The sequence below is a fragment of the Oryctolagus cuniculus genome, chromosome 5 (genome assembly GCF_051225735.1).
Source record: "Oryctolagus cuniculus isolate XC-2025 breed Fujian yellow rabbit chromosome 5, ASM5122573v1, whole genome shotgun sequence".
In the NCBI taxonomy this organism is placed as follows: Eukaryota; Metazoa; Chordata; class Mammalia; order Lagomorpha; family Leporidae; genus Oryctolagus; species Oryctolagus cuniculus.
In genome coordinates this window covers 120,253,443-120,395,939 of record NC_142871.1, presented here as the reverse complement: position 1 = coordinate 120,395,939, position 142,497 = coordinate 120,253,443, and the positions used below count along the sequence as shown (strand labels likewise).

General features: G+C 37.7%; 2 protein-coding genes, 1 long non-coding RNA gene and 2 pseudogenes across 11 annotated transcripts; 2 read left to right on the top strand and 3 right to left on the bottom strand.

Annotated features, from left to right (window-relative positions):
* Window positions 1–13,100: 13,100 nt before the first annotated feature.
* Window positions 13,101–15,675, top strand: LOC100350408 (tudor and KH domain-containing protein-like; annotated as a pseudogene).
* Window positions 15,676–20,132: 4,457 nt separating this feature from the next.
* LOC149126630 (F-actin-capping protein subunit alpha-2 pseudogene) lies at window positions 20,133–21,763 on the top strand (annotated as a pseudogene). The gene has a single exon (XR_016234036.1). The product of XR_016234036.1 is annotated as an F-actin-capping protein subunit alpha-2 pseudogene (transcript).
* Window positions 21,764–23,595: 1,832 nt separating this feature from the next.
* PGK2 (phosphoglycerate kinase 2) lies at window positions 23,596–25,738 on the bottom strand. The gene has a single exon (XM_002714491.6). It carries the CDS (start codon window positions 25,375–25,377, stop codon window positions 24,124–24,126), a length of 1,254 nt encoding a protein of 417 aa, XP_002714537.2. The 5' UTR covers window positions 25,378–25,738; the 3' UTR covers window positions 23,596–24,123.
* Window positions 25,739–33,500: 7,762 nt separating this feature from the next.
* LOC149126629 (uncharacterized) lies at window positions 33,501–54,428 on the bottom strand. Of its 4 annotated transcripts, none has more exons than XR_016234034.1 (4): window positions 54,184–54,428; window positions 52,695–52,773; window positions 38,507–38,530; window positions 33,501–33,774 (listed from the first exon to the last, which is right to left on the bottom strand). It is a non-coding gene; the product is annotated as an uncharacterized LOC149126629 (long non-coding RNA). The 4 variants fall into 4 exon arrangements; XR_016234035.1 differs by having other exon boundaries at window positions 52,695–52,770; window positions 54,184–54,427; XR_016234032.1 differs by lacking the exons at window positions 33,501–33,774; window positions 38,507–38,530 and adding exons at window positions 46,738–48,456; window positions 48,550–48,635 and having other exon boundaries at window positions 54,184–54,424.
* A 22,406-nt stretch (window positions 54,429–76,834) lies between these two features.
* Window positions 76,835–120,112, bottom strand: CRISP1 (cysteine rich secretory protein 1). 5 transcript variants are annotated; one of them, XM_089332364.1, is made up of 10 exons: window positions 116,642–116,795; window positions 114,686–114,719; window positions 114,080–114,136; window positions 105,279–105,346; window positions 96,937–97,065; window positions 93,139–93,229; window positions 91,921–92,066; window positions 86,285–86,382; window positions 82,079–82,167; window positions 76,835–77,891 (listed from the first exon to the last, which is right to left on the bottom strand). In XM_089332364.1, the coding sequence occupies exons 3-10, from the start codon at window positions 114,090–114,092 to the stop codon at window positions 77,764–77,766; spliced, it is 762 nt and encodes a 253-aa protein (XP_089188490.1). In that variant the 5' UTR covers window positions 114,093–114,136; window positions 114,686–114,719; window positions 116,642–116,795; the 3' UTR covers window positions 76,835–77,763. The 5 variants fall into 5 exon arrangements, with proteins under 5 accessions (XP_089188490.1, XP_089188493.1, XP_089188491.1 ...); XM_089332365.1 differs by lacking the exons at window positions 114,080–114,136; window positions 116,642–116,795 and adding an exon at window positions 120,039–120,112 and having other exon boundaries at window positions 76,836–77,891; XM_008263035.4 differs by lacking the exon at window positions 114,080–114,136 and having other exon boundaries at window positions 76,837–77,891; window positions 116,642–116,794.
* Window positions 120,113–142,497: the final 22,385 nt, after the last annotated feature.

The following is a 142,497-nucleotide window of genomic DNA, read 5'->3' as shown; positions in this document are numbered from 1 at the left end:
AAGTACATATTGGCTTTCAGAACATAATGGCAAGTGATCTGTAATTTGTCAGTCTCCTGTTTTAAGTTTTCCTGGAATTGTTTTTTTATTTTCTGATTGTAACAATTCAACATAACATTGATCTACATACAAAATTATGATCATTTAAATCTGATAATTTATCAAAGTATTTAATTATTCCAGGTTTCTTTATATTTCTTAAAAAAAAGAAGCTGGGGTAGGCCAATTATTTCATATTCACTTTCTCTCTAAAATGCAATAATATTAAATGTTCAGTTCTTATAAACAAAGAGGAATTTATTAATAAATTACAAGTAGCACAACTGTAGCACTGGGAGACATTTCTGACTGCCAAGCTAGCATACACCTTGTACCTTGTGGTGCTTTATTTGGAAATATTTGTTCATTTGCATGTTTATACTTAATTTTCTTGATTTGTTTGGCCAAAATATACAATAACAGACCAGTACCTTCTCAACAGATATATTATTTAATTATAGTTAATCATAAGTTACAGACCTAGATACTGCTTTAAAATAATTATTGAAAATGTTCTCTATATGGTACTTTAGATTTCAAGATTGCTATTACCATTTTTTAGAAAGCTTTTATTTAATAAATATAAATTTCATACGTACAGCTCTAGGAATATAGTGATTCTTCCCCCTTTACCTACTCTCCCCACATACTCCCTTCCCACCTCCTACTCCCTCTTCCACCCCATTATTCATTAAGAATCTTTTTAAATTATCTTTATATGCAGAAGATCAACTATATACTAAGAAAAGATTTCAACAGTTCAAACCCACACAAACAAACTATAAAGTACTATTTGAAGACAACTTATATTTTCTATCTTAATTTCTCCATGGAGGGGTCTGTTACTAATGTTAAAGTTACTCTTTGTTTCCAGCTTCTTTACAAATATACTTGGAAGAGAAAAAATGTCTATTGAATAAATGCTCATATTAGATATGTGTTCTATAATAGATTTATTGAGATAAAAAAATGTGATTCCATACACAATTCATTTTCACGAAGTGTCTTAGGCTAATAGAAAAAATCCTGTTTTTTTGGCTATTCTCACTATTAAATAATCGTTTATTTATTGTAACAAATCAATCTATTTCAATTTCCTTTTTCAGTAAATTATTTTATGGGTTAAAATTGCTTCGATGTTACTTCTTTTGTTATTATCCATCACACCATCAATTCAGAAATTTTCAAAATTAGAATTTTATTTACACCCACTATTCTACTTCAAACCTTAAAAATATTAGCACTAAACCAGTTCTGGAAATAAAATCTTAAGAACTGCAGCATCTGAGGTGCAATAAATACCAAAGTTCAGATTTCTGACAAATGATAATTAATTTAATCATTTCTTCATTAACTTTCCCCTTTGCATAGGAAATGTGTCCATAATCTGGATATGGACATAGGGTCACTGGAATTAGTTGTGAAACACATAGACATATAGAGATTAATACCATCTACTGTATTATTTTCAAATATCTGGGAGAAGGGTATTTGTGTCTTTGCTTAGACATACACACGCATAAATCTGTACATCTCAGAGATTATTCAGTGTTGCTGGAAAAACTATGAGAAAAGAGGATGAATCTTTTGTTGCTGGATGAAAAAAATTATAATTTGAGAATTCCTTGAGCAATAAAAGATCAGTAGCATAATCAATAACAACATATGTACCTTCACAAATAAATACAGCATAAACAGAACAGTGGTTGCATGTGAGAAAAGTATGAAAAAATAAAGCCAGCAATTGATAATGAATCACTTGCAAATAATATTTTTGGTAATGTTTTCCTATGAATCTTGGCAATAGTTTCAAGTGAAGTTGACTGTAAATGGACAGCCAATGTGTACAGCTGCTCGTATTAGTGCAATCTTCTATCATGCTACGTATAAAATCAAATGTTATCCACCAAGGAGTGCTCATTAACCTGACCATGAAAATACATTTTATCTCACAAGGGATAAGAACTGTTTGTGTTAATGATGAGACTCAAAATGGTTGCTTTCTGTTCTTACTCATCTTTGCTTCTTTAGTAGACATTTTAAGATTTTTTTTTATCATGAAACAAGTTAACTACACTCTCAAATTCTGTATTTGTATAAAATACTAATTGATTTCCATAAACTAAAATTGTTGGAGTAATCATAGTATTTTATATATGCATGAGAGTTATGCAAGCAAATTAGAATATTTCATTAAAAGCTTGGCTGTACATCATTTCAGAAGCCTGATTACACATGTATAGTTCTCAAAAATTCAAATATTAAATATTATATTGAAAATACTAACCAATTGTATTATTTGCCTTCAAATATTAGGGGTGGTGTATGTGAATGGGGATACACATTTTTTTCTTTTTGTTTTTTTCTTTTTTATTAATGTATTTAATTTTATTTTATATAAGGAATACAAACTATATACATTTCATATATACAAATTTAGGAACAAAGTGATTCTTTACATCTCACCCTCCTTCCCACTTGCACTCCCACTCTTCTTCCTCTTCCCTCTCCTATCCCCATTCTCATTTCTTACAAAATAATAACTATTTTCAGTTAACTTTATACTCATAAGGTAGAGTTCAACTAATAGTATGAAAACAAAGAAAGCAAAACAAAACAACAACAAAACGTTATTCCTCAACAGTCAAGACAAAGGCTGTTCAAAATCATCAAAGTGTCAATTACACTCCTATAGATTACCTTTTAGGAACTATCTTAGTTGCCACAGATCAAAGAGAACATATGATATTTGTCTCTTTGGGACTGCTAATTTCACTAAGTGTAAACTTGATCTTAGCCAAAAGGCTAAGAAGCAATGATATCTATATCTATATATATCTATATCCATAGATATATAAATATATCTATATTATATAGCCATATTATATATTAATATATAATATATATAATATGTATAAAATATATTATAATAAAGAATATTATGTATCTCTATAATATTCTATAATATATTTTATACATATTATATATTATATAATATTATATATAATATATAAATATATAATATTATATATAATATATAAATATATAATATTATATATTTATATACATAATATATAAATATATAATATTATATATTTATATAATGTAGATATATAAATATATCTAATATTGTATGTAAATATTAGATATATTTATATATCCATATTATATACTTATATAATATAGATATATTAAATATTTATATAATATACATATATTAAATATATTTATATATCTATATCATATAAATATATATAAACACATATATATTAGATATATCTATATATTTATATATCTATATTATATATTTATATATCTATAGATATAGATAGACAGCCTTGATGTCTCAAGTTGATGTGTTTGTTTAAAGAGAATAAATGTGAAAAAACAACTTGTTTCTTTAAATGAATGATACATTTCATTAAATTATTTTCTTTTTAGCTTGTTCCATTTCTTTATCTCCATCACTTTCTATTACTTAAGCCACAATTCAAATGCTATCCCCTATTGCTCAACTATATTTCTGTTTCTTCTCCATATTCCTATTATTTTCATCATGACATTTTATTGGGAGAAATATGAAGATTATTGGTAATAGAAAAGAACTTCTATTATACATATAAATACTTTCCTAGACCATAATAACCATCTATTTATAAAGCCCTTCATGATTGTACCATTCCTAATAGAAAAGAATATTTCTTCTATGATGACATTTCAGAACTCTGACAGGCCCAGAGGCCTCTAAAGTAACTCATCCATTAACTTTTTGAGGCTGGACATTCCATATGGTTGAAATACCATACACAACAGCAAGACATTCATCATCTTACTGGAAATGGATTAGTGTAGAATGGATGACAAAGATACACTGGTTAGTGGGTGGGTCAAAATATTGGACTTACATACATGCTTATCCTTTGATTCTGACTAGTTGAATCATTTACCTATATGAATAGTTTAACTAGCTCAGCAGGTTGTTGTCAAATAGGAAAACACTTTGGGAAGGAGGTGTTTTATAAATATGTAGTTTCAAATTAGATAATGTAGATATTTCTGGAAAAAGCCACAGAGCAGGAAACAATTCTATTCAAAGTAAAAATTATAGATAATTGACTTTTTCCTTAAAGAAAAAGTGAGGCATAAGAGAAAAATCTTATAGTGAGTAATACTCTTATTTTATCAAGGGGCAATACATTTTGTAGAATTTTAGGGAGAGATGATGTTTTGATTCTGCCATTTCTTCTTCTTCTTTTTTTTAAAGATTCTATGCATTTGAGAGGTAGAGTTACAGACAGTGAGAGGGAGAGATGGAGAGAAAGGTCTTCTTTCTGTTGGTTCACTCCCCAGATGGCCCCAACGGCTGGAGCTGCGCCGATCGGAGGCCAGGAGCCAGGTGCTTCTTCCTGGTCTCCGTATGGGTGCAGGGGCTCAAGGACCTGGGCCATCTTCCAAGGCTTTCCCAGGCCATAGCAGAGAGCTGGATTGGAAGAGGGGCAGCACGACTAGAACCGGTGCCCATATGGGATGCCAGCACCGCAGGCAGAGGATCAACCTACTGCGCCACAGTGCAGGCCCCTGATTCTGCCATTTCTGTCAAGACTTTTTACCTCCATCTTATCCTTCTTAGATCCAACTAACTTCTTTTTTTAATCAATTGTATTGAGGTAAAATGTATACATGATAAAATGGTTCAAATTTACTTGGGCAGTTCAATGAGGTTTGAGATGTGTTTGGTGATTCCAGCACAATAAAAATAAAAAATACTTGCATTGCCCTTAATTTTTCCCTCATGCCTCTTTGCAGGAAGCCCCCTTCTCCATTCCTGGTCCAGACAAGTGGTGTTGATTGTAGTCTGTATCTGAAGATTAAATTCATATAAATGGAATTGCATGGTATTGTAGTACCTACTCAAGGTGGTGCGTTTGAAATTCATCCACTTGTATGTATTAGTCCAACTAACTTCTAATCATTCAGACGGGATTCCCAGTGTAACACAAAGAGCTATCTATAGTCTACAATAATTATGAGATCCCAGGGGTCTCAATGTCATTTGAAGTTCTGAGACCGTCTTAGGAATAAGAGAGCATTATCCTTTTTCATCCAGGGAAACTCTATATTGCTCTTTTCTCCTGTCTGGGCCCTTTGTGCCTCATGTCTATTACCTTCCTTTACCTGCTGCACACTTGTTAAATAACATCTCTGTTCTTTTTATCATTAATATTCACTTTATAAAAGGGTCTTAGAAATATTAGTTGACAAATTACCACTACTCTCACCCCTTATTGCTCTCCTTCCCCTACTGCAGAACTAGTTTGGCCCCTACCCTCAGGACTCTCTTGAACTTTTCCAAAATCAGGAAAGAAATAAATCTATGCATGGTATACCAGTTCCATCTTGGGACAAGCTCAGGTACTATGATTTGAACATTTTCTAACAATAAATGTCTATGTTGCATTGGTTGTGAAGTACTTTGAATATTTTCCTTGAGAATAAGTGATCTCCTTTTTAGAATGTACAATTGCTTTGTAATTTGGCTCCTTCTTACCACATCTTCTGTGTAGTCCTTACCTCCTTCCTTTCACACCTGCTTCCTGGATCATTATCTTTCCTTAATTTTGTTCTTCCGAAAGTGTGCGAAATATTTGTAATTCAGTTTAATTCCTTTTTTTCATTATGGTCTTCCCTAGCTCATGTAGGCCAATTTGAATGCTTTCCTTGTTCTCAATTTCATTTAGTATATTTCTCCTTTTCAGTAATTTTTGGATTATGGCTTTCAATTTATATGTCCATCTCACTTCTAAATTATTTTCTTGATTGCCAGGCCAAAATGTTTTCATGAGTATTTATTAGTGGTTCTTAGTACTTTTCCTGTATGTATATTGATTGTATGAAAACTGAATACCTTCTGAAAAAGTACATAACTATGAAAAAAGGTGGTTAAGATTAGTCAGATGGGGTTAATGAATGTGATACAATGTGAACTGAACTTTGAACAAAATTGACAGATTAGAGTGAATATGAGGTTTATTCATACTCCCAATGAGGTAATAGCAAAAGAAAAACGCAGGAAAATAAATAAATACATTAGTTTTTGGAAAATGACAATATTGAGTTAGTAAGTGAATGAGATAGAAGGAAGTAAAGTATTCTTCCACTTTTATTCTTTTATGCCTATGAGTTGAGTTTTGAGCTGCACTTCTAAAACCAGTAAGAAGGAAGCTTTATTTCCTCACTATAATCTCAGGTTTGTAATAACTGATACTTTGTTATTCTTTGGGCTTGATTTCAACTCCAAACAATAGCTCATCTGTGTCTCAGAACAATGCAAATCCCTGTTAAGTATTCCCTAATCTTTCTGTGCATGTGCCTTCTTTCTCTCAAAGGTCAGCTGATGGCTTCTTTAGCCTCCTGCTCATTATCTCTTAAAGCTTGTAGATCTTGGCCAAATGTAAGTTCTTTTCCAATTAAGACTCAATGAATAAGGAAATCCATTTAGAGATTTATCTGGAAGCCATTATCGCTCACTCTGGTTCCTTGTGCTTTGATATGTGACCTTTTTATGTTTGTTTTAATCATTCATTGGGGTCCAAAGGTTATGGATGACTTAATATAAGCCAATTCTTGTGATTGTGAATTTGTCTAGCCTGTGTTTCAAGGTGAACAAGATCCCAGCAGAAAGAACGGGCCATCAAAGAAGGAGGCACCTTTCTCTGAAGGGAGGAAGGAACCTCCACTGTGATAAGGCCTTGATTAAATAAGTTCAGAGTTGGTGAACTCAAGGGGCTTCCTTCCATAGCCTTGACAGCTCATGGCAAGAGCCTTGGGTGATTACTGACATCATAAATAAAAGTGTCAATTGTTAAATCAACAACGGGAGTCACTGCACACCTGCTCCCCACATAGGATCTCTGTCCTTAATGTGTTTTACTGTGAGAGTTAACGGTAAAACTACTAGTCGAACAGTACTCTATATCTTGTGCGGTTGTGTGGGTGCAGTCTGTTGAAATCTTTGCTTAGTATATACTAAATTGATCTTCTGTATATAAAGATAATTGAAAATGAATCTTGATGAAGATTGGGATGGGAAAGGGAGTGGAGATGGGACGGCTGTGGGTGGGAGGGAGATTATGGGGAAAAAAGCCACAACAATGCAAAAATTGCACTTTGTAGATTTACATTTATTAAATAAAAAAGATCACATCTTGTTTGCCTTTAATATGAAGCCTATGGACTAACTGCAGTTGTCTACTTCTTCTTAAAGATAATAATTATCTTTAAAATACTCACAGAGTGAGAATAAGCTAGCCTTCTTTAGTTATTAACATCTATTCTAGAAGTTCATCATTTCCTCCAAAGTACACAAAAACGAAGTCACCTATGTTCATTTCATTGTACTCAAACAAAAGCAGACTTTTTTTAAAAAACTGAGTTTACATAACAAATTATAAATTTGTATATGTGATTGACAAGTATTGAACTGTTTGTGTAGGGTCAGATCATATTATTTATTCAAGTTATATTGCCCTTAGAAAATGTATTATTTTTATGGTACAAAGAACCTTCTCTTTCTAAAAATGGTTTGATCAACACAAAATATGTATACTTATTATGAGGCATAAGGTGTTGTTTTGACTCATGTACATACTGAGTAATGATCAACTCAGGGTAATTAGCACTTCTTGTCTGTTTGGAGAAGATTTAGATATAACCTCCACAGGCTGACTTCCAATTTCAAACTCTCCTCTCTCTTGCATTATCTATCTATATATTCTGGTTACTTATCCACATGATTTAACTACTTCAATAGTACCTTTCAGCAGAGGGAAACTTGAAAGCAGAACACAAAATGTGTGAGCATTGTTCTCAACATTAGTTCTGAGCCGCCTTTTAACTCACCCACTACTCTCCAGAAATATTTTTTTTTCTACTCATAGCACCTTGTGATGCTCAATCAGTCATGCTCACCCTCCCTTGTGATGCTTCCCCAACTACATTCGGCCTCTTATTTCTCAGTGGAAGGTCACACCCAATTTAGGGGTTTTGTATGTACCTTTACCTCCACATCCTCATTGTAACTGGGGTGAGGTAAACACTCACTGTGGTTTTTATTTGCATTTCCTTGTTGACAAGTGATCCTGAGCATTTTTAGTACTATTGGTTGAACTCTGTAATTAACACACAATTATTCTTAGGTGTTTAAATTTTAACTGAAAAGTGATCCCTGTTAGGAATTTGGAAAGCATTATGCTGAGTGGAATAAGCCAGTCCCAAAGGGACAAATACCATATGTTCTCCCTGATGGGTGACAACTAACTGAGCACCAAAAAGGAAACCTGTTAAAGTGAAATGAACACTATGAGAAACGGTGACTTGATCAGCCCTTGCCCTGACTGTTGATGAACAACTTAATACGTTATCCCTCTTAGTATTTTTTTTTGTTTGTTCTACTTAATACTTTTGGTTGAATACTGTAATCAATACACAGTTATTCTCAAGTGTTGAAACTTAACTGAAAAGTGATCGCTGTTAAATATAAGAGTGGGAATAAGAGAGGGAAGAGATGTACATTTTTTCATGATTCTATTGTTAACTTGATTTCCTCCCTTGAAAAAAGTCTGTTCATGTCATTTGCCCATTTCTTAACTGGATGGTTTGTTTTGTTGTTTTTGAGTTTCTTGAACTCCTAATCTTTGCTGGATATTAACCTTTTATCAGAAGCGTAGTTTGCAAATATTTTCTCCCAATCTGTCAATTGCCTCTTCACTGTAAGTGCTTCCTTTGCTCAGAAGCTTCTTAGCTTGATGCAATCCTATTTTTCTGTTTTTGTTTTTAATACTTTTGCATCTAAAGTCTTATCCAAGAAGTCTTTTTAATTTTGTTATTTGACAGATTTTATGGACAGTGAGAGAAAGAGAGACAGAGAGAAAGGTCTTCCTTTTGTTTGTTCACCCCTCAAATGACAGCTACAGCCAGAGCTACGCTGATCCGAAGCCAGGAGCCAGGTGTTTCCTCCTGGTCTCCCATGTGGGTATAGGGGCCCAACCACTTGGGCCATCCTCCACTGCCTTCCTGGGCCACAGCAGAGAGCTGGACTGGCAGAAGAGCAACAGGGACTAGAACCCGGCGCCCATATGGGATGCCAGCACTGCAGGCAGAGGTTTAACCAAGTGAGCCATGGCGCCGGCCCATCCAAGAAGTCTTTGACTAGGCCAATGTCTTGTAGAGTTTCATTTATGGTTTCCTCCAGTAATTTGATGATTTCAGGTATTAGGTTTAGATCCTTGAACTATCATTATAACTTGATTTTTTGTGTAGGGTGTAAGATAGGGATCTTGTTTCACAGTTCTGGATGCAGAGATTCAATTTTCCCAACAACGTGTTATGAAGAGACTTTGCTTTCTCCATGGAGTGATTTTAGCTTGTTTGTCATAGATTAGTTGGATTATTCTCTGGGGTTTGCACTCTGTTCCATTGGCCAACAATTCTATCATGTGTATTTTTGTGCCAGAAACAGGCCTTGTAGAATGTCTTGAAATGTGGTATTGTGTTGCCTCTGGCTTTGCTTTTTTTTTTAAGTTTTATTTTATTTATTTAGAAGACAGAGTTACACAAAGAGAGAAGTCTTCCATCCTCTTGTTCACTCTCCAGATGGCTGCAAAGGCCGGAGCTGTGTCAATCTGAAGCCAGGAGCCAGGAGCTTCCTCCAGGTCTCCCATGTGGGTGCAGTCTTCTACTGCTTTCCCAGGCTGATGAAGAGAGCTGGATTAGAAGAGGAGCAGCCAGGTCTTGAACCAGTGCCCATATGGGATGCCAGCACTTCAGGCCAGGGCTTTAACCCACCGCACCATAGTGCCGGCCCCTGGCTTTGCTTTTTTTTTTTTTTTAAATATTGTTTTGATTATTTAGAGTCTCTCAGGTTTCATATGAATTTTACTATAGCTCTTCCTAGATCTGTGAAGAATTTCCTTGGTATTTTGATTGGGATTTACATTGAATCTGTAAATCATGCTGTATACAAATTTTTTAAAAAAATTATTCACAGTGCTAACTTCAATTTTGACTCTCATTTTATTATCAGATGCTAACTGTCTGCTCTAGTTTTCTTTTTTCAGATTTTATTTATTTGTTTTAGAGACAGAGTTACAGACAGAGAGGAGAAGAGACAGAGAGAAAGATCCTCCATCTTCACATTCACTCCCCAGATGGCCACAATCCAAATGGTGCAAAAGCAACCAAATCACAACTTTAAACATACAAGTCAAAACAAGCAAACAGGGAAAGAAAAGCAACCAGGTATTTACTTGCATGGATTTGTTAAAAAGATTTATTTATTTGAAAGGCAGAGTGAAGGGAAGTCAGAGGGAGAGAGATTGAGCGCTTGAGACATAGAGATAATGAGAGAGAGAGAGAGAGAGAGAGAGAATTTTCCATCTACTAGTTCAAATGGCTGCTGTGGCTAGGCTGAGCTCAAGACACAGTTAACAAACAATCACTCATTTTAATGAAAATCATGGGACCAGCACTGTGGTGTAGCAGGTAAAGCTGCCTCCTGAAGTGCCAGCATCCCACATGAGCACCCGTTGGAGACCCAGCTGCTCCACTGCCAATCCAGCTCTATGCTATGTCCTGGGAAAGCAGTGGAAGACGGCCCCAGTCCTTGGGCCCCTGCACCAGCATGGGAGAGCTGAAAGAAGAAGCTCATGGTCCTGGCTTCGGATTAGCCCAGCTCCAGCTGTTGTGACCATCTGGGGAGTGAGCCAGCAAATGGAAGACCTCTCTCTCTCTCTGCCTCTGCCTCTCTGTAACTCTTTCTTTCAAATAAATAAATATTAAAAATAAAAGAAAATCACAGTGGCTAATAATTAGAAGTTTTTATAAATATACCAAAATAAACATTAAATTTTTTCAGCAAATATAATTGCTAAGGTTTAAAAAATTAACATCACATATAATTTTTGCTTTATTAAAAATATTCTAATCAATCACTAATAAATAAAACATTCAATTTTCATTACCATTACTTTTCTTTTAAAAAGATTACATATATTTTTAGAGGAAATAACTATCATTTAGACAAAATTTGATTCACAATTTTGACAGACTTTTCTGAATCAACTACTCATTTTTCTCACCTCTGGATAGATATAAGGATCTTGTAGAGAATGAAAGATCACCATGAGGTATTAAAGTATCCCACCTCAGGGATATTGAAGGCCATGATGCTTTCTTTAATCTCTCATTTCTTCATGGTTTGGTAGAGAGCAAATGACCAAACGGGTCCTCTTTTTGAGCAAGCATGGAGGCATTATGAAAAAAAAATGATTTTTATTATTGAGGTATTCGGAAGCCATATTTCCATACAGATTTGTTACTGAATAAAATTTTGGGGTGAAGGGTAGGAGGTTTCATCTTTTAGAGCATTTTAAAAACCTTAATTCTTCAGAAAGTCTGTAGGGCTTTGGTGTGAGTTAGAGAGGGCTGGTGCTGTGGCATAGCAGTTAAGCAGCCACCTGTGATGCTATATCCCATATTGGAGTACTGGTTTGAATCTTGGCTTCTCTGCTTCTGAATCAGCTCCCCACTAATGTGCCTGAGAAGATGGCCCAAGTACTTGGACTCCTGCCACCCACTGGGGGACTCAGATGTAGTTCTTGGCTCCTGGCTTACTCTTGGTCCAGTCCCAACCACTGTGGCCTTTAGGGGGGTGAATGAGTAGATGGAAGATCACTTTCTCTCTGTCTCTTCCTCTTGCTTCCTGCTTTTCAAATAAATAAAATAATGTTTTAAAATAAAGAGTTAACAAAACTTGCAAACTTCCAAGGGAAAAATTGAAGTTTGGTCTTAGTTTCCTAACTCTAGGATCAGTGAAGAAGTCCTCAAAAGGACTGGCTACTTAATTGTGGGAGGAAGTGTCCAGTCAACGGTAGGCCTCATAATCAAAATTATTAGTTATTTTAAGGAATCAAGAATAGAGCATTAAATCAAATTCAGAGCTCTTCTTAGAATGCTACCTGTGTGACTACACAGGTCAAATGTCCATGAAGTTCACCCCACGTTCAGGTTTCTTTTAATGTTGCAAAGCTCTAATCTGCATAGGAATGGAGGCTAAGGGTTCAGAGCAGGAACTAAGAAATAAAGGTTTTGCAGTTCTTTGGAGCAATATTTTTATCTTTTGTAATCAAGCATGTTAAACGATATATATGAGAGAAATGAAGGATGCTGGAGTTACTTTAAAGAGTAACGAAAATAACAAAGTGTGGTTCTACAAAAGTAAAAAACTAGCAAGATATTTTGGAAACTACATGACCCTCATTCTGTCAATAAGAAGGGAATAATACAAAATCGACCATTATATGTCACCACAACATAACATACCCCATCTATGTTATGCCGTATCGTCAACCCTCACATCTAAGAGTTCTGCAGATTCAATGATTAGGTTGTCAAACGTATTTGAAAATAGATTGGTCTGTACAAAACATGTACAGAATTTTTTCTTGTCATTACTCTTTGAATAACATGACAACTATCTATACAGAATTTACATTGAATGAAATATTTTCAAATATTTATTTGAAAGAGTGACACACACACATACACAGAGGAGAGGGAGGGAGGGGGAGAGAGAGAGAGAGAGAGGGAGAAAATCTTCCATTTGCTGATTCAACTCCAAAAAGGTAGGATCACATAGTTTATGGTGGTCACATAAGACTATAAAGGTGCTAAAACATTCCTATTGCCTAGTGGCATCATAATTTGCAATGTTATTGCATTACTCATGTTTGTGACGGCACTGCTGTAAAAATTCCTATGTATCGTAAATTACTTAAAAGGTCTAGCAGAGGATAAAGGACATATCCCTGGACACTCCAGTATTCAGAGGTTAGAAAGATGAGAAGGAACTAGCAACTGGGACTGAAAGAGCAGTCTGAAGTGAAGGCGGAAACCCTGGAGAGTGTAGCGTCAGGGAAGCTAAGAGAAGGTCTTTCAGAGAAGAGGAAATTAGCTACGAGAGATACTGTGGCAAGGTCAGAATGTAAGTCACAGTACATCAGAAAATGCCCACTGAAAGGACTTCCTGTACAACCAGTCCTGAATTCGAAAATAGTCCTGGGCTTTGGAATCCCAGCCAGAGCAGCAATTGCCTACATCCTTTACCACAGGTATAGAGAAAGCAGAGAAGAGCGGCTGACATTTGTTGGGGAGAATGACATTGAGATTGAGACACAGGTTCCCCAGGGAGGCTGTGAAGCTCATCACTGGCAAGCAAGAGCCAATACTAAACAGCTGTGGAAACAGGCAGGTACTCTGATCAATGTGAACACAGAGGAAGTAAGCAATGAACGAGCGATGCTTACCAGTGGTTTTCCTCTGCAGGTGTGAAGGCCAAAGCAGAAGTCCACAAGTTTCTGACAGAAAATACCCCAATACCTAAGCAGCTCTCAGTTCCCAAGTGATCTGTGGCCAGAGTCATAGGGAGAGGAGGCAAGACCATTCGTTCTGTCTAGAAGGCCTCTGGAGCTAAAATTAGCTGTGGCAAAGAATCAGAGGAGATGTTACTACTATCAAGACATAAAAATCTAGGGAACATAGAGGGAGTGGCAGCAACCAGCATTTGAAACAAGAGAAAAATTAAGATAAAGAACTTAGTGTGGGGAGCAACCTGGACTGGACTGAGTTACTGGAATTAAGACTTATTCTATGCATCTGCTTTCCCACAATATGGCGCTGGGAGAGGAGAAAACAGCTTCTACGCAGCTGCCTCTTGCCAACTTGAGTGATGACCTCCAGGAGCTGATCCTGCTCCTGATTGGAGGAGAGCAGCGTACTCGGCGTGTGGGCAGCTGAGTTGGGATTGGCGGAGGAGGACTATAAAGGAGGAGAGAGACGGCATACACCAGGAACATCTAAAGGGAACACCTGAGGGAACACCTGTGCAGCCCCCGAGAGAGCCGGCCGGCGGTGTGCCGCTCCCCCGCGGAAGTGGGGAATGTGGCAGGAGGAACTGCCCTTCCACTGAGGTGGAAGGGTTGGTAGCCAACCCGGGAAGGACCAGCAGCCAACCCGGGAAGAACCAGCAGCAAACCCGGGGAGGGCCGAGCAGACGAAAGAACAACGCAGGGTCCTGTGTCGTTCCTCCACGAAGAGGGGGAGCGACATAATGGTGCCGTGACTCGGATATGAAGCCTAGGCAGGGTTTAGTGTTGTTCCTCCACGAAGAGGGGGAGCGACACTTAGAAAGAGGATTGCCTATTCTAAAGAAACCAGAGTCCCATGCAGTCAGCCAATCAGTGTGAAAAGGGAGGAAGTGACAGAGCCAGGAAGAGGTGTAGGTTCAGTTTTTGGAATAGCAGCAGTTCTAGCATGGGGCAAGCAGTGCTCCTGGCAGTTCCTCCCCACAAAGGAGGTGATGACATGGTTATCGTAGGGCCAAAAGCAGGTGGCTAGGAGAAATATAATGATGGCAGTTTTCAGAGGTCTGGAGTCCAGGCCAGTCCAGGGATGTCCATATTTGAAATCTCCTGTTTTGACTTCAGTTTCCATGCTGATGAGTACCTGGAAGTCTGTTTCTCTGCTTCTGAACAGACCAATCACTACTGCATCCAAATCATTGGCTCCCTTAGCCTGCAGTTTTACACGGGTATCAGTGAGATGACCCAGCCCTATTAGAACAGTGGGGCTGAGGACATGACTCTGTATGTGGGAGACACTGTAACAGCACATTTACCTAAAACATGTTTCCTGGCATCGAGCCCAGAGTCTTGTACTTTGGAGAGTGAGAACTTAGGAAATTATGGAAGCTGTCCACTGAGGGATCTCAGGGCTCTCAAAAGTGACTTTGTGAGTCTTCCATTCCAAACAGTAGAATATGCTCTGGCACGGGTTGTCTCCTCTGGTGAATAATGGGACAAACGAGCTTTGGATGAGCTTGATAGACTCATTCAGTTATCTGAATGAAAGCTCCTGGTGGCCAAGATCTCTAAATATAATCAGACAGGAATCTCAGCTTGGCCAGAGAGCTACCTTTAAGAGACTAGTAATGGGGAAAACTTGCTATTGAGCTAGCACTTGTTTGGAAAGGATCTGCAATTGAACTTGCTGATGATGCAGAAAAGATCAGAGTTGTCCGGGAATGTTGAAGCATGGGACCATGGAAGCAGATGCTTCTCTACGGAGCGTGCTCGTGGAGACCAACAAGAGCACTGGAGAGATGGCAATACTCTGTTCTGCCTCAACTTATCAGAGATTGCCTGTCTGTTTGGTGAAGGTAAACTTGAAGATGATTGCTTACTCTGAAGTCTGAGTTTCAACTGGCTCAACCATCAGCTTAGCTTTGATTTGGTTCCTGGTGAAATAGAAGTCTATGATAAAAAGATCCAGGCAGCCTTTCTTAATTGGACAAATGGTCTTCCTGTGTTCCAAATTAATTTTCTCTTTCCATTGGACCACCAGAAATAGTGTGAGGAAGGATACAAATACATCCCCTCCCCTCTTCACCCCCTCAGTGAGTATGAATGTGTTGCTACCAGGCCCTTCAATGTCAGGCTTTGTCCCTCTGCCAGCTATAATACACATTACTGCTAGGCTGTGCCCTTTTTGAAGTTGGGAAACAGCCAAGGTTTGGTTATTAGAAGCGATGATTCTGCAGATTTCTGATTCACCTCATCAGGTGGCTCTGGTTAAAGGAAGTGTTTATGTGAACTCAAAACTGGGGACTCAAATATTGCAGTTGAGTCAGAAGGCAAAAGCACAATCAGCATGAATGTATGAAAAAGTTTCAGGAAGTAAGAGAATGCTGCCTCCAAGCCTCAACTGCTGATGTTATTAGAGACAGGGCTTTGAAAGAGTGGTCCAGCTATTTCTCTTCAAAATTTAGTTAAAAGAAAGAAAGGAGAGGAAACTTAGGAAATATTATAAATTGCTAGTGTAATATCTATATGTATAGATATGTACCAAAAGACACATATAGTTTGTGTGAATCATTTGGGGGATTCTCTATTGAATAAAGTTCCCAATAAAGATTAAAAAAAGTATAGCACATGCACCTTAATAATGAATATCAAACTTAATAATGAATATCAAAGACTATATAACTGGTTTATGTATTATTGTAGACTATTTTGCCACTATTTTAGAGTGTACCATTTCTACTTATTAAAAAAAAGCTAATTGTAAAATAACCTCAAGCAGGTATTTGGAAGGTGTCCAGGAAGCATTGTTATCATAGTAGATGACAGCCCCATGATGGTTTTGCCTCTGGACACCTTCCAGTGAGAGAAGATATAGATGGGAAATGCAAGGATACTGGTGATCCTGACCTTGTGTAGACCTAGACCAATATGTATTGGCATATTAATCTTGGACAATAGCTCTTGATTCCAGTTTCCGGCTAATGCACATCAAAATAATCTTATCTTTTAATTGCATTTTCCACAACCATTTTCAACTTCCTTCTCATAAGGGAAATGAAAAAAATAGGAACAATAGGAACAATATAAGGGATAATAGAAGGAATTATGGATGTTTTGCTATTTGAGAAACAACCTTGATTAATTTTAAATATGTTTAATAATTTGAGGCAGCTACCAAAAATAGCAAGAAAAAATATATTTATATACCAGGAAAGGAGAATATCAAATCTTAGAAAATTCTCATTTAAAACCACAAAAATTCAGACACAGAGTGAAAGACAAAAAAATGGAATAAAAATATAATGAATAAAAAACAGTGACAAATATGGTAACTATCAATCCAATTGTATAAACAACCACTTTAAATATCATTAATCTAAATATGTTTATGTGGGTGGGAGAGTGTGACAGGAGTGTATGGAAACTCTGTACTTTCTGCTCAATTTGCTGTATACTTAAAACTGCTAAGAAAATAAAGTCTTTTAACACACATGCACACACACACAGAGCAAGGTTTTCTAATACAGTGAAAAAAATATTCTCTAAAACAATATAAGAAAACAAGACAAACTTAAAACTGAGATAACATAGCAACAACCCAGCTAGATCTGAAAAAGAATGTTGGTATACAAATTAAAAGAAAAATTATTTTGATTCTTCACTTAAGAGTAAGATAGAATAGTAGAGACAGGATAGGGTGTCTTCTAGGGAACAAAAAGCAGAAAAACTAGATAAAATTTATGAAACAATACTTGAGATAGGAAACAAATAAAATGAGTTTACAGCAAATCTAATTACTGTCTGGAGAGTTTCCAGGCCACACAGAAGGAAGGGCAACCCCAGATGGATCCTCTGAGCTCTGAAATGACAAGGTGCAAATTAAAACATTCTGTCCCTCTATCATCCAGCTATCCATCTACCTGTCATCTCTCTGACTTCCATATTTATCATTTACCACTCCTATTTTTATCAGGTATTTCTACCTTTCCATATTTGTCATTATCACACATTGACTTAGGCAACACAAAGCATGCTATGATATCTGTGATATTTTTAAAAGCTAAGATTTGAAATTCCATAAAAGCAAAGTCAAGGGAAACATAAAGCCATGAATAACAACACTTGCTCTTATCTTTTAAAACATATTTAATCAAAGCTTTATTTGCTAATGCTACTTGAAATTAGCTGTTTCATAACAGATATATTTATTAAAATACACACAAAAATGAATGAAATGTACTGTTGAAGCACATGAATTAAGTAACCTAAATTGCAACCTTGAGCAAAACAAATAACTCCATACTTCTAAACTAAAACATCAAGGCAAAACAATAACGTTGTGGTACTATTTTAATTATAAATGTGTTAAAACAATTGGTTTTAGTAGACAAAAACTAAAGATTTTCAATGAATACAATTATAATGCGTAACTATAACATCATTAAAACTGTATGAAATACCTATAAATATGTACACCTATATCATATATGCATGTCAATGATAGACTCGTGTGTCTATGTATACACTTATATATTCACAGACATCTTTTTCTTTTCTAAGTCTGTATTGTATTCTCAACACTCTTCCATATTCTAATCTAAGACACTGGATCCTTTTGCTAAACTTTCAGTTATTTTATTTACTCCTTCTAATGCCATTTAATATTGTGTACTAGTGTTAGTAGAATGCCATATTTTCTTGTACTTAACATTTTATGTTCCATCTCAGGTTACTGTCTTCTTTCTTAATTTATTTTAACTTCTTTCATGAAGTTTTCGTTTTCTTTTCTAAATTCCCTTCTTTCTTTTACGGTAAACCATCTAGACTAGTATTCTAGATTCTTCCAAAGTGTTTGAAATTTTTATATGTTCCTTGTTTTGATATCATAAACTCACCTTTTATTATTCATAATTTTAGTGTTGATTTTAACTGATCCCATGATATCCCAGCCAGAGATAAATCTCTCAGATTTCCTAACAGCAAACTGTAATCATATTACTAAGTTCAGGCCAAAGGGATATATGTAAATGTCAAATAGTGTGACTTCCAGTGCTCTTCCCTGAAGATAGGATACCCACCTGGATTCTTTACCTACCCAGTGGGCTGGAAAGCAGTCATGTGTTGGTTGATCTTCTACCTTCCAGAGATGCAAGCCATGAACAGGTGATGAAAGAGCCATTTTGCAACAGTAGGTCCTTAGATGAGCTCAAGAGATGTTTACATATCTGTACGTACTTGGAATATTAGGCGAAAAAGAAGTGACTTTCTATGTTGATGGATAAGCTATATATTTAAGTCTATTTATTACTGTAGATCAGTGTAGTGGAAAATTTCTAGACCTTAAAATTGAGACTTGGGGCTGCATAATTCTTTGTTGTGAGAGGTAGCAAAGGAGTATTGTAGGCTGTGGAGTAGCATCCTTAGCCATTATTATTGGATGCCTATAGCAACCCTGACTGTGACAAGCAAAAATGCCTCCAGACTTAGACATAAGCTTGTAAACTAATTACCACAGCAATTGCTCCCTGTAGTGGGTGTTCCCTTAAAAAATCCACAAAATAAGTATCTAACTAGGGGTCTGGTGAGAGAAAGTAAATATGGAAGGCTGGAAGGCAGTGGCATTTAGTAAAAGTGTTGTCTGTGCTATTGTAATAGGCTGAACATATTCCTACAGAAACTGAAACTGCAAGGTAAGTGCTTTGAAAGATGCAACATATCAGCATATTTTAGTTGTAACATGCTGTTTTAGCAAAATACTATAACAAAAAATATGCATTTCCAGGAAAAACTGAACAGATATACATATGATAGAGCTTTTCTTGGGAGGCATCCCACAACTTGCTAATAGACTTGGAAAGTGAGTTCTTTCAGAATTGAAAAAGCTCAATACCACAAACATCAGGAGAAAGATAATCACCTAGGGCATTCTTAAAGAACACCCATTTGGACTATTCAGCCAAATGTATGAGGAAGTCAGAGACAAAGGGTAGCCTATAGATGTTCCCAACTTTTTCAGATGGCCATTTATTATCCACCCTAAAAATGTAAGAGAATAAAATGGGTTCAGGAAAGAAGCCAATTAAATAAAAGCAAGAATCTGGAGGTTAAAAATTATAATGCAAAGAGATTTGGGGGGTGAGATTCTTTTACATGGAATTAAATAGAACAGAAAACTTGATTCTTGAGAAAGTTGAGAAAACCCTAACTTGGCTTTCCTAAGCTTTTCATTATGTTATACATTAATGGCATCCTTGGTTTCTTAAAACTTTGCTAGCAAGTAGAAGGTTAGGAAGTCTGCCAAGCTTGTGGCCCAGCTTTCCAACATGTGTTTTAGAAGATGCCATGGAAGTCATGGAAAGAAGGAAGATGTCTATGTTTGTGAAAGAAGGGCCAAAAGTGGCACTGAAGAATAAATTGTTTCTGTAGAACAAAACCAGTCCAGCCAAAAAATATTCCCACTACTAGGTCACAGAGTTCTTGAAATTCTAATCCAGCAATGATTTATTTAAAAATTTTAAAGAACTAATGGATTTTTAAGGTAGTGTTTTTATGGCAGTTATCCTATTTGTTTCCTTAATGGGTGTGCGTGGAGTAGATAAAGAAATATGAGAACAATGTCTGTGCATGTTAGTTTGCCAGAATGTTGGGCTCTTCTTAGGTTCACATAAAAGGATTGTGCGGGGCGGCGGGCCCCTCCCTTGGCGGGGGCGCGCGACACGGAGGACCGCACCGAAAGGGGGAAGTCAGGTGGCCGCTGCCGCCGCCACCACGGTCTGTCGCCAGAAGGAAGATGGCGGATCTGGAGGAGCAGTTGTCTGATGAGGAGAAGGTGCGTATAGCAGCAAAATTCATCATCCATGCCCCTCCTGGAGAATTTAATGAGGTATTTAATGATGTCCGGTTACTGCTTAATAATGATAATCTTCTCAGGGAAGGAGCAGCACATGCATTTGCACAGTATAACTTGGACCAGTTTACTCCAGTAAAAATTGAAGGTTATGAAGATCAGGTATTGATAACAGAACATGGAGACTTGGGGAATGGAAAGTTTTTGGATCCAAAAAACAGAATTTGTTTCAAATTTGATCACTTGAGAAAGGAAGCAACTGATCCGAGACCCTATGAAGCAGAAAATGCGATTGAATCGTGGAGAAGTTCAGTAGAAACTGCTCTTCGTGCTTATGTAAAAGAACATTATCCGAATGGGGTCTGCACTGTATATGGTAAAAAAATTGATGGACAGCAAACCATTATTGCATGCATAGAAAGCCATCAGTTCCAAGCAAAAAACTTTTGGAATGGTCTTTGGAGGTCAGAGTGGAAGTTTACAGTCACACCTTCAATCACTCAAGTGGTTGGCATCTTGAAAATTCAGGTTCATTATTATGAAGATGGTAATGTTCAGCTAGTGAGTCATAAAGATATACAAGATTCCCTAACAGTGTCTAATGAGGCATAAACAGCAAAAGAATTTATAAAAATTGTAGAAGCTGCAGAAAATGAGTACCAGACTGCCATCAGTGAGAATTATCAGACAATGTCGGACACTACTTTCAAAGCCTTACGTCGACAGTTGCCAGTTACACGCACTAAGATTGATTGGAACAAGATCCTTAGCTACAAGATTGGCAAAGAGATGCAGAATGCATAAATGAACATTGCATGACCGGATCATTTTAGTGTCTTTGCGTTTAAAAAAAAAAAAAGAAAATTATTGCAAAAGTATTCAGAACTGTCAGGCTGCCCAGTCAGATGGGCTGTTGCCATTTAAAATCACTGTAATTAATTAGTTTGGTTAGAGCACAAAGCTTAGCTAATCAACCATTACTTTTCATTTCAGAGAGGGTTGAAAATGGGTTTAGTTTACTTTTTGTTATGTCTTTACTTTCTTTTAAGCCTTTCTTAAAATGAAGAGATGATTCCTCTAGTTTATGGTTATTAGTTTTTGAGGTATTTCAAAAATATTTTACTGTAACCCTAAAATTGTTGTCTTCAGTTTAGGAAATGGGTAATTTTTGATATTTGCCCAATTATTTTTAAATGGGGTCAATAATAGAAATTCTAGTTTAAGGTGGTTGATGGATTTAGCCATATATGCTGCTGAAGAAATTGTCTACCTTTTCCCCTCAACTTTTCCATTTCTGTAAGATCGAGATTAGCGGGAAAGCATTTTCTATATACATTGTGTTTAAACCTTTCAAGAAGGTTATTTAGCTAGCTTAGTGTTTAACTAAACTTTTTTTAAACAAGGCCAAGATCTAATGCTGTTTTGAGATTCTGAAATTAAATGAAAATACTTATTTCAGAAATGCATTTAATGCTTTTTTCTTGTGACAGTTATGCAAATTAGCTTGAATTCCATATGTCCCTGAGTTATTTTTATCATAAAGCCACAAATGTATTATAGCAAGGCAAATTGTAATATATATAATCCTAAACTCAAAAAAAAAAAAAAAAAGGATTGTGCATTATCCAGAGATACCCACATCCCACATTTGAATGGCAATCAAAAATGGGCAGCACATTTGATTCAGCTTCTTGGAGTTTTTTTTTTTTTTGGTAGGAGTGTTACATGCTTGAAAGTGATTATATGGGTGGTCAGAGTAAGTGACAGTCTAATAGAAATCATTAATATTCCACAAGGGCTTATTTCCTCAAACTTCCTTTTAGTTGGATTTTTAGTTGGGTTTAGTTTGATTTTTAATTGGGTTCAAGATAGCCAGCTAGAAAGAATGCATTCCAAGCCTTCCTCACAAATTCAGTCTCAACATGTGACTAACAGCTAATGGAATAATTGAAAATTTGGGGTAATTTATTTTAAAAAATTATCTCACAAGATTTCACCTTTAGGTTGGCTACACAGTAGAAAAACCTCAGATACCTCCCACAGAGGCTGAACCCATTTGTGCATTACAGCAGATTCATTCTACTGGGTTCATCTCCTAGATGACATAATAGCTCATTTTTTTGTCCTAGACTTTTTTGTAAGATAACAATAAGCTCATTTTTTTAAAGATTTATTTATTTATTTTAAAGTCAGAGTTACACAGAGAGAGGAGAGGCAGAGAGACAGACAGAGAGAGAGAGAGAGAGAGAGAGTCTTCCATCAGCTGGTTTACTCCCCAACTGGCCGAAACAGCCGGAGCTGGGCTGATCCGAAGCCAGGAGCCAGGAGCTTCCTCCAGTTCTCCCACGTGGGTGTAGGGGCCCAACCACTTGGGCCATCTTCTATTGCTATCCCAGGTCATAGCAGAGAGCTAGATCAGAAGAGGAGCATCCAGGACTCGAACCGGCACCTATATGTGATGCCAGCACTTCAGGCCAGGGTGTTAACCCACTGCGCCACAGCGCCAGCCCCATAATCTCATTTTAACAATAAAAGTTTTGGTTCTCTCCCCCTCTACTTATTTATAATTCTACACCTTAACTTCTGCCTCTTCTCTGGGATTAGCAAACAATTATTAATATTATCCTTAAAATGTTGAAATTTTGAGTGCATTAAATTTATATTTGATGCTCCATTATTCAGGTTATTGAATTTGTAATCTTGGACTGCTGGGGATGTAGGATATTATATCTGAGAAAATTTGTACATTTTTAAACTTAATTCATTGATGTTATTGCTCTGTAACAGTTCTTTGTCTATAGAGTTTGGGGGAAATTTTTTCAATGAATTTTCTGTTTATTTTACAGTTCTATTTTTCTGTTTTTTCTTTGCAGTTTTCTGTACAGTTTTTTCATTTCTTTTTTTTCTAAAGCTGAGGATTTTATTGTGAAATCTTAAATAGTATATAATTCAACATTAAGCTTTTGACCTATGTAATTAAATGTGGTACTAATTAGTACTCACTTATCCAATATTAAATTCACTTGGGCCTTTCATTTATTGAAATAGAGAGGAAAACAGTTTTCAGCTTGTATCTCCAGGAGTAGTTTAATGCTTATCCCATTTATTAAACAATTCATAAATATTTTTATGTCTCAAAAACTCTGCTTTAGTATTTATCAGCTACATATTTATTAAATAAAATGGTTTAAAAATAACAATTTTTTTTTCATTTAGAATTTGAATTTCTGACAGAGATATTTGTATACTCACTTGTGTATCCACAACACAGAAATAATTCTTTCTTTGGGCTTAGTATCTTTCCCTTTTTAAAAATTTCTTGGACTTAATAGCTATATTTGATTTCTATTTATTCTTGTTTAGTAATAATTTCATCCTAGCAGAGCTGTATTCATTATTCATGTATTTTTATATGTAATTATTTTCCTCAGTTTGGGCACTGATATTACTTTTTGTTAACTTCTGTCCCACCTTCCCTAACCTGGATTTTGTCCAGTTTCCATTTTTCAAATAGCTGAAGTAAAATAAAAAAAAGAGAGAAATTCAGTTCACTCAATTCACTTTCTTTAATAGGCAACTTAAGAATACATCCTCCCTATGCAGCACAATGGTGAAATTCCAATGAGATCTTGAAGAAAGTAGGCAAGTGCATAACAGAAGTAAAATGCATTGTTGGTTGATGTAGAGTTCCTGATGGCCCACGACTTGATCATTACCTGGGTCTTAATATGTGGGTAGCTTTTAATGAAAGTTGAGATGTAAAAGCAGTAAGTTAACTTAAAGACTGCAGACAAGAAACAGGAGGTAGGAATACTGTGTCAATTATAAGTTGCTGAGGGCCTCTACTCCAGGAAGGATTTTACCTTCCAGAAGCTCTAGACTGGCACCCCCTCCAGTGCTCACATGGCTGACTTTATATTCAGTGTTCCATTTGGCACAACAAGTAGCAGTGTCTCCACCCCCTATAACAGTGATGCAGCCCTTGGACGTGGCTTTTACAATTTCATCCATGAGGGCTTTGGTTCCAGTAGCAAAGGAGTCCCATTCAAATACTCCTACTGGTCCATTCCAAACGATTAACTTTGCTTGGGCCACCACTTGAGCAAACTTCTTACTGCTCTCAGGACCACAGTCCAAAGCCATCCAACCAGAAGGTATGCCAGATTCCACAGTGGCTTGCCCAACATTGGCATTTTCATCAAACTTGTCAGCAGTGACAAAGTCAACCGGAAAGGTAATCTTTACACCATTTTTATCTGCTTTGGCCATGATATCTTTGACAATCTTGGCTCCTTCTTCATCAAACAGGGAAGCACCAATCTCCATGTTGTTGAGTACCTTCAGGAAGGTGAAAGCCATTCCACCACCAATAATCATCTCATTAACCTTGTCCAGCATATTTTTGATGAGTTGTATCTTGTCTGCCACTTTGGCTCCACCAAGTATCGCCAGAAAAGGTCTCTCTGGGTTCTCCAAGGCTTTGGCAAAGTACTCCAGCTCCTTTTTCATCAGGAATCCAGATGCCTTCTGAGGCAGATTTACTCCCACCATGGAACTGTGCGCCCGGTGCGCAGTGCCAAAAGCATCGTTGACGTAGACATCGCCTAGTTTGGAGAGTGATGCTCGGAAAGCTTCGATTTCATGTGGTTCAGCTTTCAGCTTCTTCCCAGAAGCATCCTGGCCTTTCCCTTCTTCCTCCACATGAAAGCGCAGATTCTCCAGCAAGATGACTGAACCAGGAGCTGGGTTGGCACAGGCTTTCTCCACTTCAGAACCTACACAGTCCTTCAAGAACAGAACGTCTTTGCCCAGCAAGGATTTGAGCTCACTCGCAACCGGCTCTAAAGAGTATTTGTCAGGCATTGGAATACCGTCAGGCCGGCCGAGATGACTCATCAGAATCACCGCCTTGGCTCCGTTATCCAGGCAGTACTTGATGCTTGGGATGGAAGCCTTGATTCTCTGATTGTTTGTAATCTGGTTCTTCTTCATGGGAACGTTGTAGTCTACTCTCATGATGACTCGCTTTCCTTTAACATCTACTTTGTCCAAAGTCAACTTCTTAGAAAGAGACATCTTGATAACACAAAGACATAAGATGACACCTGGATCCCGATGCTGAAGAACCACTTCACTGCTGCTGGGAGGCTGGGAGGCTGGGAGGCGGTGATTTTTAACGCCTTTTTTCTTGTCCCGCCCCTTCCTTCTAGGCCGGAAATCTCCACCCTGGCAGCCAGTCTTAGAGTGGGGAGTGAAATCCCGCTCTGTGATTGGTCATTGGTCCTGTCAATCTGCATTTGGACTATGTTGCTAGGTACAGATTCCAACTGTCAGGGGAGAAGGGGAAGTGGTGGAGTAGAGTCCTGTCTTGAGGCCAGTAAGGAAGGTGAAGAAATGGCAGAGTAAGAACAGCCCTGAGATTGGAGCTTTCTGCTGATCCTTTTCTCCTACATTACTTTTGACAGTTACTCTTCCTTTTTTCAAAACGAGCCAGTCAAAACAACAACAACAACAACAACAAAAAACCAAACAACAAACTGGTATAATATGCACGGATATCAAATCTTAGCGATATGTAAAAATCGCTGTGGTGCCAAATAAAAGAGAAAATCTGAAATAATGGGTCTATGAAACCTTGTTTTTTCAAAGTAGCACAGTCTGGTTCTTTTTTTTTCTTTTTTTCCCTTGTGTCAAATAATTCTGCTAAAGGCATATCTTGATTTTAGCTTTTTTCTTTAGATATATTTTAAGAGTGGGGTTGAGATAATGTCATTTTTTTCTTTACCCTGTTTCTCCGATTCTCAGGCTTTTTCAGGACGATTCCATAGAGATCATTGCAAAGAGCAACGGTAAAAAAAAAAAAAAACACGGAAAGCGAGGTTGATGTTTCTTTCAGTCTACAAATTGATAAAGAGCCTCCTTTTCTTTCTTATCTCCTTATTTTACTACCCATGTAACTTAAAATTGTATTGAAAAGTCATAGTTTTCATAAATATGTCTATTGTAACATATGTCTATTGTAACAAGAATGAAAGATTTTACTTTTTGAAAAAGAAAGTGTATGTTGTTGATTGGTTTAGTAATGAAAACCGGTTCGGTAATTTTTTCATTCAATCCATTTCATAAATTGGATGAACTATAAATATGTTAGCATAAGAACTTTGAGAGAAATATATTTGAGGCAACCCAAGGATTTTCATGATAAGAAAGAAAACAAATATTGATAAAGATGTAGAAAAATTGGAATCTTCATATATTTTTGATAGTAAAGTAAGATTGTCAATTCACTTCAGGAACCACTTTTGCAGTTTCTAAAAATCTTACAATGAAGTTTTCATATACCCCTGCAACCCAACTCAAAGGCATTTTTTATAATGATTTCACTACACTCTTATTGTAATGGCTGGGTTTTTTTAAAATTTGCAATAACAAGTGTCACTAAGATGTACAGTAATAAATTCTCATTTGTTGCTGTTGGGAATAAGATATGCCATGGCCAATTTGAAAGTTTGGAAATTTCTTATAAATCTAAATGTAGACATATCAACCTAACTCCTGTGCATTTGTTCAAGTACATCAAAAACCAATATTCCTTCAAAATTCTGTATACAAGTGTCTAGAGCAACTTTAGTCGGAATTACCGAAATTTGGATATCCTTCAACTCATGAATGGATAACTAATAACTCAATAAATGGAATACTATAACACAAAAATGAGCAAGTTATTTACTAATAGAATATTCTAACACAAAAATGAGCAAGTTATTTATTACATAGATCTCCTGAATGAAACTTAAATTGCATTGTTAACTGAAAGAAACCAGGCACAAATACATGCAGATTATGTGTAACTCCATTTATACCACATTTGAAAATAGATAAAATTAATAATTTTTTAAATGAGCTTATCTTTTAATTCTATTTTTCCATGAACTTTTCTTTTTTAAAGATTTATTTATTTATTTGAAGGGCAGAGTTAGAGAGAGAGAGAGAGAGAGAGAGAGAGAGAGTGTTTCCCATCCTCTGTTTCACTCCCTAAATGGCTGCAATGGCCAGAGCTAGGCTGATCTGAAGCCAGGAGCCAGGAGTTTCTTCCAGGTCTCCCACATGTGTGCAGGGGCCCAAGCACTTGGGCCGGCCTCTGCTACTTTCCCTGACCATTAGCAGGGAACTGTATCAGAAGTGGAGCAGCGGGACTTGAATGAGTGCCAATATGGGACACTGACTCCACAGGTGGCAGCTTTACCTGCTGTGCCACAGCGTCTGCCCCAGAAGATAAAATTAAATAGATGGAAAACATATCAATAATTTTTGTTGCTGGGTACGAGTAGGTGGTCAAGAATAATGAGGATCCCAATGGGAATTTCTAGTATGATAGAATATTTCTACATGATATAGGAGTGGAGGCTACACGATTCTATGCATTTACTCAAGTCTACAGAGTTTTACTTTATACAGAGCAAATTTAAAGAATGATCTGGGGGCTGACACTGGCTTAATAGGTTAAAGGCACAGCCTGCGGCACTGGCATCCCATAGGTGCCAGTTCAAGTCCCAGCTGCTCTACCTCTGATTCTACTCCCTGCTCTCTGCTTCCTAGGAAAGTAGCAGAGAATGGCCCATGTCCTTGGGTCCCTGTACCCATGTGGGAGACACAGAAGTTCCTAGCTCCTGGCTTCAGCCTGGTCCAGCCTCGGTTCTTGCAGATATATTGGAGTGAACCAATGGATGGGCAATCTCTCTCTCTTTGTCTGTCTCTCCTCTGTGCAATGCTGCCTCAAATAAATAAATAAATCTAAAAAAAAAAAAGAATGATGCAGGATGTTAGAAAAGAAAATGAAGGAGGATATTAGGGATTAACCTGAAAGTATCATAAAATATAACAAATATCACTGCAGGTGAAGTGGAAAAAAAATCTCAACTAATTTTAAAAATTAGGTTTCCAGTTTGTAAGTCTAATGATAATAATTTTACATACATATAATACCCTAATGTAAGTTTATTTTTAATCACAGGCATATAGTCAACAACTATGAAACTACTTTACATATATGTTAGAGACAAACAAAGAAATAAATAATGGTAAGTCATAAAATAAAGTTTTCACCTTATCAGAAAAGGAATTACAGATAAGCAATGAAGAAGATAAGAATGAACTGAGTCAAATTGGAGTTAGAGTTGGAGATATCAGTATGAAGTCACATTCAGTTCAACATATATGTGGACCTAGATATGGAAAAAAGTTATAGATATGTGCATATACATTTGTGCTAACTTTCTGTCACTACTGTGGCAAATTTTCACAATTTAGTGACTTAATATCACACAATTTTGCTTTTAAACAGCACTGTAGGTCAGAAGTCCAGGTTGACCTGGCTGGTTTCTCTGCTCTAGTTTTTATAAGACTAAACTCAATGTGTTGGTGGTTGTATTTTACTTAGTAGACTCCTTGCATTTATGGGAGTGAGCCTCCTGCTTCTTTGAAAACTGTTAATAATCTGCTACAACCCCTCTCAGGTTCATGCATGTGGGCATCTGTAGCTCAGAACCAGCAATGGTACATGAACTCCTCCTTACACACGGAATCCTAGACATTCATATGTGCTGCATCCAACTTCTACCTTTAGCCAGAGTAAAATTTCTATTAAGGACTCATTTGATGAGTTGGTCCCAATTGGCTAAATAGTGTGAACCTTCTATTTAAGTTCTGTGCCTTAATCATATTTGCAAAGTCTCTTTTGTTATATTCCATAATATATTCAAAAATTATCGGGGAACCTGGCATGGTCATTTTTGGTGGACCATTATTCTGCTTACCAAAATGTGATTTGTGTACAAATAAATATTCCCCAGTTTTTCTATAAGAGGACATAGAAGCAGAGCCATCTCAGTCACAAAATATACACCCTGTGTTCACAATTTAATTTCTAAATAGCATTCTCAAAAAAAAAAAAAAAAAAGAACCAAGATCCTTAGATAAATGCCATTTTCTAACACTAGGAAAGGAAAAGTAAGTTGAATATAGAGTATTTTGTAGTAAAGAAAAGTAAAAAAATACAATTTTCAGAACCTGAGCAAAAACAAATATGCATTGAATTATTATCCAATGTGTGAAATCAATTCACTTGTGTTTATTCATATATAAATACATAATGAAATAAATAAATAAGTGTGGGGAGCAATCCGGACTGGACTGAGTTACTGGAATTAAGACTTATTCTATGCATCTGCTCTCCCACAATATGGCGCTGGGAGAGAAGTAAACAGCTTCCGCACAGCTGCCTCCAGTTCAACCAATAAACTGTAGGACTTGCTCCTGATTGGAGAGCAGCGTACTCGGCGTGTGGGCAGCCGAGTTGGGATTGGTGGAAGAGGACTATAAAGGAGGAGAGAGACGGCATGCACGAGGAACATCTATGGGGAACATCTAAGGGAACCCGTGCAGCCCCCGAGAAAGCCGGCCGGCGGTGTGCCGCTCCCCTGCGGAAGTGGGGAATGTGGCCAGGGGGAACTGCCCTTCCACGGAGGTGGAAGGGATAGTAGCCAACCCGGGAAGAACCAGCAGCAAACCCGGGGAGGGCCGAGCAGACGAAAGAACAGCGCAGGGTCCTGTGTCGTTCCTCCACGAAGACGGGGAGCGACATAATGGTGCCGTGACTCGGATATGAAGCCTAGGCAGGACTTAGTGTCGTTCCTCCGTGAAGAGGGGGAGCGACATAATGGTGCCGTGACTCGGATAGGAAACCTAGGACGGATAGGAAACCTAGGAGGGAAGAAACGGGAAGAAGTGGAAAATTACCGGAGAGAGAGACTAGCGAAGAGCCTAGGGGAAAGCCGGACGAGAAAGGTGCCGGAAGAAGCTATTGAAAGCCTAGGCATAGACTTGGATATGGACCTTGGGAAAGAAGTTAGGATTTGAAAGCGAAAGTGAAAGCTTTCACAGACTCGGATGCGGACTATGGCGGGGAAGCTAGGAGATTGAAAGCGAAAGTGAAACCTAGAGGAGGCTTGGACTCGGATACGGACTGTGGGAAAGAAGTTAGGATTTAAAGTGAAAGCAAGAAGAAACTTAGACTCAGATACGGACTGCAGGTTGAAAGTGAAAGTGAAACCTATAAGAAACTTAGACTTGGATACGGACTGTGGGGAGAGGCCAGGAGAAATGAGGGAGGAATATTGTTGGAAGAAAACTTAGGGAAACACACCGGGTAGAGAAAAATGTTAGGGAGGATGAAGCCGCGAGTGCAGGCCAAGCCATCTTGGAATTCTTCAAGTCACCCTGGGGAGCAAGAGGCGAAGATCTGGAACCAGAGGCAGAGACGTGGGCCACCAGGATTCGCCAGGTTAGTCCGGGGAACTTGGACTGAATGCCGGTAGTGGCGGAAACATTCGCGGAAGCCGCCGCGTGCAGAGAGAGCACGGGGCGTGAACAGATAGGAAACGCGGGGCTGGCGCGAGGCCGTGGTGCGGGCGCGAAGTGCGTGGAGACCGCGGAGTGTGCGCGCAAAGCCGAGCCGCGCAGATGAGAGAAGCGCGGGCTGAAGCGGCGCAAAGCCGGGAAGCCGCCGCGGGGCGGGCGCCGGCGGGGCGAGGCGCCGGGAAGCCGCGCAGAGCCGTGAAGCCGCCGCGGGGCGGGCGCCGGTGGGGCGAGGCGCCGGGAAGCCGTGCAGAGCCGTGAAGCTGCTGCGGGGTGAGGTGCCGAGAAGCAGCCTCAGGCGGGCGCCGGGAAACCGCGGGGATAAGAGAAGCCGCGGGAAGTTTAGAAGTAAAGTGAGAGAAATAGGAATGCTGGAAGATAGAAGTAAAATAGGAGAGATAGGAATGCCTGGAGATAGAGAAATGGAGAGAGGTGAGGCCTCCCCTCAACATGGCAATGAGAGAGCTTGGATTCGGTCTGCCTGATTAGGGAAGTGGTGAGCACCTGCGGGCGGCTAGCAGCTTATGCGCCGCAGGTCACCGAAGACAGGCACGTTATCAACACCAATAAGTCACCCCACAACATGGCAATGAGAGAGCTTGGATTCGGTCTGCCTGATTAAGGCGGTAAGCACCAGCAAGCAGCTCGACCAGAGTATGAGCTGCAGGTCACCGAAGATAGGCACGAACCAACACTAATAAGTCTCCCCCACAATACGGCAATGAGAAAGCTTGGATTCGGTCTGCCTGATTAAGGCGGTAAGCGCCAGCAGGCGGCTCGACCAGAGTATGAGCCGCAGGTCACCGAACACAGGCACGCATCAGCGCCTAAAAACCTCCTCACAACATGGCGAAGAGAGGACCCGGATTCGGTTTGCCTGATTGATAGGACTTGTAAGAGCCTGTGGCAACTCTAGCAAGTAGAGCAGAGTGTGTGCCGCGGGACACCGAAGACAGGCGCGTATCAACGCCAAAAAATAAAAAGAAAGGGGGATCTGTGGGGAGCAATCCGGACTGGACTGAGTTACTGGAATTAAGACTTATTCTATGCATCTGCTCTCCCACAATATGGCGCTGGGAGAGAAGTAAACAGCTTCCGCACAGCTGCCTCCAGTTCAACTAATAAACTGTAGGACTTGCTCCTGATTGGAGAGCAGCGTACTCGGCGTGTGGGCAGCCGAGTTGGGATTGGTGGAAGAGGACTATAAAGGAGGAGAGAGACGGCATGCACGAGGAACATCTATGGGGAACATCTAAGGGAACCCGTGCAGCCCCCGAGAAAGCCGGCCGGCGGTGTGCCGCTCCCCTGCGGAAGTGGGGAATGTGGCCAGGGGGAACTGCCCTTCCACGGAGGTGGAAGGGATAGTAGCCAACCCGGGAAGAACCAGCAGCAAACCCGGGGAGGGCCGAGCAGACGAAAGAACAGCGCAGGGTCCTGTGTTGCTCCTCCACGAAGAGGGGGAGCGACAAATAAGTGGTGGAGAAAGGGCCAATATTTCTTAGAGAAGAATTCTGAGTAATCTGTATATGTTCCATGGATACTCTCCTCTCTTGGAGATGGATCTTAACGAATCCAATGCGTGAATGTGGACTAGTGGACTTGAAGGTAGAAGTAAGTATGGAGTATGGAAAGTTGAATAATAGCAAGTTTACAATGGAGAAATTTGATAGATTTCATTATACTTTATTCCTGTGATATTTTTTTTCTCAAAAAACCTACAATACCAGTCTAATCATGAGAAAGCATCTGACAAACCAAACAAGAAATTGAAAATACATGAACACTGTTTTTTTAATATTTATTTTTATTTTATTTTATTTATTTATTTTTGACAGGCAGAGTGGACAGTGAGAGAGAGAGAGACAGAGAGAAAGGTCTTCCTTTGCCGTTGGTTCACCCCCCAACGGCCGCTGTGGCCAGCGCGCTGCGGCTGGCGCACCGCACTGATCCGAAGCCAGGAGCCAGGTGTTTCTCCTAGTCTCCCATGGGGTGCAGGGCCCAAGCACTTGGGCTATCCTCCAATGCATTCCAGGGCCACAGCAGAGAGCTGGCCTGGAAGAGGGAAAAACGGGACAGAATCCAGCGCCCCAACCGGGACTAGAACCTGGTGTGCCGGCGCTGCAGGTGGAGGATTAGCCTATTGAGCCGCGGCACCGGCCATGAACACTGTTTTTAAAAATTGTTAAAAATTTTTTAAAAATAAGGAAATACTGAGAAGTCATCACATATCAGAGGAAACTAAGAAAAAATATAACTAAATACAATATAGCATGCTGGATTTAAATTTTGGTTCTGAGGCCGGCGCCACGGCTCAATAGACTAATCCTCCGCCTGCGGTGCCGGCACACCAGGTTCTAGTCCCGGTTGGGGCACCAGATCCTGTCCCGGTCGCTCCTCTTCTAGTCCAGCTCTCTGCTGTGGCCCAGGAGTGCAGTGGAGGATGGCCCAGGTGCTTGGGCCTTGCACCCGCATGGGAGACCAGGAAAAGCACCCGGCTCCCGGCTTCAGATCAGCGTGGTGCGCCGGCCGCAGCGGCCATTGGAGGGTGAACCAATGGCAAAGGAAGACCTTTCTCTCTGTCTCTCTCTCTCTCTCTCTCACTGTCCACTCTGCCTGTCCAAAAAAAAAAAAAAAAAAAAAAGGTTCTGAATAAAGGCCATTAGCAGAGAAAATATTTTAATCCAAATTAAGTTTTTCAGTTTAATTAACAGTAATGACTAATGTTGACTTCTGGTTTTGATACATGTATTAAGAAATAAAATTGTCACAAAATGAAGAGAATATTAATATGAAACTGAATTTTATTCATAACTTTATAATGAATAACAGATGTTTATTTTTTGATAAGTCCTTTTTGCTTTTTAAAGATTTTATTCATTTATTTGGGAGGTAGAGTTACATAGAGAGAGAGCGAGAGAGAGAGAGACAGAGAGAAAGATCTTCCATCCGCTGATTCACTCTCCAAATGGCAGTAATGGCCAAAGCTGGGCCAATCTGAAGCCAGGAGCCAGGAGTTCTTCTGCACTTGGGCCATCTTCTACTGCTTTCTCAGGCCAGCTGGAACAAAAGAGGAGCAGCTGGTATCCACACCAGGTGAAGTCTTAGCCTACTACACCACAGTGCCAGCCCCTAGATGTTTATTTTTAAAGATTTATTTATTTACTTGAAAGGCAGAGCTAATCAGACACACACACACACACACAGAGAGAGAAAGAGAAAAAAGAGAGAGAGAGAAGCAACTCTCTCCTCTGGTTCATTCCCCAAGTGGTTGCAACTACCATGGCTGGGCCAAACCTAAACCAGAAGCCAGGAACTCCATCCAGGTCTCCTACCTGAGTGGCAGGGGCCCTAGCACTTTGGCCATCTGCTGCTTTCCTAGGCACATTATCAGGCAGTTGGATCAGAAACAGAATAGCCAGGACTGGAAGCAGGGGATGCGGGCATCACAAGTAATGGCTTACCCTGCTGCACCACAACAGCAGCCCTGAAACACTAGAAATTTATTAATATATTTAGTAAAGTATGTATATATCCTCCACTTTTGAAAATTCAATGTTTTTGAGAGAATGTAACCAATATCTAAATAACTCATAGATTGGGAGTCTCAGTGTTGTTGTGAAGTCAGTTCTTCCCAATTTGATCTTTAGATCCATGGTAAATCCATATATAATACAAAAATCTTCTTAATGTTAAAATTGATAACAAACTCTGAAAATTACATAGAAAAAGGAAGGACTTACAATAATCAAAACGATCTTTAAAAAGAAGTACACATTTGTAGGTATTATGCAGTTTAATATAAAAAATGACTGAAACTGCAGTAATCCAGATAGTGTGATACTATCTAAGGAAAAACACGTAGATCAGTGCAATACAATAGGTTTTCAGGAGAAGATCCATTGTGATGCTCATCAGATTTTCTACAGTAGCACAAAAAATCTCTAAAGGTAAAGAAAATTATTTTCATCAATTATTTTCAGTGATGCTATAGAAGCTGGATACCTACTCTGAAGATAAATTTCAAATTTTTCAACATATCATATAGAAAAATGGGGTGAGAATTTTATATACTACAACTTTAAAATATATTTCTGAAAAGGTCAAAAGAGAAGGAAGCACTATAAACTGAAGACTGAGTCCTTCACTTTCTTAGGCTAACTCATTTATCAGGGAAGTCAGAGGTTACTAAATCTGAATAGCTACTACATATGAATATCCAGAATTTGTATATCAGAAAGTGGATGGGTTTTACTCTATTTGATACACAGACACATTTTAACATTTTTGATCATTCAACTTTTAAGTTAATATGCTTTGACATTGATAGTACTTCACAGATTTTTTTTCTCTTTTGAAATTAACAAATAATTTATCTTAGAATTTTTGGAACCTTCTATTAGATGAAATACAGTAACTCACTGATAGTAACTCCAAGGTTACCATGTTTCTTCAGCACCTTCCTTGAAACACTTGAGTTTTTCATATTGTATTTGTAGTAGATGTTAAGATTGCATATCGACATGTTTATATATTTAGAGGCAAGGACTATGCTTAATAAACTTTGTATACCAGGAAAGTCCAGCCAGTCACAGGGGTAGGAAACGTACAAGGAGAGGCTTCCCTGACACTTGCAAGCCTTCAACTTCACACTCTTCTCCACTCCCCAAAAGTTGCTTTCTAAGTTTCTTTCTACAAAGAAGCTTAATTTGACTGTCAAAACCACTTACAAAATGTAGATTTATTTTTGAGTATGCTATCTAATTATGCAATTTGCATTGCATATTATTGTACATTCATTTGGAAAATTGCTTGCAAATGTGGACGCTGATGCATCCTTTGTACCACAGAGGTAATTACTACCACAAAGAATTTTATGGGACAACAGAATAGCCAATAAAAGTCAATCATTATAGTGATAAATAAGACCTGAGTTCAAAACACAGTTAACCACGATTTATAAGTATTAGTTACGAAAGACAAAAAGGAAATAAATGGCTCTGCTGTGGCATCTTTCCCTAGGGAGATTTGCAGTATGCCCCAAACCAAACTCTGTAAGATTTTTTTTTGTTGTTGTTCTTGCTGTTCCCTCCCTCCTATCCCCATGCAAAAAGATCTTATTTTCCTGAAATTAAAAATTCTGATGTGTTTCACGTTACAGATAGAGCAACCAGAGGTGTCTTTCCAATGAAATTCAGTTTTCATCTATGTCCACAATGTAGCCACCTCTACATCCTGCTATTGTTCTTGAACTGGATTCCAGATTTCACTATGTTAGTTTCCTCCAACTGCTTCTCTAGCCCATCGCCATAATGGTGACTGGTTGAACTCCAAGATGAGAAGATTTCACTAGAAATTATTATATTTAGATACATGAAAGAAGTCCTTTAAAACCAATGCATCCTGTGGGTATACTCTATTTTTATTTTTATGAGAATGTCTTTGAATAATACAGAACAACTTAGTTTTAATTCACATTTCTGTTAACAATGAACATAAAATATATATTCCAGTATGATATATAGAGTTGTGGTTGTTAAAATGACCAGTCATAAATAGCGATGTCAGTCATTTTAGTCACTAACCTTTGTGACTTAAAAATAAATCAATCTTGGGGCCAGCACTGTGGCTCAGCAGGTTAAAGCCCTGGCCTGAAGCGTCGGCATCTCATATGGGTGCCAGTTCTAGTCTGAGCTGCTCCTCTTCTGATCCAGCTCTCTGCTATGGCCTGGGATAGCAGTAGAAGATGGCCCAAGTCCTTGGGCTCCTGGACCTGCATGGGTGACCTGGAAGAAGCTCCTGGCTCCTGGCTTTGGATTGGCACAACTCTGGCCATTGTGGCCATCTGGGGAGTAAACCAGTGGATGGAAGACCTCTCTCTCTGTCTCTACCTCTCTCTGTAACTCTATTGTTAAAAAATATTTAAATAAATAAATCAATCTCTTTTTAGAGAGTATTTTAATCATTTATGAATTGATAAATTCACACCGATACTAACAGTGAAATACTGATACTAACACTGAAATACTAATTTTTGCCGCCTAAAAAATTTCCATGAGTACTTAGGTTTACTCTAAAATGTAAATTAGGGGCAGTACAATGTTGTGTAACTTTTCACACAATGCAGATCAATTTGGAAAAAGCTGAATAATTCACACAGTAAAATGTACAGATTTGCCTACACACAGATATTAAACTATAGTATTTGTTTGCATATGATCACATTTGTCCCTCCATCTAGTCATCTACACTTCTACCTAATATAGTGTCAGGGACTCAAGTACTTGAGCTATCACCTGCTGCCTTCCAGGTGTACATTAGCAGGAAGGTGGAATCAGGAATGAGAGCACAGAGTTAAATCCAGGCAGTCCAGCGTGGGATGGTGGCATCCCTTCCAAGCAGTGAAATTCTACCAAATGTCCTCCCTTACTTTGATTTTTTAAGGCTGCTAAATCATAGTTATGATACATCCAGCAGTAGCAATGAAAAATGTTTTCTAATCTAAATAATAATATAGGGTACTGGCACAGAGGCGTAGTGGGTAATGCCCCCAGCTGCAGTGCCCGCATACCATATGGGCACCAGTTTGAGTCCTGGCAGCTCCACCTCTGATCCAGCTCTCTGCTATGGCCTGGGAAAGCAGTGGAAGACAGCCCAGGTCCTTGGGCCCCTGTACCCACGTGGGACACCTGGAAGAAGCTCCTGGCTCCTAGATCAGTGTAGCTGACCTGGGAGAGCAATAGAAGATGGCCCAAGTGCTTGGGAGACCTAGAAGAAGCTCCTGGATCCTGGCTTTGGATCAGCCCAGCTCTACTGCTGATGTGGCTGTCTAGGGAGTGAACCAGCAGATAGACAATCTTTCTCTGTTTCTCCTCTCTCTGTCTCTCAAGTAACTCTGCCTCTTAAGTAAATAAATCTTTAATAAAACTTATCATTCCAGAGCTACTATGTAAACATACTTGTAATATATCTGAGAGTAGTCTGTGTACAAAAATTATGTTTTGTAATTTTTTATTAATTTTATAATATTTAATAATTACACTTAACTGGTTAATTTTCAATATATTCAAATTTCTATACTGTAGAAGTGGGTAAGTTTAGTGAAGTGAAAGTTATCTGCATTTGGTCTAAGTAAGAGAAAGAAAAAGATTCACAATGTGTTTCTTTGTGCCTCAAGACTTAACTAGAGATTTTGAGGGGAGTTATTACACAGGATAATTACATTCAATTCTGATAAGCCAGTTTAATAGGAAACTTCTCAGGGGAATATACTTTCCAACAAATAGGCAAGACATTGATAATCACCTAAGCAATAGATGCCAATTCTGTGTTCCTCATCTCTGCATGCATATGCTATTAGTGAATCTGGACATTAGACAGTCCTTTTAGCAATCGTAAAAGCCTATAGAATTCTTATATGAATGTAATATAGTTTAGTTCTTGCATTTTCTAGGCTACATAAAGAAGTGGACCCTGGATTGAACATATACAAAGCCCAAGGAGAAAGGTTGCCTACTGTTATGGCTACTATATAGGATTCGTGTTGCTCTCTCGCTCTCTCTCTCTCTCTCTCTCTCTCCCCCTCTGTCTCTCTCTCTCTCTCTTTGTGATCAGGCCAGTGTGTGCAAAAATATTGCATAATTAATAGGAGCAGTAATCTCTCTCCCCCTCTGTCTCTCTCTCTCTCTCTTTGTGATCAGGCCAGTGTGTGCAAAAATATTGCATAATTAATAGGAGCAGTAATGTGAGGCTACAATATATGCAAAATTATGAAATTTGTAGGGTTACGTACCTTTTGTGCCTAGGATTTTTGTTTCTGAACTCACCAAATGCAATGCCAAGAAAAGGAGAGACAAGATAAAAAAGAATTAAGCAACCAAAGATATACCTGCAACAGGATCATGAAAAGAGTTCTCAACATGTTGCAAATATGTATTTTTCTTACTTTATCAATTATGGGGTAATGTTGGAATTATACTAACCAAGAAGAAAGAATACATATATCTGACAGTTTCTTACCCTTGTCATTTAGAAAGGATGCAGCCAATCAGGAGTAAGAGGTTTTAATATACAGACATCTCCAAGGAGATAGAAACGTTTACCTGTTGGGAGAGAAGTTATAGAATAAGTGTCTGCTAATTGCAAATTTAAACACCCTCTGTGTTTATATTTTTCTTTCAACCCCCTAAAAACATAAAGAACAAACTAAAGCTTAGTTCATCTTATCCGTATGGACATAAGTAACCAAGTGAACACATATATTGATAGAACAAAATATGAATATATCTGAGTAGTTCCAGCATTACAAGAGAAAATAGGAGGTTAGAACAACATGTCCTGAAGGAAGCAAAACTATTTGAAAGTAAATGCAGTTTACATAGATGACTTCTTAGAGAGTCAATAGCCCACATCATGTGAAAGAGCGAAGGTTAAAAGAAAGAAACCATCCAAAAAGAGAACAGCGAATTTAAACATTAAAACCAGGACAACACAAAGACTTAATTTTTTTATGAAGGAAAATCATACTTCCTCCCAAGGAGGGAAAAAAACCACAAAAGAAGTAAGCCTAAGTTTTCATGATAACCATGTAGAGTTATCTACATGGGAAGATAGATATCTTAAAATTGAAGGCAAGTTATTTTTTAAAAACAGAATATTTTACATTTATTTTGTTAACATAATTCAAGCGAGAGGATGAAGTAAAGATATCTATAATCACAAAAATATAAGACTACATGACAGAGGATCTCTCTGAGTAAATAACTCTGCATAGATTTATTCTACCAGAAAGACTGGTAATTTAGGAATTACCAGTCAATATCAATACAATGAGTTTTTGAAACTAAAATCTTGCGTTACAAAGGAAATATTGATCACTGAAGTGAGTTCTTGATTGTGGTTATGAATAGTAACATATAAAAAAATTCATATTGCCTATTCATTGAAGTACTGTTTATTTGTCATGCTGATCTTTAAAGTTGGCTTCCTAGCTAAACTCTTCAACAAATTTAAATAGAAAACTTATTATAACAAACACACAAATAACCTAAGTCTTCATTTTACCTGAATATAATCATATCATCTTTTTCTTTTCAATCTTCATGCTTCTCTTGGTTCTTTGTTAAACTATTTTGAAAGTACTTATAGATATATACTTGAACACATGTTAATATCAGACATTTAATGTTTCCTTATATATAAAAGTATTTCAAGTTTTTACATTATTTTTCAGCTTATTTATAAGATCTATTTACTACGTTTAATCATTTACCTTCCTTTCTTATTGTATTAGAAAATACTGAATAGCTTCTAGGCCTTTTGGCTAAGAGCAAGTGTAGAAAATACTGAAAAATTAGCCAAAGTGAAATTCATTGACTACTACGTGGGATAGTTGGAAATTCCTGGAAATATGTCATTCTGGAATTTGAGAAAATAACAGAACTAGTCAATAAAATATAGAAAAATTCTCCAACCTCCTTCCTGCTTCAGGGTTCATCATGTAAGAGATGTCAAAAAATCACTAAGACTAGTACATTCTCCAAACTAAAGATCAGGGTAAGAGTGATTGAACAGAAAATATTTTGACAATATCTGCCCAATACCAGTCATACAGAACAAAGAAACTATACACTCAGTCATGGTTTCAGTGAGTAGTCCATGACACATTATAACAAAATGTCATAAAAACAATGACAAAGAAAGAGTATTGAAAGGTGACACATTAATTAAAGGGGAACATCAAATCAATGACAAGATGTTTATTATCTGAACCATGGAGGCCAGACAGAAGTAACACAACGTTTCTCCAGTGTTCATAAAAAAAAAATCTCCTGATATACAATACTCAGTGAAAATATTCTCGATAAAAGAATGAAGGCATTCTCAGATGAAGGAAAACGATAATAATTTATTGATAGCAAATTTACCCTTAAAGAATGACTAAAAGAAGTTATCTATAAGTAAGATCTGGAATATCAGAAAAGAAATAAGGATTTTTTAAAAAGATTAGTATTTATTTATTTGGGGCAGAGTTATCAGAGAGAAAGAGAGAGACAGAGAGATAGAGAAAAAGGTCTTCCATCCACTGGTTCACCATCTCAACAACCACAATGGCCAGAGCTGGGCTGATCTGAAGCCAGGAGCCAGGAGCTTCTTCTGGGTCTCCTATATGGGAGTAGGGGCCCAAGCACTTAGGGTTTCTTCTACTGCTTTCCCAGTCTATTAGCAGAGAGCTAGATCAGAAGTGTAGGCAGGGCACAAACTGTATCAGATGTTGGTGCAGCAGGTGGAGGTTTAGCCTACTATGTCACAGCACTGGTGCCCCAAAACAAGGATATTAAAATGAAAAAATAAATAAATATGGGACCTGTGCCAGGACATAGTGGGCAAGGCCGCTGCCTGCAGTGCTGGCATACAATATGGGCTCTGGCTTAAGTCCCATCTGCCCTACATCCAGTCCAGCACTCTGCTATGGCTTGGGAAACAGTAGAAGATGGCCCAAGTGCTTGGGCCCCTGCACCGGCGTGGGAGACCTGGAAGAAGCTCCTGGCTCCTGATTTCGGATGGAAGTATCTGCGGCTGTTGCGGCCATCTGGGGAATATATCTCTCTTTCTCTCTGAGCCTCTGTCTCTCTGTAACTCTGTCTTTCAAATAAATAAATAAATCTTTAAAAATGAATAAAATAAAGGTAGCAGAACATACTAAAGTTGTCATTATTTTCTAAAGTTAAATTTGGTTTTTGGAAGAAATCTTATAATACTATCTGAGGTGGTGTTTAGTGTGCATAGAGGAAATACCTAACACAATTATTGTTTTAAAGAATGAGGGGTAAATGGATCTCTACAAGAGGGAGCTTTCTGTACTGCACTTAATGTTGAAACATTGATATCTCTAGAGTGTAAAAATATATATGTGTGTATCTGTATACTTTAATACCTAGAGAAACCCTAAGAAAATTTTGCAGAGAGATATACACAAAAATATTCAAAATAAATTGAGATGGAATCCTTAATGATGTTTTCTATTATTTCCATTTTGTTCCCCAAAATTGTATTTTCTATGCTATCCTAATAGCCCAATTTGTTTTAAAATAAAATAAAACTAAAGTTGAAAACTAAAAAGAAGTTCAAACAACACAGAGGAAGGCAAGGAAAGAGACAAAGGAAATAAGAACGAAATAAATAAAGTGATGGGAAAATTAAGACTAAAATGCAAGTGATTTTTAAAAGTATGTTTGAGGGAAGCAGAGAATTTCAGGAAGAATTGTGACAGTTCAGTGGGGTAATGAATTTGAAGTGTGAACAAATGAGACTTATTCTATTATAATGTCAACTAGAAAATTATAGTTAGGTACACACAAGGATGTATTGTCCAGAAAGCATCAGACAAAAAGAGTGGTGCTGAGGGTGGGACCCCATACTCTGGTCTCTGGACTGAAATAGACTCCTCACCTGGAGACAAGTTCTCCAAACTATCTATCAGATGCCAGTTAATATTCTACAACCACAAACTTGAGAATAGCTCAATGTGTTGTTAAGTTTTAGAAGTATGTAACAGTCGGCGCCGCAGCTCAATAGGCTAATCCTCCACCTTGCGGTGCCAGCACACCAGGTTCTAGTCTCGGTCAGGGCGCCGATTTCTGTCCTGGTTGCCCCTCTTCCAGGCCAGCTCTCTGCTGTGGCCAGGGAGTGCAGTGGAGGATGGCCCATGTGCTTGGCCCTGCACCCCATGGGAGACCAGGATAAATCTACCTGGCTCCTGGCTTCGGATCAGCGCGGTGCGCAGGCCGCAGTGCGCCGGCCGCGGCGGCCCTTGGAGGGTTAACCAACAGCAAAAGGAAAACCTTTCTCTCTGTCTCTCTCACTGTCTACTCTGCCTGTCAAAAAATAAAAAAATAAAAATAAAAAAAGTATGTAGCAAAGACAGAACACAAAAAGAGAACTACAGACCACTATCTTTGAAGGAATTAGATGCAAAAACTCTCAACAAAATACTAGCAAACTGAATCCAACAGTACACCAAAAAGAGCATACAACATGATCTAGTTGTATTTATCTCAGTAATGCGAGGATTATCCAATACTCACAAAAATAAATATAATATATATTATGTTAATTATATTAATATACAAAATATTTATTATTAGTTGATATATTAATATATGATATATAATACATTATTTATATAATATATAGTATATTGATTATGTATATTAATATATAAATAAATATAAAAATAAATATAATAAATCAAATCCACACATAAAAGAACAAAAACTATATCATCTTAATAGATGAAGATAAAACATTTTATAAGATTTAAAATCTCTTCATTATGAAAACTCTCAATAAATTAGGGATCAAGTAACATACTTCAGAATAATAAAGGCAACATACAAAAAACCCACAGGAAATTTCATACTAAATGAGGAAATGCAAGTCTTTCCCCTCAGGTACAGAACAAGATCAGCAATGTCTACTTTCACCACTCTTTTTTTTTATCTTTGCAGATTTATTTATTTATTTGAAAGTCAGAGTTACAGAGAGAGAGGAAGAGATACAGAGAGAGCTCTTTTGTTAGCCGATCCACTCCCAAATGTCCACATTGGCCAGAGGTGGGCAAGATGGAAACCAGCAGCTGGGGCTCCCACATGGGCGCAGGGATCCCAAACATGTGGACCATCTTCTGCTGCATTTCCAGGCACGTTATCAGGGAGCTGCATTGGAAGTGGAGCAGCTGGGTCTCAAACAGGCACCCATATGGAATGCTGGCATCACAGGCAGCTTTATCTGCTACTTAGTAGAGGCAGGCCCCTTTCACAACTTGTATTCAATATAGTATTAGAACCAAGTGTATGCCCCAGAATCTTTACATAATTTCTTGTTAGTGCATCCTCTAGTGGCACAAAATTTAATTGCATCTGCACTTTGGAAGGCGGTACCCTTTATGAAAGATCTGTTAAAGATCCATTTCTTTTTGTGTGATTATAAGAAAGTCATTTAAAATTGCTGAGCTTAGATGCCCTCATACATAAAACAGGGATAATGAATCCCATATCAATTGTATAGGTGAAGCAATATAATAAAAATTACATAGTGCATTCTAAGCACTCTACAGAAAACTATGCACATGAAGGCAGTTATTTGAAATAGTGATTTCCCTGAGGCATAATTTCAGATCAGAAAACTAAATGCAGTGGAGATTTGTACCTGAGAACTAATTTCAGTGCTTTTTCTGAGATTATGGAGCTTTATTTAAAATACACATGCTTTTGAGAAACCCTCTACTAATATCATCTTTTCTGTAATTTTAGTCAATTTTTATACTTAAAGAAGATCTTATCTGCATCAGTTAACCAACAAATGTAGAACTTTCACATACATCAGAAGAACTAAAGTAAATGACATAAATTTTTGATAGGACAACATTTAGATTAAGTAAAAGAATAGTTGTGACTATTTTCCTCAGAAGCCTTCATAGATGCTGTGTACATATTGTGCCATCTTCTGGCCATATTTTCAAATAACCTTTCAGAAAGAGTGCATTAAAGTGGTAGAATATGGTTGAATTCTGGAATATGAGAGGAAGGAAGGCTAAGTTCACATTAGCCCATTGACTTTACACATGCAAAATTTTTGTGCGGTTTTATCTGCTTCATCCCATAGAAAGATGCAGAAAACTACAAACTGATCCTACGATTGGCAAAGTACAACTTCTTCCCTTTAATGAGAAGTATTTGGGGTAAAATGTCCCAGAAGAGTCCTGGAGCCACTATTGTCTTAGCAATGAAGAAACAATCGTCTTTTTCCAAGCCGAGGAAAACCTGAAACTGAGATGGCTCTGAGAATATTTTGAAAATTCACAGTGACCACTAAGGTGGGTGGATATCAGTCTAGCCATCTTGGATCATTCCATTTTATGTGCCTCCATATTAATCTGTGAGGAACATGACTTTTATTGCATTGTATCTGTAATTGATAACCAAGGATGTGATATGTTCACCCATAGTATCAAATCCAACTCATTTGTTTTGGTGTTCTTGCAAATTTCTCTATATACTGGATCCATTTCTGTGACTATATACTTTCCATGTGAACCAAACAACCTTCAGTGTTGCCCTTTAGTATGCTTATTGTGAATGCTCTTAACTATTTTTGTTCCATAACATAATTATATATATACACACACACAAATTCACATGCATATACTCTTTTCATGACACAATGCAATTTAGCATATGCATCCAATCATGACACTCCTCCCCGACAATGATTCTGGCATCTGCCATGAGAATACTCACATTGTGAGTGATTGTACTTTTGTGACTACAAACACTCTATGCTCAAATGGTTGCGGTCTTGAGGAAGGGGGCAGGGAATATTCCTTTTGTCTCACATAGTTAGGAGATATTTAATGTATTTATCACATTTATTCATCCTTGAAGTACAGGTTCCAGTCTCTTTCTTAACAAGGAATGTGACATATGATGGAAAGAGGCAAAGCATTTTGTTTTATATGAATTTGAAATATAAAGTGAAATATGAGAAGAAAGAGAATTGCAAGCAATCCATCCATGTCATGCTTTGACAAAGCCAGTGAGAGGCAATGGGTAGGCAAGACTTAGCTCTGAGTAGAGTAGGCAAGAAAGCCTTCACTCTGGCCTCAGCTCTGCCCCTTATATCCGAGCTGTCTGACCTAGGCTAACACAAGGACTCAGAGATGCTATTCAGTTAAATTTTGTTAGCCTGAAAACTATACATCACATTATTTAAATATTAAAATATATTAAACATGATACTTAGCTTCAGTACTAGCAAAAATTATAACAATTTACTTCAGGCTGTATCAGGACAGGAGTGGGTGGTAAACTGAAGCTCTTATTCATTAGTAAAAATCTGGATTGGGGTAAGGGTAAACCAAATGAAATTCATCAAGAGCTACTGAAACAAAATAAGGTAAAACATAATCTAGCTGGCATCTCCATCTTCATAACACAACAAGTAATCAACAGGTTATTTTATCTAAGTAAAAGAGACAAGTACCTTTACAAAATTGTATCAACTTTGTGTGATTGCATACAAGCTCATAGGTTGCAGTATTGTAATTAGGGATTTCACTGGTGTTAGGGCAGAGGCTAAATGAAAGAAATTAGCATAGATAGACAACAGTATCTGAAAGGATTAAGAGTCAAATAATCACTTAAACAAGACTAGTGCTGCTAATACTAACTGAAAGAATTAAAAAGGAGAGAACAATCTAACATGAGAAGCAAGATACACAGCAGACTCATAGAATGGCAGAGGTCCTAAACAGCACTCTGGCCTCAGAATCAGCCCTTAAGGCATTTGGATCTGGCTAAAAAGCCCATGAGAGTATTTTAGGCATGGAAAGCCAAGACACTCTGGCAAAAAAACAAACAAACAAAAAAACAACTAAAGGAAAGATCTCTGCGAGTGAGATCCCAGTAGAAAGAACGGGCCATCAAAAAAGGAGGTGCCTTTCTCTGAAGGGAGGAGAGAACTTCCACTTTGACTATGACCTTGTCTAAATAAGATCAAAGTTGGCAAACTCAAAAGGCTTCCATAGCCTTGACAACTCATGACAAGAGCCTTGGGTGATTACTGATGCCGTAAACAAGAGTGTCAATTATTAAATCAACAACAGCAGTCACTGTGCACTTACTCCTCATGTAGGATCTCTGTCCTTAATATGTTGTACTATGTGAATTAATGGTATACTAGTACTCAAACAGTATTTTACACTTTATTTTCTGTGTGGGTGCAAACTATTGAAATCTTTACTTAGTATATACTAAATTGATCTTCTGTTTATAAAGATAATTGAAAATGAATCTTGATGTGAATGGGATGGGAGAGGGAGTGGGACAGGGGAGGGTTGTGGGTGGGAGGGAAGTTATGGGGGGGGTCATTGTAATCCAAAAGCTGTACTTTGGAAATTTACATTTATTAAATAAAAGTTTAAAAAAGTAAAAAAAAATCATTTACTGAGTAAAGAGACTCTTAAGGATATAATCTTTATTTAAGGTATGGTGGTACATTATCAGATACATCATGTCCATTGTTTCATATTGAACATATTTTATTATACTACACATATGAGAGGCAGTGATTGAACACCATGATTGAATTTTATAACATGGAGGAAAGGCCAATGTATTGACCTAGAAAATACATGCAGCTGAGGGAGACGTGCATTCTTGCCATCAACTTTCATCAGCAGAAGTGATGTCAGGCTTGTTTTCATAGTTAATTACCAGAGAGATATGAGCAGCTCTGAAAACATCTTTCCTTTTCTGATAGCCATCATGGATGCCCCAGGTTGGCCCATGTGTTCATTGTCACCTTAGCTGATCTTGCTCAGTAACCACAGATATGGCACAAAGGAGTATATCTACCCTTCCTCCAAGAAACCAGTTGATATTTTGTATGAATTGTGACTCATGCCTCAGATCAAAAAAAGTAAAACTTAACTTTAAGGATAGACATGTACTAACTAACTGCAAAGTTAATACAGAAAAAAATACAAATTTTCTTGTTTGTTTCCTTCTTAAATCTTGTCTTTCTGTCATTAAGTTCTTAAAAAAATACTCTTATGCTGTTGAAATAAACAATGTGTTTTCTCTTCTCATGCTAGTTCAAGTTTGTTTCCCTGATATATCAGCCTGAAGAACCTACATCCATGGCAAGAATACTGGTAGGGGCTGGCGCTGTGGCATAGTGGGTAAAGCTGCCACCTGCAGTGCCGGCATCCCATATGGACACCAGTTCAAGTCTCAGCTGCTCCACTTCCGATCCAGCTCTTTGCTATGGCCTGGGAAAGCAGCAGAAAATGGCCCATGTGTTTGGGCCCCTGTTCCTGCATGGGAAGACCTGGAGGAAACTCCTGGCTCCTGGCATCAGATCGGTGCAGCTCCAGCCATTGTGGCTAACTGGGGAGTGAATCAGTGGATGGGAGACCTCTCTCTCTCTCTCTCTCTCTCTCTCTCTCTGCCTCTCCTCTCTCTGTGTAGCTCTGACTTTCAAATAAATAAATTAATTAAAAAAAGAATACTGGGGTCAGCGCCGCGGCTCACTAGGCTAATCCTCCGCCTTGCGGTGCCGGCACACCAGGTTCTAGTCCCGGTCAGGGCGCCGAATTCTGTCCCGGTTGCCCCTCTTCCAGGCCAGCTCTCTGCTGTGGCCAGGGAGTGCAGTGGAGGATGGCCCAAGTACTAGGGCCCTGCACCCCATGGGAGACCAGGAGAAGCCCCTGGCTCCTGCCATCGGATCAGCGCGGTGCGCCGGCCGTAGCGCGCCGGCCGTGGCGGCCATTGGAGGGTGAACCAACGGCAAAGGAAGACCTTTCTCTCTGTCTCTCTCTCTCACTGTCCACTCTGCCTGTCAAAAAAAAAAAAAAAAAAGAATACTGGTAAATATTTCTGAATTTTGACATTTTACTAATGATGTACAGATATACTTAGTAATAATAATGTAAAGACAATATGTGTAGTTTTTCAGGTATTGGTTAAATGGCATTTTAAAGACAATAATGCTTGTCTCAATGAAGTAATATTTGACTTTCATTCTAGAATTCTGAAAAAGATTATGTTTCTTTATGGGAATATACTTCAAAAAGCTCTGAGTGAATCTGTAATGCCTACTCAACAAAAGTAGAGATATTTAGATGACTTTCTTTGGTGCATGGTACAAAACTACCACTGAGGTAAGAAGTGTCCAAGCAATCTGTAAAGATAAAAAGGTGACTTTATTACAAATTTGATAGTTTGCATAAAAACACAAGGTCAATATTGCTAGACATAATTAAAGTAAACACACCTGTCTTTAGGATGCTTTCAGCATGGGTTATCAGGAAACAGGCATGTTCCCTGTGTCCAGATGACACACATCCATGTGCACAGGGCCTGGCAAACAACAGAAGTCGGGCGCAGAAAATGAAGCTGACATGAGAGAGCATCATTTTCTTTCTTTATTGTCAGGATTCTATTTTTTTTAATATTTTGGGTTTCTGGGTATAGTTTTGGTTTTAAAAAATTTAAAATCCGTTTGTGGAGGATATAAAGGATAATTAGGGGCTAGCGTTGTGGCATAGTAAGTTAAGCGGCTGCCTGTGACACTAGCATCCTATGCTATCACTGGTTGATGTCCTAGCTGCTCCACTCCACTTGTGATCCAGCTCCCTATTAGTGGCTTGGAAAAGGACCAGAAAATGGTCCACATGCTCGTTCTCTGCTATGCACGTGGGAGACCAGCATGGAGTTTCAGATTCTTGGCTTCTGCCTGACCCAGCCCCAGTTGGTTGTGGCCATTCAGGGAGTAAACTGGTAGATGGAAGGGCTCTGTCTCTGTCTCTCTGGCTCTGTCTCCTTCCTTTCTCCGTAACTCTGCTTTCAAAGTATAAATGAATCTTTTTTTAAAGAAGATATTTGACTTTCCCTGTTCTTTGAAAAACCCGCACTGCCAATTTATTGATCTAGTCCCACCTTGTCTCCCAGGATTATAATTTTCCAGTTCCACATTCATCCAAAATTCCACCTCTATCTACTTCCCACATGTAGGGTTCTGACAATAGAGTGGCCATGTCTTCCAATGCAGGACGCTCCAAAGTGTATAGAAATTGAATCCAGGAAGTACACTCAACAAGGCACCCACCTTCCTCTGCACAGTATCTGATGCTCTGCTTTCAAAAACACTCCACTTATATCTCAATTATTTACAATAAGTAAGTGGATAGAGCTTAGGAAAACACATAAAAGTGTATTCATTTCTTTCCTTTAATGCATAAAGCATCAATAGTACCCAGCTCATGTCATAGAGATGCTTCTCTATAGTAGGCAATATAAATGTGCAATAACTAGGGCCATCCGGGTTTCTACTGTGATTCAGTGTTGATCTGGGTAACTCCTGAGGTAAGCTCATCCTTTCATTAGGGATTGTAGTGAGAAGATAAAGAAGAGGAAATAAAACCTCAGGGTTTCCTGCCCTAACTGTTCATTCTAGTGAGCTTTAGAAACCTCCAGATAGGCAGGGGGTTAACTAGAAAATTGGGGCTACTCTTATGCTTCCCTAATGAAACAAGTTGGAGTCACCACACTTTGAGAGAAGCATTGAGTTAGAGAGAGAGAGACAGACAGACAGAGAGAAAGGTCTTCCTTTTTCCGTTGGTTCACCCCCCAAGTGGCTGCTATGGCAGGCGCATTGTGGCTGGCTCACTGCACTGATCCGAAGCCAGGAGCCAGGTGCTTCCTCCTGGTCTTCCATGCGGTGCAGGGCCCATGCACTTGGGCCATCCTCCACTGCAATCCCTGGCCACAGCAGAGAGCTGGACTGGAAGAGGAGCAACCGGGACAGAATCCGGCGCCCCAACCGGGACTAGAACCTGGTGTGCCGGCGCCACAGGCGGAAGATTAGCCTAGTGAGTCGCGGCGCCAGCCGAGTTAGTGGTCTTACAATGCTTCCTTTTAGGCAGATAGACCAACTTTCTAGAACCCATGCCCTGCTTGTATGTTGCTGGGACTGCTGAAGTCTCCAAGTGCCCCAGAAATGGCACATAAAAATGCTAAGTATGGTGCAAATAAATAAGATGGAGAGGAAATCCAACGAATGATATTTTATTTAAAAATTCTATTTGCAAAGAGGATCTTTTAAAAAATACAGTAACACATTAGACCACAGTTACTAGATTGGGTTTAAATTTGTTTTTGCTTTTTTATTATTGTTTCAAAAGTGTTTTCTCCACTATTTAGCAAAGAGACTAGTGAGGAAAGTCAGATCAATTCACAGAAGATAAGAGTCATTATTTCCCCTACACTTTTCAATGTACTGCTAGCCATTTAGCCACCTGGAGAGGCTGGCTGTGTTAACTGCCCCAGGTCCTGCTGTTGCTCATCTGCAATTACAAAAAACCACCACCCCAATTTTCTTTGCTCCTGCACCCAATGCTGCTGTCTAATGATCTTTAAATAGTTACTTATACTTGCTAGTTATAAGTAATGAGGATAAATGGGAGAATGGGAAATTCATATATGAAAGTTTGAGAAAAGAAACATGGGTGGGCATCTGGTCCAGCCTCAAATTATGTCACTGCTTGCGATGCCCAAGTCCTACATTGGAGAGCCTAGAACGAGCCCTAGCCATTCCACATCCAATGCAGCCTCCGGCTGGTGCATGTTCTGGGAGACAGTGGAAGACTGCTCAAGTGACTGGGCTCCTGCTTCTCATACAAGAAACTTGGACTGAGTCCTGGTCTCTTGCCTCAACCTTGTCCATCCTTGGTTGTTGCAGACATTCAGGAAATGAACCAAAGGATGGAAGAGCTCTCCATTTGTCTCTCTCTTTTCAGGTAAAAAAATAGAGAAAAATTGGAATTAATATATTATATAAAAAACTCAACAAGTTACCTTCTTGAAAATATTCAGTATGGGGAAAATCTTTATTTCAAAAGTTTTTGGGGGTAGCTAAAACAACTTAGTTTTCTTCAATTGTCTGCAAAAATTATATTCAATAACCACTGTCTAAAATGGCCAATAGTCCATAGATATGGAAGTGCTATCACCACTTTTTCTTACGTTGTAATAAAATATTCTTGTACATGTTTTTTTTTTTAAGATTTATTTTATTTATCTGACAGACAGAGTTACAGAGAGAGGTAGAGAGAGAGAGAGAGAGAGAGAGGTCTTTTTCTACTGGTTCACCCCTCAAATGGCTGCAATGGCTGGAATTGAGCCAATCTGAAGCCAGGAGACAGGAGCTTCCTCCAGGTCTCCTATGTGGGTGCAGGGGCCCAAGGACTTGGGCCATCTTTTACTGCTTTCTCAGGCCACCACAGAGATCTGGATTGGAAGTAGAGCAACTGGGACTTGAACCAGTGACCATATGGGATGCCAGCACTGCAGGCCAGAGCTTTAATCCACTGCGCTGCTGTGCTGGCTCCCATTAAATGTTTTTAATATCTATTTGTAGTGGATTACTAATGGCTTTTCTGGAAAGTAGCTGCAAACAACCTAACTTATATGGTCATCATATTGTCATGAGATACATTTGTTTTGAAACCATGAACTTTCTCTATAAAAGCTCAGTAGAGGGTCCCACATTGTGACATAGCAGGTTAAGCTGTGGTCTGCAGAGCTGGCATCCCATATGTAGGCCGGTGTGAGTCCCAGCAGCTCCATTTCCAATCCAGCTCCCTGCTAATGTGCCTGGGAGGATAACCCAAGTGCTTGGGCCCCTGAAACCACATGGGTAACCCAGGAGAAGCTCCTGGTTCCAGGCTTCAGCCTGGCCCCACCGTGGTCATTGTGGCCATTTGGGGAGTAAACAAGCAGATGGAGGACCTATCTCCCTGTCTCTCCCTCTCTTTCCATAACTCTGCCTTTCAAATAAGTAAAAAATATATCCTTTTATTAAAAAAAGAAGCTCAGGGGGCCAGCGTCGTGGCTCACTTGGTTAATCCTCTGCCTGCGGTGCTGGCATCCCATGTGGGCACCGGTTTCCAGTCCTGGTTGCTCCTCTTCCAGTCCAGCTCTCTGCTGTGGCCCAGGAAGGCAGTGGAGGATGGCCCAAGTGCTTGGGCCCCTGCACCCACATCAGAGACCAGGAAGAAGCCCCTGGCTCCTGGCTTCTGGCTTTGGATGGGCGTAGTTCCGGCCATAACTGCCATTTGGGGAGTGAACCAATAGAAGGAAGACCTCTCTCTCTCTCTCTCTCTCTCTCTCACTGTCTATAACTCTACCTGTCAAAAAGCTCAGTAGACTGTTTATCACACATTACCGAAAGATAAATATATTCCCAGCTGAGAGCTGCATAGAGTGAAAACTTTCTAAGTATCTGGTTGATTTTCCTACCATCAATGCATTTCTTAACCATTAAATTATTAGAGCTTTGATTCTTTAGTTTTTCCAGGTTACTTAACAATCCCCTGGAAGTTTTGTCTCCAGAAGTGAACCATTGAGATGCAAACTTACCTGTATGTTCCAGTGCTGCTCCCTGTTTTCTGTTTTGACAACACTTGGCACTTTGTGCAGCATCTTCACTCCAGTTCTGCTGTGGAAGAGTAAAAACTAAGCGTATACGATCTCACTCAACTTTCCATAATAAAGTTCCATTAAGTTTTTTTCTGAAAATTCAAGCCTCGGCATATTTCAACTTCTAATCTAAAAATCTAAACAATGAGATTATTCTTAAATATTATTGAAGCAAGAATAAGACAAGAATTTCACTTTACTGCATTAGTTCTCCAATTCATAAATTCAAAATTCCACAATAGCATTCAGATGCAGCCTCTATTTCTCATACAATATGAGTTAAAGAGATACTTCCAGTAGATCAGTCCAAGATAGAAAACACCAGTCACTCATTCCCAATTTTGCCTAGGATATGTTACTTAATCTCACAATATCTCAGTTCTTTCATCTGCAAGATGTGATCCATAATTCACAACCAAAAGTTTGTTGAAAAGGCTAAATGTGATAACACCTTCTATGATTGTTGTATGCTAAGTCTGATACTATATTCTTAATAAATAAATGAGAGTTGTGATTAGAAACTCGTAGGGTGTTGGGCAACAACATTTAAAAATATAAATAGTAAAAATTAATAGCTCACACAACATATGAGGATCTAAGCATGTACACAATTTCTCTTTATCCTCACAACAACTCCACAAGGAAGATACTATTATTTTCCCTATTTTGAAATTAGGAAACTAAGGCACAGATGCATTATCAGGTGCATGTCAGCAACAGCTCTTCTATATTTAAGGTGACGGGTAGGACCTCTTTTTCAGTGGGTATAGGATACATACTCTGAGCATTCTTTCATCTTCTCTCTACATCCTCTTAAAGGACTACCACATTATATGCGTGGAGGTTGCTTTTTTTAAAAAAGATTTTCATTTGAATCGTTTAGCTAGGCTTTAAAATAATTTCAGGATGACAGGTTAACTTTAGCGTGCAGTATTTTCCTAGCCAGCAAGAACTACGATGTGTATGTGCTGCCATCTCGTGGTAGTAATCTAGAATTACACATTACGCTAAGGAATTTACTGAGCTGAAGTGGAATTAAGTAACTCATTAGACCGCTTCTGAGTAAACACACACTTTGAATGTTTTTCAAGCAGGAAAAGACACATTTATTTCATGGTCACATCTAACTAAAAAATTCTAGGCAGCCTAACACATACTGTCAGTTCATAGGTTCTCCCTGAAGCAGGAATATAGTTGTTCTCACTAGTGAAGAACTGGTAAAGAAAATTTGACTGCTATGACCAGGTTACCCAATACTGCAAACTGGAGCATGTCTAGCTAAACCACAGCTGGCTACTTGCAGTGAGAGCGCCGGTCTCTTTCCGCATGGAAGGACGTACTCTCCCGGCAGGTCGGAGTCTCCTCCACAGACATCTTGCTCTGTTGTCCTCCCTGAAAATGGCGCTAGTGTAAGGATACAGCCCCTTACCTGGCCAGCCGACATTCCAGAGCTGTAGAATGCAGAGGTCAGGCTGCTGTTCTACGGCTCAGGGCAACTCAGAACAGCCCTACTGTTATAGCTTTCCATGGGATAAGCCGCGGCTTGCACCGTGATTGCATCACAGACCAGTTTCTCCCTGGGCTTCCTCCTGCTCTGCCCCTACAGGTAGGTGCAGCAGCAGACATCCTGCCCGTCTCCACCCCACGGTCTGCTTATGTGATTGGCGGAAACTATACCTGCAACACGTGGTATATACAGTCTGCAGTGCAGACCACTTTGAGGAAGCTGTCTAGGACACTGCCTCTGACTAATGTGGGTAAGGTATTTCCTTCTATGGCAGGCACCCAGTTAAAGTCACACATAAGTATGCATGACCGTTGCAGCAATGTTATGAAGGCTGGCTTGAAGGAGTGATTGCACTGAATCAGGTTCACACTGTATGTACAGATACTCTTTTTCTTCTTTTTTCAAACATTCTTCCAGCAGTTGTGTTTGGCTCTTCATCCCACTGTAATTCTTTCAGTTTTGCCTCACACAGGCATTTGCTTATAAGACAGCTTACTGGGGCAGGCGTTTGGATTAGTGATTAAGCCACTGGTTAGGATGTCCATGTCCCACACCAGAGTCTATTGGTCCAATGCCCAGCTGCATCGCCTGATTTCAGCTTCCTGATAAGGCACATCCTGGGAGGCAGAGGTGATGACTTGAGTAGGTGGGTTCCTGCCACCTCCATGGGAGACCTAGACTTAGTGGTCAGCTCCAGGGCTTCACCAAGTCAGCACTTGGGGGCATTTGGGATGGGAATCAGTAGAAGGGAACTCTCCTCTGTGTATGTAACCCTTACTGTACCACAAACAAATCAACACCAATTTTAAGAAAAGCTTATCATAAACTTTCTACATTTTCATGTTCCCTTTGAAATATTATTCAATTTTACTGGTATATTTAATATTTTTTGTTAACATCGCATGTCTTCACACCTTAGCACTTGAATATATATTTATTATTACATAATTTTCTATTGTTTCTTTTATTTCTGCCTTAATTCTGCAATCAGAAGTTCTCTGAAAGCAGAGGCTGTATTTTTCATATAGTTTTCAGCTGTGTTGTCAGCAACTGGCTGCACTGACTTGCTCATTTGGCGGGAGTTCAAACCTTGTCTGCCGAAGGGAAGCAGGTGATTACAAGCAGGATCTCAGGAGCTGGCCTGATAGATTTTGGATCTGAGCTCCAGCAGTTAGGAATTTTGAAATGCTAAATTGCCCGAATCTTGGTGTTATCATCTGTTAAATGGGTATAGTAGTGCTACACAGTTCACAGGGTTATTGGGAGAAAGAAATAAGTTGATATAACAAGGAAGTAGAAGAACCTCTGTCATTAATAAGCACCATATGTATATAACTGACAATACTCATAGCACGAGAATCCCTATCAAAGCTATTAGCTTTATTGTTTTATTCAAGTACCTTCTTGTATTATAAGGCAACTAAGAGACAATTTTCAAAATCACTTTTCTCTTTAAGTTCTTTATAACTTTTCCAGTTCTTTGAAAGGCAGGTGAGGGGAGGGAGGAGGAAGGCAGAAAGGAAGGGGGGAGAGAGAGCGAGAGCGATGCCAGTGCTGCAGGCAGAGGCTTAACCAGCTACTCCACAGTGTTGGCCTGAAATGTAAGTACTTACAAATGTTGTCTTCATCTAATTATACCTCTTGAAGAATAACATATCCTTTCTTCCTCATTTTAAGATCTTTTTCATGAATTCCATGTTATGTGATTTTAATGCATCCACTAAAGCTTTCAAAAAACTATGTGTGTGTATGCTTACATATGAAGCAAATATGCAAAATTTGTAAAAATTATCAAATTGTTAAAAATTATCAAATGTGACCGTCTATTGACCTCTTCTTCCTATTTTTTATTTGAAATATGTTAAAAAGAAAAAATTTCAATAACAAATTTAAAAACCTCATTTTCCACTTCCTTGCTTTCTCCTCTCCATCCTTTAAGAGAATGTCATCTAAGGGAATCTCCTGCAGAGCTTGCGCTATTTCTGACCCTTGCTCCTGGGGACTAGTCCAAGATTCATGGAAGCAGGCTGAGGTTAACCAAACACCTGAGTGCTAATGCTGGATAATAAATATGGGACTTATCACTCAAATGCCTGCCTGGGTCTTCCCTAAATATGCAGTGTGGAAGAGCACCCCAGGTTTCCAGTGGAAAGATAATTTATCTGATGTTTTATGGAATGCAGGCCCTAGTGAAGAGGCATGCCAATATTTGCTTACCTAGAAGAACCAATCAGGTTAGAATCTGTTCATCTGAATTCTCAGATGAGTGGCTTAGCCTCTGGGTTACTGGCTATGAGGACAGCTATGAAATGCCTGGATAACTTGTTAATTGTTTGCTGTGTGTGCTATCAGCAGCTACCCAGGCTGGGACCTGAACCGGGGTCCTTAGACAATGGGGTCCAGGAAACTGGCACGTATATAATCCTTCCTGTGCTTCCCAAGCACATGCAGTTTGAGAAGCACTGCCCCAGGGCACTTCAGATGAACTAGACCGCTTGAGCCAGAATTGTTGCTTTGTCAGTTTCTGACTGTATGATTGTGGGAAAGTCACTTTCATGGGTCTCGGTTTCTTCTACTGCTGTGTTGTAGCTCTGTTGTGACCATCCAACTTTTATTATATTAATAGTACACTGGGGCCGGTGCTGTGGCACAGTGGGTTAAAACCCTAGCCTGCAATGCTGGCATCCCATATGGGCGCCAGTTCGAGTCCCAGCTGCTCCACTTCCGATCCCCCTTTCTGCTATGGCCTGAGAAAGCAGTGGAGGATGGCTTAAGTCTTTGGGCCCCTGGACCCGCATGGGAGACCAGGAGGAAGCTCCTGGCTCCTGGCTTCGGATCAGCTCAGTTCTGTCCATTGCAGTTGTTTGGGGAGTGAGCTAGCGGAATGGAAGACCTCTCTCTCATTGACTGTTCCTCTCTCTGTAACTCAGTCTTTCAAATAAACAAAATAAATCTTAAAAATAAAGTACACAGAACTTCCTGTTGCCATCACCCGTGTTGCCCTTGTTGAGTCGTACCATCTCCAGCACGTTGCTGCCCGGCAGAACTACTCCTCTCCTGAAGGTGCTGTGCACACAGACAATTTCTTCTTGGACATCTGGTGATTTGGTTAAAAGTTTGGTACACAAAACTCTATCTGGTTTTGCCTGTTACCAGTGCAGTATAAATTTTTGCTATTTCTTTTAAGTGGAATTTGTTATACATATTATTTGCCAGCCAATGGCCAATAAGAGTCTATAGTTTATAACAAATAAAAATAATATATAGCACGCTAAAATCTATGGTATCTCAGTTATTAGAACCCATTTCTCAATGGTAGTTTTAATGCATTGGATACTGTGTGAGAGGGTTTTGCATATGATTAGCACTTTGGGTCCTATTGGAGCACCTTTTCCTCGGACAGTGCATTGCAGTGGGTGATATCTTGCTGTCACCCCTTTGGCTGAGTGTCTTTCCCTTCTTGACTCATCACCCTGTTTTCTACAAATGTGGACCTCATTTTGCAAATGAGATTTTTGCACTGAGTCCTTGTCTGAAGATATTTTCTCAGTCAATTTTGGCTTTTATAACGAAATATCATAGTCCAGGTGGTTTACTAACAACAAATATTTATTTCAGACAGTTCTGAAAAGGTAAGGTACTAACAGATTCCGCGTGTGGTGAGATCCCATCTCTCATAGTTGGTGCCTCCTCTCTGTGTCCTTACGTAGTGAAAGGGGAAAATAGTCTCCTTAGGCTCTATTTTATAGAGGCACTACTTGCATTACTGAGGTGCTCACCTTCTTGATCTAGTCTACTCCTTCCCTGCCCCATCCGCCCACTTAATACCTTTACCCTGGAAGTTAAGATTTCAGAACAAACATTCTGATGTTAGCATTGTTAAGTAAAAAAACTCAACTGTCATTAACTCTAAGTCCATATCTTTGTCTTATCCATATAAAACAAACACCAATGTTTGTATTCACATATGTAAGAAAGTATAAAAGAGTTGTTCTTTTAATTAATAAATTTATTTATGTGTATGTGTGTGTAATGTTGTGAGTATGATATGCTTCCTACTTTTTTTCAAATGTGGAAAAACTATGAAGTTCATTATATTAGTAGTTTCTCTTTCTTCCTCAATTTCCTTAGAATTACAACACAGTTTCCAACTGTACACACTCTAACACTATACTTCCTCAAATATGAGTATAGAAGTTGTTATTGTCATTTATTTTCCATCAACAGTTTTAGGGTATAAGAAGCATAAATACTGAATCCAAACAATGACTCTAGAAGCTGTCCCTTGTGGACTCTTTTTTCTCAACAGCATGTTCAGGTGGTGACATTTTCCTCTTATCCTGTAGATAGCCCTGCAGGAGGGGTTGGGGTGCTGCCAGAACTCCTTACTATTTGAGATCACAGCTCTCCTTGCTCCTTTGAAAAACCCTGCATCAATAAAACTCCTGACATCTGTCTCTACCATTTTCCCAGCATTTACTCTGTAATGGCTTTCCTATCACTTCTCATTCACAGAAATTCGGTTACCTGAAACAATCCACTTAGAATATTATAGTCAACTCAAGAAACTTGAATACCTACATGGACAACTCTAATCAATTGTTGCCACAGTCCCTTGAATTTTTCTTGTTTTAAGCTTTTCCTAATAATCTTTAACTTCCCCACTCTCATGGTCACCTGCTCAATAGCAGGATCACTCTAAACATCATAATGACTGGGCCAATTATTTCTTAGCCTGCCTGAACAGGATTTTCTGTATGACCAGGTTGCTAAGGTCATTAATCCTCACTCGACATAATCTAAGCGTCTTTGGTCCTGGTACATTCATCAGGTCTCTCTCCCCAAACAACATTACGGAACTCAATTCAGGCCTCCCACTGTTTGAACCATCACCTGCTACCTTTCAGGGTGCACATTCCTAGGAAGCTGGAATTGGGAGTGTGACCAGTACCAGAACTCAGGTGCTCTGATAAGGAATGTGGGCACCCCAACTGGAATCCTCACTGCTAGACCAAATGCCCACCCCTAATTTGATCTGTTTTACTTGGCATTTGAAAGTGTAAATACCACCAGTTTCCTATTTTCCTCTGGTTTCAGCATTCCTTAAATTTTGTCTTCTTAATTATAGTCAGTTTACTAGCATGTCTGGCCACTTCAAATACCTGGTGAATTTAGAATGAATTATATATGAGTCACATGCTATCAAGTTCTCTTGTGGAATATTTGCTGGTGTTTATCTGGAAAGCTTGCATGTAATGGGTTGTATCTGCTCGGCAATTGAAAGGATGAGATTTCCTTCTGTCTTTGCAATCTCTTAGTGAATTATTGATGGGGCATTTAAATAAAATGCTTATTTAATAATTAAACACTTTAATTTTTGTTTTATAAAAATGTTTATTAAAATGAATGTTTTATTTAAAAAGTTTTGTTTTATTAAAAAATAAAGATAGCTGTTGTTTAGAAGTACGGAGTTTGGCAAAATGAAAATGTTCTGGAGAGATGTTACACAACAATGTGATAATAACAACACTGACTGTATGCCAGAGACCAGCTCCAGCCAGTGCAGGGGCCCCAAGGTGTGAGAGGTGTCGGCGCACGAAGAAATGGGAGACACTCACAGCAAGGCTGATGGCATGGCTCTGGCTTTCGAGCACCAGACTTTATTTTTATATCATAAGCCACATAATGATTTTTTCTTCTTACAATGAAAAGCCTGTTGTCCATTTTTTCTAATTACAATTTTTTTTTTTTTGATTTTCAAGGGCATATTTAGAGCATGGGTAACAATCACAGACAGGTGCAAGATAACAGGCTGCCCACACAAGCCAAGGCCTCGAGTGCTGCTGAACTATGCAGAAATTGGCTACATAAGCTAGAATAGTACCTTCCTAACCTAATCTTTACTAGAAGCCCCAAGTTCAAAGTAGACCCTTTTTAAAATGTATCCCCTCTTTGCAGTTCTTTCTGTAATTTTTAAATTTCTTTATTGCACTTATTTAAAGGTTCACTTAGCTCTATTCTACAGTTTTGACATCCTAACCATTGTAGTATTTGTAGCATATAGTGAATTAAAGCTTTATTAATATCTATCTTTATTCTAGTGGGAAGCATATACCAGAGAGCCTATTGCCTTTTAATTCTTTTCTACAAACAGCTCAACCTTGCATAAGGCATTAACCCTTTCTTCTACACTAACATTCTGCTTGATTAAAATTCTACAAGGCAATGAACATTTTGGAGCTTATGAGACTAAGTGCTCTTCTGTAAAATTAGGAATACAGCAATCATTAGCAGGACCACCAGGAAGCTCCAGCTTGTAGTTCCCATCAAACCTAAAACCACCAAGAGGACCGCAGCTGTCCTTCTCATGGCTTGCTGAGACAGACTTTCTGCTGTGACCTTGTCAGCCAGCTGAAGTTGCCTTGGCCTTGTCAACTGTACATTTAAAATGATTTAGATGATAAACTTTATATTGCATTTAAAAATTATTTACTTGAAAGACAGAGACACATGGAGAGAGATAGAATGAAATCTCCCTTCTGTTGGTTGGCTTCCCAAATACTCACAGTAGCCACAATAGCCAGGGCTGGGCTGGGCCAAAGTCAATAGCCAGTAACTCAATCCAGGTCTCCCATGTTAATGGCAAGGACCCAACAACTTGAGCGATTATCTGCTGGCTCTCAGAGTGCAGGGTAGCAGGAGGCTGCAATCAGAAGCAGAACTCGGACTCAAACCCATATACTCAGTATGGGATGTGGATGTCCTAAGCTGTATCTTAATCACTAAATCAAATACCTGCCCCTGTGTTGTGTTTTACACCACAATTAAAAATTAAATTAATGTGTGATGTAAAGTGAAATAATTTTTCAATTATAAAAATGTTTCTTTTATATCACTTAGATTTTAAAGTGATATTATTGAATTACAATGTTATCAGAGGCATACTCATTTGAATCCCATTAGTATACCATTTAGCATTTTATTTCTGCTTTGTGATAATTGATGTTCTAGTCTTTAACAAGTTTTGAGATACAGACCCTACATGCCAACAGCATTGCTAACTGCCTCCCATATCTCCTTCTGGGACAACTTTCCATTTTGTATTTAAATTTGTTACACATTCTAATATACTAAATATTCTACAGAATTCCAAGCATTTGAAGATAATTATTATTTGAAACAATAATTTCCTTGTTTCACACCCTCAAATCAGACACATAAGAGCTTGAAACATAATCTTTTGCAACTGAGATCTGCAGAAATGAAATAATTTCCATGTCTTTTCAGAAATCATGAATTTGTATATTTTTTCAGAAATCTTCTATCAATATACTTCTACCAGTCAATAAAAGTTTTCACACACCTGAGTAATTAGATAAATTAATCATCAAAATTTTGTAGGTTAGCATACAGACTTGAACTCAAATGATTTCTTCCAAGAGGAGTACTAAATGTAATGTGTGTATCCTGCCATCTTGTGGTCTTATTTTGGAATTACTTTTCTGGAAGATTTTAAGTGTTAGGAATTCTGAACTTCATGTTCAGGAAAGACTGAGCAAAAGTTTCTTTTCCTTTTCTACATGAAGCCAATGGCTTCCAAGAGTAAAATTTCTGTGTTACTTAACCATTTTCCTTTTCATAAGAATACACAGAACCTTTAGGCTGATCTAAGTGTAGACACACCACGTCTCTAGTACCATTCAGTGGTTTGGGGTACAGGATTTCAGAGCTGTTCTGTTATCACCATTCCCTTAGCAGTGAGGGAATAGTAGTGTCCTTCCATGTTATGGAAAGCATAGTGTTTGGCATGTGGTCCCAACTACCTAAGCTTGGAACACATTTTTAAAATTCAGTTAAGCCTGTGGTAGCATTGTTGTCAGTTTGGATACCTTGAAAAAAAAATCTCATTATTTTTGTCTCAGTATAAATCTATAGGGAACACCATCTATATGCAATGTCCTTATAATGGAGAGTCTAGAATGTATCGCCTTTGTCACGGGAATCATTCTGGCTTTCTGTACATATCCCTGTAATCTAGCTTGTGAGTCAACAACCTAATTAGGTTTTTATCCTGAATGTTGTTTTCTGGTTTTGCTTCACACATTCTCTCTCTCTCTCTCTCTCTCTCTCTCGGTTTCTCTCTCTCTCCCTCTGTCTTCCTCTCCCTCTTCCTTCCCACCCCCCACATATACAGTTTTAAGTTCTTGAAGTCCCATCACAACAGGCCTCCCAAGACAGTGCTCCTGAAACATACTGCAGGATTTTCCATACTGTGAATAACTGTGCTGCTATATACACACACTTGATAAGGTGTGGTCGTGGAGGTGATGTTGAGGGGCACTAAAAAAAAAAGTTTTTTTTCAATTTTCTTAGAGGTATTTATCCTATGAAGCATACTTAGGGCATTCAAGCAGGTTTCATCTTTGGAGTAAATTATGATTTCTATTCCTTCTTATCTACTACAGACATAACAAATGACAAAAATTTGGGAATTTTCTTTGACAAAAGCTTTGAGAAGACAAGAGCGGGTTTATGGATGGTAAAATGAAACCATACAAACTACAATACTGGGTACTGGGCTTTCTGTATCACTATACTCCCGACCATATATTAAATGTTCAGATTCACAAATATTCCTGTTGCCATTGGAAACTGGAAAATATATGGGATTCTTAATCACTGAATATATTAGGAATACTTTATAACATCAAGAATTTGTGATTTCAAAAATTTTTCCTTGTATTTCCATTTCTTTTCTTACCTAAAACTATATGTTTGTGGATAGAAGGATTTATATTGCAACTTTTCAAATTATGTAATTTAATAAAATGAAAATAAAGGACCAGGTACTTCAAATATCTCACAGCAGCACATAGCGTTTCCAATCATTATATTAGAACCGTAAAAATCTGAGATTGCTCAGATTAAAAGGAGGGAATGTAGAACAACATCAGGAAAAGGGGGACGAGAGGACTAGACTTTGTGAGATGGATACACTATGTAATTAATACTTTGACAATCTATACCTTTCATCCGCAGGCTATGAGAGCTTTAACATTTTTCTGACCACCTGCATAGTATTCCATATTATGCATTATTCATAATTTGCTTAGCCATTCCTCCATGTAGCTATGTTTTTACTTTTGATTTTTCTGTCATAAATAAGACCAAAGTAACTAGTAAATATCTATAAAGGAGTGGATATTTGGCCTAGCATTTAAGACACCTGTGTCCCATATCAGTATGACTGGATTCAGTTTCCATCTCTGGCTCCTGACTCCAGCTTCCTGTGAATGTACATCCTGGAAGGCAGAGGTGGTTGAGTTTCTACATCCTACAAGAAAGAATTGGATTGAGTTCCTGGTTCTGGCTTTAGCCGCAGACTAGCCCTAGCCATTATGGGCATATGGGGAATAAATCAAAGGATAGGAGCTTTCTCTTTGTGTTTCTCTCTTTTTCTAGAGACATGTTTTTGAATGTTGGTATTATAGTTAATACATGGCTTCATGAGAAACTGATGGATCAAAGAACATGTTCATTTATACCATGACTTGATATTATTAAAGGGGTTTATACAGATCGTCTAAGAAATTTTTGGTCCCACCAATGCTGCACAACAGTAGCTGTTCATGTGCAGTGCTCAGATGGATAGATTTCATGGTATATTCAGTTTATTCCTAACTGTATCAAAATAGCTAATGTTTATGAAGCACATTTGAAATACTACATTTCTCTAATCATTTTTCATATTATCTCATTTAATACTTAGGATAAACCTATAAAATAGATATTAAAATTATCTCTGGGTTATAGAAGACAAAAGAAAAAGATAACCCAAAGACAAACCAAATTGCTCAAAATTACTGGGCCAGTAAACACTGTATACTGAATTCACACAGCTGAGTGGCACCAATGATTTCCTCTAAGCCTTTAGACGAGTTTTATGCACTTAGAAATAATTTATTTACTGCTTTTATGTGACAGACTGAAATTGGATGTTGTTTCTGCTTTAAAACCATTGGTTAACATTTATTCCACATTCAGAAAATTTTTAAAAAGAGGCATGGTTAATTATTAATGCAGAAAGATGCTGCAAGGTAAATAACAGTTTTTCAACTCTGTAATATAAAGTGATCTTTGTGATGATTTCCCAAACAATGGTTGTGAGTCTGAATGTCACTGAAATAATAGCAGAAAGGTATACATGAGTGTGTACTCTCCTTCCTCATTACAAAGTACTTTTCTTTCTTTTTTATTTGAAAGTCAGAGTTACACAGAGAGAGTAGGAGGAGCAGAGAGAGAATGAGAGAGAGAGGTCTTCCATCTGCTGGTTCACTCCCCAGTTGGCTGCAATGGTCGGAGCTGTGCCAATCCTAAGCCAGGAGCCAGGAGCTTCTTCTGGGTTTCCTATGTTGGTGCAGAGGTCTGAGGGCTTGGATCATCTTCCACTGCCTTCCCAGGCCATAGCAGAGAACTGGATTGGAAGTGGAGAAGCCTGGAATCAAATCGGCGGCCATATGGGATGCTGGCACTACAGACGGTGGCTTTTACCCACTAAGCCAAGCACCAGCCCCTACAAAGTACTCTTCATGGACTCAGTGTACTAAGATTTGGGGATAAGGGTACTTTAGTATTTCACAATCTATTTTGTGTTAAGAAATAAGCCAACATATCATTTAAAATTTTAGAATTCAAATTTATGACTTTATGACTTGCTTGCTTGAATTTTACTTAACACAGATTTATCCTTGCACCTCCCTCTTTCACTCACAAGAAATCTATGAATTTGCTTACTGGCCCACAATGTACAAAAAATGTAATTAGAATCTGGTTTTGAGTAATAGTAAGTTTATGGCTATAAAAGACATGTTGTAGTGTATGAGAATTTATTTGGCCAAATATATTACAGTAAACTGTAGAACTATGTGGCTATCTAGTATAAAAATCTAAGAAGTTAGGGCTGTTATTTAATAACTACAAAATTAAGTGCTAACTTTGTTAGCTAAGACAAGTCGCAATACCTGATAATAAAGAAATGAGCTGATTTCTGATTGCAATATATTTAATTTTATAGGAGTAAATTATTACTATGTTAATTAGCTTTATTGCAATTAATTTAAACTTTAAGTTACCATCCCAAATATGGTGTCCCAAGGATGAATTATTGTTCTCTTTACATTAATATTCTTTATGGCAGTGTTGATAACAATTACTGAAAAGATAATGTAGCTAGTCAAATCTAAAAACACAAAGCAAAGATCATTCACCATAACCAAGTGAGATTTACTCCTGATATGCAAGGATGGTTCAACATACAGAAATCAATAAATATGATACATCATAGTAACAAATAGAAGAATAAAAACCATATGATTATTTCAATAGATGCAGAGAATGCATTTGATAAAAGACAACATCCTTTCATCATAAAAACCGTAAGCAAATTGGGTATAAAAGGAATGCTCCTCAACACAATCAAGGCAATATATGGCAGATTCACAGCCAGCATCATACTGAATTGGGAAAAGCTAAAATCATTTCCACTAAGATTCAGAATGAGACAAGGATGCCCATTTTTATCACTGCTATTCAATGTAGTTCTGAAAGTTTTAGCCAGAGCCATTAGGCAAGAAAAGGAAATACAAGAATACAAATTGGAAAGTGGGAAGTCAAATTATCCCTGTTTGCAGATGACATGGTCCTATATATAAGGGAACCAAAAGACTCTACTATGAGACTATTGGAACTCATAAGAGAGTTTGGTAAAGTTGCAGAATATACAGTCAACAAACAAAAGTCAACAGACAAGGCAATGGCTGAGAAAGAAGTTGTAAGATCAGTACAATTCACCATAGCTATAAAATATTTAAATACCTTGAGATATATGTAAATAAGGAGGTGAAAGATCACTACAATTAAAACTATAAAACATTATTATTAAAGAAAGAAATATAAGAAGACACAAAAAATGAGAAAATCTTTCATGTTCATGGATTGGAAGAATTAATATAATCAAAATGTCCATACTACCAAAAGCCATTTACATATTCAATGGAATCCCAGTCAAAATACCAAGGATATTCTTCTCAGATCTAGAAAGTAATTGTTGCTAAAATTGATATGGAAATACAAGAGACCCCAAATTGTTAAAGTAATCTTATGCCAAAAAAAAAAAAAAAAAAAAAACAAAGCTGGAGGCATCACAAAGCCAGATTTGAAGACATACTACAGGGCAGTTATCATCAAAACAGCCCGTTACTGGCACAAAAATAGCCATGTAGACCAATGCATCAGAATAAAAACTCAACTCAAAATGGATCAAGGATCTAAATCTATTATCTGATACTAACAAATTATAAGAGGAAAATATCAGGGAAATTCTGCCAGATACTGGTGTAGGAAAACATCTTGAAGACCCCAGAAGCACAAGTAATTAAAAAAAAAAAAAAAAAAAAAAAAAAAAAAAAAAAAAAAAAAAAAACCAAATGGGATTGCATCAAACTAAGAAGCATCTGCACTGTAAAGGAAACACTCAACAAAGGGAGAGCCAAAGGACATAGAGAAAATATTTGCAAACTAGGTACCTGACAAAGGATTAATATTCAGAATCTTTAAAGGGCTCACGAAACCCAACAACAATAAACAAACAATCCAGTCAAAAAATAGGCAAAGGACATGAATAGGTATTTTTCAAATAATGAATTTCAAATGCCCAACAGACACATGAATAAATGCTCAGGATCACCATTCATCAGGGAAATGCCAAGAAAAACCACAGTGAGATTTCACCTAATCCCAGTAAGAATGACTATCATCAAAACATCAAACAACAATAAAAGCTAGAGAGGATGTGGGAAAAAGTTACTCTAATCTACTTAGACCTGAATGTAAACCAGAACAACCATTATGGAAGACAGACTCAAAAAACACAAATATATATTTTCTCTGAAATGTGGCAGCTAATATGGAATACAAAAAAATGTGTAGGAATTAAATGGTCACTTTGAGATATGATTGTCATTTTTAGCTTGTGTTTAATCTCTTGTGTTACTGTGGTCTTCTGACTTTTTACTTGCTGAATATTATGATTAGTGGTTGAATTAAGCCTATGAACACAGAGTAGATTAAAATTATATCCAAAAACTGATTAAGAGAGTGAAGGGAGCAAGGGAGTGAGGGAAGTATGATTGTCTTCTTGGATCTCTACCAATGGTTTACATAAAATCTGTTCTCTTATATTATTAAAAAAGTTTAAAAAAGTATTTGCACTCAGAAAATGATATCCCAAATATGAAATCATTGATAATCCATTGTGTGTTTGTGAGCCAAATTGACTTTGCAGTAGGCCATTGTGTGTTCTCCAAATTCATTGAGTTCCCCTAAAAATCATTTACTGTTACCCTGAAACTCCCTATTCTCATCATCTCATATAGAATAAAGGATATATGCGTTTCTGATTTAAGTTGCTCTTAATGGGTAATTGTGCCTCTATGATTTTCCCCTGTGTGTGATTATTTTTTCCCATTTGCAGGTTAATAAATTTCTACATTTTCTCTCCTATTTAATTTGTTTTGTCAGTTTATTCTAGAAAAACTTTGGGGGAGGGGCGTATAAAAGTTCCTCTTGCCTCCTACAATAAATTCTACCATATTCTAATATATGCAATTAAAATAAAAATTTAGAATGATCTTGACAGGTTTACATGGATGTGATACACATGGGATCAAATGGAAGGACATGGCTTCACACAAAGAGAACATGATTCTCAAATGAACTTTTATAATTTGGAGAAAAACAGAATTTTTGAATCTGGAACAGGTACCATTTTATGATGTAGACGTGGGAGGCATAGCTTTCTTTTGAAAAGTTCATGATTTTTTTTGTAAATGTTTAACTGAAATGAGTAAATTAATGTAAAAATACAATTAGGGGAGTAGAGAAGATGGCGGAATAGTGAGGGTGTGCACCAATAGTCCGGGAAAAGATAGTTTAATAAAAGTGGAGTTACACTGGCCTCAGAATCAGCCGTTAAGGCATGCAGATCCGGCTGAAAAGCCCATGAGAGTATTTCAGGCATGGAAAGCCAAGACACTCTGGGGGAAAAAAAAAAAACACCTAAATGAAAGATCTCCGTGAGTGAGATCCCAGTGGAAAGAATGGGTCATCAAAGAAGGAGGTACCTTTCTCTGAAGGGAGGAGAGAACCTCCACTTTGACCATGGCCTTGTCTAAAAATGATCAGAGTCAGTGAACTCAGGGGGCTTCCATAGCCTTGTCAGCTCATGACAAGAGCCTAGGGTGATTACTGAGGCCATAAACAAGAGTGTCAATTTGTTAAGTCAACAACAGGAGTCACTGTGCACTTACTCCTCATGTAGGATCTTTGTCCTTAGTGTGCTGTACATTGAGATTTAATGCTATAACTAGTACTCAAACAGTATTTTTCACTTTATGTTTCTGTGTGGCAGCAAACTGTTGAAATCTTTACTTAATGTATGCTAAATGCTAAACTGATCTTCTGTATATAAAGAGAATCAAAAATGAATCTTGATGTGAATGGAAGGGGAGAGGGAGTGGGAAAGGGGAGGGTTGCGGGTGGGAGGGACGTTATGGGGGGGAAGCCATTGTAATCCATATTCTGTACTTTGGAAATTTATATTCATTAAATAAAAGTTTAAAAAAAAAGAAAAAAAATAAATAAAAGTGGAGTTACAGTAGCCTCAGAAAAAGGATCAGGAAAAAATTGCATAGGAAACTCTTCCGGATCTAGTGGCTGTGACTCGGAGGACCTACGGGGAGAGCAAGGTTGCCCGCCCCGTGGAAGCCGAGCCGGAGGCGCCAGAGCCGCAGGGTTTGCATGCCAGCGCTGGAAGGGGAGGTGAGACAAAAAACTCTCTCGGTAACCCGAGACATTGGTGGGGAAAGGCAGAAAGAGCCTGCAGAGAACGAGGCCTGAAACCCCACTGGGGAAAGTTCACCAGGCTGGCTGGAGGAGAGGAAAAATCGAATAAATAAGGGGAACTGGCATGAACATTAGCCTCTCTCTCCACTCACTTTACAAAGCCAAGCAAGACAAAGGGCAGGTGCCATTTTATATAAGTAAAGTGGGCGTGCACCATTTTGCATATGTAAAGCAGGTGCCCCTCATTAGCCAAGCAGAAAAACCTGTCTCTGGTGGGGAGAAATAACAGAAGGTTAACACCTAAGGAAACTGTGGAGCAAACCAACTGAGACTGTGAAAAACTGAGGTTGGAGGCGAGAGAACTCATCAAGTACACAAACTCGGTAACCTGGGCAACTTGGTGAGAGACTGTGGTGAAATCTGAGAAAACACTGAGGGCTGCATAAACTCTTTGTGTGGTCCCAGTAGTAAGCAAATACCCACAGGGGCCAGATTTCATACATCAACTACTCTCAATTCCACTCAGCTGTATGGGATTACTTCCCAACTGAGTCAAAAAAAAAAAAAAAAAAAAAAAAAAAAAAAGAAAAGAAAAGAAAAAAGAGAGAGAGAGCGAGCAAGAGAACAATCAGGGTAAATCACCTTTGGCACACCCTTAACCCTGAAGAACTAAACAGAGCTCTCTGGCCACACCCATCACAGCCTCTAAGGATCCATCAATGGCAGACAGTCCTCTTAATCTAGAGTCACAGTATAATGAGAAAAAAACCACACCAAAAAAACCCAAAGAATATCTCCAATATGCCAAACAACAAGCGCAAAAGCCGAGGTAACAAGAACAAGGAAGACACTATGACGCCCCCAAATGAAATAGACACCCCAATTCAAGATTATGAAGATGATGAGTTAGAAGAAATGCAAGAAGCAGATCTCAAAAAATTGATAAGAACATTAAGAAGTTCTCAAAAACAAATTCTCGAACTACAGAAATCCTTAATGGACAAGATAGAAAATCTCTCTCATGAAAATGTAATAATAAGGAGGAATCAAAATGAAATGAAACAACTAGTAGAACATGAAACTGCGATAGTGACAAGAAATCATAATGAAATGAAGAATTCAATAGATCAAATGACAAACACATTAGAGAGCCTTAAAAACAGAATGGGTGAAGCAGAAGAGAGAATATCAGACTTAGAAGATAGAGCACAGGAAAATATACAGTCAAACCAAAGAAAAGAACAGGAATTTAGAAATCTAAAAAATATTGTCGGGAATCTTCAGGATACTATTAAAAAACCCAACATTCGGGTTCTGGGAGTTCCTGAAGGCATGGAGAGGGAGAAAGGATTAGAAGGCCTTTTTAGTGAGATATTAGCAGAAAATTTCCCAGGTTTGGAGAAGGACAGAGACATCCTAGTACAGGAAGCTCATAGAACCCCTAATAAACACGACCAAAAGAGATCCTCACCACGACACGTTGTAATTAAACTCTCCACAGTGAAACATTAAGAAAAGATGCTAAAATTTGCAAAAGAGAAACGTCAGATTACTCTCAGAGGATCTCCAATTAGACTCACAGCTGACTTCTCATCAGAAACCCTACAAGATAGGAGGGAATGGCGAGACATAGCCCAGGTAGTAAGAGAGAAAAATTGCCAGCCCAGAATATTATATCCTGCTAAGCTCTCATTTGTGAATGAAGGTGAAATAAAGACCTTTCATAGCAAACAGAAATTGAAAGAATTTGTTGCCGCTCATCCAGCCCTGCAAAAGATGCTTAAAGATGTGTTGCACACAGAAACACAGAAACACGGTCATCAATATGAAAGAAGGTAAAGGAAGGAAACCTCACAGCAAAAGATCACAGGGAATTCAAAGCATAAATTAGAAAATATCTTTGGCAAATGACAGGGCAAAGACACTACTTATCAATAGTCACATTAACGTTAATGGCCTGAACATAAACTTTACCACAAAACTGTTAGGAGAGACAAAGAGGGGCACTATATAATGATTAAGGGATCAATTCAACAGGAAGATATAACAATTATCAATGTATATGACCTAATAACAGGGCACCGGCTTACTTAAAAGATTTGTTAAGAGACTTAAAGGGAGACTTAGACCCCAATACAATAGTACTGGGGGACTTCAATACTCCACTCTCAGAAATAGACAGATCAACAGGACAGAAGATCAACAAGGAGACAGTAGATTTAAACGACACTATAGCCCAAATGGATCTAACAGATATCCACAGAACTTTTCATCCTACACAGAAAGCATTTACATTCCTCTCAGCAGTACATGGAACCTTCTCTAGGATTGACCACATACTAGGCCATAAAGCAAGTGTCAGCAAATTCAAAAGAATTAGAATCATACCATGCAGCTTCTAAGACCATAAAGGAATGAAGTTGGAAATTAGCAACTAAGGAAACCCTAGAGCATATGCAAACACATGGAGATTGAACAACATGTTCCTGAATGAACAATGGGTCATAGAAGAAATTAAACGAGAAATCAAAAATTTTCTGGAAGTAAATGAGGATAACAGCACAACATACCAAAACTTATGGGATACAGAGAAAGCAGTGTTAAGAGGAAAGTTTATAGTAATAGGTGCCTACATCAAGAAATTGGAAAGGCACCAAATAGATGAGCTTTCACTGCATCTCAAGGATCTAGAAAAGCTGCAGCAAACCAGACCCAAATCTAGTAGGAGAAGAGAAATAATTAAAATTGGAAAAGAAATCAACAGGATTGAATCCAAAAAAAAATTACAAAAAATCAGCCAAGCGAAGAGCTGGTTTTTTGAAAACAAACAAACAAACAAACAAACAAAAAAAACAAAATTGACACCCCATTGGCCCAACTAACTAAACAAAGAAGAGAAAAGATGCAAATCAAAATCAGAGATGAAAAAGGAAATGTAACAACAGACACCACAGAAATAAAAAGAATCATCAGAAATTACTACAAGGACCTGTATGCCAGCAAACAGGGAAACTTATCAGGAATGGATAGATTCCTGGACACATGCAACCTACCTAAATTGAACCAGGAAGACATCGAAAACCTAAACAGACCCATAACTGAGACAGAAATTGAAACAGTAATAAAGGCCCTCCCAACAAAGAAAAGCCCAGGACCAGATGGATTCACTGTTGAATTCTACCAGACATTTAAAGAAGAACTAACTGTAATTCTTCTCAAACTATTCAGAACAATCAAAAAAGAGGCAATCCTCCCAAATTCTTTCTATGAAGCCAGAAAAAGATGCAGCATTGAAAGAGAATTACAGACCAATATCCTTGATGAACATAGATGCAAAAATCCTCAATAAACTTCTGGCCAATAGAATGCAACAACATATCAGAAAGATCATCCACCCAGACCAAGTGGGATTTATCCCTGGTATGCAGGGATGGCCAATGTGCGCAAAACAATCAATGTGATACACCACATTAACAGACTGCAGAAGAAAAATCACATGATTATCTCAATAGACACAGAGAAAGCATTTGATAAAATACAACACTCTTTCATGATGAAAACTCTAAGCAAACTGGGTTTGGAAGGAACATTCCTCAATACAATCAAAGCAATCTATGAAAAACCCACGGCCAACATCCTATTGAATGGGGAAAAGTTGGAAGCTTTTCCACTGAGATCTGGTATCAGACAGGGATGCCCACACTCACCACTGCTATTCAATATAGTTCTGGAAGTTCTAGCCAGAGCTATTAGAAAAGAAAAAGAAATTAAAGGGATACAAATTGGGAAGGAAGAACTCAAACTATCCCTCTTTGCAAATGATATGATTCTTTACTTAGGGGACCCAAAGAACTCTACTAAGAGACTATTGGAACTCATAGAAGAGTTTGGGAAAGTAGCAGGATATAAAATCAATGCACAAAAATCAACAGCCTTGGTATACACAGACAATGCCATGTCTGAGAAAGAACTTCTAAGATCAATCCCGTTCACAGTAGCTACAAAAACAATCAAATACCTTGGAATAAACGTAACCAAGGATGTTAAAGATCTCTAAAATGAGAATTACAAAACCTTAAAGAAAGAAATAGAAGAGGATACCAAGAAATGGAAAAATCTTCCATGCTCATGGATTGGAAGAATCAATATCATCAAAATGTCCATTCTCCCAAAAGCAATTGATACATTCAATGCAATACCAATGATAATACCGAAGATTTTCTTCTCAGATCTGGAAAAAATGATGCTGAAATTCATATGGAGACACAGGAGACCTCGAATAGCTAAAGCAGTCTTGTACAACAAAAACAAAGCCAGAGGCATCACAATACTGGATTTCAGGACATACTACAGGGCAGTTGTTATCAAAACAGCATGGTACTGGTACAGAAACAGATGGATAGACCAACGGAACAGAATTGAAACACCAGAAACCAATCCAAACATCTACAGCCAACTCATATTTGATCAAGGATCCAAAAACAATCCCTGGAGCAAGGACAGTCTATTCAATAAATGGTGTTGGGAAAACTGGATTTCCACGTGCAGAATCATGAAGCAAGACCCCCACCTTAAACCTTACACAAAAATTCACTCAACATGGATTAAAGACTTAAATACAACCCGACACCATCAAATTGCTAGAGAGCATTGGAAAAACCCTACAAGATATAGGTACCGGCAAAGACTTCATGGAAAATACACCAGAAGCACATGCAGTAAAAACCAAAATTAACATTTGGGATTGCATCAAATTGAGAAGTTTCTGTACTTCAAAAGAAACAGTCAGGAAAGTGAAGAGGCAACTGACAGAATGGGAAATAATATTTTCATACTGTGCAACAGATAAAGGGTTGAAAACCAGAATCTAAAAAGAAATCAAGAAACTCCACAACATCAGAACAATAACCCACTTAAGAGATGGGCCAAGGACCTCAATAGACATTTTACAAAAGAGAAAATCCAAATGACCAACAGACACATGAAAAAATGTTCAAGATCACTAGCAATCAGGGAAATGCAAATCAAAACCACAATGAGGTTTCACCTCACCCCAGTTAGAATGGCTCACATTCAGAAATCTACCAACGATAGATGCTGGAGAGGATGTGGGGAAAAAGGGACACTAGCCCACTGTTGGTGGGAATGCAAACTGGTTAAGCCACTATGGAAGTCAGTCTGGAGATTTCTCAGAAACCTGAATATAACCCTACTATTCAACCCAGCCATCCCACTCCTTGGAATCTACCCAAAGGAAATTAAATTGGCAAACAAACAAGCTGTCTGCACATTAATATTTATTGCAGCTCAATTCACAATAGCTAAGACCTGGAACCAACCTAAATGCCCATCAACAGTAGACTGGATAAAGAAATTATGGGACATGTACTCTATAGTATACTATATAGCAATCAAAAACAATGAAACCCAGTCATTTGCAACAAGATGGAGGAATCTGGAACACATCATGCTCAATGAATTAAGCCAGTCCCAAAGGGACAAATATCATATGTTCTCCCTGATCGGCGACAACTAACTGAGCACCAAAGGGGAAACTTGTTGAAGTGAAATGGACACTGTGAGAAACAGTGACTTGATCAGTTCTTGTCCTGATGGTTGAGGTACAATGTAATACGTCATCCATTTTAGTTTTTTTTTGTTCTAGTACTATTGGTTGAACTCTGTAATTAACACACAATTATTCTTAGGTGTTTAAATTTTAACTGAAAAGTGATCCCTGTTAGGAATTTGAAAACATTATGATGAGTGAAATAAGTCAGTCCCAAAGGGACAAATATCATATGTTCTCCCTGATTGGTGACAACTAACTGAGCACCAAACAGGAAACCTGTTAAAGTGAAATGAACACTATGAGAAATAGTGACTTGATCAGCCCTTGCCCTGACTGTTGATGAACAACTTAATACGTTATCCCTCTTAGTATTTTTTTTTGTTTGTTCTACTTAATACTTTTGGTTGAATACTGTAATCAATACACAGTTATTCTTAAGTGTTGAAACTTAACTGAAAAGTGATTGCTGTTAAATATAAGAGTGGGAATAAGAGAGGGAAGAAATGTGCAATTTGGGACATGCTCAAGCTGACTTACCTCAAACGGTAGAGTTAGAAACATATCAGGGGATTCCAATTCAATCCCATCAAAGTGGCATGTACCAATACCATATCACTAGTACCAGTGATCAATTTCTATTCACAATTGATCATAATGAAAGGACTAAGAGCCAAAGGGATCACATAAACAAGACTAGTGTTTGCAAATACTAGCTGATAGAATAAAAAAGTGAGAGAATGATCCAACATGGGAAGGGAGATACACAGCAGACCCATAGAATGGCAGATGTCCTAAACAGCACTCTGGCCTCAGAATCAGCCCTTAAGGCACGCGGATCTGGCTGAAAAGCCCATGAGAGTATTACAGGCATGGAAAGGCAAAATACTCTGGCCAAAAAAAAAAAAAAAAAAAAAACCACTAAATGAAAGATCTCTGAGAGTGAGATCCCAGTGGAAAGAACAGGTCATCAAAGAAGGAGGTACCTTTCTGTGGGGAGCAACTGGGAGCAACTTGGACTAGACTGTTACTGGAATTAAGACTTATTCTATGCATCTGCTCTCCCACAATATGGCGCTGGGAGAGGAGGAAACAGCTTCTACACAGTTGCCTCCAGTTCAACCAATAAACAGCAGGACCTGCTCCTGATTGCAGGAGAGCAGCGTACTCAGCGTGTGGGTAGCAGAGTTGGGATTGGTGGAAGAGGACTATAAAGGAGGAGAGAGACAACATGCACCAGGAACATCTAAGAGGAACACCTGTGCAGCCCCCGAGAGAGCCGGCCGGCGGTGTGCCGCTCCCCTGCGGAAGTGGGGAAAGTGGCAGGGGAACTGCCCTTCCACAGAGGTAGAGGGACGGTAGCCAACCCGGGAAGAACCAGCAGCAAACCCAGGGAGGGCCGAGCAGACAAAAGAACAGCGCAGGGTCCTGTGTCGTTCCTCCACAAAGACGGGGAGCGACATAATGGTGCCGTGACTCAGATATGAAGCCTAGGCAGGGTTTAGTGTCATTCCTCCATGAAGAGGGGGAGCGACACTTTCTCTGAAGGGAGGAGAGAACTTCCAATTTGACTATGGCCTTGTCTAAATATGAGCAGAGTCGGTGAATTCAAAAGGCTTCCATAGCCTTGGCAACTCATGACAAGAGCCTAGGGTGATTACTGATGCCATAAACAAGAGTGTCAATTTGTTAAATCAACAACAGGAGTCACTGTGCACTTACTCCTCATGTAGGATCTTTGTCCTTAGTGTGCTGTACATTGAGATTTAATGCTATAACTAGTATTCAAACAGTATTTTTCCCGTTATGTTTCTGTGGGGGTGCAAACTGTGAAATCTTTACTTAATATCTGCTACATTGATCTTCTGTATATAAAGAGAATTGAAAATGAATCTTGATGTGAATGGAAGGGGGGAGGGAGAGGGAAAGGGGAGGGTTGCAGGTGGGAGGGAAGTTATGGGTGGGGGAAGCCATTGTAATCCATAAGCTGTACTTTGGAAATTTATGCTCATTAAATAAAAGTTAAAAAAAATACAATTAGGGAACCAATTCATCTCAACTTGTTAAATAGTTCTATACTTCATTTCTCTCGCATCAGATCCTTTAATATCCCTTAAAGTTTCAGTGTACTTGAGCACATAGGCCTTTATTTATACTGTTCCATTGCCTTGAAATGATCACAATAGCAATCTTGTTCACTCAAAAACTACACCTCATTCTACTTTTGAGACTTTCTTGAATTTCCAAACAGAATTTACTTATGTTCATTTGGCACCAATAATGTATGATTGATTGGTGTGTCTTCAAAGACTTATTTATTTCTCATATTAAGCTATGTATAATTTCTTTTAAAATGAGGGAGACAATATTTGCTATGTGGAAGCATTATATGTTGAATGCAATCAATGCCAATTATGCATGTGGCTAAATTAATGTCAGAAAGTATTCTTTCCTGCCATACAAATATGTCTATGGACAAGACAATGAAACATGATAAATTTAAACTTCCAATTAAGTAATATTCATTCTGGAAATTGAGACTGGACCCTTGTTTGCTTTGTGGATTTTAATGATTAATTTACAATAAAAACAAAATCAAAAATTAAAGAATTTAGCTATTCAGAGAAACATCAGGATGGAGACAATGGTAAAAGCAGAAAAGAGAGTTAAAATCGGTAAGATGCTGCTTAAGCATAGGTTTCTGATGATGCAATCACACCACCAATCAGTTGGATTATGTCAACCTAGGAATTTTAAATTATGTGATTTAAATTTCAATTAGGTGGAAAACTCAACCCTTTATTCCAGCCTTAAAGAAACTTTAAAACAATGCTACTTCATATGTATCAGGACAGGAGTGGGTGGCACTGATGAAAATATACTAATGTCCATAAACGATTATTAAAAATTGGGATCTTCAGCATAAATAAGAGGGAGTGAAATTCATCTGAAGCTATTGAGGTAAAATAAGGAAAAGATGATCCAACAGACATCTCCTCATCTGGCACAGTATCATTGCAAAAAACAAAAAGCTATTTTATCTCAGTGTCACAGTTACAATAAGCTTTGCAGAATAATTGAACTGATGGGTGGCTGCATCCAAGATGCTTTACTTGTATCTCACAGTTGGTGCGTTCATCAAAGAAGAGGCATGGGTTAGCTGCAAGAGAATTGTACATTTATAAATATTGTCTTTTTAAATCATCTATTATTTATTTATTTAAAAGGTGGTGTGACACATCCTCCTCCCCCTACAACACACACACACACACACACAGAAAGATCACTTATCGACTGGTTCACTACTCAAATGCCTGCAACAACCAAGACTGGATTGCGCTGAACCCAGGGGCCTGGAACTCAATATGATTCTCCCACATGGGTGGCAAGAACCTAATATTTTAGCAATCATCTCCTGCTTCCCAGGATGCAATTAGCAGAAAGCTGCATTGGACAGCGGTGCTACCAAGGTAGGATGCAGGCGTCCCTAATAGCATGTTAACCACTGTGTTGAATGCCTTCCCTCGTAAAGAGCAATTTTATCAAGAATAGTTAGAGGCTAGTGTTGTGGTATAGCAGTTAAGGCCCCTGCCTGCAATGCCAGGATCCCATATGGGTGTCAATTTATGTCCCAGCTACTCCACTTGCTATCCAGTTCCATGCTAATGGCCTGGGAAAAGCAACAGAAGATGGCTCAAGCGTTTAGGCCCTAGCCACCTATAGGAGATACCAGGATAGTGCTCCCTACTTCTTCCTTTGGCCTGGCAAGGCGCTGGCTGTTGTGGCCATTTGCGGCATGAACCAGGGGAGGGAAAATCTTCTCTTTCTCTCTCTCTCTCTCTTTCTCTGTGTAAATAAATAAATAAAACATATGAATAAATTCAAAAAATAAAATAAAAATAGGCAATTAAATTTTATCAGTATGAGGAAATTAAATATGAATGTAAAAAGATGATAAATGACATCATCTATGAGAGAAAAGATAGTATTCTTATCTTGGTAGTTAACAGGTATTTTCATCACAAAATTTTTAGGTATACAACTTAGCACATTAGCAATGGATCATCTTTTCAATATATTGTCATTTTGAAAACATCAATGTTATTAGCAATATAAAATAAAGCAATAAGTTTCATTCATTAGTTTTTACTTTATATAATACTGTATAATTTAATATTAAAAATTTTGCTTTGGATTATTAGAAGTAATATATACTTGATGTAAAAATTGAATGAAAAGGCCGGTGCCGCGGCTCACTAGGCTAATCCTCCGCCTTGCGGCGCCGGCATACCGGGTTCTAGTCCCGGTCGGGGCACCGGATTCTGTCCCGGTTGCCCCTCTTCCAGGCCAGCTCTCTGCTGTGGCCTGGGAGTGCAGTGGAGGATGGCCCAAGTGCTTGGGCCCTGCACCCCATGGGAGACCAGGAGAAGTACCTGGCTCCTGCCATCGGATCAGTGCGGTGTGCTTGCCACAGCGCGCCGGCCGTGGCGGCCATTGGTGGGTGAACCAACGGCAAAGGGAGACCTTTCTCTCTGTCTCTCTCTCTCACTGTCCACTCTGCCTGTCAAAAAAAAAAAAAAATTGAATGAAAAGCACATATTACAGTTCATGTTAATTAACTCTAAAATGATTTTCCAGCTTCTTCTATTCCATAAATACATGCCTATGTACATATCAAGTATATTCCAAAGCAGAAATTATACACCAAATTTTCCAATCACTATGAAGAGTCCCAATATATCAAACATTTATTTATTTATTTATTTATGTATTTCATATTAAAGGCAGAGAGACAGAGACAGAAGTAGAGAGAGATATCCCAGCTGCTGCTTCACACCCCAAATGGCTTTAACAGCAAGGCTGGGCCAGGCTGAAGCCAGAAGTTTGGAACTCAGCTGGGGTCTCCCTGTGTGAGATAAGTGCCTATCTACTTGAACTTCCCCTTAAGGTGCACATTAGCAAGAAGTTTGGATGGATCGTTTAGCAGACACTCAAACCTGCTAAGCCAAGGTACTCTGATATGGGATGTTGCAGTAAATGTCAGCTCCAAGATATTCAACATTTTAGAATTGTGGTAATGGCTACGAAAAATTCACTAAAGCATCCTTTAATCCAAGTTTCACTTTCAATACTAATAAATAGATTTTTATATTTGAAAGCAAAGTTAACTGTAATTTTTCTTCCTCTTTTAGGATATTTTAAAAATTTTATATAAACTCTTGAATCCTGATAATGTGTCAATTAAAAATTTTCCTCTATTTCCTTTCTTTTTCACTTATAAAGGTTGATCTCACAGCTCTTATTATTTTACCCATATCCGGCCAGTGCCGGGGCTCACTAGGCTAATCCTCCACCTTGCGGTGCTGGCACACCGGGTTCTAGTCCCAGTTGGGGCACTGGATTCTGTCCCGGTTGCCCCTCTTCCAGGCCAGCTCTCTGCTGTGGCCCAGGAGTGCAGTGGAGGATGGCCCAAGTACTTGGGCCCTGCACCCCATGGGAGACCAGGAGAAGTACCTGGCTCCTGCCATCGGATCAGTGCGGTGCGCCGGCCGTGGCGGCCATTGGAGGGTGAACCAATGGCAAAAGGAAGACCTTTCTCTCTGTCTCTCTCTCTCACTGTCCACTCTGCCTGTCAAAAAATAAATAAATAAATTAAATAAATAAATATTTTACACATATCCTTCTGTGACATATGCTTTCCCTTTTCAAAATATTAAACTGACTTATCTTGCAGTTACCCGGATGATTATAGTATATTTATTAAGGTAGGACAGATGAGGGGTGAGTGTCATATTACTACCTGAGCCACTGTGTAGCTGATAACTTACACCTGCTTTTTTCCTTATGATCAATAACTGTCAAGGTTATTACAACTCATTTTCTTTAATCAGTTAGCTTGTTGCTATCCCTACTTTATTCTGTTATACAGTATTCTGGGCAAAATGATTTTTTTTTTATTTAGAGGTAAAATATTTTTCTTGAGAATATAAGATGTTTTACACAATCTTTTCCTTTATATTTTATTTTTACAATTGTCTCAATTTTATGACTAGAATTGTTTCATGTATTATATTTGTATTAAATGGATTGTATTTACATAGCCAAGTCTTAAATTCCTATTATAATTTTTGCTCAATATATCCCACACTTAGAGTCATATATTTCCTTAATCTCTCACTTACTTAGCGATGATAAAAGGTACTCCACTTGGGTGCCCCTCATATATCTTCTATGTCATAGATAGGATCTTCCTGAGTAATAGTTCTTTCTTACTTTCCTTTACTTCTATTACATGACACAGCAGACATTGATTTTTTTCTTCTGAATACAGAAACAAAACAAAACAAAGCAAAAATCTACTCACTCCTCATCCTTCTTTCCCAAAGCACAGATGATTATTTCACTTTTTAAAAAGAGAGATGTCTTTCTCCAAGTACACTTCTCATAAGTGGAGTATAAAAATTAAAATTGAGAGGATGAGAGAGAATGACAGGGAGAATTGGTAGTGGGAGAGAAAGAAGGAGGAGGAGGGGGAGGAAGAGGAAGAATGAGAGAAAAAGAAGAAGATAATAATCTATTATCTGTACTTTAAAAGCCATAGAGACTCAGTAAGATTATGGAAAATAAGCTTTCTTGCCTTCCGACTGAAATTCCTGGGATTTTATTTTGCTACAGACTTATGAAATTCTTCTAAATCAACTTTATCCTAGGGATTAAGGTTTTATATTTTCAGGGAGGCTTTTAAAAAGGAACTTTTGCAATCTATTGGAATTAACATATAAATAGATACCCATTTAGTTAAAACTTCACATGAAATGAGCTATACTTATGAAATAAAAAGCAGTCCTGTAAAGGAACCATGAGCATCAGATAAGTTCTCACTTCACAGGTGTTTCAAAGGAAACAGAAGAATAAGGATCCCTCCATTAAAAAAAAATCAAGGCACAATAAGTGGTTAGGCCTTTAGGGGGTCCTAAAGCAATCTGAGAATACTGATAAGCAAAGCCACGCACCTTGTTTATAGACTGCAATAAGTAGAGCTCACAAATGTGTTAAAAGCAGAGAAAAACTGCACTTACAGCATTTTATCCAGGTTAACCTTAACTAATCCTGTGAATAGAAACTCAAGTTCTCACACCTGCACATACCATTGCAATGGATTAAATCAATAGTCTGTGGTTACTATGGGGATGGGGGAAAGGTCAGGAGAAATAACGTTGATATTTCCTGCAGTAGGTTTGAGATAAAAGTTGTAAAAATAAAAGTGCAATATTGCCAATGATTAATATAAACATGTTTCCCAGATTAATGGATCAAATTTAAGCAAATTAAATTTATAATACTTACTACAAAGTTTATCATCACAGTGATTTGGACAGTTTCCACAAGGGGAGCCCTCCTTATAAGGCAAATAAATTGTCTCAGGATCGTTTCCCCTTAAAGCAGAAAAAAGTAAAAAGTTGTCTAATTTATCACCATAAAATATAATTAAACATTTTCTCACTGCCAAAAACCGCTTTCAAAATCTAATTGTGCAAACATACTTGTAAATAACTAGTGACATTTTTTAAGATGAGTGCAGTATATCTAAACACAAACACACATGATTTTTTAAGTACATACAACCAGCAACTTTGGTGTCAATAAAATATTTTTCAGGCAATGTGCACCTCTCTTTGTACAGTCACATTCTTCTTGTACTTAGTAATTTTGGACTGTCAAGTTCTAACAACAGGAGAGCTTTAGAACCAACCACAGTAGGATGCTGTTTTTCATTAACAATGTAAGTGTTTGGCAGGCCATTATAAAAAAAAGGACATGGCTCTTTGACTTTTTAATTTTAAAAAATGTTGTTAACATGTAACACTTGTACATTTTATGGATAATAAAACATTTTCAATACATGTATACAGTGGAAACTATCAAATTATTTGGTATTTTTTTCCATTCCCTTATATTTTCTTTATATTTGGAGCCTTCCAACTCCTGTCTTCTAGTTTTTTATAGAGTATATAATATATTTTTTGCCAACTATAGCCACCCCTCTATACTGTGAAACACTAGAGTATTTTTTTCTTCTTAAAGATTTATTTATTTGAAAGGCATAGTTACAGAGTGCAGGCAGGGGGAGAAATAGAGACAGAGAGAGATCTTCCATGAGCTGGTTCACTCCCTAAATGGCCACAATGGCTTGGGCTGGGTTAGGCCTGGAGCCAGGAGCTTCTTCTGGGTCTCCCATAGGGGTACAAAGGCCCAAGGACCTGGTAATGCCTTCCCAGGTGCATTAGCAGGGAGCTGAAATGGAAGTGGAACAGCCGGCAGCTGGGACTCAACTGGCACTCATGTGGAATGCAGGTGCTGCAGGCCATAGCTTAACCCATTACTTCATAGCACTGGCTCCAGCAGATTTTCTATCTGCGTTTGGATACTTGTTGTCCAACTTAACTTTATCCCCATGACCCTGATCCTTCCCAGCCTCTAGTAAACACTATTGTTAGTTTAGAGTGACTTAAAAAAATTCTACATAGGACATGGTTCCTAAAAATGTTAAGAAAATATCTTAAATGAGTTGAATTGAAGATGTTCTAATTTCATTAGAAACTTGATACAGGTTAGTGATTTGTGTAGAAACATACATGGTATGCATAAAAGAGAAAAGTATATCAGCATGTATAAAATGAAATAAAATACAGGGGTATAGGCAAAAAATAGTAGATGAAAAATTTCCTATTCTGAGCTACTTGACATTTGAGAAAAGACAATTCTTGCTTGCAGCTGTCTAAAAACAAAATGTAGATAATTTTTGGCTCTTGATATTACTTAAATCAAAAAATACATGTTCTAGTTAAAAAATTTTAATCTGATATTTGTACTTTTGACATCTCAGCTGTTAAAATTTCACTTTACAAAATAATCTCTAATTTCAGTAAGAGACTTAATCAGAGGCTTGGATTAAGGTTGGGCTGAGAAAATTCTACACGCACAGCAATCTCTGTGTTTTATTTTTCTTTTTTCGGTATTGATTGAGGTTCACAACAAACCACAAACACCTATAAAATGTGCAAGTGATGTGTTGTAGGTTCAGAGATGTTACTTTTTTCAGGATAAATTACATAGACAAAACAATACCAAATTATTTTTTTTACAATACCAAATTTTTATCTACCAAAATTGGATATAACAAGTCCAGACAATATCTCATATAGACACATGCAGTTATTATTCAAGTAGTCTAGTGAATATGATAGTAATATTGGAGACCCCATTTGAAATTTAAATATTTTGTCATGTTATCAGATAAGTCATGATCATGATTTATGCTGAACAACTTTTTCCTTGATTGTGTTACACACACAAGAGTCAGTCATATCACACCAGGCTTGTGATACCACAGTATGGAGGAAAGTCTTATACGTTTACCTAGAAAATACATATATCCAAACAAGACATGCAGATCTGTCATCAAGGGTCATCAGCAGAAGTGACATCAAATTGGAATTTTTAGTCAAATATATACAGCTCTGAATAACCTTGCTTTTTTGGTAACTATCACTGGGGTCATCAGGTAAGGCCCTGCAGTTATCCTAGTTTTTATTGTGTTTCATAACCAAGTAAAAGGGACAGGGAAGCACTTATTCTACTCACTGAAGTAATCAGAATCACCTCTCTAGGATTTGTAATCGACATCTGTGAGAGAATCTACAACATGCAAATTTAATTTCTAAATAGAAGGCACATGAGAGTGCTCCAAAAAGCTCATGGAAATGAGATTAAGATATTTATTTTAGTGAAAAAGAAGTTTGAAGTTCATGTAAAGTTTTTTCATAATATGTATTTCCCAGGAACTTTTTTTTTTTTTTGACAGGCAGAGTGGACAGTGAGAGAGAGAGAGAGACAGAGAAAAAGGTCTTCCTTTTCCGTTGGTTCACCCCACAATGGCCGCTGCAGCCGGTGCGCTGCGCTGATCTGAAGCCAGGAGCCAGGTGCTTCTCCTGGTCTCTGATGCGGGTGCAGGGCCATCCTCCACTGCACTTCCGGGCCACAGCAGAGAGCTAGACTGGAAGAGGAGCAACCGCGACAGAATCCATCGCCCCGACTGGGACTAGAACCCGGTGTGCCAGCACCACAGGCAGAGGATTAGCATATTGAGCCACGGTTCTGGCCTTTCCCAGGAACTTTTAAAAGATACCTCATATACTAATTTTGTAACTGGAAAGCTAAGGGTAGGGAAGAATACTTGGTAGTTTTCTATTTGTTTCCTTTTGAAGTTATACTGTGCTTTGGTCCTTCATAGTCTCCCTTGTGGGTTGCAGGGGCTCTGCTTTTCCAGGCACGTTACCAGGAAGCTGGATCAGAAGCAGAGCAACTCAGCTGGAATTGTGATGTAGCAGGTTAAGCCACTGTCTGCAGCACCAACATCCCATGTGGGCACCAGTTTAAGTCCCAGCTGTTCCACCTCTAATCCAGATCTCCGCCTATATACCTGGGAAAGCAGTGGAGTATGGCCCAAATACTTGGGACCCTGTACCTACTCACATAGGAGACCTGAGAGAAGCTTCTGGCTTGAACTTGGCCCTGATATGGCTGTTGTGGTCATTCGGACAGTGAACCAGTAGATGGAAGACCTTTCCCACCGACCCACCCACCCCTCTCTCTTTCTCTGTAACTCTGCCTTTCAAATAAATAAATATTTCTTTTAAAAAAGAGCAGTTTAACCTGCTGTACCACAATGTCAGCCCCAACATTTCTGCTTTGAATTCTAAAAATATTCCTATTTTGTTGAAGTAAATGTCATTGTTTCTTTGCTTAAATTTGCTCAAAATCACCTTGCTTCTTTGTATGCATTACATCTTATTGGCTTTCCTTATGTAATAACTCCCTGAAGAATCCATGACAATAGCAAAACTACTGGTAATTCAGTTTGAATGCTTATATTATACTAATGTGATATTATTTTATTTAGTAAAAATATGCTATAAAAATATAAAGACATGTATGTATGTTTATGTGTATTGCTAAATGCCATTTATTCTTAAGATTTACCCAACTGAGAAAATTTTTGTTTTCCGTTATAACTTTTGATTAACTAGATTAGGTTTCTTTCTTTCTTTCTTTCTTTTTTTTTTTTTTTTTTTTTTTTGGACAGGCAAAGTGGACAGTGAGAGAGAGAGAGAGAAGACAGAGAGAAAGGTCTTCCTTTTGCCATTGGTTCACCCTCCAATGGCCGCCGCGGCTGGTGCGCTGCAGCTGGCGCGCTGTGGCTGGCGCACCGCGCTGATCCGATGGCAGGAGCCAGGTACTTATCCTGGTTTCCCATGGGGTGCAGGGCCCAAGTACTTGGGCCATCCTCCACTGCACTCCTGGGCCACAGCAGAGAGCTGGCCTGGAAGAGGGGCAACCGGGACAGAATCCGGTGCCCCTACTGGGACTAGAACCCGGGGTGCCGGCACTGTAAGGCAGAGAATTAGCCTAGTGAGCCGCGGTGCCGGCCTTATATTAGGTTTCTTTAGGGGAATACATTTTCAAAAGATGTGTGAATCCAGTAACACATACTCATGACAATAGTGACAGATGTAGAGATAGTTAAATATCCTTTGTTGTCGGCACACTGCAACACCACAGCCAATGAGGTAAGAAGTGGCCCAAACAAGCTGTAAAGACAAAGGGATTATTTTATTACTCATTTTATATGTATTACTTATTTGATATAAAATGCTTACAATATCAATTTCACCCTAATTAAAAGTGAGCACGTTTGCTTTCAGGTTTGCTTTGAGCTTGCTCCTTAAGAAGTCCTAGAATCAGCAACAGTCCCATGTATCTAGAAAATACACAAACACATACATGTACATGGAAACCAATGACAGAAACCATGTAGAATAAACCAAACCATGTGGACAGAATAGGGTGGGTTGAAAATAGGTGTTTTCTCTATTTATTAACAGTTTATTTGTCTTTGGAAATACATTGGATATTTCTAATTTAAAACACTCCATATCCCTTTTTTATAGGGTATATCTACCACACACCCTACACAACAAACAACTCAAAATTTATCTGGGATCTAAATCTAAGACCTGAAACCATAAAATTACTTGAAGAAAACGTTGAGGAAACATTGTAAGCTAGTGGCAAAGACTTCTTGGATAAGACTCCAACGACACTGATAATAAAGGTAGAAATAAAAAAGCAGGATTACATCAAAGAAGATTCTGCACTGCAAAGGAAACACAGCAATGTGAAGAGACAACCAACAGAATGGGAGAAAATATTTGCAAACTACATATCTGATAAAGGATTACTATTCAGAATATTTAAGGAGCTCAAGAAACCCAATAACAAAACAAATAATCCAGTTAAGAAATGGGCTAAGAATATATACAGGCATTTTTCAATGATGAAATACAAATGGTCAATAGACATATGAAAAAATTCTCAGGAGCACTATCAGGGAAATGCAAATAAAAATCCCAATGAGGTTTCACTTTACCCCCGTTAAAATGGTTTTCACACAGAAGTCAACAAACAACAAATGCTGGTAAGGATGTGGGGAAAAGGGTACTCTAATCCACTGTTGGCAGGAATGTAAACCAGTGCAACCACTGTGGAAAACAGTATGGAAATATTTCAGAAATCTGAGTTTAGACCTTCCCTATGACCCAGTAAATTCCCACTCCTGGGAATTTGCCCAAAGGCAATGAAATCAGAATATGAGGGTTATCTGTACCTCCATGTTTATAGCAGCTTAACTCACAATAGTTAGGTTATGGCATCAACCGAGATGTCCATTAATTGATGACTGGGTAAAAAAATATGTTACTGTATACATGATGGAACACTACTCAGCCATATAAAAGAATGAAATCCTGTATTTCTCAACAAAATGAATGCAACTGGAGATAATTGTGCTTCGTGAAATAAGCCAGTCCCCAAAAGACAAATATCATATATTATCCCTGATCTGTGGTAACTAATATACAGAGTACAAAAAGTGTAGCGTATATGAACAAAATTGACATTTTGAAGTTTGATTATTATTTATAGCCCTTGCCTGTAATCTTGAGGAACAGTGATCTTTCTACTTACTACTTGTTGAATTCCCTATTTATTGGAGAGTTAAGCTTGGGACTGTAAAGAAAATTTGAAGCATGTCATTGTGAAGATTATAAGAAAAACAAGGAAAGAAGGACGAAGGGTGGGAGAGATAAAAGGAGGGAGGGGGGGTTGTAAGTATCATTATGTCCTTAAAACTATATATATGAAATGAATGAAATTTGTTTCCTTTTTATAAAAAAATTAAAATAAACATTAAAGAGCAGGGCGATGTACAAAATGAATAAAAAATTTGCTATTCTATACATGAAATGTATATACACATTCTACTCATTTTTCGGATCACATTATCAAGTCTATTTTGAAATCATTATAAGTCTATGTCAACCATCCATAACTCAATGTGTTTTTGGATTTAGAAAGTTGATTTATTAGATCTCACTAAGAAACATGAATGGCTAACATTAGCTCTAGCTCATTCTCTCCTCCTTGCCAATGGTATGTGGAAAATTAATTAACATAAAGAAGGCTGTTTGGTCATTACATGAAATCAAACCATGGAGGGACTTTTCTTACTGATCAGAAAATAAGCATAGTGTAGAATGAGTTGGCTTTCAAGACAAAGTGACTAAGGCTCAGTTCCATCTCTGCCTTTTTCTTGCTGGATGGTACTTAGCAGTTTGTGCCTGGGAGTTTCATTTTCTCGTTGGCAAAATGGGATGTAATTAGGCTGTGCTCAAGTGATTGGAAGAGGAAATGCTGTCAGTAAGTGTGGTCACTCCCTCTCCCCACTCCTCGACCCTGCATAATACTGGATAGGCTTTCTCTCAGCTAGTCCTGGAGATTTTGCTCATTTTCTTTTCCTGTTCTTAATAAGGGTAGTTTTGTGTGATTCTCTTTAACATTTTTTTTTCTACACAGAGAAACGCTTTCATGGGTGCCAGTCTCTCTCCTTACCATATGGCTTTTAATTGCCTGCCAGTAAAAGTAGGTCTTTGCTTATAAACATTTTATGGGGTAGACTCAATGTTTGCAGTTTCCTCCTTCATTCTTCTAATAAATACATATTTCCCATAGGAAACCCTGTTAAACACAAACTAAGGGAGCACATAATTAGAAAGATACTTTGATGATGGAAATACAGAACATTTTTTGTCGTGGCCTTCCTATACATTAATTGGCAATAAAATGATTGAAATTAACCTATTCACTCATTCTTTCAATTCATATTCAAGAGAAAACTTGAAGATAGAACTTTTAGAATTAGGTCTAGAAGCACAAATAGTTTCAGAAAAATGGTTTTTATTGTATGAAATTTTTCTATGGACATATTAATGCATTCACACAGAGCTACAGACAATTGAAAAATGTTACTATTTTCTAGTCTTAGATTATAACCAGATAAAGATGAGTTTATTTGATTGTTTTCTTAATTTCTTAGAAGCAGGCAATGGGAAAAATCATTTTTATAAAATATGCTTTATTTTTAAAGCAGCATTGATTGGGTTTGAAGGAAGCAAATACAGAATTCTGTTACTATGTCTGGTGACAGGGTTAATATTTTTGTGATATATTTAGTAAATCTAGTTAACCTTTGTATGTATAGAAGATAACAACAGATATCATAAATGTGTCAGATTTTTACCTCTGTATGTGTTTATTTTGTTTGTATCATCTAATCATTTGTAAGAGTATATTATATGATTAAATAATGTAATATTAATATTAATATCTCCAGGGTTCCTGGCTCATACATTTTATGTTCAAGAGTATCAATATTATAAAGAAGAAAGCTACTTGCTAAAGTTTTATTTAGGATATCTACATTGATATCCACAAGTGATTAAGTCTATAATTCTATTTTTCTATCTTTGTCAACTTTTGCCATCAATTTTAAGTAGGTTTCATGTCAAATATATTTTAAAATTTGTGAAACTTAACAGTGGACATATCTGAGTTTATGTCTTTGGGAACAATGGCTGTGGGTGATCCTGTGCCTGGCTGGGAGACTGCCTGCCTAGCGCATGCAGAAGGTTAAGAGGGCATGGCACACCATGCCTACTGGGAAGGGAAGGACCCTATGACCTGACTGCTGGCAGGCAGCAGGAGCCCCAGGTGCATTTCCCCCATCCCTGCTTCATGTTAAAAGGCCTTGTAATTGTCAATCAAGTAAACAGCTCCTGGGTGTGGCCCAGACCCATAAGGACCACCTGGTAGGCTACGCAGGCTACGTGACCTTTAGGCTGATGGGAGAAGTGTAGAGGTACCAGTATCAGCTTTATCCTATAGAATTAGTATTGCCCTGAACTAGCTACTCCCTCTTTGCATGCCATTTAAAAGTCTGCACCTGATTGTTAATAAATGGACATGTTCACCGAAACTTGTCTCCTTTGCTTCTTGTCGAAGAAAGCTGTTGCCCCACCATCCCGACGCTGTTGGCCGCACAGGACAAGCCCCAAAATGGCTGCTTTCCATTTTATTTTTATAATTATTTTTAAATAAGTTGTTCCATTCTCCATCAAGAGCTGGGACTGGTCTAAGCTAATGCGAGCAGCTCAGAAATTTTTAAAGGTCTTCTACATGGGTGGCAGAGGTACAACTACATAATCTACTACCTGCTGCCTAGCAGACTGCATATCAGAGGATGTTAGTAATGAAGCTGGGTCTGAAATCCAGAAACTCTGTCATATGATGTAGTTATCCCAAGTGGCATTTTAATCACTTTGACAAACTACCCACCAGTTTATCCAGGTTAAGTGTTTAAATCTTTAATATACTTTAGAATATTTGGCTAATTCATATTCTATTAGAAAATAATGGATTTTTTGAAGCAGGGATTACATTAAATCACTCCTTCGTGATTTCTCACAGGGTCTACTTTTAAGGCCTGATTTTCTTTCTGTTCTGAACTCTTTCCACTCTACTATTAACCATGTTCTTGCCTTCTCTTATATCAATAATAGATAATCTTAAAGTGAAATTCAGAATTTCTCTTTAAAAAAAAAACCTTAAAAAGAATAAAACACATAGAGATAAACTTAACCAATGACCTAAAATACCTGTACACTTGAGATTTAGAAAATATGTGTGACAGCAATCAAAGAAGGAAGCAGAGCAAGATGGTAGCTAAGATGCTCCAAGTGTTTGTCTTGCCACAGAGGCAACAATTTGAAAAGCTGTGCATACCAAATACCTTCCCAAGAGCTAGAAAATGGAGGTGGAAGACCACAGTGCCTTGTATTCATATAATAATAGGAAAACGACATATGAAAGAAGACACAAGGAAAGAGTTACCCAAAAATATAGTTGCTACAACTCCAAAGAGTATAAAATAGAACACCTCCCACTTGGAGGATGGAGAGGATACTAAATGCAGACCTTAGACTTAACATACAGTATTAGGCCCACCAGGATACCTGGTGATGGACAGAGTCCCATGGCCCTTATTTCTAGGAGTGATCCTGGATGCTATTTTGCCTTAAAAATAATGAAATCCTAACACATTATAGAACATGGATGAACATGGATTTAAAATATGCTAAATGGAATAAGGCAGGCATAAAATGGTAGCTATCATATGATTCCATTTATCTGAGCTATTTCAAGTTGTCAAAATTTCTAGAGACAGAAAACAGAATGATCATTGCCAGAATCATGAGGGAAGGAAGAATGGAGCAACACTGTTGAATACAGAGAGATTTTCAATTTGGGGAAAATTAAATTGTTCTTCTGGGAATGGTTGCACAACTATTAGAAGTACTTAACAATACTGGTCAATAATCATGCATAGTTTAAAAATGGTTACAATAACAACATTGTTATATACATTTCATCACAATAAAAATAAAATTGAAAATGAGGAGATGCTCTGTATTACAAGGAACTCTCATTTCTAGCTGACAAATGAGTTTGATATTTTATGACTTTGCAATTTTTTTGAAATATGATATGACTAAACAAGGAAACTAAGGGATTAAGCATTTTATCTCATTCTGTTCAAAATTATATCAGGAACTAGGTAAGTTGAGTCAATATTGCAATAAGAGGTAGGATGATTTTCAGTTGTTTCTTTCTCACCTTTTCCCCACATGCTTATAGTTACTTAACCAATGTGTATTGTTGCCTTCACAGGTTACCTGAGTGTAATGCCGAGTTACTACTTCATCTTGTGATATATATTCTCCATATTTGAAATTTTTAGACTCATTGTACCAGATTTCAATTACGTTGGACCATGAGTAAGGAAAAGGTGCCAGATGAATATTTTCTCCACAAAAGGTATCTGAAAGGAGGGAATAGGACTGGGTCATATTCTTAAAAAAAATCGGAATTATTACACCAGGACACTTTTCTTATTTTTATTTTATGAAGTCTCCACTGATTAGCTAGGCAAATCTTTCAAAAAAGAGGTAAAATTGATTGTACCCCTGCTGACAATCTTCTTTCTCCTTGAGAATGAGCAGGTGGTGCTCAATTTGCTGAATAGTAACTGTAGGCGATGATGAGCAATCTTTGAAATCACATGAATCAACATTTCAGGGTTTGCTACTTTAAAGCTTAAAACTACAAAATATAACAGGTTCTATGGCTGGAAAGCAGCCACACACTGATTTCATCATGCATGGACCTTACAATAATCATTTGTTGATTTAAGCATCAACTGATTGTATGGGTTCTTGATTTAACATACAGTTTGAGGATAATCTTCCTTTCTCTGGGTCAGGGAAGACCCACATTACTAATTCACTGCTAAAAAAATATTAAGATACAATTCCCAATAATCTGGAGCTATGGATGATACATGAGTACTTATTAATTATTTTATAATAAAAGATTCTCAGAAATTAGATATGGTGATATCTAATTGTCTAGAAAGTACTAAATGTTTTTTAAACTAGTATGATTAATCTAATTCTCTATCATAAAGTAGGCTCATTTTTAAGTACCTGAAAATATTCCTCTAGGCAGTGCATCAGAGTTGCGTATGATACATTTCCTAAATATACACACTGGCATTCCAAAATTAAAGCAATTCCAATGGTGATATAGAGTAACTATATGTAAGAAAAAGATTCTAATTATCTAGTTGCACCTAACACTTCTAAAACTCTGAGGGCCTTGATTATTTTCTCATGATGGTAAAAACTTAGAATCTAAAATTTTACATATTCAGATTTTAAACATTAATGACAATAGGGCAACTATCTTTATACACAATTCAGTGCCACTCATGGGCAAGCGCACAGACTGGATGACTCAGTTTACTCTTTCCAAGTTACTTCACAATCCCTGTTTTCAATGTGTGTGTGTGTGTGTGTGGTGAGGTAAAATAAGTTCTATTGACATACACCTACTTGCAAGTCTCCTGTCAACCACATCACTTTCTACAGTATCACAATACTTTGACACAGTTCTGGCATTTTCTGCAGCTTCTTCACTCCAACTCTACAGTAAGAAAAGAAAAAACATATTATTTAATTACCATTCCATGGTAAGATTCTAGTGTGTTGTTTCAAAAAATACAAGAATTAGAAATATATTCCAATTCTAGAACTGTATAAACTAAACATTTGAGATACATACATACTGAAAGTGAAAAAATAGAAAAAGATATTTCATGCAAATGAAAATCAAAAGAAAGTAGGAGTAGCTGTACTCATATCAGACAAAATAGACTTAATGACAAAAACTGCTAAAAAAGACTAAGAAGGTCATTATGTAAGGATTAGGGAATCAACACAATAAGATGCGACTATTGTAAATGTACATACACCCAATTTTAGAGAATCCAGTTTTATAAAATAAATGTTAACGTATAAAAGGAAATATGACCTCAAATACAGTAATACTGAGGGACTTCAACACCCCTACTTTTATCAACAGGCAGATGAATGAGACAACAAGTAAACAGCAGAGCTAATCTAAACTACAGGCCAATAGACATATATAGATGCAGAATAAACATATTTCATCAGTGCATGGAACATTCTATAGCATAGACAATATACTAGGTATTAAACAAGTGTCAACAAATTAAAAAAATTAAATCATATCATATTATCTTTTCTGATCATAGTGAAAGGGGGCTGGAAATTAAAAACAAAAGAAACTCTAGAAATTATACAAACAAATGGAGACTGAACATTATGCTCTGAAATTAACAGTACATCATAGAAGAAACCAAAAAATTCCTTGAAATGAATTAAAATTAAAATACAATCTATCAAAACTTATGGGATGGAGCTAATGCAATATGAAGAGGAAAGGTATAGTAATGCATGCCTACATAAAAAAAGATATCAAATAAACAATCTAACAATGCATCTCAAATCAAGAAAAAGAAAATCCAAAATTAGGAGGGGGAAGAAATAATAAAAATTAGAGGAAAAATAAACAAAATAGAAATTTAAAAACTGTACAAAAGATCAATGAGATGAAGAACAGATTTTTTTGAAAAAAATAAACAAAGTTGATAAACCATTGGCACAACTAACCAAGAAAAGTGGGAAAATATTTGAATTAATAAAATCAGAGATGAAAAAGTAGATATTACAACTGATGCCCCAGAAATAAAAATAATTATTATGAATTATTATGAATAAGTATTTGCCAACAAATTGGAAAATCTAGAAGAAATGTACAGATTTCTGGACATATATAATATAACAAAACTGAAGCATGAAGGCATAGAAAGCTTGAACAGACTAATAATCAAGAATGAGATTAAACTGGTAAGAAAAAGCCTCTCAGCAAGAGTCAAGTACTGGATGGCATCACTGCTGAATTTTACTTAACTTTAAAGAACTAACATCAATTATTCTCAAACCAATCAAAACAACTGAAAGGGAGGGAACCCTTATGAACTCTGTATACTGCCAGCATTACCTTAATTTCAAAACCCGAGAAAAATACAATCAGAGAAAGAGAGAAAGGGAGAGAAGATACTATAGACCAATATCCAATGAACATAGACGCAAAAATTCTTAACAAAATATTAGCAAATCAAATCCAACACATCAAAATGATTATCTACCCTGAGTAAGTGGCATTCATCCCAGGGCTCAACAGATGCAGAACAATAAATGTGATATATAATATCAACAAAGTGAAGCATAAAAACATATTATTGACTCAATAAATGAAGAGAAAGCACTTGATAAAGTACAATTGCCTTTCATAATAAAAATTGCAAAAAATATGTGTTTGAAAGGAACATACATCACCATAACAAAGTTAGTATGTGAAAAACCCACAGCATTTCTTCTAATATGTGAAACTAAACAAGAATGTCCACTCTCACAGCATTATGGAATATAGTTTTGGAAGTTTTAGCTGGAGCCATTAGACAATACATAAATAAATAAATAAATAAAACACAGATTGGAAAGGAAAAGGTCAAATAATCCCTGTTTGCAGATGATATAGTTCTTCATTTAGGGGAACAAAAAGACTCCAATAAGAGACTACAAGAACAGGTCAGCAAATTTGTAGGACTTAAAATCAACACACAAAAATCAATAATGTTGTTATACACCAACAACGATCTGACTTAGAAAGTATTTATAGGGTCTGTCACATTCAAAATAGCTACAAAAATTTAAATACCTTGGAATGAATTTAACCAAGGATGTGAAAGATCTATGCGGTGAAAATTACAAAAGATCAATGAAAGAAATATAAAAAGATAAAAAAAAATGGGGAAATCTTCCTTGTCCATTGATTGGTAGAATTAATGTTACCAAATTTTCTATGTTACCTAAAGCCATATACATTTTGAATGCAATTTCCATCAAAATCCCAAGAACATTCTTCATAGAAGTAGAAAAAAATATCCTAAACTCAATAATTTGTAAATTGGGGAAGACGGTAGTAGAAGAATTAAATGAATTAATGTAACAACAAAAGTACTAGAAGAATGTCTGTACAAAAGATCAATGAAAGAAATATAAAAAGATAAAAAAAAATGGGGAAATCTTCCTTGTCCATTGATTGGTAGAATTAATGTTACCAAATTTTCTATGTTACCTAAAGCCATATACATTTTGAATGCAATTTCCATCAAAATCCCAAGAACATTCTTCATAGAAGTAGAAAAAAATATCCTAAACTCAATAATTTGTAAATTGGGGAAGACGGTAGTAGAAGAATTAAATGAATTAATGTAACAACAAAAGTACTAGAAGAATGTCTGTACAAAAATCATATGCATGTAAGCTATGGCATGAGAATGTCCATGAATTATTGATTTTATTATTTTGTTCAGACAATACTTTGGATTTTAAGGTAGCTAAGACAAGAATTTCAAAATTGCTTTACCAGTCCCTTCTTTTCTCCCATCCATCATTTGCAGAAGAGAGTTTTCGATTGGCATTTACCTCCAGAACCTACACTGTTTCCAACCCTTGCTACTCTGGGCCAGTCCAGGCTTCAGGGAAGCAGGCTGAGGTTGCCCATAAACATGAGCTGTTGCTGAATAATAAATATGAGGCTTATCACCTCATATGCTTAGGTCTTCCCTAAATTTATGTTGTAGAAGAACACCTTGAGTTTATAGTAGAAAGGCCATTTTTCTAAGATTTTATGGATTTTAAAGGCTAGCAAATAGATTTGCCTGTTTTTTTTTTTTTTTTTTAAACCTAGACGCACAAACTGGCTTACAATATGGACATCTTAACTCTCAGGTGAGTGTCTTAGCTCCTATACTACTGCCCATTGCAGACAACCATGAAAAGCCTAGATAGCTTGTTAATACAGGTCTTCTGTGTGTACTATCAGAACCTGCATCAGCTGGGAGCTTGTGGTGCACCTGCATCAGCTGGAACCTATGCCAGGTTCTTGGAGAATAAGGCTTAGGAAAGTGTGCTGTCTCATGGTTCTTCAGGTGCTTTTCAAGCAGGGTAAAGCTGGAGCAGCCCTGTTCTAAGGCGTATGAGTGAAGCTAGACTGCGTAGGTCAGAACTGTTTCTCTGTTGCTGGCTGTGATTGTGGGGAAATTACTTACCTCCTGCAGGCCTCTGTTTCTTCTGCTGCTGCCGTTGGTCTGCCATGACCACACAAATGTCCTCAGATGGAAAGTGCACAGAACTGAATAAAAACTCAGTGAACACCATTACTATTATTGTAATCATTCATGCACTGTTGTGTTTGCTTACCATCTTCACCATGTTGCTGGCTGAAGGAACTACTTCTCTCCTTATCTTGTTGTGCAGATTCACGATTTGTTCTTGGATAATTGGTGATTCAGTCAAAAGGCTTTTAAATCGGGCCCTAGCTGCTTTGTACTGTTATTAGAAAATTATCAATTAGTGATACTTCTTTTGAGAGGATTTTGTCACATATATTTTTTAAAGATTTATTTATTTATTTGAAAATCCGAGTTACACAGAGAGAGGAGAGGCAGAGAGAGGAGAGAGTGATCTTCCATCCAATGGTTCACTCTCCAGATGACCGCAACGGCTGAAGCTGCGCCGATCTGAAGCCAGGAGCGAGGAGCTTCTTCCAGGTCTCCCACGAGGATGCAGGGGCCTAAGGACTTGGGCCATCTTCTACTGCTATCCCAGGCCACAGCAGAGAGCTGTATAGGAAGAGGAGCATTCGGGACTAGAACCGGTGCCCATATGGGGTGCTGGTGCTTCAGGCCAGGGCGTTAACTCATTGCGCCACAGCGCCAGCCCCTTGTCACATATATTTTTTAAAGGCCCACAGGCAATGTGAACTTACTGTTTGAATGAACACTGATCTTCAGTATTTTCAAATTTACATTTCTCAGTGTATTAGATTCCATTTCCCCATGGTCAGTTTTGAATATTTTAAAAGTTATTTATTCAAAAGGCAGAGTGACAGAAAGAGGGAGAGATAGAGAAATAAAAGATCTTCCATCTACTGGTTCACTCTCCAAATGACTGCAACTGCCATGGCTGGGACAGTCCAAAGCTAGGAGCCTGAAACTCCACTCAGGTCTCCCACATGGCTTATAGGGATCTAGGTACTTAAGCCACTTTCTGCTATCTACCAGGATGCATTAATAGGAAGCTGGATTAGAAGCAGAGTTTGAACCAGCATTCTGGGGTGGGGGCATCCCAAGTGGTAGCTTAACAAAATGTCCACTCGTAGTGTTTTTGTTTTGTTTTTGTTTTTGTTTTTGTTTTTAAAGGCACAGTGATGCGGGAGTGGGGGGGGAGGAAGAAGGAGGAGGAGAAAGGAAGATGAAGAAGAAGGAGGAGGAGGAGAAGGAGGGGGAGGAGGAAGAAGAGGGGGAGGGGAGGGGAGAGGGGGAGGAGGGGAGGGGAAGAAGGGAGAGGAGGAGGGAGAGAAGGAAAAGGAGAAGGAGAAAAAGAAGAACTTCTATCCACTGGTTCACTCCTCAAATGGCTGTAAAGGCCAGGGCTGGACCAGGCCCAAGCCAGGAACTTCGATCTCCATGCAGATCGCCCATGTGGGTGGCACTGGCTCAAGCACTTGGGCCATAATCTGCTGTTTTCCCTGATACATTAAAAGAAAACTGGATTGGTGAAGTGGAACAACCAGAACTTGAAATGGCTCTCATAAGTGATGCCAGAATTAAGATCAGTGGCCTAACCCACTGTGCCACAATGCTAGAACCCATTCCTAATTTTGAGGATTTCTGAGTGTCACATTGCTATTATACTAGTCTTCAGAATAAGAAGCTGATATGTCTGTGACCAGGGTTTTTAAAACCTAGAATTTATATTCTGGGCCATGTTGAAGCCTGTTTTATTGGGCAATAGGAACCACAATGGAGTATATCTTGAAATCACACATTTTACTGTATGACTTCCCTTCCTTGGCTCATTCTTCACCCCACCAGCCTCCAAGCAAGACTGCACTTGCTTTTCAAATAAACCACTTGCACTTGAATCCTTGTCTAATGGTATGTGTCTGGGAAAATCGATACTCAGAAGTTCATTATTCTGTATAAAGCCTCAAATATTATTCACTCAAGGTTTTTTCTTTCTTTCTTTTGCTTGTATGGGAAAACACCAGTATCTGCAGGTGCATATGTAAGAAAATATTAAAGAAAATACCAATTGACACTCCTGTCTATGGCATCAGTAATCTCCTTATGCTCCAGTCATGAGTCTCCAAGGCTACTTACTCCTCATGTAGGATCTCTATCCTTAATGTGCTGTACATTGAGATTTAATGCTATAACGAGTACTCAAACAATATATTTCACTTTGTGTTTCTATGGGGGTGCAAACTGTTGAAATCCTTACTTAATGCATACTAAACTGATCCTCTGTAAAAAAAAAAAAAAAAAAAAAAAAAGAAATTATCAATTCCCAACTTGACTCTCACTGGGATTAAACATGACAATAGGTCTGCTCTGATTTCATCATCATTTTAAAAAATCATCTATTATTTTTCACTTTATGTTTCTGTGTGGGAGCAAACTGTTGAAATCCATACTTGATGTATACTAAGCTGATCTTCTGTATATTAAGATAATCAAAAATGAATCTTGATGTGAATGGAAGGGGAGAGGGAGTGGGAAAGGGGAGGGTTGTGGGTGGGAGGGACGGTATTGGGGGGAAGCCATTGTAATCCATAAGTCGTACTTTGGAAATTTATATGCATTAAATAAAAGTTTAAAAAAAAAAGAAAATATTAAAGAAAATAGAAATTCACCTAGAATTGTTATTTTTAATTTGTTAACATTTTACCCTAATGCTCACTAAGAAGAAAAATACATAACCCAAACTCTCTAGGTTAGCACTATTATAGGAAACATTTTTGTTTGTGAAACATAACATGTATCTTATACTTTTTTAAGTGACAAAACTGATATAATATCATTTGCCTGATACATGCTTCTTTCTCAGATACTGCAGGACTGTCAGAAAAATTCATGAACGGATACAATTCCAAATTATACCTTGATCAAATATAGAAATAGTTATTTACCACTAGTTTATTATTTTCATAAATTCACTTATTTATATGAGAGGGAAAGAGATGAAGAAGAAGAGGGAGAGAGAGAAGGGGGGAGAGGGGGGAGAGAGAGAATCCCATGTACTGATTTACTTGCCAAATGCTGGTATTGGCCTGCAGCTGAGACCAAAGTTGAAAGCCAGGAATTCAATCCAGTCCTCCCACTTGGAGGCAGGGACCCAATTACTTGAGCCATCGGTTCTGGCTTCTAGATTCTGCATTAGCAGGAAGCTAGAGTCAGGATCCAAAGGCAGGTATGCAACGTAGGCATTCTATTGTCTAAACTGCTAGGCTAAATATGCACACCTGTCACTTATTTTACAACAGTTTTAGAGTGTTGAGAGGGCATAAATAGGGACCCCAGAAGACTCCTCTAGAGATGGTTGCTTTTGGATGTAATTTCCTAAAAACATTTTCACTCAGCAAGTAGTTCTGGGCTAGATTAGAGAAGAGATTTGGGATTCCAAACAATCCACAAGTTACTTTGCTCACCTTACTCTTCTGAAAACTCTTGCTCCGCTGAAAGTCATGTCATTTACTTCTGTCTCCTCATCCTTATAATTTCCAATTGTGGTTTCTCTGTGACTTCCTCTTATGTATGGAAACTGGGTCTCCTGAAAAATTCATCCAGATTTCTGCTTTCCAAGCTGCTGTCTTTCTTTGGCCCTTGAACTCTTCCTCCTTTAAGCTTCACCTTCGATCCCTTTCAGCTTCTCACTTCTACGATCATCAACTATATTTCATGATCATTTCAAAATACTACAGCTCTCACAGATAACTAGGTCAAATATTCCTCTGCTCAAAATTTCCGATCTTCTAAGTTGCTAAAATCAACCACTCTGTCTTCAGCATAAGCTAGTCTTCTAGCTCATTCTGCATTTTCTTTTTTAACTCCATCTGGTCTTTTCTTTGTGCTATATATATGTCCTTTTATACCAACAACTTTTTCTAGAATACTGATCCATCGTCTCTCCACTCACATCTAGAAATATTTGGCCTGGGAACATGTCAACTTTGGAGAAGAGTACTAATTCTCCTGGGTGCACTGTCAGTTGAGCATTGTCAGTAAAATATTCCACAAAATGAGAAACATTGATTACCACTCCAAATTAGCATGATTACCCTCAAATTGTCCCTTTATTTTACTGTTCAGTTCTACTCAACAATCTGGTAAATGCATTTACTTTTTCTAAAACACTGTTATAATACTTAAGTACTCTCTACTATGCACATCTATTTCTCTCAACAGATTGATAAATACCCTACTCTCCACAGTAAGTTGAAGCTATTAAGGGACAGTAGCTTCATCTTCTCTTGCCTAGCCCACCAGTCTACGTGTATCTGTCCATGCTCTTTTTTCTATTTTTGGGGTACTAGAGAATGGTTCATTTCTTCTAAAGTTCAGTTTCCCACAAGCATTTCTATCATTTCATTCTTTTCTACCTTTCATAATGTCACATTACTCTTTTTTATTCATATTAGGTTTATCTTCAATCACTCACTCTTCTTAGCTAATCCTAATAGTGTCTAGTCATGATCATGATACTTGTGTCTTAAAATAAACACCTCTTCCTTTACCTCCTTTTTCCATTCAACTACTGTGCCATTTCTCTGTTGCCTCACCCTATTAAAATTCCTGTGATGATTGTCGACCTTAGCTTTCTACAATTGGCCACTGTCTAAGTGATAAAGTTTTGTACCTCACCCTCCTTCCATTATTCCATCAAAATAACGATTATATATCAGAACTGATCCCGTCTTCCTACCAATCCCCTGCCCTCTGCCCCAAAGGAAATAAGCAATGTTTGTAGAAATTTTGGTCATTGTGATGAGAGAAGAACGCTCCTGCCACCATGAAGAAAGAGGCTAGGGGGGCGGTGCCGTGACACACTAGGTTAATCCTCCGCCTGTGGCTCCAGCATCCCATATGAGCTCTGGGTTCTAGTCCCGGTTGTTCCTCTTCCCGTCCAGCTCTTTTATGTGGCCTGTGAAAGCAGTGGAGGATGGCCCAAGTGCTGGGCCCCTGTACCCTCATGGGAGACCAGGAGAAAGCACTTGGCCCCTGGCTTGGATCAGCACAGCGCCTGACATTGCAGCCACTTGGGGAGTGAACCAATGGAGGGAAGACCTTTTTCTCTGTCTCTCTCACTCTCTGTAACTCTGTCAAATAAATAAAAAAATAAAAAAAGAAAGAAGCTAGGGATGTTGCTGCCCAACTTCTATAGGGCCAAAACACCCCACCACAACAAAGACTTATCCCATGCAAAATGTCAGCAGATCTGCATTGAGAAACTCTGCATTGAAACAATTCCTAGTAAGATGACTGGCCAAGCTCAATTTGTATTTCCAATATTTTTAATGCCTGTATCTTGCCCGGTCTATTGACAGCTGGATCCTTTACCAAAGTTCCAGTGGAGACATACATTTTTTTCGTGGTGTGAGGGACATCATCTTTTCTTCACTGTCCTCTTGCCTCTCAGACTTCTCTGCCTTCATCTGAACCGACATGCTTACTTCTTGACCTTCCACCAGCCTCCCAGAATGCATTAATACTTACTGCCTTTACACTCTCTCTCCCATCCCTTATCCAACTCTTCATAATCCATTCTACAGTCATCAAACAGAGTAAAGACTTCCAAAAACAGCACAATGGAATCAATTTTCTGTGGGAAGTCTTTAACAGAATACAGCTGTTAGAAGACTTCTGTTTAGGATATGCTTCCATACTTTTCTCTGTCTCAGTCACTGGGTTGGTTTTTCTTTCAGTTATCCCAATGTACCAGTTTCCATCATGCCTTAGAACATTTGCCTTCACATGTCCTTTTGATCGTATGCACCATTCCAGCTTGAAAGGCCAACATATCCTTTGGATTTCAGGTCCACTATTCAGGTCCTCAGGAAGATCTCTGATCACCTCAGACAAGACCAGTTGTGCATGTTAACTGATCACAAGATTGCCTTCAAAGACCTATTTGTGTATCATCTACCAGTTTCTTTTAGAAAACTATGTATCTGGTAGCCTACCAATTTCCGTTCAATGAGACACCCTGTTTTCCAGAAAACTTTAAAACTGTAGGACATTTAAAATAAGATTCAAGTCTAGTGGCCAGTCTATATATTTTTGACCTGGAATATAGAAAAATTAAAGCATAGAAATATTTTTGTCATCAAATTGGAATATCTGACTATTTACTTTACATCAGATTCATGTTTAAGGTTTGTGAAATAAATTAGTGTTTGAGTTTAATGTATATTCTTTTTTTAATTAAAAAATTCTCATGCATTCATGCTATCAGTAAATTGTTTACAAAATGTTATGCAAATATCTCAATAATTCTCTGTTTATAGAATGTACAATATACAATGCCTTCCATTTTTTTCATATTTTTGTTTTGGATTCTTGGTTAGTAAATCAATCAGGTTTTGTTTCCTTGAATGAGTGGATTCCTAGCAATCTACATTTTTCTATGGGCTTTTAATGAGTGATACTGATTCCCTCTTATTCATGGAAGTCTAGGCTGCCTCCTAGAACTTGAGCTAAGTGGTCTTCACTCCCTGTTTGTAGGTTTTATAGGCAAAGATATGTTTCTGACTATCTGCCTTTCTACTTTTCCTCTGGAATGGTGGAGATGCGTCAGCTTAGCTTTTTCATTCTGTGATGCCTGATTGCCCTTTCACATTGGATGGAGGTGGGGAGTAGGAAGAGAATCTGAGGAAAGGAAGGGGAAGTTCTCTTCAAGCCTCTAATTCCAGCTTGTGAGAGGTTGCTAGGTGGTGGACAAGAATTCCATCTGGTCTATCTTTGGGGAACAGCTATGAGTAACAGCATCCAATCACAAAAACACCAACCCTATAGCCTAAGGCATTTGGTGTTTCTTTCATCAATAAAATTAAGTGCCTTCCACCTTCACTTCTCTTACCTGACCTATGAAACTATTCATAAAAATGAAACCAATAATTATACCAAAGCCATTGACTTTGGCTTGTCATAAAAGCATTTTGGGTAAATTTATATGTATACACACACACACATACATATATTTCTTTATGTTATTGAGATTATTTAAAGGTAAATAATATTGGCTGATCATAAATTATTAGGGAGCTACCCCATTCAGTATTTTGCTTCAATTTTGTGATTCTTTTGGTCCTTATGTTACTAAGTTGTGCTATTCAGGACTCATATTTTGATTCCCTTGCTAGAAGTACCTCTCACCACTGTCTTTTTAAAAAGATTTATTTATTTATTTGAAAGTCAGAGTTGCACGGAGAGAGGAAGAGACAGAGAGAGAGAGAGAGATTTTCAATCTGTTGGTTCATTCCCCAGATGGCCACAATAGGCAGGGCTGAGCTGGGCCAAAGCCAGGAGCCAGGAGCTATATCTGGATCTCCATATGGGTGGCAGTGGCCTAACTACTTGAGTTTTCCCCAGGCCATTAGTAAGGAGCTGGATCAGAAGTGGAGTAGACAGGACACAAACGGGATGCTGGTGTCACAGATAGTGGTTTTATCTGCCACACCACTATACCGGCCACTGCTCTGTCTTTAAAGTTGGAAATTTTCAATTTTATTTATTTCAATGCATTAGTTCTTATTATAGTGAAGAATCTTATAGCACCATTGAAGTATTCTGAAAGTACTGACTGCCATGATTTGATCATGATTTGACTCTGATCTCATGCAGGAATTTAAAACCCAAAGTCAAATTAATGGTAGTAAGAGTGTGGAAACTTAATCCAATTTGGTGTATAGTTGAGACTTTTGGAGGACTGATTAAGATTGGATTAGATCATTAAAATGGAACACTCATGATTGAATTCCTAATGAGAATTTCATAATGAGAAAGTGAAGGAGACAGATCACAGATGATAGTGACAGACAGACACACCCATGCACTGTCTCTTGCTCTATGAAGCACTGAACACATTGGGACTTCACCAACAGGATTGCTGTTACCAGAGGCTGAACCAGTGTGATCCATCCAATCTTGGATTTAGTACCTCCAGTTCTGTGAGACAAAATAGCCTCTCTTCTTTATAAGATAACCTGCCTCAGGTATTTTGTTATGGTACTAAAGGGCTTGGCTAATACATTTAACTTGTCTGGGAACCAACAAACAAAAAAACTAAAAAAAGTTGTTTCCTGCATGTATAAGTTATGAATAGATTATAATGAAGTAGTTCCTATCCTACATTATTGGTTTTTTGTTGAAGTTTTTATTTTATTATTATTATTATTCACCAGAGGAGTTATAACTAAACAGGCATGGTCCCATGAAACTATACACTAATTAAATTTGCTTTAAAGTCTTTCTATTTCCTCATCATCTAACATTGACCACATGCCCTTACGTCACTATAATTTTATTCTTTACTCTGTTTTATGGTATTAAGAATGGCACTTGTGTAATAGGGCTATTGTGAGAAATAGAGGAGTAATTGATGAATCATTGTCATAACTGTGCTTATAGCCCTTTTCTTATAAAGGGTTATATCTTATCCTTATCTATACAGTAATTTTGAAACATATAATTATTTCATACTCTTAAAGTCAAAACAGGCAGGAACCCAGCAGCAGCAGCCAAAAACAGGAAATATTTCATTGCCATCCCTAAAAAAGAAAAGGTTACACAATCTTATATTAATCTCAACTCATGGGATGATATTTCGCAACAAACATTTTAAGACCTCTTTTACACATGTTCTGTGAAAATGAACCCACAGGATTAGAACAAAGAAACACATACATTAGTTATTATTAGAGGGAAATATGGAACTATGGTTGGAAGGATAATGAGCTCCACACAATGTAAATTCCTTAATTTCTAGAATCCTTGAATATGTTACATCATGTGTCAAAGTAGTAGATGCAATCCAAAATGCAAATCAAGTAACTGAGATGGAAGTGGGAAGATTATTTTAGATTACACAGTGACACAACGTAAACTCCAAGGTGAACTGTGGGAGACTGAGTCAAAAGTGTAAATGCCAGTGATGCAGGATGAAAAGGACTACCCATCATTGCTGGGTGTTGAGTAGGAGAGAGCCATAAGCTAAGGAAAGCAGTCCCTGTAAATAGGGATTCAAAGAAACCGATTTCTCTCTAGAGTTTCCCTGTGGACACCTTGATTTTAATGCAGTGAGGCATCATCTGAACTTCTCAACTTCAAAATTATAAGATAAAAGATTTGTGTTTTAAGCAACTGAGTTTAAGATAATTTGTGCAAGAGGAAATTAATACCAGGTCACTGCAAGATAAGATTTGACTTCTCCATGGCTTACAGAGAAGATATGTGATCCTGTTGCTAGTAATTTGTGTATGTGACTTAGATTTGCATTATACTATTTGATCAGTCTGTTGTGAACGGTTATCACCGTTCTAGAATCAGGAAAATGAGAGTAACATATCTTCTCCTTTCTTTTCTATTCTTTTTTAAAAATATTTATTTATTTATTTGAAAGGCAGAGTTACACAAAGGGAGAAGGAGAGGCAGAGAGAGAGAGAGAGAGAGAGAGAGAGAGTCTTCCATCTGCTGGTTGACTCCCAATTGGCTACAAATTGCTGGAGCTGCGTTGATCCAAAGCCAGGAGCCAGGAGCCTCTTCTGGGTCTTCTATGCGGGTTCAGGGACCCAAGCACATTTCCTACTGCTCTCCCAGGCCATAGGCCAAGAGCTATATCGAAGTGGAGCAGCCAGGGCTCGAACCATTGCCAATAGGGGATGCCAGCACTGCAGGCAGCGGCTTTACCCACTACGCTACGCCATAACACCAGCTCCTCCCCTTTATTTTCATTTGATATAGTTAGCTAACTCCAAGGTGATAATAAGTTTAGGTTTTACAATTAAGTGGAACCCTCTTTTCACAATCCACCAACTTATTTCCGAATCCACCCTGCTGCTTTGGAAGCAGAAAAGGCTAATCATTTGGTTCTTATTTTACACAAGCAAACACTTTATGGATCAAGGTAAATGATTTGTACAGAATTTTTTTTTCATGCAATAAGATGGTTTACCATTGCTTACAAGTTTCCCCTGCCCGCTATTGATCATGTTGGATATGAGAGGAATTCTTTAAATCAATACTTTCAGGGAACATACACATGCAAACAATCTCACTTTATTGCTCTTTTTACGTGTGCAAACTTCTCCAAATGTTCATAAACTGTTATACCCTAGAAGTCACAATAATGTAGTGATGTAGATGATTACATGTGCATCCCATTCTTGTACTTAATTTTCACAAAATTTAGTAAAGCAGATGATTCAGAACTTGTTGTTAACTGAAAAAAATAAACATATGCTTGAAATAGTCCAGGTTAATATATCCCCATACATTAATATAGATAATATGTCATACTACATATACACATATATGCAAATACATATATTAAACTCTATTAAATATATTTTGTGTGCATGAATTGTGTATATACAATGTATATACTATATAAATATGTTCACTGAAATATTATTCAGCTTTGCCCCGATCAAGAGGCTGTCGATAACTTTTTTTTTTAAGATTTTATGTACTTATTTAGGTGGCAGAGTTACAGACACAGAGAGGCAGAGACAGAGAAAGGGGTCTTCCATTTGCTGGTTCACCTCCCAAATGGCCGCAATGGCTGAAGCTGGGCCAGGCAAAAGCCAGGAACCTGGAGCTTCTGTTTCCCATGTGAGTGCAGGGCCCCAAGCACTTTGACCATCTTCCACTGCTCTTCCAGGATACAAGCAGAGAGCTGGATTGGAAGAGGAGAAGCTGGGAAATGAACCAGTGCCCACAGGTGAAGGCTTAACCTACTATGCCACAGCACTGGTCCCTTTTTATAGCTTATATCAATGCATTTTCTGCAGAAATTTTTGCTGGTGATGTGTACTTATGATCTTGACTAATATGGTATTTTCATGGCTATCTACCAATGCAGACTTCAGTTGTGCTTCAAAATATATAAGGTTTAGGAAATTCCAAAAACAATCTATTTGACAATTGTCTAACAACTGTTATTGACAGTTGAAGCTTTGTCTTTTAGTCTTTTTTGCTAGCACAAATTCAGTACTAAATTGAATTTACATATAGAAACATATGTTTCTATATGTAAACATAAACAGAAGTTATATAAAGTGTTTCATTGTTTTTCCTATAATATCTATTATTATATTTTCTTTTTCTTTTTTTGACAGGCAGAGTGGACAGTGAGAGAGAGAGACAGAGAGAAAGGTCTTCCTTTGCCGTTGGTTCACCCTCCAATGGCCGCCGCAACCCGCGCACCGCGCTGATCCGAAGGCAGGAGCCAAGTACTTATCCTGGTCTCCCATGGGGTGCGGGGCCCAAGGACTTGGGCCATCCTCCACAGCACTCCCTGGCCACAGCAGAGAGCTGGCCTGGAAGAGGGGCAACCGGGACAGAATCCGGTGCCCCGACCGGGACTAGAACCTGGTGTGCCGGCACCGCAAGGCGGAGGATTAGCCTAGTGAGCCGTGGTGCTGGCCTATTATTATATTTTCATTATCAGCAATATTTTGACAATATGAATGATCTAGAATTTGCCTATTATTTCATGTTTGATTTTTAAACTGTTCATACTTCTGTGCTATAAATAGTATAATGATATTTTGCACACATGTTTCTACCATTTGTAGGCCTTTTTTTTCATGAATTTCCATAGAGTTTGATCCCCAGAATTAAAATTATTGAAATCTGTGTTTGTACTCTTCTGAGATAATGCAAATATAATTTTACCTCTAAATACACCCAATTCATAATAGATGTTTGTTAAATCATAATAGATTTAGCAAATAAATTTATTTCTGTGCGGTTGAAATAACTGATTATAAGATTTGAAGATGCACACAGAGTTAATTCAATAGAATAAGATATGCTGAAAATCATATTATTCTGGAAGTTAAAAAAAAAAACTTAGTATTTTTCCTTAGGTTATCCTCTTCCTTATGACACTACAAAATCTACAAGTTCTCTGAAAATCAATTCCTTTTTAGAAAGAAATCCAGGGCCGGTGCCGCGGCTCACTAGGCTAATCCTCCGCCTTGCGGCGCTGACACACTGGGTTCTAGTCCCGGTCAGGGTGCCGGATTCTGTCCCGGTTGCCCCTCTTCCAGGCCAGCTCTCTGCTGTGGCCAGGGAGTGCTGTGGAGGATGGCCCAAGTGCTTGGGCCCTGCACCCCATGGGAGACCAGGAGAAGTACCTGGCTCCTGACATCGGATCAGCGGGGTGCGCCGGCTGCAGCGCTCCAGCCATGGCGGCCATTGGAGGGTGAACCAACAACAAAGGAAGACTTTTCTCTCTGTCTCTCCCTCTCACTGTCCACTCTGCCTGTCAAAAAATAAAAAAATAAAAAATAAAAAAAATAAGAAAGAAATCCAACATGTTTGGAAGATACAGATGATGTTCAAATCCATAGGACTTTATGAGACAATCAACTCTTAAAGTTAATCATGTTGTTTTCATATTGTTGTAATCTGCTACACAGAAAACAGGCCATTTTTGTTGTTTTTAGGGTCATGTAGCTGTGTGGGGCTACAGAGTCAAAGAATGAAAATAAAAGTTAAAAGATAAAAACAGTAGGACATCAGACGTGCATGAAGAAGTTTAGGAAGAGGACTGAATCCAAGTAATTATAAATTAGTTCCGTAACCCAGAATTATTGAAGTGTACACTTTGGGCTCTTAGATAATCTTAGGAGACACAAATCACAATGGGAGTCAGAGGGTAGAGCTGAAGGAATAGAAACTGGCAAGCAATATGCAGAGGCAGCCATTTTAGGCAAACACTGACTCTTGTGGATGTAACAATGAGGCAGATACAGAGATTAGAATTGGAGAGCATGACTCAGAAGATGAACAGTGTTGCTGGGGATGTGCTGGGGTAACACATCTGAGGGTCTCTGTGGATCCATACTAAGATTATTCACCAGAGCCTTGCGTAGGATACCTCCCAGGGGCTGGTCTAGGGTTAGCCTTCAGGATGGGCTACATGACTCTTCACTGCTTGGAGGATTCCAAACCTAAAAATTAAGGTGGCCCTTTCAACAACACAATTAAACAGTTTCTTGAACACAGGTAAAGGCACAGAAGTATTACGGAAAGCAGAGGAATCACTTCATTAGGCACCACTTCATTGCTTAAGCATCAATTCCTTAAAGTGGTTTCATGACAAAAGGCCAATATGAGGGTACATAAGAAAGTTCATAGAAAATGGAATTAAAATGTAATTTATTTTGGTGAAAAAATTTTGAAATCCATGCATAGTTTTTGTACTCATTTTCATCAACTTTTTGAATACTCCTTATCGTCTTAAACATTTTAATGTCACAAATAAAATTGATATCCTATTTAAATTTATTTTCTTTAACTTTTAGATTAAGATTGTGCCTCCATATTAACAGACAGATAGTCTATGAACCATTGAAAGCTAATGTTTAGTGGGAGGAAACATCAAGGGTAAGGGCAAACACTGAGAATGAGGTGCTGCCTCACATCATGTCCTCATGAGTAGACCCTCATGCATGAAGCTGTTAGAACAAGAGATCTCTTACACAAAGAACAATCCGTTCCTTGCCTTAACCCCCCAAAATTGATAAGGTTGAACTGTACAAGGAGCCTATCATTTTTTTTATCTTTTTTGCCTCCGTGAATCTACTGATCCTCTAATCTACTGAAATCAAATACACAGTCTGATAAATTTATATATGCAAGTACATACTTCATATACTTGTGCAACTGCTACCAAAATAAATACACATCTATAGAATATTTTCAGCTTCCAACAAGGACCCTCATGCCCCACTTCCAGTCATTAGCCATTATAATAAAAAGTACCCTGATTTTGATAACTATGGGTTAGATTTATTAATTTTCATATTTTGTATAACTGAATAAGTAACTAAGAAGTAATTTTAATGCCTAACCTCTTTAACTCAATATTATGCTGTTGAGGCTCATCCAAGTTGCCTATGAGGAAGTTTGTCATTAATAGCTATGTAAATTTCCATATATGCATACCATGTACTTTATTTACTATTCTATTGTTCCTAAGTATTTTGATTGTTGTTAGTTTAGAGACATTATGAAAAATTTCTGTGAATATTTTCTCCATATATCTTTTGATACACACTGCTGTTGCTACTCTGCTTTTGGTAAATGCTGTATACTTCAGGGTGTGATTAACGGAGCATATGGTATACATGGGCTATCTTTTACTAAGTGTTATCAAATGTTTTTCCAAAGGAGTCTTATCAATTTACATTTCTAATAGCTTCATTTCCAAACCCATATCCTCACTCATATTGATAAATATCATTCTTTCAAAAATGTATCCATTGTTTGTGCAATATTACTCATTACAGTGTTAATTTATCTTTGTCTAGTGGCTAACGATATTGAGCACATTTTCCTATGTTTATCAGCTACTTTTAGATCATCTTTTGTATAGTCTTTCTCAAATTTTTTTGTTCATGACTAATTTTCTTGCCTTTTATTATTGGTCTGTATTAATTCTTTTTTTAAAATTTCATTTATTTATTTGTAAGATAGAGTTACAAACAGAGAGGGGGAGAGACAGAGAAAAAGGTTTGCCATCCACTGATTCATTCCCCAAATGGCCACAATGAGTGGAGCTGAGCTGATCCAAAGCCAGGAGCCAGGAGCTTCCTCTGGATCTCCCATATGGGTTCAGGGGCCCAAGTGCCTGGGCCATCTTCTACTGCTTTCCCAAGCCATAGCAGAGAGCTGGATTGGAAGAGGAGCAGCCAGGACCTGAACTGGCACCCATATGGAATGCTGGCGCCACAGGCAGAGGATTAACCTGCACCACAGTGTCGGCCTCATAAAAGTTAATTTTTAAAATATTTATTTACAGAGGGATAGAGAAGGAGAGTGAAAATGAGAGCGATGGAGAGAGAGAAAGAGAGAGAGAGATAGAGAGAGAGTGAGAGAGAAAGAAAGAGATTCCATCTACTGATTCAATCTCCAGATGGCTGCAACGGCTGGGTTTGGACCAGGCAGAAGCCAGGAACCCAGAACTCCATTCAGGTCTCTCAGTTAAGTGACAAAGGCCCAAGTACTTGAGACATCTTCTGCCTTCTCACACACATTAGCAGAGAGCTGGACAGGAAGTGGAGCAGCTGAGATTTCAACCAGTGCTACAATTTGGGATGCTGATGTCTCAAGCTATAGCTTGACACTGAGCCACCACAGGGGCCCCTAAACTTATTTTTATATAAGCCATAAATTTAAATGTGAATCCTATCTTATTTGTCACAGATGAAAATGTTGAAACTATCTTATATTTGTAAGACATAAATTATAAACTCTTTTTGAAACTCTGATATGTTTGAGGTTTGCAGTTACATCTTTTCCAAAGAAATTCTCATGCTGACTTTTTTTTTCTTTTTTTTTGACAGGCAGAGTGGACAGTGAGAGAGAGAGAGAGAGAGAGAGAGAGAGAAAGGTCTTCCTTTTGTCATTGGTTCATCCTCCAATGGCTGCCACAGGCAGCGCGCTGAGGCTGGCGCACCAAAGGCAGGAGCCAGGTGCTTCTCCTGGTCTCCCATGGGGTGCAGGGCCCAAGCACTTGGGCCATCCTCCACTGCACTCCCTGGCCACAGCAGAGAGCTGGCCTGGAAGAGGGGCAACCAGGACAGAATCCGGCACCCCGACCGGGACTAGAACCCGGTGTGCTGGAGCCGCTAGGCGGAGGATTAGCCTATTGAGCCGTGGCGCCGGCCCCATGACTTTTCTTCTTGAATTTCCCCTCAGAGTCAATTTGCTTCATTGCATTATGTATGAAAAGATCCCTGTGAAAATGAGAGAAGGAATGCTGGTGCTTTCCTTGGGGATAGATTACAGAAGGCAAAACTTTCTGAAAGCAGACCCTTAAAGAATGGTTCACACATTGGGGACCATTGATGGAATGGCAATGGGAATTGGAAAGGAAGGGAGGAAGAAGGAAAAGCGGAGAGGGAAGACATTGCTGAAAAGAGTTGCTGAAGAAAGTGCGGTTTACGGAGTCCACCACTAACGTGAACACCAGAGACTTTAAGCAGGACTGGAGGCTGACGGGAAGAGAAAGAGCTGCAGAAAGGAGTTTGGAAAGCTCAAAATATCCTCCCTCCACGTTCTCAATCTTTCCTTTTTTGCTGACCTGGTTCTGCCTGAGGCTACTTTATAGTGTTTGTAAACCATAAAGTTTTATCCCATTATCCATGAAGTACATAATAACTCCCCAGGGTCAAAGGTAACACCAGTCTACCTTTAGTTATAAGAGAGATGCAGGCTTACTACCTATATGGGTATGAATATCTTCTGCTGGCTAATTTTTTGGCTGGAGTTGCATACAGTTCATGAAATTAAATACTCCTCTCTTGGCACTTTCAAATCTATATAATTATAGTGAATGGTGCTACATGAAATATGTTTCTGTTGAGCTCTGTCCCAAGTAGTTATCAACAAATAATCTTACTTGACATTTACGTGTTAGTTTATGAAGTCCTCCATTAAAAGTTGGAGATAACTAATGTTTATTTTCAGATTACAGTTCTTGAGTGCAAGACTTTACATGTAATCTGCTATTTAACATTATAAGAATGCTCTTGGGTGGCATTTATTTATTTCATTTTCAAATAATGAAACTGAAAAAGCACTATATAACAGCCAAATCCACAAAGTTTGCAAATCTTCATCCTAAGAATAACCAAATATTTGACTCTACTGCATATGCATGCTTTTAAACGACATTGCATTGTGGTAAATTTCCTCAATGAGTTTGAGGAAATGCCTACAACAGATCAAGTGATTTATAACAGATAGAAAGAACATGTATGTGATAATTAAAACTAACCTGGAGTCTGTGAAGATTAATTCATGATTGTAGATGCATTTTTATTTTATAACCTAGGACAACATCATCAAGAGAATTGAACAAGGTCAAATTTTTACATTAGAAACAGACTGCGGCCGGCACCACAGCTCACTTGGCTAATCCACTACCTGCGGCGCCAGCGTCCCGGGTTCTAGTCCCAGTCCGGGCGCCAGATTCTGTCCTGGTTGCTCCTCTTCCAGTCCAGCTCTCTGCTGTAGCCTGGGAAGGCAGTGGAGGATTGCCCAAGTGCTTGGGCCCTGCACCCGCATGGGAGACCATGAGGAAGCCCCTGACTCCTGGCTTCGGATTGGCGTGGCACTCCGGCTGTGGTGGCCATTTGGGGGGTGAACCAATGGAGGGAAGACCTTTCTCTCTGTCTCTCTTTCTCTCACTGGCTAACTCTGCCTGTCAAAAAAAAAAAAAAAAAAAAAAAAAACACACACACAAAAAAACAGACTGCAAGTATTACCTGCATGAATCATTGGAGCTATGATTAGATAGCAAGAACACTGAAAGGAAAAGTGACCTAATGATACAGAAAAAGAGAAATAATTTATCAGCTTTATTTCATTCATTCAACTAATTTTAGTAAGATCCTAATAGGAGCCATAATCTCTTTTGTTTCTCTATGTATTTTTGGCATCTAGAGGAAAGTTACTGAAATCTTTTTTTTTCTTTGTTACTTTTTTTTTCATTATTGATTAACTCTGCTCTTTGGAAGAAAGATATTTTTTAATAAACATATTTTCCTGGAAGGGGCTTTTGGCTCAGTGGTTAAGATGCCGCTTAGATGCCCATTCCTCAGAGCCTGGGTTTAAATCCTGGCTCCACTTTTGATTACAGCTTCCTGTTACTATGCACGTTGAGAGGCAGTAGATGATGACTCAAGTACTTGGGTCCCTTCCTCCATCCATTAGGGAGATCTTAATTAAGTTCCAACTTCCGGCTTGGCTGGACCCAGGTAGACATATATGGAAGTGAATCAGCAGACAGATATCTCTCTTCCCCCTCCCCAATTCAAATAAAAATAAATATATTTTTAAAGATTATAAACATATTTGTAATATATATGTACCTCAGCTATTTCCTGAGAAAGGTCAATTGAATATCTGTAAGAGAAGAAAATCAGGTAAAAATTATGCTTTCATGTGTTATTCTGTGTTATTGTTGAAGTAAGGCTTAGGAAATAGAAACAGAACTATTACAGCATTTTAAGAAAGAATTCCCTTGCCTTGCTAATAAGTTCACAATGAGTGCTCAGAAATTATGCAGTAAAGGAAAATTATCACTAAAAATTGCTTATATGTAGCCAGATTTTTTTTTTATTTTGGTTGAGGGGGATGTTGTGAAACCAAAAACATACCAAAGTTTATCTGTTAATTTTTTAACATTTTGCCAACAGAGAATTTCACACGATATCTGAAATAAAACTCATAAATTACTGAGTAAGTTTTTTTTCCCACATTGTAAGGAAAAAGCTGGAAAGAATTCTGTTTCTTCACCAAATCAACATGGTTTATATATTGGAAATGTATGATTGTCATTTATTTCTTGCTACACTGCTGTTTATAAAAATGAATGTTGATTCAACACCAAGTCAAGTGTTTATGGAAACTTAATTGCTTTGGTTTTTATCTGTTGGTCCTGTCATTTTCTGGCATTGCTCTACCCAACACAATGCTGTCTGTATTTATATCAGTGATGACTTCATATAGAGTTGCTATCCAGATTCAAATATGGTTTTAAAAGAATTTGGGAAGTGTTGGAAAGCAAAGAATAAGTTGATTTGCATGTGAGCCCCAAATATGTGTGCCAGTTGGCTGCTTCTGTTCATCTCTCTATTTTCATAGATTGTTCTCTTTCTGCTTAAGCTTTTTAAGCAGAGAAGGAAATGATCTGTGCTTACTTTTTCCCCTAAAACAAAACATCATAATATGCTGATCTAATATGTGATACCAGGATACCTCAAAAAGTTTGTGAAAATGTAACTTAAAGATATTTATGTAAAAACATTTAAAATCCATTCATTGTTGTATAACAGCACGATAGAATATTTTCAATTGTATTTACCCCAGGTAACCATCAGGAGATAGATGAAGAGTACAGTTTATTAGTATATCACGTTTGTTTAAATATATGCATTAATTTAAAAACTTTTTATAAGTCAATAATTCACTTGAGTGGCTACCAAAAATTTTAGAAAACAGAAACATATAACGTAAAAAAAATAAAAATAAGCAGCATCTATGTGTTAAATATGATTTTAAAAAATATTTGTGCCAAAAGATTTACATATATTTTACGGCTGTGATAGTTCAACAACATGATTCACCCTAATCTCCAGTGAGACTCCCACACAGATACACATACACACGAGGGTACTTCAAAAAGCTTGTGAAAAACTAGAATTAAAAGTATGAGTTTGTTTTGGCACAAAATTGTTGAAGTCCATGCATAATTTTTCCATAACATTTTCTATATATTATGGAAAAAACTTCACACCCTCATATGTATCATATATTCATATCAACATCTGTATGCATATGTTTTTCTTTTTTTCCTAATTCAGTTAATTTACTCAATTCTCCTCTGGCCCAGATACCTTCTCTTATTTTTCTTTACTATGACTATATTCTGACTGAGGACGTCCAATTGGAGGCTGGATGCTGTGCACAACACTTGATAAAATTATTCTTAAGCTTCAAAATCCTCCATGTTGCAATATCGTCTGTGTCAATAACTCTTGACATGCCCAGAAACTTAAGCTCACATACCTAGACCCCATCAAATCCAAACACCTGTCTCACAAATAACAAAGGAAGCCATTGTTTAAAAATTTGAATTCTAAGTCACCTTAATGAGATTCTTGACCCTTTGAACTTTTTTCCCTTCTTGTCCTATAATATGGCTTTCATAACCAACTAAGCAAGTTAATACCCATTCATCCTTATATTCAGCTTTTAGTTATCGCTTTCTTGTAACAAATAATCTCAAGGTTTAATGGTTTAAAATAATAAAAACAATTGCTCACAATTTCTGAAGCTCAGTAGTTCAGGAACGTTTTGAGCAGACTTGGGTTATGATATCTCATCAGTTAAATCATGTTAGTGCTGTAAGCATTTTCCTCTCTGAAAGCTTAACTGCTTCCAAGCTGATGCACTCAAATGACTACAAGTTACTTATGTTGGCTGGTGAGATTTAATTGCCCTCCCGAGTGTCCTCTCCACAAGGCTGTTTGGATAGCTTAGGAACACGTCATCTTTCTATGCCTGAGGAGTAACCCAACAGTGCAGGGAGAAGAAGCAATGCCTTTTATGGCACAGATCAAGAAGTTGAATGTTATAGTATTCTGTTGATCATGGAGAAAACCTCTGATTTAGTTAAAAAAGAGATTACTTGAGGGCATAAATATTGTAAGACCAAGATTATTACAGACATCCTAGAAATTGCTGTCATAAATCCCTGCCTTCTTAACTCTGAAACCAGCTTTTCCTATTTCTTACTTGAAGAATGTCTTGCAATTCCTCTCATTTGTCAGGAGGACACCAGTAAGAAGTTAATGTTTCTCTGGGGTAATTGTATTTAGACACCATGTCTAAAACTTAAGTGGAAAAGAAACATGTGATGAACTGAATGTCAGTATTCTTCTAAAATTCATGTATTGAAACCTAAAACCCAATGTGAGTAGATCAGGATATGGGGCCTTCTAGGAAATTATTACATCATGAAAGTTCTGCCCTCATGGACGTAATTATCATCCTTATAAAAACAATTGAAGGTTGTGCCTTTACCCAACCACCATTTGAGGACATAGCTATAAAGAATTGGGCCCTCACCAGACTTTGAATATGCCAGTTCCTCTGTATTGGACTCCCCAGTATCCAGAACTATGGTAAATAAATTTCTGTTATTTATAGATTACCCAGTCTAAGGTACCATTGTTATGTAGCCTTAATGGACTAAGACAGGACAGAAAAATAAAATATAATGAAGCCATACCAAAAATGTCTCAACCAATGCTAAGTATAACAATCAGATGTATCCTCTTCCTTAAAAGATACTGGAGAGATTTAGAGTTCATTTGAAATTTGAATCAGAAGGCAGCCAATAAGAAATAGATGACATATGCAAATTGGGTAATTACAAGAGATTCTAAAATGTAAATTTCCTAAAGTGTGAGTATGGCATAAGGAAACTAGTATGGATAATGCAAAAACTAGAAATAGTAAGTACATTTATCACCTCTAGCCTAAATGGGTAGGGGAAAGATTAGATGCTGAAGGTAAGAAGGTATGAGAACTGTGTGGAATGTTGCTTAAAGGAAGCTGTGGCTTTGGGTTTAGGAACATAGCTAACACATAGTAATATTTCAGAATAAATACTCCTGATCTTGGTTACACTCAACCCAGAGCGAAGGTCTAGAGAGCCTTTTGATAAAATAATTAAGTGTGTGTTTGAATTTATCATCTTCAATTGTCTGTGAGATCCAGCTATATTTCCTGCCCTTGAGTTATGAAGTTATTTGAACTTATTCAGATCAATCCCCAAACTTTAAGAGAGTTTGTACAAACTTTAATTTGTGTTTATAACAACAAATTCACCTCTGACTGAAACACTTCCCAATGACTGTGTTTTTCTGTGATCCCAAATTGTATATAAATTCCTTTTGTGCTGAAGCAGAACAGATTGAAACCAGACAAAAACTATAATACAAACAGTTGAGTTGACAATTGCAAAGCCTTTCAGATGTGTAACCAAAATCAGCAAGGCTGTGTTGGCTTCCATGGGGAAATAAAAACAAAACCAAAGAACAGTTCTGCCAAGAATCAAATGTTTGAGGAGGGAAATCATCGGATGATAGTAGTTGAACCTAAAAGCTAAAAGTTTTCTGAAGCAGGTATAGGTGCTCAAGCTAATAGACTAGATTGATTAAGTGTGGACTCAGTCTTAGTAGACACTAGAGGTGTCAAAAAGCCTGAGTCCAAATTTGCTGCTGCTTACTGGGATGATTTCCACTTAATATCTCTGTGTTCCAATTTTCTTTTTCTGCAGAATAAGTAGTAATAATACTATCTCCCTGCATTGCAGTAATGGTAAAATGATTTTAATATGTCTGCAGGATCTAGATAGTTCCACACAAAAAATCCTGGCTATGTTCATCATCATCATTGCAATAAATCTAAAACCTGTTGGAGGAATCAACAACCCAAAAAGAAGGATATCAGAAAGAATACAGGAATGTTTGATTTGAAATGATGATGGAGTCCTTTGAATCAGGAACACAACATATGTATTCATTAGCAAAGAAAGTGTATGTTTGCTTTTCTTTTAACATGATACACTAACTTGTTTGAAAATGTTTATTAAATGTCAATACTTTGCCAGGTGATGCAGAAGATAAAGAAGACACAGTTTTGAACAAAATAGTTTCCAAACTAGCGTGGAGCCTTCATTACCATGAATGCATGGATTAAGCAAATGGATACAGTAATAATGACAAAGAGACTGATTTTTTCAAGTTCATAAAATAGGGCAATAATTCACATTGAATGAGATGAAGTGGAATTAGATCACTAGTATGTCCTGCAAATATCAATGGGGGGCAGAATGTTGATTTTGAGGTAATGGACAGACTCTCATAGGATATAAGTTGAACATAGTCAAAGCCAAGGTCACATTCTTCCAAAACCTTCCTACCAGAAATGGTATTATTTGAAGAATATATGGCAATGGATTAGATAACTACTAATTGAAAGAGCCAGGAAAAATGTGTTTGCCCAGGAGTACAGTACTCCTTTTCCTATTGGGGAAAATTTTCCAAAAAATATTTCTTCAGAAGCAGTTACACAAAGAAGCAACAGTAAATAAGAGAGATCTCAGGATATATTATTTAACTTTTAAAATAGGCATATTTTTAATTGGATTGATGGTCACCATCTCTAAGTCAATATCTAACTAATCTTCACAAATATTTAAGTTTACATTTTGGTAGCAAAATTCCACCCTAAAGCAAGCAAATTAAAATCTACTATGCCTTCAAATCAAGCAGTTTTTCCTACTAAGAAAATAATGCCTGAAATAGTTTCTCAGCATACATATTCAGAATTTTGATACTTAGGAATGAAGTTTGCACAATTTCCAATGAAATAAAGAGGAAATAAGAAAAACATACTGTGTTCTTTGTGGAACAAGTTATATTTAAATTTAAAATATTCCAAGATTATATTAAATTTAAAAGATTTTGATATCGTTTCTTGCTTGTGTTATTTATAGTAATGATGTTTACTTACGTTGCTGGTATTAAAACTATATATGTAATATAAGAACAATACATGGAAATTTAAAGTGTATTTTAAAGATTCATTTATTTATTTGAAAATCAGAGTTACAGAGAGACAAGAAGAGAGAGAAATATATTTTTCACTCACTAGTTCACTCTCCAAATGATCACAACAGCTGGTGCTGGACCAGGATAAAGCAAAGAGCTTCATCAGGGTTTCTCACATGCGTGGCAGAGGCCCAAGTATTTGGCCATCTTCCAGTGCTTTTTCCAGGTCACTATCAGGGAGCCGGATCAGACTTGGAGTAGCTAGAACCCAAACCAGTGCCCAAATGGGCACAGGTGGTGGCTTTACCTGCTATACTACAATGCTGGCTCCTTAAAGTTGTTTTTAAAGCTTAGTACATATATTTGATAAAATATAAAATTTTAAACTAATGTGAGCTCCAGATTTTATTTCTCTACATATTTTCATTTCAGTGAATATGAACAATTAATGTGATGTAAATATATTAATAATATTATAGCATCAATAATCTACTAGTATATTAATATTGTGTTCACTAACTGTAAATTGAGTGTTATACTGAGAATAATTTATGACAAAACTCTAATTATTTATACTAAATATATAGTTTAACTCTCTGAGACTTCCATTTCACTTTTTTTAATTTTAATTTTATTTGAAGGGGTGGAGAAACACAGGGCTGGAGATGAGATGTGGTATGCAGAGAGAGAGAGAGAGAGAGAGACCTCCTAGGGTGGAACCATAACAGAAATAAAGCACTCAGATATGGGTTGTTGTCAAACAGAATCTTACCTGCTTCACAAAATATCTACCATTTCCTTATTTTTAAAGTAAAGGAGCCATGTCTTCTTAAAGGAGCAGGCATGTTGGGTTTTTCTGTTTTCCTGCAGCTCCAAATTTAGGTCTTGTCAGAAAAGAAAAAGCAAATGAAGAAGCATTTTTGGTCAATGATAAAATTTCAACAAGTCAGAAACTAACGTAGATATTTTACTATCAATGAGAGATCATCATTCACTAATTATTCAACAATAAATATGGTAATTCTGAATAATATTAGAGCCAAAAATGTTAGTTTCTTATTGTAAGTACTGATTTCTGAGGTTATAAGAATTTTTAAAATAACCCAGTAGAGTTCAGATAACTGGAAACTCTCACAAAAATATTTTTCTTTATATTCCTTCAGAGAAATTCAAATTTAACTGATGACATACAGAGCAATGGTATTTGATTTTTATTTACTTATTGCGCTTTAAACAAATCCAAGCTCTTTTAAAAGTCACTCCTTGCCTTTGGCCTAAGTTTATTTAAAATAAAATCGGTAGAATCCCAGTCTCATGTTATGGACTTGGTGTCCAAAGATTCCTTCTGGTCTAGAAATTCCACACAAGTCTGAGAAGGCAAATGTACGAGAGCAAATCTGATTATTTTAGATTTATACTCACAGTAGGCTCACAAAGTTCTTTCTCCACAATGAAGGGTTTACAGACAATACACATAAAAAGCCATGGCCTTGATTAAGTTTGGGAGCCACTTTTAATTCATGCCATAAGCAAAAAAGAGGGTCCTTCATGGAATCACATTAAAATAATTTCCATTAACACAATCTAGAGAAAAAGTCCAATAATCAAAAAGATAAAAAGCACTGATATTCACTGGTATAATTAAACAAGTAAATGGCATAATGCACGTGTCAGCCAGAGTTTCCTACATATTACTCCAATGTTTTTATAAAGCAAGCAAACTTAACTTTAGGGAGAAAAGGAAGGAATCTGCCTCAGCCTCTATAATTCATTTGCAATCCTTCCTAAATCCAGCTAGAAAAGTGACACCATTTCAGTGTAGTGAGAGCCATTTTGAATATCTTTTTCAAATAAGTAGATTACATATCTGAGATGTAATTTAACTAAAATGTCAGAATTATTAAGTGACAGAACTGGAATTCAGGCATTGTAGCATTAAATTATAGTTTTTAGATATTGCCCTCTATTGTTTCACACAATTTTAAAACAGATAAATAAAACAAAAATGCCATTTTGCTCCAGTGTATTTCCAGAGAGGGTAATATTTATAGCTAATCCACAAATTTGTCACCAGGAATAAACAGTGGGCTCAGTAATATCTTTAGCAGACTAGGAAGGCATTCTGCCCAGAGAAATAACCAGTGGAAAACAGATAAAATAATCTGAGTATGGATAACTTAATTCATGGTTGCACAATGTATTATGCTATTACCCTCTCTAAAACCTTGAAAGCCGAATCAACTTGGCCTCTCTCTAGATGAAACTGCTTTCAGGCATCCATTTCAAGAACAGAGAGGTTTCATTCATGTTGATGATTTTCTCTGACAAGTAATTTTTGTTCACTATTAGTCTATCTAGAGTTTCCAGATATCCTCCTACTGTCTTCATATCAGCAACTGCAGACTCACCACTCACTCTAACATAATATAATGAGTAACAATTCCTGAATCATTTAGACCATGCAGAGCTAGCCATAAATGCAATACCTTAGTACTGGTCTAGCCTTTTCTTTTACCATCACAAAACATTTTGCTTTGGCCTCAGTAACCAAGGTGGTCAGGAATATACTTCTCTCTAGCCTTCAATCCATGTCATTATATGGGAGAGATTTGTATACAAATTTCTCTGTGTTTACACTCTTCCTGAACTTTGATAAGCTCTATTGTGTGCAAGAAAGTATAACAATCTGCATCACTTTGTTCTTGTTCTTTGAGATTGTAGATGTGGTGCAATGCCGACTCTGCTTCTGACCCAGGTTCCTGCTAACCTGTACCTCAAGAGACAGCAGATGATAGCTCAAGTCCTTCCCACTGAGAGTGATGGTCCAGCACTGGTTATTGTGGGCATTTAAGGAGTGAACCAGATAATGGAAGATCTCTCTCTGTCTCTCAAAGGGAAGTATTGTTGTATTCTTAGAGAATTATATCTATGAACTATGTTGAAATTGTATTTTTTTGTGTTTATATCACATTAACATGGGAATTGATGAGAATCAGGTCATAGTAATTATCATTCATTTGCTCTGACCCTGAGAATTTAATGTATTAATAAATCCCTTAAAAAAGAAAAAAATAACATTGTAATTGAGTACAGTACATTAAATACTTAAATCAGTAGCATAGCAGTTTATTATCATTGTGGGTGAGCCTGTGAAACTGCCTGCCTAGCCCAGGCTGGAGGTTAGCCTGATTGCTGGCAGGTGGCAGGAGCCCCAAGAACATTTCCCCCCACCTGCGCCTTCTGTTGCCAATCAGGTAAACTGCTCTTGGGTGTGGCCTAGGCCCACCTGGGAGGCTTCCATAGCCTACGTGACCTTCAAGCTGATTGGAGAAGGATAGCATCTCCAACATCGGCTTCATCCTATAGAATTAGTGTTGCCTTGAATTAGCTACTCTCCCCTCTGCCTGCCCTTTAAAAGCTTATGCTTGATTGTTAATAAACAGACATGTTCACCGAAAACTTGTCTTTGGTGCTTCTTGTTGAAAAACACCGTTGCCCCACCATCCCGGCAGTGCGTGGACCTCGCAGGACGAGCCCGTGTATGTCCATCAAGTATCTTACACTGTGCATGGATGTATGTGCTATACTTTTATGGGACTGGCAGCGCAGAAGACTTATACCAACACCATCACAGACATGTGAGTGATGTGTAGAACTACATTAACACAGCAAATACATCACCAGTTGACAGAAACTTTTCAGTTCTGTTTTAATTTTTTTTTGTAAATGATGTATCTATTTATTTATTTGAAAGAGTTACAGAGAGAGAGAGAGAGAGAGACAGAGAGACAGAGACAGAGATCCTCTTTCCTCCAGCCGCCTCCCCAGATGGCCGCCAACAGCAGGGACTGGGCTAGGCTGAAGACAGGAGCCAGGAACCTGACTTGGGATCAGGAACTTCTTGGTCTCTCACATGGGTGGCAGGGATCCTAATACCTGGGCCATCTTCCATTGCTTTTCTGTTGCTGGACATAAGTGGAGCAGATGAGACTCAAATTGTTACCCATGTGGGATGCTAGCATTACAGGCAGTGGGCTAACCCACTTTGCCGTGTCACCAGTTCCTGCTATATTTTAGTCTTATTTGACCACTGTCAAATTTAGTTTTATTTGACCACATAGTCCTTAATTGACTGGAAATGTTATTATGTGGGGCAAAAATATTTGGTACATTTCATGGTCAGAAAAGCATACACACACACATACACACACTTATATACTTTGTGATGCATATTTAGGTTGTTGACTAAGTTCCTCTGCTAAAGGAAGTGTCTGTCCCAGTTCTTGATTGCATATCCCTTTATATTTCATAATTGTGCTTAGATTGACTCTCATGCAAAGCAAGGCAATTCACTGTACTGTTGTCAGCAGTGATTGAATTGCATAGGGTTGGGGAAAGAGTTTTAATGCCAAAATGCAAAAGTAGTTTCAAGGTGTCACAGAGTATTATCATTGTTCTTCCCATAATTCTTATTTTCTTGCTGTGATTTGTATGGCTTTTCCTGTTTATAATTGTTGATTTCTATGGTACTAAATATTGCCATCTTGTTTTATTTAGGATATCTCTGTTAAACATAAAAGGAGTATATATATTATGCTATAAATCTGCTTAAGGATTTTCTCTAGTCTATCGATAAAAAATGGGGGGGGTGTCATAAGGTAGCAATTATTTTCTCCCCATTTTAATGTTCAATATATGCCAAATGATACAAGATTTGCATAACTGGAATGCTTATAAAATGGAGAGGCGTTAATTATTTTTTCTTTTTTAAAAATTTATTTATTTATTTATTTATTTGAGAGACAGAGTTACATACAGCGAGAGGGAGAGAGAGAGATCTTCCATTCATTTGTTCACTCCCCAAATGACCACAATGCCTGAAGCTGGGCCGATCCATAGTCAGGAGCCAGGAGTTTCTTCCAGGTCTCCCACGTGGGTGCTGTGGCCCAAGTACTTGGGCCATCCTCTGCTGCTTTCCCAGACCATTAGCAGGGAGCTGGATCTGAAATGGAGCAGCCGGGACACAAACTGATGCCCATATGGAATGCCAGCACCACAGGCAGAGGCTTAACCTACTAAGCCACAGTGCTTTACTTAAGCTGTAACCCTCAATCATTTCTCATAATTTTTTCAATAAGAAGAATCTCTAAAAAGAAAAGTACATAAATCTTAAGTATGCAGTTAAATATATATTTACAAAATGAACAATTTCACATGTAGTGAGCTCAGTGGTAGCCTTAAGAAGTAAAGTCTACATCCTAATGTCTGGAAACTGAATATAACTTTATTTGGGAAAGGATTTGCAAATGTAATTAAGAGTCTTGAACTGATAATATCACAGATTATCTGGTTGGAACCTAAATCCAATGACAAGTCTAAGAGAAGAGGAAAAGACACTGACTGAAAAAGAAGGCCATGTAAAAACAGACAGGGATGGGAGTCATGCAAACACTGGCCGAGGCACAGTTGGAGTTGTGGAGGAAGGATTCCATCCTAGAAGTTTCTGAGGGAGCACGACCCTTTCCACACCTTTCTTACTTCTGGCCTCCAGAACTGTTAGGGGAGGGATTCCACTTTTAAAATCTACTTAGCGTGTAGTATTTGCTATGGCAGGCCTTGGATGCTAACACAGCCCATAACCACCCAGGTTAGGAAGTAGACTATCCCTAGCACTGAAGAATCCCCTCTTCATGTATCCACAGTCTTCTGCCAAACAGCACAATTATTTTGCATGATTTTGAATTCTCTAGAAGTGAAGTCATACAGCATTTTTATGCCTTGTTTCTTTTGCTCAATCCTATATATATATATATATATGATTTTTGTTTATTTGGATGTACATAACAGTATGCCACTTATTCTGTTTAGAATAATACATTTTATAAATACACAATTTTTTATTAACTGCCAATAGACATTTTGATTAGTTTTTTGTCAATTTTGAATAACTCTTCAATTTTTGGTAATACCATTACAAATTACTGAACAGCTTTTAGGATTCATATGTGTATTCAATTGCTTTTTTAAAAAATTTGTAAATTATAATTATCATTCATTTATTATCAAAAGTTTTTCTCTGCAAAGTATGTTTAATTATTTTGGTTAAAGGCTGTTAGTTAATATGAGGATACTCCAAAAAATTGTTGGAGAATGGAATTAAAATGATAAGCTTATTTTGTTACAAAAATTGGTGCAGAATTTTTATCATACCTGGAAATGTATATTATTTAAAAAAACTGCATAGATCTCAATTTTAATTTTTCACCAGAATAAACACATACTTTTAATTCTGTTTTTTCCAAGAACTTTTTGAAGTATTCTCATATTGCTGGAGTAGTATATATAAGAACAGCAGTGATAGAAATACATGCAATTGTCCTTTTATTCAGGGGAAATAAAATAACCTTGTCTTAAAACATCAATTTTTCTAGAATGTAAAAATGTTTATAGTAACTCATGTATAAAGATAAGCAGAACTATCCTCTGGTAGTCGAATCTGAAAAGAAGTCATGACATACATTAATTTTGTTGCCAAATTTTCCTGTGTTTTTTAAGTAATGCCTTCTCCCACAACATGAAATATATTTTTCCTTATGTGTAGTGTGCTTAGGTAGCAAATATTCCTTTTCCAAATCTCCCATAGTAGTAATCCTATCCCTTGGCCATCACCACTGATTCCTGGAATCTACATAAACAGGAAGTTGGATTCAGAAGCCAAAGCAGAAGCCAAGAATGAAACCCAAGCACTTCCATGTAGGATCACGTATAACTACTAGATCAAATGCCCGCCTTAAGGAAGGGATTTTTATTGCGTGCCCTCTAGTTGTTTTGCAAAGGAGTTTCCTAAATCCACAAGGAGAAATGACTCTGGAATTCCTCTGTTTAGGAGTAGAAGGTGAAATGTATTGTAATTTTAGCAGTGACAATAAGTAGTGCAGATGGGAGTCTGAGATAACCAGACAGACGGTGCCAAGACAAGAACGGCAGCTGCTGGAGTGAGAGCTGAGCAGATGGTGCAATGACATAGGCCACAGCAGTCTTCAGCAGAAAGAGGTATAAGTTCATGTAAAAAGACCCTCGAACAGCTGTCCTGAACCTAGTACAATATGAGGTCATTAATTTGAAGGATCATTTGCTAGTGTGCACTGGTATTGGTTGTTAGGTAAAGACAAACAGAGATTGAGTAGAAGGGAGCCTCTGTAAAAATGCCATCATATTTTTAGTACTGTAGTTGGGAAAAGCAAATATTAGTCATTTTATGTATTACTGTAAGTGTAAGAAGATCTAGTATCTGCATCAGGCATTATGGTGGAAATTTTTCAAGTACTACCAACACATAATATCTTAATCCTTTTGTTAAGTTTTCTGGATGGTATGAAAACCTTCAGATGCATAAGAAACATGGGATAGTTTCTAAAAAAATGTTTCAATTTTCTCCCTTCAAAACTGTAAAAATAAAAATTCTAGAGTGAGGCTATAAATTTGACATTAATAAAGTTTTCCAGCAAATATTTTGAACACTAAATTTAGACTTCTTATTTTTTAAGAGCATTGTGAGAAAATTGGAAAAATGTAAAGTCTATGTGAGTAGCATAGTTATAAATTTAAAAATCTTGTTTTGACTATATATTTGGAAAATTAGATGGGATAGTTTTGAATTCAAGTGCTCAATGCATTTTTCCTTATTGTTTTCCATTGCTCAAGTCTGCTTCTCTCTAGTGGGTCTCTCTCAAGAGAGCAGGAAGGTTTGCCTTCGAAACTCCTCTGTTTGTCTCTAAAAAGGACTCTGGTCTTCCATGTTGGGAAATAGTAATCCCAAACAGATTCGCAATGGGAAAGTTTTTTCTGGCCTGAAAATATAACTGAATATGGATGATTTAGGAAATTAAACATAGCTTGATGTAACTCAGACTAGAACAGGATGGAACTGAGCTTGAAAAGTAAAAGAGAACAGATCAGAACAGTCACACTAAAAGAACAGAAACCTTATTCTGCTAGAAATTTTTGAAAATATTTCTTCAGGCATTTGGAATTTTTTGATAATCATTTTAGAAAGATCATCTTAATTATCTTGCTTATTCTCAGGTATAGAAACTTCCTAAAATTTAAGGAATCTTAACAATAGAATCCCCTCACACTTCCATAACTCTGCCCCAAAATGTGTTCCTTTCAAAATTGGCAAAGGGAAAAAGTCAAACATTTTCTGAATATATTAGCATGGGTCCCTGAATTTACAATTCTATGATGCTGTAATTTCATGATAAGATTGATAGAGTTGTTACTTAAACTTAAAACAAAATGAATCAAAGAATGGTATTCATGTAAGGAATTTGTATCTTTATGTCATTCTGGAAAACTTGATTGACATATGAAAATAGCCCACCAGGGCCAGTGCTGTGGCATAGTGGGTAAAGCCACCGCCTGCAGTGCCAGCATCCCCTAAGGGCACCGGTTCCAGTCTCGGCTGTTCCACTTCCAATATAACTCTCTGCTATGGCCTGGGAAAGCAGTAGAAGATGGCTCAAGTCTTTGGGCCCCTGCACCCACGTGGGAGACCCAGAAGAAACTCCTGTCTCCTGGCTTCGGCTGGGCACAGCTCCCGCCACTGCGGCCAAATAGGAGAGTAAAACATCCGATTGAAGGCCTCTCTCTCTCTCTGCCTCTCCTCTCTCTGTGTAACTCTGACTTTCAAATAAATAAATAAATATTAAAAACAAAAGAAAATGGGCCACCTCAAAACTTATTTTTCATGTTTTCTGATGTAACCATTTAAAAATAGTTTTAAGGATTTAAAAACATCAAATAGTGTCTAGGTTTGTGACCATATAAGAAACATAGCTCTCCAATACTGAGGGTTTACAAAATGCTTTGGAGCTCAAGATACAGTCTTGTCACTTATATTTCACTGATACCCTCCTAGGAAGTATAGTAGTCATTCTGAGTTTTTCAGATGAGAGATCCAGGATCAAGAAATTAAATAGGGCTGGTGCTGTGGCATAGCAGGTAAAGCTGACACCTGCCGCACCGGCAGCCTGTATGGACACCAGTTCAAGTCCCGGCCTCTCCTTTTCTGATCCAGCTCTCTGCTATGGCTTGGAAAAGCAGTAGAAATTGGCCAAAGTCCTTAGGTCCCTGTACCCTCATGGAAGACCCAGAAGAAGCTCCAGGCTCCTGGGTTCAGATCAGCACAACTCCGGCCATTGCAGCCAACTGGGGGAGTGAAACAGTGGATGGAAGAGCTCTCTCTTTGTCTCTCCCTGTCTCTGTCTATAACTCTGCCTTTCAATAAATAAATATTGAAAAAAGATATTAGATAACCTGGCCAAGATTACTTAGTAAGTGCTAGAGGTAGGACTTAAATGCTTTTCTGTCTGATCTCAGAACATATTAGGGCACTTCAAAGAGTTTGTCGGAAAAGATAATTAAAAGATAAGTCTATTTTGGTGCAAAACTTTTGAAATTCATGTGTAGTTTTCCATAACATGCATCTTCCATGAACTTTTTGAAGATGCCTTATATATTCTTGACTACTATGTTTATTATGCCAGTGACTTAATGAACTTTATTTTCAATTCTTTTTAAAATTTTTTTAATATGAACCAATTTCATCTACTTCATATTTATAGATTTAGGAGCATAGTAATACTTTTCACCCTACCATCCCTCCAGCCCATACTCCTATTCTCCTCCCCCCATCTTTCCCATTCCTTCCTTTAATTTTTACAATGATCTACTCTCAATCTGTTTTATATGCATAAGATTAACCCTACGCTTAGTGAAGAATTCAACAAATAATAAGAAGGAAAAAACACTGTTCCTCAACAGTAGAAACAAGGGCTGTAAACAACCATCAGATCTCAAAATATCAATTTCACTCCTATACATGACATTTTTTTGTTATGCTATTAGTTACAAAAGATTAAGAAAAACATATATTTGTCTTTTGGGGACTGGAATATTTCACTAAGTATAATAATTTCCAGTTTGTCCATTTTGTTGCAAATACGATTTCATTCATTTTTATGGCTGAGTAGTATCCCATACTATCTCTATCTCTATCTCTATCTCTATCTCTATCTCTATCTCTATCTCTATCTCTATCTCTATCTCTATCTCTCTGTCTCTATCTCTTTCTCTATATATCGGTTATCTATCTATGCCACAATTTCCTTATCCAGATATCAGTTGATGGACATCTGGGTTGATTCCATATCTTAGCTATTGTGAATTGTTCTCAATTCTTATCCTATAAAATGTGTATAAAAACACTACTCAAAAGGATATTTGAGAGTATTAAATGAAACACACACACACAAGGAGGATAAGGCCATTGATCTAGATTCATCATTGGAAACATGCAGGCTCTTGAATCACTGTGGATTGGAAGAAATAGCTTAGTACTGTTTACCGGTTTCATTGTAGGACCAGAAACAACATGTATAATATTTGCACATAGCTTGATAATCCTAGATGTTACTGGTCCAATTAACTTTAAGGGGGAGAAGAGGTATGGAGAAGCAACTGGACTATTTTGTGAGCCAAATTGTTACTCACAGATATAAAAATCACAAAAACAGTTTAATTTCAAGAAAAAGTTATTGTGGAATAAATCTTAATTTTGCCTCAAATGTAAGTATAATTATAGAAGTTTTAAACTGAGGCTGAAGATTTAACCCAACTTATTAGATATTTAAGCTATGTAATTCAATCCTTTACAGTCTAATTTTTTGCAAGAGTTCCCATTTTCTAAGTGGTCCACAAATCAATGGTTTTACTAAGAAATTCTGACATTTATATATTTTTATTTTTATGGATAACTATAAAATTCTCTCCCTTGCATATAATATGCATATAATAAATTTTTTTACATTCCTGATTTTAAAATATGAACAATTGAACTGAACAACTTAGGTGGTGGAAATATCCACCTCTTCTCTTTTTTTTAAGAGCCACATTTTAAATTCATCATGGCTCGTAATTAACAAAGCACCACTAGAATCCCCTTTTTAGACAAGGTCCAAATGAAGAATATTCAAGATCAACTATAAACTATCTAAATAATGCAGTCATGCAAGGCAATTTTTTCCTTTGCCTCTTACTTATACTATAATTCTTCTGAGCTTTCTTTTCTCATGATTCAAGAGTACATTATAAAATCATTGTTAATGTTTTACAAATATTCAATTAGTAATAGCTTACTTTGCCTGCAAATTTTCTTGCTTTATTACCTTCTGTCAGTACATAATAATCATAACTAGGGAAATAATTAATTTCCATTGTAAGAATTCCTATAGGAATAACTGATATTTTTCTGGCAGTGTTCATGAATACTTGAAGATATGCCAAAAATAAATCATGAGGAAGTGCTATGTGTTAGGATGCTTAGCCCCAAATAGGTTATTGTCAGCATCTAGCAGATGCAAAGTAGTGACACAGTGGCAGGTCACATTCTCAACTAGACTTGGCAGTCCTTTGAGTAATAGAAGCCAAGGCATGTTAACCTTGACTTGTGCTAGAATACCCCAGTAAAAATTTCTTTTTCCTCACTAACATACAGCAGCCAAAGCTTCATCTTAGGCTAATGAGCACATTTGGTCCTAAAGGTAAATACCCAAATGAGTAAACTATATTTCATACCTGTGTTTTATATAAAATGCCTCTTCAGGGGATTTATAGTCAAAGATCTATTGGACTTGGTGAATGTGACGTTAATTCCAGAGAGAAGATATACAACTTATAATTTCTTTCAGTTCCTTTTTGCCTCTGGGAATTTATTGCTATTATCATGACCAGGTAACCTAGAACTTGTTTTTGAGAATCTTCCTATAAATATAGGCATGGTCTTTGCAAGCCCACTTGTTGTAAGCAGACTAGCTCTAAAATACATTTCCTAAAACATGATATTTTTGCACACATGCAAAATGAAATAAATTGATTGTTTAAATATATTTTTTATTTGCTCCTTGTTTCACAGGTATTTGTGAAAGAATTGAAACCCATCTACTCCTATTTACTGAGTAGAAAGTTCCAAAATGGCATTGCAGATTTATTTTCAACTAAACAACAGGAAAAAATTATGTTACTTTCATTCTTGTTGTCATCAATCAAACTTTTTTCAGTCTTTTCAGAAAGGTTTTCTTAGTTAAAAAATTTCTAACATTCTTTTTATTTCTCATTATAGAGAAGGAAAAAGTAAATTTTTCTGTCTGAATTTAGATGTAAGATGGAAACTATTTTACCTTTAGTGTTAAGTATCCATCTTGATTATTATAACTACAGTGTAAATGCCTTGTTCTTTAATCTTAAATATGTAACAACTTTGCAAAAGCTTTTATGAGCAAAGTTTATAGGAGGGTGTTTCATAAAGTTTATGGAAAAATGTAATTGAAAGGTAAGTTTATTTTGGTCCCAAATCTACTGAAACTCATGCATGATTTTTTCATAATATACAATTTTTGTGAACTGTTTGAAAAACCCTTGAATAGTTTAGAACTCAAGCACTGATTGAACGCACTGAGAAATAGCATACACAATTAGAATAATTTTTATGATAGCAATAATGAGTATGATATAAAATATCATGTGAATGTTTTAGTGTCAGTTGCTCATCTAGTCACTTTACCTTTATTATTATATTAGGTCAATGAGTTCACTTTACGAAAGACAAAGAGGTTAAGTACCTATTCCAGGTCAGATAGCTATGAAATTCTTGAGGTGGGATTCAAACCCATTGCTTTTGCATCGTTGCTCATGATCGTTTTACTGCACAATACTGATCTTTTACAAATATTTTTTCTCAGTATTAGATTTGTTTTCCATCTAGACACTGACATTTTAATGGCAGACACGACCCATACTTTCATTTAATAAATAAGGGATTGATATGTAAACCAAAATATATAAAGTTGAAGAGTCAATGTTAATTATGTTTATTGCCAGAATGTTGAATATCTTGCACCGAAGGAGATTTCCCCCTTTAGTAAATAGAAAGTTTATAAGACCCCTTGACACATAAGGTATTTAACCTGTCAGTTGTGATGTGGATTACTGAGTGTCCAAAGTGACTGTGTAAGCATTAATGTTTCACATCATTTTGTGCATCTGACTTTTAATATTCTTTGATTTTGTTTTTTATAATTATTACAGTACTAATTAAGTCACACTATTTCCTAACAGAGTATTTGAAAGTTGGTCATCCTAGTGACAAAATTGCATGCAATTTTAAGATGTTTCCTGCATTGCAGTAACTAAAAGTGAAAGAAATACCAGGAAAATGAATTAGTAAGTGTTTAAAAAAGAAGGTATTTATCAAAATGGTATTTTAATAAGATCTATCATTATAAGAAGATACAATTGTGCAGTGTAATTGGAAATGAATTAAATCTAACTTTTGAAAACTTGTTCACTTTTGAAACATATCCTCAAAATATAATAGCCTTAATCATAAGCCAACAAAATTTCACTGTCATCAACTCAGTAATTCCTTTTTTTTTTTAAGATTTGTTTATTTTTTATTTGAAATTCAGAGTTTCACAGAGAGAGAAGGAGAAGCAGAGAGAGATATGCCTTCCATCCAATGGTTCACTCCCCAACTAGCTGCAATGGTTGGAGCTGTGCCAAACTGAAGTCAGGAGCCAGGAGCCAGGAGCCAGGAGCTTCTTCCAGATCTACCACGGAGTGCAGCGGCCTAAGGACTTGGACCAAATTCTACTGCTTTCCCAGGCCATAACAGGGAGCTGGATCAGAAGTGGAGAAGCAGGGACTCAAACTGGTGCTCATATGGGATTCCGGCACTGCAGGCAGTGGCTTTACCCGCTACCCGCTATGCCACAGTGCTGGCTTCAAATTTCTTTTGTTTTTACCATCCCAACTCTACCCTTCAATCCAGGGCAGGGACTAGCCTTACTAAAATATAGCAGTTATGGATAATTATAGCTGATAAGTAAACTGAATGTGGTTTTGTAAACCTCGGCATTTTAAAGAAAAAGAAAAGAATTTTAAGATATATGTGGTTGGAAAATAATGCAATTTCCCTTGATAAAAATGAATTTTAATTTGATATGAACAGATAAAGGAAATTTGGAGTGAATTAGGAATATGGAATAACCAGGAGACACAGGGATGCATAAAATCCCTATGTCATTTTCTATCAGAGTTAATCTTTGAGGGATACTATTTTACACATGTAGAATGATTACAGATGCTATATGCTCAAAATGGAAAGTCTGAGTGTGTATCATTAAGTTACTACACATTACAGATATTATTAAAGGTAGCAAACAGAAATTTAAGGGTACAGAGAAGAAAGATGTAGCCTAGTGGATGAGAGTACTAAAATAGAATACTGAGAATGTCTAAAATAGAAAACTCAAAATGGTGTGAGGCTCCTGTAGTTACTTAAATTCATTTATTCTTTATTGGATGCTGGGAAAAGTCTCATCACTAACTCACATATACAAAAGCAACTTATTTCATTTGAGAGTGACTCTACTCACTGGGAGTTGATAGATCAGCTGCTATGTGGAATAGAAAATTCATCAAAGAAAGGGACAATTAATAGACAAAAATACAGGTATTTGCTATAGCAGAAAATATAATTTATTTTGTGTTACATTTAAAACTCAGCTTGATCTATGTAAACTATTGTTAAATAAATGAATGGTTTGTTTATTTTTATACATATTTCCATATTCTTATTGGTAAAATAGCATGGAAATTTTTGAGAATTGACCACAATAATTTTTTTTAACTTTTATTTAATAAATATACATTTCCAAAGTACAACGTTTGGATTATAGTGGATTTTCCGCCCCATAACCACCCTCCCACCCGCAACCATCCCATCTCCCACTCTCTCTCCCATTCCATTCTTCATCAAGATTAATTTTTAATTATCTTTATATACAGAAGATCAATTTAGTATATACTAAATAAAGATTTCAACAGTTTGCACCCATACAGAAACAAAGTATAAAGTACTGTTTGAGTACTAGTTATACCGTTAATTCACATAGTACAGCACATTAAGGACAGAGATCCTACATGGGGAGTAAGTGCACAGTGACTACTGTTGTTGATTTAACAATTGACACTCTTATTTATGAGGTCAGTAATCACCTGAGGCTCCTGTCATGAGCTGTCAATGCTATGGAATTCTCTTGAGTTCACCAACTCCGATCTTATTTAGACTGGGAATAAATTTTTTTTTTTTTTTTTGGACAAGCAGACTTAGACAGTGAGAGAGAGAGCGAGAGCAAGAGAGAGAGAGAGAGAGAGAGAGAGAGGAAGATCTTCCTTCCATTAGTTCACCCCCAAATGGCTGCTACGGCTGGCACATTGTGGCCGGCGCTGCGCAGATCCAAAGCCAGGAGCCAGGTGCTTCCTCCTGGTCTCCCATGGGGGTGCAGAGCCCAAGGACCTGGGCCATCCTCCACTGCCTTCCCGGGCCACAACAGAGAGTTGGACTGGAAGAGGTGCAACCAGGAGAGAATCCGGCACCCCAATCAGGACTAGAACCCGAGGTGCTGGCGCTGCAGGTGGAGGATTAGCCTAGTGAGCCGTGGTGCCGGCCAGGGAATAAATTGTTGACATATATAGTATAGCCAGCCTTGCCAAGATAAATACATAAATATTGAAATTAATGGACTCCTTTAAATTGAAAAGAAAATATTCTACTCATTACTAAAATAGCATGTGTATTTGCTTATTGGACTTCTGCAATTTTCAAGTGAAAAGCAGCAAGTAATACGATTCATGCTACTGTTATCCTGAATACTCATATCAGTAATTTAAGCTTATTTTGTACTGAAGCAACAAAGGGATTTGATGTGACATTGGGTCAAATCTTAATGGGTGATGTTTAACATTTTATAAAGTAAAATATTTTATTGAATAACACACTTATAAAGTCATTGATAGAATTCTGATAATGTCTTCTGTTGGTTAATTTTATACCTATGAATCATATATTCTAGTCACAAAGTCTCTGAACTCCCTCATTCTCTCTCTTCACACAAACACACACACACACACACACACACACACACAGAGTCCTTCAAAATATTTATGGAAGCAGAATTAAAAGAGAAGTTTTCAGTACTAAAATGTTTTTGAAATATCTGCATATATGAGAAGTCCTCAGCAAATTAATGGAAGTTTATATTATAAAAATCCTGCAAGGGTTTCAAAATTTTGTTGCACCAAAATAAACATTTTAATTCCATTATTTTCACACATTTTTGAGCTATGTGAATTTATAATTATATATAAAACCTAGATTCTGATATTTTTATTTTACTTTTCAATTTTGTATGAGTTAGATATAGTGAAATTCCACAATATTCTGTATATCAGTATTAAAAATTGTCTTTCTTTTCTTATCACATATGAGCTCAGAAACTTCATATTCAAATAAGCATCTTGTTTCTTTTTGTGATCTAATAAAGTCTGTATTCCTTTTGATCTTTGAACTACACAAAAGACATAGCTTACTGTGAAATTGTACAAGGTTAAAAATAGATTTTTAAAAATATTTTTGGAGAATAGGCACTTGGTTTATTGGTCAATATACTGGTTGGGCACCAACATCCCATATTTGAGTGACAAGCTCTGCTCTGATTAGCTCCTTAAAACACACAACTTGGGAAACAGCAGATAATTACTTAAGTACTTGAGTCCCTGACACACACGTTGGGAGATCCAGAATGAGTTCTGGACCACTCACTGGCTATGCCCAACCCCAACAGCTGCGAGCATTTGGAGAGTGACCCGGTGGATTGAAGATCTCTGTGTGTCTGTTTCTGTTTCTCTCCCTTTCAATATCATAAAAATAAATAAATATTTCGAAAGCACTTTAGGGAGGTCTTCTGGTAATTGTAATAGAGTTAGTTCACACTGTATCTCCATATTCAAAACACAGTGCAACAGACAAATCATTACTGGTACATATCTAAAAAATAATACACTTGTGCTAAAAAGCTGATAGGGAGCAGAAATGAAATGAAAACAAGCAGAATGTCCCCTGGACAAGGCAAGGCTACAAAGCTTCACTACTAGAAATGCCTAGTAGCATATTTGAGTTCTTCCAGGGGAGGCAGCTCCAACAGTGCCCAACCACTGTGAGGGAACGGAGTACTGGGCAGAGACCACCTGTTTATAAATGGAAGGTGTATCATTTTGACTATGGCAATGATCTGAAGCCCACAGTGAGTAATATGCCAGGAGTATCAGCTAAGGACAGTGACAACTTCAATCAGAAACTGAGCCAAACAATGGGCTGATTGATTCTATTTGATATCATATTGATTATATTTCCTTCAGACACTAAGAATTAGTCCTCAGTCGAGATGCCTGGGATTCCAGGAAAGCAATCACAGACCAAACAAACAAATCTGGAGAAGTGAGGATGAAGGAAGCAACAAGCCAGCCAAGAAATTCGTTCCCAAATTATAGTTGCCAGAAGAAACATTGATTTTATGGAAGGATCCCAATAGGAGACCACTCCTGAGATAACAGAAATCAAATAATCTAAAAAGGAATTAGAATAAGACTAAATAAGTATCTCCAAAGAATATAACTAGCACTAAATAATCAACAGAAAGTTGTGAAATGAAATCAGTTGGATATGTATCAAGAACTGTTGGATATGGAAAAAGAGAATATTACTAATCTTAGAAACAAACAAAAATGTTACCCAAGTGCATTGTCCCTCGTTTGGAGAGATTTTAGTTTCTTTAACACTGAATGGGTGAAGTGATTCTGTTGTGTATGAACCTAGAACGTCACAGGGTTATTATGCACAAAGCAATAGCATGTCCATCGATAAAGCCCTGAATATTCCAGTTAGAAAAAACAGCATGAGACTTTGTGTGTAGAGGAGGGCATTGTGGCATAATGGGTCAAGTTACTGCTTGGGACACATGCATCCCACATTTGAAGGCTTCGGCTTAAGTTTCACTTTCACTTTTGATCCAGCTTCCTGTTGATGCATCTGGGAGGCAGCAGATGATGGTTCATATATTTGGATTTCTGCCAGCCGTGTGGGACACCTGGATGGAGTTCCTGGCTCCTGGTGTCAGCATAACCCAACTCTGGTTATTGCAGGCATTTCAGGAGAGAGCAAGAAAATGAAATTCTCTCTCTCTCTCTCTCTTCCTCCCTCCCTCTCTTTCAAATAAATAAACAAATAAATTGAAAAAAAAAATAAGGTATTTAGTTTCACTGAGTCAATGAAGAACATTTTCTATTACCCAGACTAAAACCCTTAACCTATCAATGCTTTGAAGAACCTACATTGGTATGAGCTGCCTTGTGAGAACCAAAGATCGAAGCCAAAAAAAAAAAGCAACATATTACTCTAGCATTTAACTCATAGTCAATAAAATTCTTATGAACTTACGTGTCTAATTTTTAAAACACCAATAGTTATGTACTCAAAATAGACAGGAATCTTAGTCTAAAATATGATCTGCCTAAGTCCAATCTTTGACGGTTCTTGTAGCATCTTCCTTGCTCAGAAGTCGCTGCTACACCAAACTTGTATCATTGCTAGGGGAAATTGTCACCAGTATAATGACCATTGAGATGCTGTTTTTATATAAAAGAATATTTTGTGATAGTAGTTTAGAGGGTTATAGAATATTTTGTTAAATCATTTTATGCATACATGACTCTACTTAATGCTAAATCAGAAGAAAAATGTAGGTGCAACTCATTTAGGCCCTCAGGGTCTGGATTGTGCAGTGAGTGTTGAAAACGTTCAGTGAGCCAAGAAACTGTCACCATGACAATTGCTGATGCCAAGAGAGGCCTGAGCAGACTGCTTACTGCTGGCGCCATTCTCTCCCTGACAGTGATACTGATGGTGAGAAGGACACCACTGCTCCCATTCTGGTCCTTGTCAGAACAAGAAATCACAAATACATCTACAAATAGCTATTTCAATATCTTCTAGGAATCAAATACAAAACAACCCAGTTAGCAGAAGTTATAGGGGAATCAGAGGCAGAATTAAAACTCCAGCTCTAAATAGTAGACAAAATGCTTTATCTTCTGCAACTACATTTCTATTAGCAAATAAGAGTAATGGGAAGTTGAGAAGAGATTTTACCCTTATATTTAATTCCAAAAATTATACTTTCAATTCTCCCATTCACATGTTTTCATAGTTTCCCAGAACAAACATAAGGTTGTGTAATTTTGGAATTTGTAGTGAGTATTCAATTTTTATAATAAATGAAAAAATTCACTAACATGTAAGTAAGAAGTAATTAAGGTACTAATCAAAACTATTGTAATCTTTTGTATTGAAATTAAATTATTGTGTCAAGGCTAGTATTTTAGCAATAAGGATATTATACATAGCTACTAAAAATCAATTACAAAAATTATTTCTTACAATAATTACCATTTTTATTTCTTAAAATCTATTTCCATTTTATTTGACAGGTGGAAATACAGAGACAGAGACAGAGAGATCTTCCATCCACTATTCACTCCCCAAATTCTGCAATAGTCAGGCTGGGCTAAGCCTACCTACACCTGGAGCCTGGAATTCAATCTAGGTTTCTTACATGGGTGATAGTGAGCCAAGTACACAAGACTGCTGTGGTGTACAGTAGTTAGAAACTGGATTGAAAGTGGAAACAAGACTTGACCCAGGTCCTCTGATAGGGGATGTAAGCATCCCAAGTGGCAGCTGCTGCTCCGAAACCTACCCCCATTTAAATTTTAATGATACTTATTGTATAACACTATATATATATACACACACACATACATGTATATATAAATTCAGTTTCCTCATTGAGATTGTAGTAGAGATAATAATTGCTACTATTCACTTTTAAGCTAGCAACAAAATCTTTTAAAGAACAAAAAACGCCTGCGCCGCAGCTCACTAGGCTAATCTTCCGCCTTGTGGCGCCGGCACACCAGGTTCTAGTCCCGGTCGGGGCGTCAGATTCTGTCCCGGTTGCCCCTCTTCCAGGCCAGCTCTCTGCTGTGGCCTGGGAGTGCAGTGGAGGATGGCCCAAGTGCTTGGGCCCTGCACCCCATGGGAGACAAGGATAAGTACCTGACTCCTGCCATCGGATCAGTGCAGCGCGCCGGCCGCAGCGCGCCGGCTGCTGGGAGGTGAACCAGAACTCTCTCTCTCTGTCCACTCTGTCAAAAAAAAAAAAAAATGATAGTGAATAAAATTTTAAATTCCATTTTTAAAATCATAAATCTGTGCAAATTGCAGCATTATATACTGTGAAAGTATGAATTTATGCATGTATCAGTTCTCTGGATTACTGAGGCCATTGTCTAGCTTACTGAATGGAATACCTGAAAATATGGCACAACCTACAGTGTGTTGTAACTTTCACCATTAAAACAAGCATTTTCTTTTTGTTTTTAATTTTAAGAAGAGTTAAAATTGTTAAATTAAGAAGAGTAGTTTTTTAGATGGAATAATTTTAATTCTCTACCATTCATTTGGGTTTAATCATCTATTAATATTGATCTGATGAAAATTTACTGTTTTCTGGTGGTATTTTGAATGGCACAATTATCTCCATTACTTAGCATTTTACAATCCAGATTAACATTTTTCATGGAAACACAATATAGGTGGTAACTAATTTACTATTTCACTCTTGGGATTCATGATTCTCCATACTTTCACTCCTTCCCCCATCCTTCTAAATATCTTTTACTAGACACTGCTTGCACAAGTTTCAACTCAGTTCATTTCTGACAAAAATTTAATCAAAACCATAGATAGCTTTCTTCAAAGAACACTTTCAATATTTCTTTATCAACTCACTTGACACAGAGTATCTGTTTCTTGCATTATTTATTCATGTTCTTGTATCCTCTTTCTATGCCTCATCAAGTTTTAAGTCCCTGCATTTGTTTTGGCAGTGGTTAATTTTTAATAGTGCAGACTTGCATCTATTCTGGAAATCTAAGTATCAGCATCTCATGGCAGAATTCATTTGCAAGATATAAACCTCATCTTCTGAACTCTTCAACCAACAACTAAGGGGTCAGTTCATACATGTTTATATATTGTTATGTTTATAAATTATATGTTTATATATAATATGTTTAACAATTATTTTAGCTATTTGAAAAGAAGAGACAGGGAGATCTCCCACTCACCTGCTCATTTCTCAAATTTCTACAATAGCCAGGATGGACCGGTTGGAATATGGAATCCAGAAACTGAGTCTGGGTCTTCCATGTTGGTAGCAGGGACTCAAGTACTTGAGCCATTACTTGTTGCTTCCTGTGGTGCTCATTAGCAGGAATCTGGGACTTGGACCTGATCCTGAAAGTGGAATATAGTCATTTTTTTTTTTTTTTGGACAGGCAGAGCAGAGAGACAGAGAGAAAGGTCTTCCTTTTGCCGTTGGTTCACCCTCCAATGGCCGCCACAGCTGGAGCGCTGCAGCCAGCGCACAGCGCTGATCCGATGGCAGGAGCCAGGTGCTTCTCCTGGTCTCCCATGGGGTGCAGGGCCCAAGCACTTGGGCCATCCTCCACTGCACTCCCTGGCCACAGCAGAGAGCTGGCCTGGAAGAGGGGCAACCGGGACAGAATCCAGCGCCCCGACCAGGACTAGAACCCGGTGTGCCGGCGCCGCAAGGTGGAGGATTAGCCTAGTGAGCCATGGCGCCGGCCAAATGTAGTCATTTCAAGTGATGTTTTAATGACTATGCCAAACACCCCAGCCAGAATTTTATTACAACATCCAGAACATGGAATTGGAATCAGGCTGTTAGGTTTCTAATCCTGGCTATATTCTTAGAACTAGCCAGTTGATCATTAGTAAGATCATTAACTTCTCTCTGAATAAGTTTCCTTATCTGTAAACTAGAATAGTACTTACATAGGTCATTGTCCCATGAAATTCATGGTCTGATGTCCTACTGCATTGCTCTTCAAAGGATGGTTCATGAAACAGTAGCATCAGTATTGCTTGATATGAAATCTCAGCCCAGGTAGATGCTTTTTTCTCTTTTTCAGGAAAAATAGGCTTAAAAACACTCTTCTTCTTCCTTTTTTTGTGGGGGGTGTAGGGGGGTCATTGGGGTGGAATGATGTAATAAAAGAAACATATTTGTTGGTTTCTCCTCCTGTGTCCCCACATGACTAAGACATTGTATAAAGCATTGGTAAGTACAAGAGTTACCAGTTTTTATAATGCACTGCGAGAATGAAACTTTGAAAGATATTATTTTTTAGATCTTATAAACTAGTTCATTACTTTGATGATTAAGAACCAAAAACAAAGCACAGCAGGTAATGAAGGGAAGCAGGGTAAAATGGTTTGTTAAAGTGTTAAGATTGGGCATTGGGCCTAGCACTTAAAATCCCAGTCCTGGTACTCCCATCCTGTGTCAGAGCACCTGAACTTGATCTCCTGCTCCCCTCCTGATCTGTTAATGCAGGTACTGGAAAGCAGCAATGATGATTGAAATAATTGGATCCCTGCCACCCATCTGAGAGATATAAATCTAATTCCCAGGACATGGCTTCAGCTTTATCTAGTCCTGGCCATTTCAGGCATT

Bases quoted from the DNA above. Each gene is read 5' to 3' on its own strand.
- CRISP1 (XM_089332364.1), bottom strand. The intron at 86,383-91,920 runs GTAACCTGTGAA...TTGTCTTTACAG, and splicing joins TAACTCGGCATTACACTCAG to CTTGTTTGGGCCACTTCTTA. The intron at 82,168-86,284 runs GTATGTGTTACT...TTCTGCTTTAAG, and splicing joins ATCTGTCACTATTGTCATGA to GGGAAACGATCCTGAGACAA.
- PGK2 (XM_002714491.6), bottom strand. From the start codon at position 25,377: ATGTCTCTTTCTAAGAAGTTGACTTTGGACAAAGTAGATGTTAAAGGA.